Source organism: Schistocerca piceifrons, chromosome 3, assembly GCF_021461385.2.
Source record: "Schistocerca piceifrons isolate TAMUIC-IGC-003096 chromosome 3, iqSchPice1.1, whole genome shotgun sequence".
NCBI lineage: Eukaryota > Metazoa > Arthropoda > Insecta > Orthoptera > Acrididae > Schistocerca > Schistocerca piceifrons.
Genome location: NC_060140.1, coordinates 739,025,459 through 739,169,637, shown reverse-complemented (window position 1 = coordinate 739,169,637; position 144,179 = coordinate 739,025,459).

Here is a 144,179-nt window from a genome sequence, read left to right as displayed (position 1 = left end):
TGTGCATGACTGCACATGTTTAGCAGTCAGCACTGTTAGTTAGGTAAGCCCATATACTACGGCAAAGTAATACCATATCAGATGGGAAAAATCAATTTTTAATTGTACTGGGCCAAAAACCACATAAAAAGCAAAATGACATTGGGTTTTAATTGTTGTAAACTGGTACAAGACATGTTCAGTATGCTGTCCATCATTTTCTGCCACAAGTTGAAATTGAGAAATAGCATGTTGTAAAACATACTGGAGTGTCTCGGGGGTCATGTTTAGTACGTGTTACGCAATGTATGTCTTCAGTTCAGCTGTGTTTTTAATTGGAACACTGAACACAGCATCTTTCAGATAACCCCTCTGCCACAACGCACATGGATTAGGATCAGGGGATCTAGACGGCCAAACTGTAAATAAATGATGGCTGATAATTCTAACATTTCCAAAACACCTCTGCAGCAGCCACTTCACCAGCTGTGCATTGTGTGGAGGAGCACCATCTTACGTAAAATGATCCCACACATCGACGCCAGCGAAAGGTTGGGGCATGTTGGTATGTAAAAGTCTCTCGAAACATTTACCAGTGATGGTACAGGTAACAGATTCCACAGGACTCATCTCCAACAAAAAATATGGCCCTGTGATAAACATGCCATCAACCTGCACCACACAGTCACCTTTGCAAAATGAAGTCGTACCTGTTGATATGCGAGCAGATTTTCTGTTGCTCATATTCTGCAGTTCTGCATATTGACATGTCCTTGCAGACGGAAGTAGACTTTCTCTGTCTATACAGTGTTCCATGGCCATTCATTGTCCACTTCCATGTGAAAAAGAAATTCCAGAGTGAATGTTTGCCTTGCTGGTAAGTCAGCAGGAAGTGACTCCTGAAAATGGGTGATACTGTATGTGTAGCAATGCAGGATGTTTCATAGGATTTTATGTACTTTGCTCGCAGACATACCTAATGTTTGTGCAGTTCTTCGTGCACTGCATGTTTGCGTGTCACCACTTAACCCCTCCTGAGTGCTGTGGCCACATCTTCAATAGATGTTGGATCAACTGGTTTCCTCCACTGTGTTTTCGAGTTTTTTAATCATTTTCTCCATACCTTCAGCAGACATTGGGCCAGTGCCTCTTTTCACACCCTTGAGTGTCCAGAACTTCTGCAGGGCTAGTGGCACACAGTCACCATTCTTATAAAAGAGACCTGCCAGCTGCATGCAATCCTTTATAGAAACAATCATGTTGGGCACCTCGGGTGCAAACTGAGGAACAGCCATGTGCTGTGCATCTGTTGGTGTGCATATTCTGATTCTTACTGCACCATCTATTGATCAAATTTTCATAAAAAATTTTTGTTCCATAATGTTTCCCCCTGTGTCAATAAGACACTGTTCAATTCTTACATCATTCTGAGCAGTGTTTTGAAACTGGAACTTAAATTATGGACACCCTGTATATAGCTGAAAAAACAAAACTTTTTATATGGCTACATGCTGGTTATTTACAAATTTAGCTTTTGTAAAAATGACTAATTAATTCTTGTCAAGAATTCCTGTATGGTATGCAAGGAATTGTTAAGGAGAAACATCTTTTATCTATTTTTGAAAAAACTTCTGCTATCTGTCAGAATTTTATATCCATGGGTAAATTTCAGCCCTTTCTGTGCCAAAGTTAGATTTATTAAAGGTTAATGTAGATAATGTTTCCTTCTATTGTTGTACTTGTCAATTTTTCTGTTACTCTCTAACTCAGATGGATTGTTTTAAAGAGATGCCTGCAAGATTTTGTGTGTGTGTGTGTGTGTGTGTGTGTGTGTGTGTGTGTGTGTGTGTGTGTGTGAACCCCACTCGTTAAGATTTTCTTGTTGCAATGAATACTTTTTGCCAAAGTGAGGGGTTAACCCAGGATATTCTCCCAAAAGGCGTCAGTGAATGATAATATGTAAAGGTCCCAATTGGTGATATTTTATCATTTAAAAATTGTGTAAATAGCTTTCTCAGTAGACTAGCCCTTTATAAATCCAAACTGTATTTGGCTACGTATCCCATTGCTACACAATTGGGTGACAACATCGAGTATGTTACCTTCTCAATGTATTTGGTAAATGATGTAAGAAGCGACCATGTGCAGTAGTTATTGACATCTGTGGAGTCACCATTCTTTTAGAGGCCTAATAATAGGATATTTTAATCTTTCTGGGAAAACATCTGGATTAATCATGCATTGCAGAAGTGACTTTGAACATCGCCTTTTATAGGGCCACAACATGTTAATGTCATGTTGGATATATTATCCACCCTACATGAACTTTTAATTTTTAGATGGGGATGTGAGATTAATTTTATTTCACTAGTTGTCCTGTGTATTTCTTCTTCAGTGTGCTATTGGTTCTCTCTTCTAAACTATTTGCAACAATTTTCTCACCTGTTTTAAAAACCTAATAATTAACCAAATCTGCTACACATAAAACGTCTTCTACAATGCCCCCATTATCTTTAACAGAAAAATAATTTTTGGTTCTTCTATCACCATTTTTCCCTGTATCTCTTTCAACAGTACCATATTGATTTGATGTTGTTTAATCTGTCAATTTCAGATAGGATGTGCATACACCAGGATTTTTTTGTTCTTTATATGTTACAGTAGTGTTTATAATGAAAAGAATTTGGTTAAAAGGACATCCACAACTGATCTTCATGGTAGAAACAAATAATTAATCACTACAGTTGTAAATAGTTTATTCGTTCAAAATCATGATTGGTTTCATTCGAATATAAGCACATCTTCAGGTATACAAGAACCGAATCTGTCAGTCTGTTTACCACAGGATAGGCATGTATGTCTTTAACATCTTCTTGCACAAATTTATTATCTGTAATGGTACTACTATGTTCAGTAACTCGGGTTGTAGGGTAGGGAAATTTATGACTGGAAATAAATTATAAATGACCAACAGCAGCTCTATATCACTTTTCCTGTCAAATTCCTCCAATAAAATTATGGAACAATCACCACATATTAATAAGTCCTTCTTTCTGTATGACAGGCAGTGCAATAAAGCATCAACTTTTTTCATGACAATTTCCCAGTGGATAATCTATACAAAATTCACCTATTTCTGCATTTTTGTATTATATTCTTAACTGTTAACATTAATTTAAACAATTGGTGGTATAAGACAGTTGTAATTGAAATAATACTTGTAGATCCCAGTAACTGAAATGAAGTTACTATTTTTGGAGTAATTTAATTGTTTTTTCCATTTACAGACCTAGTGAATGGCATGAGTTATTTGAACAAATAGCAGAAAATGATGTTTTAAGTGGTACATTTTGGATTCTCACTGACAACAGTTGTTGCAATTTTTCTGCAGGTACACAAGAAAAAATACAAAACACAAAAAAAAAAAAAAACAAAAACTGGAAGAGAATAGTCGTTATATATCTATAGAACGGCTAATTGGAAGCAGAATATTGCCATGCAAATGATCAGGTCACATCAGTTGGAGATGGTGTCATTGAGGATGTACTTTATTAAAATCTTTTATGGGCAAAAAACGTATAGAAAGAATGTGGGAATAGCAAGGATGAAGAACAATCTTAGTTTTCAGTGAAGTTTTGGCACTGCAGCTACTCACATACTATTATGCACAGTCAGGTAATGACTGACTGCAAATAAGAAGCCAAGAATTACATGGGTCAGAGGTCAGAAAGAGGATTGTATTAAGTTATTCACAGACTGCCTTAGAAATACAAACTGAGACTTTATGTATGAATATGATAGAGATATATCAACTGTTGAAAATCTCTTTAATAATTTCTTTAAGACAGACATCAGTTTATGGTACTCTTGCTCGGTACTCTTGCTCACTACTGAAAAGAATCAGTTCTAAACCAAACAAAAAAGGTAAAAAGCTTAAATTGTACACTGATGACCTACTGGTGTCAGGGAAGAGATGCTTTCATTGTACAGGATGTATAAAAATGATTGCAAATATGACATAGAGCAATATAACATTTTTTATGAAGCTTATCTGAAAAAAAAAATTATAAAGCCAAATTTAAAATTGCCAAACAAGTTGCCTGTAAAAATTACATAGAAGGAGCTCCGAACAAATTTAAGGCTGCCTGGGATATTATAACACAAGGCTCCCCCCCTACACATACTAAAGACATTCTGCTTGAGCCAGCTCACTAAATACTTTATTGCTGTAGTAAATGAATGGAAGATTTTAAATCAACCAGTCAAAACCACCAGCAACTAATATACTTGCTGATCATGTTCCTAGATGACATGAATTTTGTTGGGATTTTGTCACACATATAAATATAGTAATTTGTGTTTAAAAATTTTCTAACTCTAAAAGCATGGACTATTTCTGGCTATTTAACTATGCAATAACAACAATGTAGGAAAAGATGATTGCTACTTACTGTAAGGAAGATATGTTAAGTTTCAGACAGGCACAGTTAAAAGACACTTACTTAAAGCTTTCAGCCATAGCCTTCATCAGTAAAGGAGAGACACACACCATTCACACACACAAGCAGGCACACCTCATGCACACATGAGCACCACTCCAGCATCTCGGGCCAGAATGCAATTATAATGTGGTATGCAAGCAGCAATCTGGACGGGGCAGGGAAGGGGAAGGGATAGTGTATGGGTGGGGAGAGAGAAACGAACGTTTTCTGGTGGAGTGTGCAGGGACTAGACTGTCAGCAGGCACAGTATCAGGAGGTTGTGGGGCAGGGAGGTGGGGAAAAAAGGAGCGAAAATGGAGAGGAACAGGGAAAGAGGGTGGGTGTGTTGGCAGAGGGTGGCAAACAAAAGGGTGGGAAATGAGAATGGGGAAGAGATGGAAACTGTTGGGTGGTGGGTGTGGGTACAGTATGTTACCGTAGGTTGAGGCCAGGATAATTATGGGATCAGAGAATGTGTTGTAAGGATAATTCCCATCTGCACAGTTCAAAAAAGCTGGTGGTGGAGGTTCAAGATTCAAGATTCAAGATTCTTTATTAGCCATTGATCATGCAAGATGAAATAGGCTTCGTCAGTACATAAAATAATATTAATATTCCAGACACTATATATAAGGCATAGATATAATTAGCATATGAGTAACTTACAAATAACATAAACCTTAAGCAGGTGACTACAATGCTTAATACATATTCTTGTTTCAGATACATACAAAGGTACCAAAAATGAGTTACATTGTAGTAGCAAACACAGTAGTTACGTAACACATCATAACACTGGCAAATAAAGTAGTTACCTAACACAGTTGAAATACAAAGGTATTAGATATGAAATATTTTGTAACAGTATATATAGTAGTTAATTAAGTTAATTATGCAATTACAGGTTTATCTCTGTGCTACTCAGATCATAATATTCTTGCATAGAATAAAATGGATTGTCAGATAACCAATTGTACAAATTTTGTTTAAGAATTTTTGTGGGCATGTCCCGAGCAGATTGCGGTAGTTTGTTGAATATTTTTAAGGTATTCACTTTGTGTGAGTTACTACTTTTTGTTAGTCTGTGTCTTGGTATATCATAATCTGCCTTCCTTCTAGTGTTGTAGTTATGAATTTCTTCCCTGACAACACCTTCCATACCATTGTTTTTAATGTGTAACACACAGATATAAATATACAAGTTTACAATGGTCAACAGTCTTAGCCTTATAAAGAGAGGACGACAGTGCTCCGTGGGACCGACTTTACACATTATGCGCAGCATTCTTTTCTGCATCAACAAAATTTTGTTACTGTGAGAGCTGTGCCCCCATATGAGAAGGCCATATGTAATATGTGACTGGAAGAGTCCACAGTACATTGTTCTCAGAAAGTTCATGCTAATCATGTCCCTAAGTTTCCAAAGGAGATAGGAGACTCTTGAAAGCTTTTTGCAAACCTGATTTACGTGTTCTTCCCAATTAAGTTTGGAATCAATATGCATTCCTAATAGTTTTACAGTTTTGTTTTCTATGGTTTTGGGTAACCCTAAGAGAAGCTGTTGTGTTTTCTCTGAGTTACACAGTAATTTATTGGATGTGAACCAGTGGATGGCTGATTTGAGTGATTCCTGTGTGTTATTGTCCAAAGCTGAGATGTTCTGATGTGAGGTGAGGAGGGTTGTGTCATCTGCATAGCATATGGTAGTACTATTTATGTGATGAGGTAGGTCATTGATGGCTATGATGAAGAAGAAGGGTCCCAGAACCGAGCCCTGTGGTACACCAGTACTAACTGCTGCTACAGGGGAGTAATTATTTTTAACTGAGACAAACTGTCTTCTATTATGAAGATATGACTCTATTACTGCTAATGCTGGGTTACATACACCATAAAATTCTAGTTTTGCAACCAGGGTGCCAAAGGGAATGCAGTCAAAAGCTTTGCTCAGATCACACAAGACAAGTGACACCATATTCCGGTCTTCAAAGGCTGTTAATGTCTGGTCAACAATTTCCAGGATGGCCGCAGTGGTATTTCTGCCCTGTCGGAATCCGAACTGACTATTGCTCAAAAGGTTGTGTGTCTCAAAATAGCTACTTAATTGAGTTTACATAAGTGACTCAAATACTTTAGAAAATATTGGCACAATTGAGATTGGGCGATAACTTTTAGGAAGATGTTTGTCACCCTTTTTAAACACTGGAATAACTTTGGAAATTTTGAGGGAGTCGGGAAACACTCCTGACTGTAAACATTTATTAAATATGAATGCCAATGGTTTAGCGATCGAGTCTACAGTTTTTTTTTACTATGTAATTGGAGAGCCAGTAGCAGTCCATACTTTTAGAATTTGAAAATTTTGTGACTGTTCTTTTAATCTGAGCAGGTGTGATACTATACCAGTTAAAGACATGATCTACTGGTGGAAGGGCATTAAGTAAATCGCTTGCAGATGTATCTGTTTTTTCTATCTTACTTTCAATTTCTTTAATTGAGCTAATGAAGTAGTCATTTAGTTCCCTTGGAGTGAGCTGAGTTTCATGTGTGTGACGTGTGGGATTTTCTTGTGCTACAATCTGCCATGCTGCCTTGCACTTGTTTGTTGCACCTTCTATGTACCCTTCATAAGCAGCCTTTTTTGTCTGTATCAGCTTAAGTTTGTAGAATTTTTTACATTTTTGGTATGCTGCATAAAAGGTGCCCTCCTGCTCTGATCTTTGTTTACATGCATTTTTATATGCTGTGTATAGTACGAGCATGTTTTTTCTTATCTGGACCAGTTCGTCTGTGTACCATTCCAGCTTTTTATTTTTATATGTTCCAGAAGAGTTGGTTTTAATTAGTGGTGAGCATGAATACCATAATTCTGTATAATTTTTAAGGAAGTTTTCAAAGGTAGTTTCAACATCAGACTTCTCAGATGAACACTTATAGACAAAGTCCCAACTTGCATCCTCTAGTATACGAATAAATGACATAATGTATTCTTCTTTTTGTCTTCTTACCCATGTCATATTGTGCACACTAGTGGAATTTGGTTGCTTACTAAAGAGATTGAGAAGCAATGGGTCGTGGTCTGCAAAGCACCCATTTGCAAGGCTAACAGTGTAGCTGCCACGGGGAAAATTCACAATAATATTGTCTATGCATGAATTTTTACGTGTTGGACACTGGATGGTACAGTACAGATTAAGGGACCTTAATAAATTAAGAAAAGTTCTTGAGGGCTCATTACTTGTGTTTACCATTTCTATATTAAGATCACCACATATGGCAATCTTTGTTTTATGCATTAGTATTTTTCTAACCAGTAGTTCAAATCTTTCAAAAAATGTATCAATGTTGCCATTGGGAGATCTGTATAGGCTTACAATTATTAGATTTTCATCAGTCATTTTTATACAACTAAATTCTGCATCTAACTCTGTACAGTAAGATGATACATCTATTTTTGTAAAGTTGAAATTATCTCTGATAAAGATCCCAGCCCCACCATTTCGCCTCTGCTTTCTGCACATTATGTCTGCAGTGACGTATCCTTGAGGTACAAACATATCTACCTCATTTGCAACTAACCAATGCTCACATACACATATTACATCAACATTCTTAATCTTACAGAAATGTTCCAATTCTAACATCTTATTTCTAATACAACAATTATTAACTTGAAGTAATGTCAGCATATTATCTCCCTTTTTGTTTATCTGGATACAGTTTGACTTTGAATCACAGTTTATATTTTTTACATTACCTACGAGTGGTGTGCTTGTCAGATTGTTGATCCCCATGTCTGTTATGGTGTGCTGTTGCTGATCTGGGGCCAACAAAAATCCTGACTTCTCGCAGGTGGTTGCCTCTTGTGAATTGGTCGGCTGCTGCTGGCTTCATTGTATACAAAATCCTGGTCCTTTAGCTGTTTCTTTCTTCTCTCTCCTCTCCCATATCTTGGCTGCAGGATCTCTGAAGGTGGTGCTTCTTCTTCAGCTGGTGGTGTCACAACTTCTTCTTCTGGAGGTGACAACACTGGTTCTTCTGCTGGTAATAACACTGATTTTTCCTTTATAGGGCAAAGTGGTGACTCTTCCTTTTCTTCCTTCACTGGCAGTGTTATGGGTGGATGTATCTGTTCTTGTGGTTTGTCAATTTTTTCTAATATTTCTTTGCACAGAATTGTTTTACCAAAATTGTTTCTGTGCAACCCATGCTTTGTAAAATGATCTCTCTGAGAGCTTGTTGCATCAATAAATGTTACATTGGCGAAACTGCTACAGATCTTTCTAAATTTTCTATTTGTTCGAATAATTTCTTTATTTACGCATGAAGCTTCCATCAAGTCGTGTCTTTGTGGAATGCTTACAACATATACATCTGAATGTGTAATTTTCCCTAAGGTTTCACGTAGAGCCCTTGTTGCATTGACACTTTCGTTTCTATAAACGTCGTTACCTCCTCCAATAATGACACATTTCGAACCTTTTGTTACTGATGTTTCACAGTTTTTTAGCACTTCTCGTAGAGGAGCCCCAGGCTTGGTGGTTCCACTTACTTTTCGTTTATTTTGCATAGTGGCCATTTTACCTGCTAAGCCTCTTCCGTGGCTAGCTGAAAAAATGTAAACATCGCCCTTACTCTCACTTCGTGAACCATTTTGCGAAAATTTAGTGTTTTCTTCACTCTTCAGAGTATGCCCTAGAGACGTGTATTCATTTCTCTTATGTCCCTGGTTGTTCGTCTCTTCATACGTGTCTAGCAGCTCATATTTATTCCTTGTTTTTAGTTCGAAACGATTTCCACTTTGTTTCACACGCCTGTTTATTTTAGGCCTAAGAAAAGGCTCGTTTTCCACTTTTTGTTTTTGTTTGAGATCACTAATCACTGTTTCCAAATTATGTATATACTCTTTAGCGTACAATAAATCCTGTTCTAATGTGGAAACAACGTTTTCTTCTCGCACAGTATCTTGTTTTGATAAGCACATCGATCGCAAACAACAGCCAATTACACCACAGTCACATTTTGCGCTTACCGCGGCAGAACTCGAGATGCATTTTGAATGAATCCATTTTTGACTCGCTGAACATAGTCTGAAACCATAGGTGAGGATCCAGTGGCTCAGGTAGTGAAGCAGGTATTGAAACCAACCGTGTTATGTGCCAATGCATGTTGTTCTACTTTGCTCTTGACAACAGTGTGGCTGTTTGGCCTGGTGGACAGCTGGGTGGTAGTCATACCAATATAAAAAGCTATGCAATGATTGCAGCAGAGCTTGTAAATGACATTGAGCAATGGAAATCCATTTTAGGAGGAATGGATAGTACCACAGGTAAGATGTCACTCACTTCAGGACGTGATGGTAGGCAATCAAACCCTTGCTGAAGGATGTGGTTCAGTTGTTCCATTCCGGGGTAGTACTGGGTGTTTCTTGGGGGCATTGAGAGGATTTGGGTGTTAGAGGAAATGACACCGTAGATCTGTTTGTTGTGGACTATGTCTGAGGGGGGGGGGGGGGGGGAGGGGTTATGCCTGTCGGTGAAGGCCTTGGTGAGACCCTCGGCATACTGAGTAAGGGAGTTCTTGTCACTGCAGATGCGCCATCCCTGGGTGGCCAGGTTGTGTGGTATGAATGTTTTGGTGGGAAAGGGATGAAAACTGTTGAAATGCAGGCACTGTTGGTGGTTGGTGGGTTTAATGTGGACAGAGGTGTGGATGGAGACATCAGAGAGGAGGTGGTCAACATTTAGGAAGGTGGCACGATGGTGTGGGGAGGACCACGTGAAACGTATGGGAGAGATGGTGTTGAGAATGTGAAGGAATGAAGATAGGGTGTCTTGGGCTGCATTCTAGTCCCTGAGAGAATGTGTTGACGTTGTGGAGGGGTTTCTTGGGGGGTATTTTAGTTCCTGCACACTCTGCCAGACAGCAATAAACGTTATTTCCAAACCATTTACATTTATTATGAACAAATGACTAGAATTCGGAGTTTTCCTGACCAGCTCAGAATGTCAAAAGTTACACCTATGTACAAAAAGGTGGCAAAATCATCTCCCTGAGAACTAAAGGCCAGTGTCTATTGTCACAATCTTTAAAAATACATACAGTTTAGTAACTACTTTGAAAAATATAACCATCTTTGTAGTAGATAGCATGGTTTTACCACTTCTACAGCCCTTGAAATTGTTAATCAGAATTTAACTGCATTTGAAAGTAAGAATACAGTCTCTCCTGAGATATGCAATTTGTGTAAGACTTTTGACTGTAAGCCCTATGACATCTCACTAGGCAAACTATAGTATTATGGAATAAATAACACAGCATTAGAAATAATTAATTCTTATCTAAATAACAGGAGGCTATTTGTGTCAATTCAAAATAGGCTTTCTTCCCTGAAGAAAGTATCATCTGGCACCTCAGGGCTCTATCCTTGGACCGTTCTTCTTCATTGTTGCAGTTAACACTTTGCCACATTATGGTGCTCTTCAGTCAGTTACATGTTGTGTGGACGACACAAATTTAATCACCACAGATCGAGATATGTCAAGGTTATGCCAGAAATCACAGGGCACTCTCACCTTAACAATAAACTTGTTCTCATCTAATAAACTGCTGTGCAGACCAGAGAAAACACCTGCTGCTGGTGCTAGCTAAAGACATAGAAGTAAAATCTGTAACTCTGCTTGGAATACATATTGATTCCAAACTAAACTGGCAGCCCCATATTAATCACATCTGCTGAAAGATATTAATCTCATACGGAAATTATCTGAGCTAGTGAGAAATGAATATCTTAGGATAGCTTACTTTGTACAGTATCAGTCCCACATATCTTGTGGGCTGCTGCCATGGGGTCACTCATGTCATGTCAGTGATGTATTACTGAATCAGAAAAAGGTGCTACAGGTATGTGTAAGGTATGTCCAAGGAAACACTGCTGCCCTTATTTCACTGATACCAAAATAATTGCAGTATCAATATTTATATCTATGCATCGTTGATATATGTGAAAAACATTAGTGCAGAATTTGACACAAGAGAGAACATACACTGTCACCAGAAACAAGAAGAGCATTGACTTTCCTAGGCATAGGGTGACAAAAACAGAAACTTCTCACAAAGTGAACTGTTTGAAATTTTTTGATAAATTGCCACATTCTAAAAGCAATACACACTTCAATAATTTTAAAAGTAAGTTGTACAAATGGTTAATAAACAATCCATTCTACAGTTTAAGAGAATTCTTGGGTACTAGTAGTCTAGAAAATGAGTTTTATGATTATTATTACAATTCTGTACAACAGGTTTATATAGGACCAATTATTTGTATGTTAAATGTGAACAGTAGCTAATATAGTGATTGCTATTGTACATCAATGTAAAGCCCATCTACAGCATGTAGTCGGTGGCTTACAAAGAATCTGAATCGCTCCTCAAATATTGCTCCATTTTTGACATGCAAGCGTATATGTGACGCTGATACTAAATTTGCACATTCTGTTGGAATATGGGCTATGGAATAAAATGCAGATGTCAAATTAATAAAATTAATTGTAAGGAGACATGTCTCTATTCAAAAATGTTTTCTTTCTATAGATATTAAAGAAATCTATTGGTCCCACTCCTTATCCAGTTGAAATCTGTCATCTATATTAATAATATCTTCCACAAAATGTACTTCCACTGATTCCTTAATAAATGAATTCCAGAAATATATCATCAAGTTCAAGATAACTGTGGCATAATGTTCCATACAATGTTCTGAAATACAGTGATAGGCTATGGCTGCCTGACTGGCTGTGAAAGGTGACTGCAGCAGTCACGTTTAACGCACTTTTCACTTACTGTGCATGCTGTCTGACCAATGTAGGCTTTGCTACACTGGCAAGGTATGTTTTCTTAGGATTCTGGCTAATCCTGATGAAATGTTGCCAACATATGTGGGGAACACACTGGACTTGAACCGCTCCTTCTCCTATGCCACTTGGGGGTGGTCACATTTTTTTCTCCTTAATGCAGTGCTTATGTTATGTGGAGAATATTCACAAAAATCTTCCACTACAGCCTATTGTGGGCAATATCTGTACTGCGACATATGACTTAGCTAAATATCTTGCTTCTTTACTGAGACCTTCTATGGGGAAGTGCTCACAGCACAGTCACAACTCTCATGATTCGTTATAGATTGAAGTCACTTCGACTCAATGAATCACACTTATTTGTAAGCTCACTCTTCACTAGGGTTCCTCTCACGGATTCATTCTCACTCAACAGTAGTGAGTTAAAAGCTGATATAACAGTGCTGTTTCATCATGCCCTTTCCTCAGCTTATTTCTTATTCAATGGGGAATATTTTGAGAAAGTTGACAGTGTTGCCATGGGTAGCCCTCTCTCCCCTCTGGTAGCAAACATTTTTATAGAAAACTTTGAGGAGAGGGCACTTGATTCAGCGGAACTTAAATCGAAAGATTTCTTGCAATATGTTGATGATACTTATGTAGTGTGGTCCTACAGTGAACAAGAATTGTCACACTTTTTGTAGCATCTGAAATCAATCCATGAAAACATCCAATTTATGTTGGAAGTGGAGAAAGGTGGCTGTTTTGCCTTTTTTGCATGTATTAGCCATCCAAAAGTGGATCGAACATTGGGGTATTCTGTCTACCACAAAACTACACATACAGACCTGTATTTGCAGGCATCTAGCTGCCACCACCTATCACAAACTATGGTTGTCCTTCAAATGTTGATGCATTGGGCACATGTTGTGTCTGATAGAGACAGTCTTCCAAAGAAGCTGGAACACCTACAATCTGTGTTCAAAGATAATGGATATTGTAATCTTTCAGCCACCTGCAAAGACTTGTGCTCTTCTCAGTTTGGTAGTGGACAATTTGGGATTTGGGAGGGCTGGAATCCACAGAATACTTGGCCAGTGTGGCAAAGCCTACATGGTCAGACAACACACACAGTACATAAAGGGCATATTTAACATGTTTGCCACACTCGCTTTTCGCAGCCCGGTAAGTCAGCCATAGCCAATCTGTGTCTCTTCACAGAACATTCTATGAATTATTCTGCCACAGAAATCGTGAGCTCGATGAGATCCTTCTGGAATTCAATTATTAAGGAATTGATGGAAATACATTTGGAGGAAGTCCTTATTAATCGTGAAGCAGCTTTCAAATGTATAAGGTATGGGATCCAGTGATTTCTTTAATATCTACAAAAAGAAAACAGTTTGTGAGTAGTGACATGTCTAGCGACTATTAATTTTATTAATTTGATATCCGAATTTTAATTCCATAGCTCCCATTCCAACAGAAAGTATGCATGTATTATCAGTATTATGCAATGTGCCTGCAAACTATAGGTGGAGCAGTATTCAGAGAGAGTGCTAAATTCAACGGAGGTTGTTCATGTTAGTGGATGCCTCTGTGCATGCATCTCCATATCAATTTTTTCTATAAAGCTAGTGAACTACAATTTCCAGTGCAAAACACACACCTGAAGATGGCTGAATCCAGTGCAAAACACTCACCAGAAGATGGCTGAATCCAGTGCAAAACACTCACATGAAGATCAGCTAAAATGTCATGGCAATAAGTTGATATCATCCAGCTACAATCCCGAAATTTCATGGACCCCTGAGAAAATTTCAAGAATCAGTCTCAGTTTTATTGAAAAGCCCACAGTCTATCACTGGACAAGGATGACCACTTCTTTTTTTCTAAGGTTAATGTAAAGTACAAGATGTCAATAGAGAACTGCAGTTTTGTTTTAACGAATAAATTTATTGTAAATATCATTACAAACATTTAATATTCTTCATAGCAGTTTTCTTGGGCATCTACACACATTTTCCAGTGGCTCTGCGATGCATCCTGGAAGGCATTGACAGAGACCTCTGGAAGGGCCCTTGTCATGGCACCTTACATGGCTTCAGTCAACCTGAGGGTGCCTTAATCCTTGGGAAGAGAAAGGAGTCGGCCAGAGCCATGTCCAGACGGTGGGGGGGGGGATTGCAGTACCCTTTTCAAGTTGTTTCACCAGATACTCGAGGATATGCAGAGCGGTGTGCCTTGTAGAGTTGTTGTGGTTGAGCTCCCATGTTGTGGTCATCTTCTTTCCCACTCTGATGACTCTTTCTCATAGTTTTTCCGTAAGTGTCATTCACGGTTTGGCCGCAAGGTATGAACTCAGCGGACCACTCCTATGGCATTGAAAAAGACAATCAATATCACAACATTGTTTTCACTTTGATCTTGCTCATGCTTGCTTCTTTCAGTTTTGGGGATTCTGAGGTGTGCCACTTGCAGCTTTGATGTTTTGTTTCTGGGTCATATTCGAAACAACATGTTTCATCCCTAGTAATGATACAGCCCAAAAAAGGATGTTCAATTTCCACATAATTTGAGAAGTTCAGTCGTGACAGTCATCTGGTGATTCTTCTGGTCATCTGTCTAAATCTTGAGAACCAGCTTGGCACACACCTTCCTCACGTGCAATTTATCAGTCACCAGTTGGTGTACAATTGTTTTGGGAAGGCAGAGAGTTTCTGCAGTCATCCAGACACCCAACTGATGGTCAAAATTTAGCAGATTGTTCATACGAACCAAGTGGACGTCGGTTGTGCCGTATATGCTTTCTCTTGCACCCATCAGTTGTAGTTATCATATGCGTATATCAGCAACCATAACAAACCATATTGCGCCAGTTGACCTTTCAGATCACACTGAGGTGCCCATAGTTGCTTCATGCTCCTGCTGTCTCCCTCACTCTAAGGCTTAACCTGTATCTATGTTTACAAGAGCTAAAACAATATATTGTCTTATAGACTCGAGTGAGTTTGAACAGGGCAAGACAGTAGAGGCTCACAGTGTTGGGTATTGCATCACAAAGGTTTGAATTTATTTGCATTTGGTAATAGTGATGCTGTTGGTAGTAAGCATCAGGAAAGCTCTAAATCCAACCTTGGCTGTGTTAGGTCTAAGAAATTAACTTATAAGTGAAGGTCTGTGTGTACACTGATACATCTGAGCATATCTGCAGTAATAGCTACTTTACAGAGAATAACCTGCACCAGTGCAGATATCTGTGTGCAGATCTGCAGATATTGATAATATAACTAGTATGTCATTAAAAGTTAAAGAACAGTGGGGGCATAACAATTTTTGTATATTTGCATGACACAGGATTAATAATAATGATTATTACTCTTGAAACTATCTGGCAGATTAAAACTGTGTGCCGGACTGAGACTCGAACTCGGAACCTTCGCCTTTCGCGGGCAAGTGCTCTACCGACTGAGCTACCCAAGCACGACTCACGCCTTGTCCTCACAGCTTTACTTCTGCCAGTGTCTCGTCTCCTACCTTCCAAACTTTACAGAAGCTCTCCTGCGAACCTTGCAGAACTAGCACTCCTGAAAGAAAGGTTATTACGGAGACGTGGCTTAGCCACAGCCTGGGGAATGTTTCCAGAATGAGATTTTCACTCTGCAGTGGAGTGCAGCGGTCCGGCACACAGTTTTAATCTGCCAGGAAGTTTCATATCAGCGCACACTCCGCTGCAGAGTGAAAATCTCATTCTAGATTATTACTCTTGTAGGTCAGTATTATTTACCATCTGGAATGGGGTGCCACTATATTGGCTTAAATGTGCAGTGTCATAGGGTAGACCTACATCTACATACTGAAGTGGTCTGGGGTCATGAGAGTCCAGGGGGCACTGTGGGGCACCAGACAAACAGCCAGACATTGCCCAAATATCTTTACTACAACTCTCTGATGTGGTTCTTTGCAGGAAGCAGTGGCATTATCTCAGACATCCAGCGACCTCTCGTGTGTTCTCATACAGCAAAGCCAACAGAGTGTAGTGTCAGCCAAGCGATTGTACGTGGCGCAACTTCCTCTGTCACTGATGACTCTGTCGTGACGATCTCCTAGCTACGGCCACAATTGCTGTGGCACAGCTCGCACCCCCAGTGCTATCCAGCAGGTGGCTGGAGGTGATTTTTCAACTGTGACCCACTGCCCTGCATTGATAGCCGCAAACTGCTTCCCGGGGCCAGAGCTGGTCTGATGTGGCAGCGGCTCCAGCTCCTGTGGATTCAGGGCAGACGTCTCTGTCACATAGTCGAACTGCAGTCACGAATGGCATTCCAGATGGTGCCCTTTGTGTCACAGTCCTATGGCAGTAGGGCTACAATACTAACACAAGTAACTTAAGTACAAAATATCTAGGTATTTATAAACTTTGAGACTGTGCTTTCTTGGACTTTGCTGTGCCTTGTAGCACACACATTAAACAGTTACCCAGCTGCTGGTGTGGAAAGGCTTCCACTTTTTTCCACTTTGATGCTGCTGTGTCAACAGCTTCCACACCTCACTAGGCAGGCTTGCCTCGCAGTAACATTCATCCTTGCCTGTGGCTGCCACTGCTGCAATCTACTTCCTGCTCTGCGCGTTTCTGACCAAATATGATCAGTGTGCTACAATACATCTGTATACATATTCTGCAATACACTGTGAAGCCCGTGGCAGAGGGTACTTAGCACTGTATTGTTGCAATCTGTAAGGCTCTTCTTCCTGTTTCCATACAATTACACAAACATCGTAGTTCCATCATATCAACAGCTGTCTCATGTGACTCATTCATGTCCTGTTTACAGTAATAAAGCTACCTGAGAAGTCTTGTAGAATACTCCATCCACTGGAATCTTCACTTTTTGGTCTGACTCATGTTTGTGTATCAAGTAATGTTTGGAATAAAATCAGTATCTGTCAACATTTCTCTTAAATATATTTACAAGTACACATTGCAGTGCTCATGATATGGAGAAGTTAATGTAATTTAACATTATGCTGAAGTAACATAATTTGAAAAAAATTGAGTATATGACTTATCTTAAACAGTGCCAGTATGCAATATGTGGTATCAGCTTGTATCATGAAACTATACTATGTGATCAAAAGCATCTGGGCACACCTATGTTATGCAGAACTGAGCACTAGATGTCGTGAGAGGTGGACCTGCCCATATAAAAGAAAGTGGGGACTATTGTGTTATCTGCAGAGAAGCAATAACAGCAGAGTGAGTCATTCAGGAGAGATCAGTGACTTGGAACATGGACTAGTCATTGGATGTCACCTGTGGAATATTTCAACTCTTTTAAAAAAAGCTGCTCAAGTCACCCATACTGTTGGTGATGTGATTTTGAAGGGGAAACACAGAGAAACAACCACAGCTAAAGCAAAACCAGGTGGATCACATGTACTGCCAAACGGGACATTCGAGCATTACTGGGGGTGGCTGAAAAAAATCACATGAAATCAGCAGAAGGAATCACTTGTTCAGTACTAGAGATGGGCAAACTCGTTCATCCTTGGGAACTAGTTCACTGGTGATCGCTCTTTTTTGGGAACCGTTCTTATTTACTTGTTCACCGTTCATTTGTGCTTGGTAGATGGTTGTTATGAAAAATTGAAAATTGGTAGCATAGATGAATGAAGATGGAAGGCGCCAAGAGAGGGGGCACTTGCCTCCGCCCTGGAGTTTTTATTCATAACAGAATTCTCACAAAGTTGTAATTTTCGTGATTCTGCAAAACCTCTCGTTTAGCCAACTGTAGCGTTATGTAGCTGATCGCAGTGAAGTAATATAAGGTGGCGCACGAAAAACCGGCCCCCGGTACAGACAGCTCGCCAATTAAGCAGAATTTGTTGACCGCTCCAAGCCGAATAGATAAAAATGTAATAATTAGGCAGTGAAGAAATAACAAATAAGCTAATACAAACAATTTCTAAACAATAGGTGACCGATTGGTAGGCGACCATGAGCAGTCTAGTACTCGGGGCCGATTTTTCGTGCGCCACCCTGTAGCACCGAAATAATATTGTAGAAGTTACCATATTCTCTTTACAAAATGTGACACCAGGCACTCGATTATGGAGCGCAGACTTCAGTTGTAAGTCGGTCTGCCTTCCATAACAATGAATGTGCTCTTTTACCTCGGATCAAAAAAGACGGAAAATGGCCTCCAGTGTGTGCCGTGTCGACTTCCTTTGCATGTGTAATAACAAAAAAAATCTTGCCTTTTTACAAATATTTTTTCTGCTGTTTGTCGAAATAGTGAAGTAAGCTGATATGCCGTTTTGTTACCTGAAAAGTTTTATGTATTACATACCACGTAATTTTATTTAATTTACGTAATTATAAAATCTTTTTTAATTACCGGTCGTGGACGCCGAATAGAATACCACGGAAAGAACCAGAAGTTCAGAGTTCAAAAAATGTTTGAAACAGATGTAGAATGGGCGTGCGCAGCGAACGAAAGAAACAACTCGATACTGAACTATGAGCAGTCGGCAGCGAAACTGCGACGAGCGGCCACGTGAAGAAGGACGAGTCCGGCCGAGCGAGACCGAGACCGAGACGGGAACGGGACCGAGGCTGGAACGAGACCGGCAGACGTGCCGTTGCGGGAACGAGACCGACCATTTCCCGTTCCGGGAATTATCAGTAGAAAGCCGCGGCCGAAGTGAACTATGAAAGAGCGTTCCTTAGAATTCGTTCCTCGCTCGTTCCGTTCATCGTGATGAACCGTTCGTTTGGTCCCCTTAGTTCGCCAACGACCCATCTCTATTCAATACCAAAGTCAAACGAGGAGTTCAGCTAGCACATATACTGGTTAGGGAGTTAAAAAGAATGGGTTACAATGGTTAAGCTTCTCCACATAAGTCACACATTTCTGTAGTCAGTATTAAATGACACTTGATGTGCTGTAAAGAGCCAAACAACTGGAGGGTGGATGATTGAAAACGACTGATTTGGAGTGATGAATCATTCTGTATCCTGTATCAGTCCAATGGAAGGGTTTGCCTAGAAAACATTACCTGCCATCATGTGTAGTGTAACAGTGAAGTATGGAGAAGGTGCAATTATGGTACGAAGGTGTTTTTGGCGGTTAGGTTGTGTGCCCCTGTGTCCGCTTAAGAAAACGTTAGATACAGGAGGATGTTAACATATTTTATGTCATTGCTTACTGTGTACAGGAAAGAAACATTTCGAAGACGACGATTGTTTCTCTCAGCATTACAGTGCACCTTCTCATAAAGCAGCATATGCGAGGCAATGGTTTGTGGACAGTAACACTGCTGAAGTGAAATCGTCTTCCCAGGATCCCGACCTGAATCCAATGGACCTCTGTAAGTATGAGTTAAAACTTTGAATTGCTCCAGGCCCCAGTGTCCAACATCACTATCTTTTTTGGTTTCGAATCCTGAGGAAGAATTGCTTGCCATTCCTCCACAGACATTCCATTACAAGTGTCCCCAGCAGAATTCAAGCCATTATACGGGTGAAGGTTGGACACAAACCGTATTAATATCCACTAACAGATGTCTGCATATTTTTGATCAGATAGTGTAGTTGACTTCCGTATATTGCAGAAGTGTTCTGGAGGAGAAAGTGAGAGTTCCATGTTCTTAGACTAATTTCACCTGAGTAGGCTGCAGGAAAAGGTGAATGCCCTCTAAAGATAATACTTTTTTTTGTAAACTGTTAATTACCAAATTGGAATAAATATAAACAGTCCAATTTATATGCATAAAATAAATATATTCAACTTATGGTATTGACAATTACTACCCTTATGAGTCAAAAGATCACAGGTGATGTAAAAAAAAAAAAGAAAAAAAGGCGAGTATTCGAAGAAATTTAGTATGAAAGTATACGAAAAGAGTTGGATCTGCTGATGTGAGGTTCGTAGTGCACTTTTTTGCATTTTATGTTTGTTGTTAGAGAACTGTGATGCGAGGGATGCAGGGGGAGTGAAAGATTTAAGAAATATTTATGCATTAATAAAAAAATAAGGAAACTAACAATACACTTGATAACTGCGTTAGGAAAAGCTAATATTGCAACAATATTAAGTCGCGCCTGTCATAACGATACAGTGAAATACAACCTATTTATTTTTATAATATTGTACTCATCGGCAAAATTTTGCACAAGCCGCCACAGAGTATGATCATGATCCGCTTCATCAGACAGTAATGTCGGCCAGGGGCAATCCCATCGTTTGAGCTCCGGCTTTACCGAATGGATTAACTTCGTTGACAGAATTTTAATATAACTGATGCGATTTAAAGGCTTACGGACGTGAGCGTGGATCTTATTTCTCTTATCCAAGCAAATCTCTACTTGTAAGAATCGCAGAAATCTGGACTGTACCGCACATAATGATTGCAAGGTCAGAAATATGTTTCGAAAACCGATGACGTGGCGCTGTTCGTGATGTCACTCTATGGGACTTAGCACATGTCTTGTGATGCCGGTACGTGTTTATGCAAATGAATATTGCCAAAAATGAAATTCAGCGGTGGATTGATCTGAGACCGTTTTCCCTGGTTGATCCCGAATTGTTAGTTTTAGACAGTTGCGAAAGGAATGCATGTGTGTGTGTGTGTGTGTGTGTGTGTGTGTGTGTGTACAACACGTTGGAATCATAATTATCTGGTATTAGCATGGTGCGTTAATGAACGCAAAATTTAGACCTGCCTGGAGTGGTCAGCTCAAAACGCCATCTTATGCTGCATCTGTGGTTAAACGAGAACCATATTCCTAAAATGTCAGCTGCAGCTGTTTACCAAACTGTGGGAGGATTGTAACTAATTCTACCCTCAGTTAACCAAATTGAATATCTGTGTGTCTTTGACTGAATCATTATTGTGAAACTGAATCAAGGTATCTTCAGCAAGCGACATGAAGTTCGAAATTCGTTATTACGATTGGAGGAATATAGAAGACACATGCGGGTTAATATGTTGATTAACGAAAATACAAGATATTTTGTTGACGACAGCCCTGAAAATACGGAATATCGATATTTAAATTAGTCGAATTTGTATCAGTATATTACGAAGTACCCTAATGTTGATCGTCCACTGTTCTTTGTTGATGATTCAACCCCAGTCACAGGAAACGGGAAGGCGATTTTGTCATGTAACTAGAGCAGCGTAGGAGTTTGAACTGTTGTTATAATATCCTTTTGTATTGTTATGTTCCTGTTGATAATTAAAATTGTGATCTTAACTCAGCAGTGTTGGCATAGCTACTGATTGATGTAACTTTGATTAAAAAAAAAGGACAAGTACGCATTAAGAGTTCACTCCATAGTGCCCATATGATACAGATCTGCTCTATATTAGGGCATGTAAATGTAAACAAAAGTGTGACAGTAAATATTGTTCATATGTTTTATCTGTACTGTACTGAAAGAATAGTAGTTGTTGACTAAGTTAGGTTTAAACTTAATATTATCGAGTAACAGATATTACTTATCATCTAGTTACTCAGTTCTGAACAGGATACCGAACATTTTAATGTTAATCCACCAAATCTAAATCGATACAATATAACGGACCGTTTCATGATGGATACAGCTCCATATGTAGGCCTGCTAAGAACATACATGCGTTAATATAAAAAGAAGATCAAAATTATGGGTATACCCCCCCCCCCCCCCCCCCTGGCTACAACTCATTCTGCGAATATAACAAGATACAGATAAATTAAGCGCAGTCGTGTATTGTGTTATCTGTAGACAGCCACTGAAGCTATCGGCAACTGTTCGGCATAATTTTTCGTGTTTAAGTAACTTGTTTATTTGTACAAAACTGAAAGATTAATAGTAGCTGAGCGATTTGTTTACGTTACCGGTACGATCGATTTATTTCTTTTTTTTGATATTACCAAGTAATAGCTGTTTCTTATTTAAGTAGAAATGGAAGACGAGTGGAAAATTGACGACTTTTTAACGGTGTACAGACATGACTTCACGCCCAAGACGGGGAAAAGGTGAGTTACAATTTTTCAGTCGTAAATGTCTATATAAGTAGCAAATGCCTGGCAAAACAATATGTATGAAGAGTAATGCTGAAAGAGATACAAAAATAAAATGAGTTATAGGAACACAATAGAAATTAGACATACAAATGAACAGCTACACGATGCCAATGTCTTATGAAATGATCGGCAGATGATGTTTTCGCTGAGAACCGGTAATTTCTATTGACAGTCATTTGCAGACTGAGTTATCAGAACTTTTACCAGGGCTGGTTTAAGGCCCAAGCGGCAGAAGCCCCACTTGGGAAGCCAAGCTGACTGGGGCGCTCTGAGACGCCACAACTGTACGATTTCTGTACACGACACATCACAGTCAATAGCATTACTTTAGGGGACAACGCTAAGAGGGGCGTCAAAGTGCAAGATTTGTCCACAGTGCGTATTACAATTAACAGCGAAAACTGGAAAAATGTTCTCTAAAGGGGCACTGTATATTATCAGCATATGCAATGAGGGATCTATGCTGTAGAGACCGAAGAGAATAATGAACTGAGACCTGGGGTAACGCTCATTTAATCTGTAAGATCTATTGATATTTTCATTTAGATGAACTTTAATTGATATGTTGCTTTGCGTGTTGTTAAGCAACGATTATTTTTCATAAGTGTTAGGATCATTCATTTCCATCCAAATGATAAGATTCGCATTATTTTCGGCCCCGTTCGTACTAGTTTAATTGTAGTTACGGAGTAGGCAGTTTTGCGTGGTGTTGTAGATGATAGCGCTATGAGACGGCCAGTCATGAGTCGGAAGCGGATAGTCGGTGAGAATGTCGTTTATCATTTTTTTTGTTTCTTAAATATATTTAGCTGTTTTTTCTTGCCTGATTGGAATTTAGAATCTGTGTTATGTACAATTAGCGATGTGGTATTAGGTTTCATACTAGCGATTTTTTTTAGGTGCATACATATTTGTGGTTTAATCTGATGTAATAATCAACAGGAGGTAATGGTAATCGGTTATCGCCTTTTTGCCGAAGATCTTAGTTTATTAAAGTTTTCATTCGAGATGAAAGATTTGAACATTACGTACGCTCATTTGGTTATTATAGATTTTAAGGTTGTTTAGTTATTTACGTATTTGACCATGTGTTCTTTATTTGTGGGGATATTTTAAGAATTGTCGTGACTGGTGGTACTAATCGATTCAATTTGCCCGCTGAAGCCTACAGGGGCCTTTTAAGGAGGAACTCTTTCGTTTGCTGTGAGTAGATACTCTACAGATGACATTTTGAAGAAGACATTTCTGTGGATCAGCAAATGTTCAAATACTCTTATCTCATCGGAATTATATTTGGTGAGACACTGCCGTCGACTTGGGGCGCTTCTGAAGAGAAGTTTTTGTTTTGGATTGTACTCGCAGTTTATATCTTCACGATAGCATATGAAAAGTAATACACACAGATGAATCGAAAATTGGGGAGTGATAATTTCGTAAGGGCAACGTGCAGATGACAGGTGGGTTTTTGATGGAGCACAAAGAGCTGGTTTTTTAAAGTGTTACCCAGAAGGGCATTGCGTATCCTTCTGACAGTTCTGAAAAGGTACGTACTTCCAGGAAGTACTGTTATTTCAGACTGCTTCTCTTCGTACGTCTACCTCAACGAAGGTTTTGTTCAGATCCCTGTTACTCGTAGTCTACATTTAAAACGCACAGAAACAGGTGCGCCGGCTTGGGTGACCGAGCGGTTCTAGGCGCTACAATCTGGAACCGTGCGACCGCTACGGTCGCAGGTTCGAATCCTGCCTCGGGCATGGATGTGTGTGATGTCCTTAGGTTTGTTAGGTTTAAGTAGTTCTAAGTTCTAGGGGACTGGTGACCTTAGAAATTAAGTCCCATAGTGCTCAGAGCCATTTGAACCATTTAGAAACAGGTGCCCTTACCAACGGCATTGAAGGCACTTGGTCTGCCATAAAACAATCATTTCGGAGGCCTAATAAATGCAAAGACACTTTCGATTCATACTTGTTTGAATATATGTGGAGAAGTCGGTGGAGTTGCGAGAAATATTTGTTTTTGAGTTTCTTCAAAGAGTCAAATGGCTCTGAGCACTATGGGACTTAACTTCTGAGGTCATCAGTCCCCTAGAACTTAGAACTACTTAAACCTAACTAACCTAAGGACATCACACACATCCATGCCCGAGGCAGGATTCGAACCTGCGACCGTAGCGGTCGCTCGGCTCCAGACTGTAGCGCCTAGAACCGCACGGCCACTCCGGCCGGCTTCAAAGAGTCAAACGGATGTATAAACCACTGTGAATTTGTGAATTTATGTGCTTTTTAAATTTTTTTGTGTTAAATATATTTCACTTAGGAGACAGGCACGTTCTTCAGTTTCTTTCAAAGAGTAGCAAAGAATTGCCAATATTAAATAATTTTCTGTTCTTTATTCCATTTCCCTTTTTCCTCATTTTTTTTACTTAATTTAATGAAGTGTTATTGTTTTACATTTTATAGGAAGTTATTAAGCACGAACCTAACAGCACAGCTTTAATTTACACTGTTGCTTGTCAAAAATACTTTGCTGTTTTTTACGAATATGCCACGATTTGCGAGTATGTGGCTAGGAGCCTAACAGCACAGCTTCAATTGCGGCGACTGAATCGAGCAGCAGTTTCTATTTAAGTCAAAGTGCGCTTAATAGTGTCTCATGTTACTATATCGCGGAAAGCGGGTGCACAACGCAGATTTTTTTCAAAGGGAAACAAATGAAGTAGCACAATGACATTGGCTATCTCCATCTGACTGATGATTGGACGCCTCCATTTCCCGTGATAGTTTAAGCAAAAACCGGCGAGACCGTAACTGCACTTTTACAGTTTGTATTTTCCATAAGTGATGCACGTTTTATGTATCACATTCTGATGCCATATCCACAAACGTAGTACACAAACATAGCAAACGCTTTTCTTTATTCTTGAAAGCACTTTTCATATGACGGCTTAGTATCGCTAACTAACCGCAGCATCTTCTACAAGAAGGTGCTCTGGAGATGCGTTTCTCCTCTAGACGTTTACAGCAGATACTCAGCAGGACGACAGATTACTTGTATGCATCATTATAGTCGGCTTTCACAAGCTTTACTATGGCAGCAAATTAAATGCTTCTGAGGAGATGCAGGAGTACACCTTTTCTTAAGAGGTTGCATAAAATTTAACAAAGACTTTCAAGGTTCTAAGACCAAAATGTCTCAGAATTTTAGGGTAAGCACTAATTTCCTTGATTTTGTTTCCTTGAAGGCGATGGTACCAACTACAGGGGTATAAGGGAAATCCATTCTTTTTATTCTTAGTGGACTATAATAGCCAGAAATGACACTGACATAAGAGGTCTAAAACAGGAAAAGTGTGAAACTGAATTACCCTCTGATATTTATTTGGTGTATCTAAGAGGTAATGAGGAAACTAAAGGAATGTTATTGTCATAGTGGTTTGTCACAGACAAAAAATCAGCATGATTCGGTTCACTGACGAAGGGGTAGCATTAATAGCCGACAGTGAACAGGCCTAGGGGTGTGACTCCAGCCAGTGGCACATGATCAGAGGGCACGCGAAAACTGACTGAAAAAAAAAAAAAATCTGTGCGCCCACTTCGGGTCTGCGCCGTAGATTTTTCGTGAAAATATTGGGATTAAATCATAACAAATATTTTATAAACTAATATGTAATTTAACTATCAGTTTCTCTTGGTTCCAGTGTAAATAAATCAACATATAGGGATAAACTCGTAACAGGTGTTCTACACATACATCTGCATTTATACTCCGCAAGCCACCCAACGGTGTGTGGCGGAGGGCACTTTACGTGCCACTGTCATTTCCTCCCTTTCCTGTTCCAGTCGCGTATGGTTCGCAGGAAGAACGACTGCCGGAAAGCCTCCGTGCGCGCTGGAATCTCTCTAATTTTAGATTCGTTATCTCATCGGGAGGTATAAGTAGTGTTTCGTATTGATATGTAATTTAACTATTAATTTCTCTTGGTTGTGGAATAGATAAATCAAGTTTGATTGTTGCTGGCTGTTGTATATCCGATGGACCACCTATGTGATAGCTTTGCGCCATTTTTTCATTCCTTTACGACGCTGCCTTAGCAACTGCATTCGTTCGACACTTGACTTTTTAGACGTTTTTGGTGCCTTCCGACGCGTGCTTTCCTCTTACTTTCGTTTTCTATAATTCCGAGCGTATATATGAGTCATACTGGACGTCTTTCATTATTTTTAATTTTGTGTCCTAACAGTGCTCCGCAAGCTTTTCACAATGACGCTAAAATCAATGTCCTAGTTAATCGCGTTTCCACGCTACACCAGTTCATAACTTAACATCAAAATATGTACAGACGGCGGCCCGCGGGTCGAAAGCGGCCAACCATTGATCGATGGTGGCTCGCCCCTCACGTCTGTTCTTGCAGTTTTTTCGTTTTTTTTTACTCATCTTTCATTTCCTCCCGAAATGGAGAGATCGGACCTTGTAGAACTTACAAGGGGAGGCCACGACGCACGCATCACGGATTTATTTCAAACTTTGTACACTTTTAATAATCCATTATGGATACATAATGAGCAAGTAGTAAGGTGTACTACTTTGGAGATTTCGAGAAAATCGCAAGAGAAGTTTTCCACGTCAGTGATGTACCGGCGCGTTGCGACACTTCAGCACGAGATTGCGGCGATCACGTGGTTAGCATTCAAGCTCCCTAATCGGTGGATCGAGTCCCACTGTTTTTTACATTTTTTCAATTCGACACTAGTTGTATTATTTCGTACATATTACATTTCAAAGGTAATATGATGAAAAGACGCCTTTTTTCATGAACTTTTACAGAGTTTCCAAACTTATTTCGTTGATTACTAATGTTTATTATTACAGCAAATATTATGAGACTTTTATTTCTATAGGCAAGTTAAAAACTTCATCAGGTGCCTACTACCAACTTGTTCATATTTGATTGACAACGAACGAGAATGTTTTCAGTCGTACATCGCCAATTTTCGGCTCCGATTTTTACGAACATGCGTTACGCACGGTTTGCATCCAGATTGTCGGAAGAAGAGAAATTTTTCAAAGTACCGGCGAGTTTTGTTTTTTACTTAGAAACTCTAAAGATACCTTGTACGCGCGGGAAAATTGCGTTTGGTTGATGTAGTAGATGCCGTTTTTATTTATGTTTTTCGCGCCTGTATAAAAAATATGATCCTGCAACTTGTAATTTCGAAAGCACTTTCGACGATTAATCATACGTTACCCTCATATTCTGACATATTGTAACTCATTATTTTATTGAATAAATATATTGAAACCTTTATTTGTAACTCATTGTTTTACTGAATAAAGATATTGAAACCTTTATTTATTTATGTTGGACTTGGACTTTCCAAGACAGTCCCTCGTTCTTGAACGTGTGTCTGCATATCGAAGCGTACAGGGGCAAAGCATTTTTTGCCATCTTATCCGATTGCAAGTATATGCAATTTTGGAAATCATGACAGGTATACATCTTCAGGAAAGTTTTGTGTGTTAGGGCCTTTACTTGTCGATATTTATTAATTTCACAAGCGGCGACATGGTTACGATTTGAACAGCGAGCCGAATATAGAATATACAATAACTTTTTGTTGTGTTTTTGTCATCAGACTGCCGGTTTCGGTCTATAATGACCATCTTCAGATCTTTTTTATAAGAACAAGTTCTAATATACCGGAGACATAGTGGCATCGTTAAACGTTAAACGCAAAATCAGCACCAGCATCGTCAAATATATATAAATAACATCATGTGCAAGTCATCTTGAAACTTCCTGGCATATTAAAACTGTGTGCCGGACCGATACCCGAACTCGGGACTTCTGCCTTTCACGTGCAAGTGCTCTACCAACTGAGCTACCCAAGCACGACTCACGATCCCGTCCTCACAGCTTCAGTTCTGCCAGTACCTCGTCACCTTCTGGAAGATTCATGTTGTCAGCAGCACTGATAAAACAGATCTGAAGATAACCATTATAGATCGAAACCGGTAGTCTGAGGACAAAATAATTGTGACCGTAGACGTGAATTAAAGGAAACTTATGATATTTATCAATGTGATATTTTTGTTGTGATAATAAAAATAAACAGACAACCAAATAACATCGGAAATTCAATAAAAGTTGAACCAAATACACGTGCCTTTCCGTCATGTTCACTTTCACATATAATATGTATGAAATAATATGAGTAGTGTGGGAAATAATAATGAAAAAAAGCATGAGCGGGACCCTAGCGAGCGATCCACCAACTTTCGGAGCTTTAACGAAGACCACGCTACCCCTGTAGTACAAGTTTATATTCCAACTAGCTTCGCAGATGACGAAGAGATTGATGAAATGTATGATGAGACAAAAGAAATTATTCAGATAGTGAAGGGAGACGAAAATTTAATAGTCATGGGTGACTGGAACTCGGCAGTAGGAAAAGGAAGAGAAGGAAACGTAGTAGGTGAATACGGAATGGGAGTAAGGAATGAAAGAGGAAGCCACCTGGTAGAATTTTGCACAGGGCATAACTTAATCATAGCTAACACTTGGTTCAAGAGTCATGAAAGAAGGTTGTATACATGGAAGAAGCCTGGAGATACTGGAAGGTATCAGATAGATTATTTAATGGTAAGACAGAGATTCAGGAACCAGGTTTTAAATTGTAAGACATTTCCAGGGCAGATGTGGACTCTGACCACAATCTATTGGTTATGAACTGTAGATTAAAACTGAAGAAACTGCAAAAAGGTGGTAAATTGAGGAGATGGGACCTGGATAAACTGAAAGAACCAGAGGTTGTAGAGAGCTTCAGGGAGAGCATTAGGGAACGATTGACAAGAATGGGTGAAAGAAATACAGTAGAAAACGAATGGGTAGCATTGAGAGACGAAATAGTGAAGGTAGCAGAGGATCAAGTAGGTAAAAAGACGAGGGATAATAGAAATCCTTGGGTAACAGAAGAGATATTGAATTTAATTGATGAAAGGAGAAAATACAAAAATGCAGTAAATGAAGCAGGCGAAAAAGAATACAAACGTCTCAAAAATGAGATCGACAGGAAGTGCAAAATGGCTATGCACGGATGGCTAGAGGACAAATGTAAGGATGTAGAGGCTTATCTCACTAGGGGTAAGATAGATACTGCCCACAGGAAAATTAAAGAGATCTTTGGAGAGAAGAGAACCACTTGCATGAATATCAAGAGCTCAGATGGAAATCCAGTAATAAGCAAAGAAGGGAAAGCAGAAATATGGAAGGAGTATATAGAGGGTCTATATAAGGGCGATATCCTGGAGGACAATATTATAGAAATGGAAGAGAATGTAGATGAAGATGAAATAGGAGATATGATACGGCGTGAAGAGAGTGACAGAGCACTGAAAGACCTGAGTCGAAACAAGGCCCCAGGAGTAGACAACATCCCATTAGAACTAATGACAGCCTTGGGAGAGCCAGGCCTAACAAAACTCTACCATCTAGTGAGCAAGATGTATGAGACAGGCGCAATACCCTCAGACTTCAAGAAGAATATAATAATTCCAATCCCAAAGGAAGCAGGTGTTGACAGATGTGAGAATTATCGAACTATCAGTTTAATAAGCCACGGCTGCAAAATACTAACGCGAATTCTTTACACACGAATGGAAAAACTGGTAGAAGCCGACCTCGGGGAAGATCAGTTTGGATTCCGTAGAAATGTTAGAACACGTTAGGCAATACTGAACCTATGACTTATCTTAGAAAATAGATTAAGGAAAGGCAAATCTACGTTTCTAGCATTTGTAGACTTAGAGAAAGCTTTTGACAATGTTGACTTGAATACTCTCTTTCAAATTCTGAAGGTGGCAGGGGTAAAATACAGGGCGCGAAAGATTATTTTCAATTTGTACAGAAACCAGATGGCAGTTATAAGAGTCGAGGGGCATGAAAGGGAAGCAGTGGTTGGGAAGGGGGTGAGACAGGGTTGTAGCCTCTCCCTGATGTTATTCAATCTGTATATTGAGCAAGCAGTAAAGGAAACAAAAGAAAAATTCGGAGTAGGAATTAAAATCCATGGAGAACTTTGAGGTTCGCCTTTGACATTGTAATTCTGTCAGACACCGCAAAGGACCTGGAAGAGCAACTGAACGAAATGGACAGTGTCTTGAAAGGAGGCTATAAGATGAACATCAACAAAAGCAAAACGAGGATAATGGAATGTAGTCGATTTAAATCGGGTGATGCTGCGTGAATTAGATTAGAAAATGGGAAGCTTAAAGTAGTAAATGAGTTTTGCTATTTGGGGAGCAAAATAACTGATGATGGTCGAAGTAGACAGGATATAAAATGTAGACTGGCAATGGCAAGGAAAGCGTTTCTGAAGAAGAGAAATTTGTTAACATCGAGTATAGATTTAAGTGTCAGGAAGTCGTTTCTGAAAGTATTTGTATGGAGTGTAGCCATGTATGGAAGTGAAACGTGGACGATAAATAGTTCGGACAAGAAGAGAATAGAAGCTTTCGAAATGTGGTGCTACAGAAGAATGCTGAAGATTAGATGGGTAGATCACACAACTAATGAGGAGGTATTGAATAGAATTGGAGAGAAGAGAAATTTGTGGCACAACTTGACTAGAAGAAGGGATCGGTTGGTAGGGCATATTCTGAAGCATCAAGGGATCACCAATTTAGTACTGGAGGGCAGCGTGGAGGGTAAAAATCGTAGAGGGAGACCAAGAGATGTATACACTAAACAGATTCAGAAGGATGTAGATTGCAGTAGGTATTGGGAGATGAAGAAGATTGCACAGGATAGAGTAGCATGGAGAGCTGCATCAAACCAGTCTCAGGACTGAAGACCACAACAACAACAACGCTAACCACATGAGTGCCGTCATCTAGTGCTCACGCCTGCCAGGCACCGGTACGTCATTGACGCGTAAAATTTCACTTGCGATATTCTCTAAATTGCCTAAGTATTACGCCTTATTAGTTGCTCGTTGCGGTGTTCTAATGGACTTCTAAAGTCTACAAAGTTTGAAGGAAATCAGTGATCCGATCGTCGCGGCCTCCCCTTGTTTTAAGCCTGTCTACTTGGGCATTGGGGTAGGGAGATCCCAGTTCGGAATAGTAACTTGACTTACGGCACGATATTTTTGAACTTGAAGCCGTTACGTAATCACAGTAAGGGATTTGTGGCTCGCGGTACTAGCAAGTCTGTACAAATCCTTGCCTTTAATAAAGCTAAGTCGTAGCGTGTCCCTACACTGGTGCGATAATGTTCCAGGTGAAACAAATATTGCGCGATAAACAAGTGCAATCATGATCTGTCCTATTATGGGCTCAACGCTTGTTTACGTATTATTTATTAGTTCTGTAGTTGTTAGCGGTTCAAATCTGACGGTTTTTTGTCACACAAGAAAGATAATAGTAAGGCTTAGGAATAACCGGGAGAGGTAGGAATGTTCTCATAACTTTCGTGTTCCTATTTTCTGCCTACGAGAAGAAACCCCTCAGCCCAAGACTGTAAACGTACACTGTTGTCACACTCGCACTTCAATAGTGTAATTTCGTCCAAGTAACATCATTAAGAAAGGACAAAGAGTGATCAGAAGTCCATCACTAAAGTGTTTTATGTGGCAACAGCGCGGTTGGTTCAGAAAGCTACTGCCTAGATAGTTGGCTCATTGTCCAACAGTGGAGCTGTTGCTGCTACTTCGTTACAGTACTTTAAGATGCGAAAAATTCAATATAAAATATCAACATAAAAGAAAAATAATAATAACTAAAAAAAAACAAAAACAAAAATGTCTGCATGCTACCATTTGGTCATCTGTTCTCCGCCGGCCGGAGTGGCCATGCGGTTCTAGGCGCTGCAGTCTGGAACCGAGCGACCGCTACGGTCGCAGGTTCGAATCCTGCCTCGTGCATGGATGTGTGTGATGGCCTTAGGTTAGTTAGGTTTAAGTAGTTCTAAGTTCTAGGGGACTGATGACCTCAGAAGTTAAGTGGCATAGTGCTCAGAGCCATTTGAACCATCTGTTCTCCCAGAATCCAGAAGGCACGCGCTACTGGTCTGTTACCAAAAATGGTTCAAATGGCTCTGAGCACTATGGGACTTCACATCTGAGGTCATCAGTCCCCTAGACTTAGAACTACTTAAACCTAACTAACCTAAGGACATCACACACATCCATGCCCGAGGCAGGATTCGAAACTGTGACCGTAGCAGCAGCGGTCTATTACCCTATCCTGGACTACGCTGCCATACAACACTACACTACACAGCACTATACCACAAAAGCTACACTACACTACTGTACTTGGTACCAGAATCATACTGGATTTCTCATTTGTTTGGATGGTTAGCCCCAGCGCACTTAGATGAACTCAGGATTCACAGGCGCTGTGCTGCTGTTCCGCTCTAGGTGCGGGGATTGGGAGATGGCTGTGATGGTCTCAGGAAATCCTTCCTGGTCCTCCCTGGGTCTCGTTATCATGATGTATGGTCTCTCCTTGGTTGTCTCCCGGCCACGTAGGCTCGCAGTTCATTGGCTGATATTGCAACTGTCAGCGAGTTCAGCTTATATTACAGTTCCTCATGTCTTGTTATAACATAGACAGTTGCATTTCCAAATGCGTTCCTGTCCTGGTCTGTAATATCTTGCCTAATGGTACATTCCCAGATGGGGTGCCAATTGCTCCACATTCACAAGTGTCTCTGGTGCACTGTTGTATTTTTACCAAGTAGCTGTGATACGGACCATGTCCCGACAGGTAAGTGTATAGCTCCCTTGGTCCGAAGAAAGTATGTCATTCTTGTTCTTGGCAGGAAGGTTGCCATTATTATTCTTTTTTATGTTTGGGAGGAACTGTTAGGTTCTCCTTCCTGTTTCTGCCAGATCCCAGATATCTTTCCATTGTCTATCAGTGCATGCCTTTATTTCTTTATTCGATATGGCTCTTGTGTCCAGTATCTTTCGTACCTTGTCATATTCGCGCTTTTTGTGTCAGTATTGTGCCACTCTCTTTCTTACTGCTGGGTCTAGAGGTATTAAACCTAATATCACCAGCAGCTCCTCAGTCGGTGTTGTTCTATAAGCACCTGTCTGGTGCAGAAGTGCATTTCTCTATGCTCACTGCAGGCCTGCGCTGACTTTACCTTTCTGACTCTGTGAGCCCAAACTCGCGACCCATAGCCTACAATAAATAGCAAGTAAGATTACGTTGTGGTATGTTCTTATGGCGCTTAGCGGCAGCTGAAACTTCGTTGGCCAATTGTTGCTATTTTATTTAGGATTTTAACGCCTCTCTGAGAGACAGTTTCTAAATGTGCTTGAAAGTTTTGCTTTTCTTCGATATTAATTCCAAGGTATCTATATATTGCTTTTCTTTTATAGGTTGGTCATTTATTCTGATTGTGGAATTTCTCACTCTTGATAATGTTCCTTTTGGTAACTAGTTTGCTTTCTACACGCCACGTACTTAGTTTTTCAAGAACTACCCTACTTTCCTCTAATTTAGTCCTATTCTTACCAGATACTATGATTAGCAGATCGTCTGCATAAGCGATGCAGCCCCTAGTGTTTGCTTTACTCTGCAGATGGTTCAGTAATGACTCTATGCCAATATCCCAGAACTCTGGACCACATACACAACCCTGTGGGTAGCCTTTTGTGATGTCTTTCAACATTTTCTTTCCAGGGCATTCTATCCATGCAATAATTTCGTAGACTGTTATAGAGGCACCTGGGACAGTACATCCGTTTCAGTCTTTTGAACAGGGCAGGCCACCAAAAATTATCAAACGCCCTATCTATATCAATCTTTATGCCTGTAACATACTTGTCATCTGATATGTTCAAAATATTCATTACATGATTTATCGCATCGTCGGTAGATTTGCCTTTCCTGAAACTGTACTGCAGGGGGCTCAAGCCTGCTATCTGTCTGTTGTCCCTCAGGTGGCAGCACAGAAGCTTTTCCTGTGCTCTGGCTAGAATATTTACCAAACAAATTGGTCTGTAAGCTTTCGGTTCTCTTGGGTCTTCGTCTTCCACCTTGTTTAGTATAATCTTATGCACGATTTTCCAAACTCTGGGCTCCTGAATCTGCAAAAGTCATTTTTTTAATAACAATGTCACACAGAGAGATTTTTTCCGCCATGTACAAACTCTAGGGATTGATCGATGAGAGGCTGTGAATCAAAAAAAGGTCTAATGAACTTATGTCCGGAAATGCATGGTTTCCAGGCTAGAGACCATTTATTCAATCACATCTTGTTACAGAGATTGAGGTTTAATATGCGTTGTGCCATGTAGTCACAGTTAACAGTATTCTTGGTTTCCTCCTAGAGGGTGGTGCTGTTCCTTATACGTCATGTCCTAGCACCCTCTCCCGCCATGGTGATTGATAATATTGTGTCCGATTCACTTCTCTTGCTGACTCACCTTGTAGCGGATGTGGTACAGCATTGTACACAATGGTTTCATAGTCGAACAGAGAGCTCGCTGACATGGTGTTTACTTACTGAAAGGCAAATGGCGACGTGCGGCGAGGAGCAACATAATATCAGGAGACCTGTCCCTGCTGACAACAACCACGGCATTCAATGTTTGCAACAGTATATCGCCGTTTGTCTGAGGCAGCGTCGTTTCAGGAAACAGGAAACCATGAAGAACTTAACAGAGAAGTTCCGACTTTGAGGAAAATGTGATTAACGCTATTGGGTACCAGGCAGTTAGCCGGCCAGTGCAGTGTAAGCCAGAAGACCGTGTTGAACTTTCTCCATGACAATTGTTACTACCTGTATCACTAACAGCGTGTGCAGGGCTTACTAGCGACAGACTTTCCACATTGGGAGCATTTTTGCCACAGGTTTATTCACCATTCAACAACGATTCCAGGATTTGTGTCATCCATCCTATTCACAGATGAGGCCACCTTTAAGCAGAGTGGTATCTTCAACTTTCATAACATTCACCTGTGGGAAAATATGCAGAACCCCTGTGGTATGCTGACAGAGAGTCATCAGCATCGGTGCAGCCAGAATGTGTGGCACGGGATAATTGGCGACCGTATTTTGGGATTAGTCTTCCTTCCACATCACCTAACAGGCCGGAACTATCGGCGTTTCTTGCGAGTGGCTATTCCTCCTCCGCTGGAAGAAGTGCTGTTGATGATTCAAAGGAGTATGTGGTTGCTACATGATGGTGCTCCAGCCCAATTCGCTGTTAATGTCCAGACTCATCTCAATTGTGTCTTCCCTGGTCGATAGATCGGACAAGGGTGTCCAGTTGCATGGCCTACTCAATCACCGGATCTCAACCCGTGCGATTTCTGGTTATGGAGCCGTCTCCAAAGTATCATGTATGGAGAGCCCATTCCAGATGTGGAGACACTGGAACAGCGTTTCGTACCGCCTTTGACACTGTTCGGATGCAGCCTCGTCGATGTGAAAGTGTGAGGCAGAACATGCTACGGCGCATACATGAACGCGTTGAGGCACGAAGAAATCATTTGCAACACATACTATGACTGTAGCTTTTTGGTACAGCAAATATTATACAGCACTCTCTGTAACAATGTGTGACTGAATAAATGGTCTCTAGCGTGGAAACCATGCATTTCCGGACATAAGTTCGTTAGACATTTTCTGTTCCGTGTCCTCTCACCGATCAATCCCTAGAGTTTGTACACAGTGGAAAACACTAGCTGATGCAACACACATTTAGTCAGGTCTTGGTGCTTTCTTCTTCTGTAATTTCATTATTGCCAGTCTCACTTCCTCATGAGCAAATTAAAACACAACACTTATTCGCATGCAGCTCTAATAATTCAGAGCGAAAATGCTAATGGTAGTCTGTGTCTTCCATCGTTGTATCGTTTGGAAACGGAGTTCTGAGTATGAAGTGCACTGATGTCTCCCAGTCTGTCGTTGTCGTGCCGTCTGGTTGTTTCAGGGCTGATAATAAAGTGGGTGATCGAACCTTGTTTGTTGCAAGTATGTATGGAAATCGTTAAACATCTGTTACCAATTGTTCCTTGAGGTATGCGTCTCATTTTTCTACTCTAGTTTGCTGTAGTAGTTCACTCTATTGTTGTTTGACTTCGATAGAAAAACAGCCTTCGGCCGATGTGGCCGAGCGGCTCTAGGCGCTTCGGTCCGGAACCGCGCTGCTGCTACGGTCGCAGGTTCGAATCCTGCCTCGGGCATAGATGTGTGTGATGTCCTTAGGTTAGTTAGGTTTAAGTAGTTCTAAGTCTAGGGGACTGACGACCTCAGATGTTAAGTCCCATGGTGCTTAGAGCCATTTGAGCCAAACTCAGCCTTTTTTGTAGTTCTGTGTCTTAGCAGTGTTTCCTCGCATGCCTTTCTCTGCCTCTTAAGGACTGTAGGGCAGGACTCCAGGGAATTTTAAACCATTGTGACTTCCTAACAAACATTGGAATTGCCTTGTCTTGCGCCGTCTACAATTCTCGCACCAATTCGTCTGCTTTGGCGTTAACATCAAATCCGTTCCATTGCAGTGCTTTAACTTCAGTTCCGCCCTTAAAAGTTCCCAATTCGCTTTGCGTAGATTGTATAGTCCTCGGGCTGGATGTTAGTGACTAAGTCATTATATGCGTTTGTATTTGTGAAGTAAATGAGACTGTCACTTGTTGTAAGTCCATCACATACCTTCCAATTAGCAATTTGGTCACTGACTTTCGAGTTTGCTAACGTATTATCTGTTTTTGTTGCCGCATCTGCGCGATTTTGGAAAGAAGGTGGGTTGAGAGGTTTATTCACGACATGAAGGCCAACTTCTTGTATAGCGTCCTGAAGGCAGAGTCTTCTCTCATTCGTTACTGTGCTATGCCATAAGGCTGATTTCGCGTTTGCATCCATTACAAAAATATGACTGTAGTGCTGCTGTTGTTATGTTTTTTATGTAATTGTTTCTCATGACTGTATTGAAAAAATTGATTAGTTATGTAAAATTTTCCTAAGCCATCATTGTTTCAATTATCACCGCGTGTTTGTCACAGAGCTGTTGTCTCTTTGTCACTATTATGTCTTTATGTGGCACCACAATCGCAGCCATTTGATGATGGCCTAATTTTATGATCTGTGGGGTAACTGGCATGTGGGGTAATGCCCCTTTCTGGAATATAACTCCTGTGTGCATAGTGTGTGTAGGTCCAGCCATTCTAACACTTTCACGAATTCTTGCATCACCATGGCCTACGCATTGCCTTTATCTGGCCGATTTCAATAATTTGTTTCTATTTCATAGCCGCTGCTGAACGATTGGACTATAAGTGAATGCTATGGGAACCTAGTGAGTACATAGCTACGGGACCAGTCTAACCTGTAATCATATACAATTCGGCCACATGTCATTACTAATTTCCTGTACAGATGCTCAATATAAATTGTCTTCTATCTCCTCTTAAAGACCACGTCTAGTAGAGTCTACAGTTCCCTTGTATTTTTTGGCAAGTTGTTGACACTGAGCTGAATATGATCAACTTGCAGTATAGGAAACCTCAAAGGTCGGCGAAATAGTCCTGGAAAAACAATGCTATTTGGCTGAAAGCTTCGGTTTTCTACCGACTGGAACGAGGCCGACGGTGGAGGAGGCTGTTGAAGATAGTTGGGTTAGCCCTAACTATTATGGCGAAATTATTGTTGCACTACTGGTATGGTGGCGTCATCACAACCCCAGTTCTTTACTTCAAAATTAGAGGATGAAATTAAAACAAACTCTTTCTCTCAATTTAATGTTAACCGTTTTTAGTATTATAAGGTGAACATACAAGGTGTACATAAAGTCCGGGAACACTTTCAATTATTTATCGCACAACGACTAAACTTCGTACAGATGTCATACATATTGCATTTTGAAGAGAAACCTTGAAAGTTCTTTTTACAGACATTCGATATGCGAATCATGAGTGACCCAGAAGTCGTCAATACGGTAATCGAATTCTTGCCATACCCATCCGAGCATGACATCGTCGACTGTGGCAGTGGCTTTCTGTATTCTCTCCCGGAGCTGTGCTACATCATGTGGCAGAGGCGGTACATACACCAGAGCTTTAATGTGCCCCACAGAAAAAAGTCACAGGGAGTGAGATCTGCTGATCGGGGAGGCCGTTTCATGAAACAGCTGTCCCCTTCTGTAGCGCGGTCGATCCATCGATGCGGCAGCTCCGTGTTCAGGTACCCACAGACTTCAGGATGAAAACTGGGTGGAGTCCCAGCCTGCTGAAAGATGAGTGGAGAGTCCGATTGCATTTGAGGCATTGTTGCAACATGTCCAAGTAGGAACATCCAGTAACAGTGCTCTTGGCGAAGAAGAATGGCCTGTGACAAGGCACAAAAAAAAAAAAAAAAAATTTACCTTCCGGAAATCACGCTCAAATTCAATGCATTCGTGTGGATGCTTTGTACACCAGATTCGACAATTATGCCTGTTCACTTTCCCATTAGTGTTAAAAGAGGTTTCGTCGCTAAAAATTAAGCCACCAACAATGCCATCCCCATCCTCATTCATTTGTTGCAATTGCGAACAAAACTCAAAACGATTGTTTTAGTTATTGTCATTGAGCTTCTGCACTAGCTCCAATTTGAATGATTTCATAGACAGCTTCTGTCACAGGACTTTCCACGCTGTCATTGGAGCCATTTCGAGTTCATGGGATGCATGACGCACCGATTTCTTTGGACTCCTTACGAATGTCTCTCGTACGTGCTCCACATTCACTTCACTCACGCTGGGACGTCCACTTCTCTTTGTCGGGCCCAAGCAACCCATCGTAACGAATTTGTTGTGCCAGTGGTAAATGCCCTTCCTTGTTGGTGGATCCTTACCGTACTTGGTTCTAAACATCTGTTGAACAGCTGTAGCACACTTGTTTTTTGTGGAACTCCAACATACAGAAAGCTCGCTCCGCAACCTGAACTCGGCATGTTTGTGACTAGTGCTGACTATTGGCAAATTACCAAACTACACTGTTGTGGTATACATGGAAAAAAAAACTTTCAGGGTTTCTCTTCAAAATGACATATGTATGATATCTGCACAATGTTTGGTTCTTGCGCAATAAATAATTGAAAGTGTTCCCAGACTTAATGTACACCCTGTAGTTTAAGAATACGAACTACAATGATTTTTGAAGGATTTTCTTGTTAAATAAATATTTTAAAGTGACAAAAGTTCAGTGTACAAAGAATTGGTGTGTTTCACCATTACAGAATTCTTGGCATCTAGAAATTATAAATGAATTATAACAAGAGGAACCGTAGCATTGAAATAATGTAACCGATGAACTACTCGAACCAGGAAGCAAAAAAAGCCACATTTAGTTTTATATGCCTCCTGCAAACACATAATGGCATGCTACAATTAAACCAGCAAACTCTAGTTTTGTAGTCTTTTGATGCAGCTGCTTTTAACACCTCTTCATTTTCCACCTCGTTTACATTTCCCCTTCCTCACCTAACTCTAAATCACTGTCATGTTTGCTACTATAATCTGGATCAAAATCAGAGTAATCGTTGCAGCCGAACTCACTCTCTACTTCATCAAGTATTGACTGTAGTCATTCATCGAGTTTAGTGTCATTTCCTTTCGTTTCATTATGAAGAGGTAACGTCATCCAATCTAGAAAAGCAGGAAATACTTTGTTAGAAAAACCTCTTACTCGTGAAGTCGACCCGGCGTGTAGGGCCACTTCTGCCCAGAGTTGGGTAGCAACATTGAATCGTGTAAGGGATGCTGGCCTGCGGCAGCTCAGAGAAACATCAGAGGTCAAATATTTTACTAGAACTTGTGCTACTACACTTGTAGCAGTTCCGCGAGGTAGTGACGCCCACTCTACGCACGTGCCAAAGATGGTGCATGATACGTCAAGGCAGTTGGTTGGTGGCTCACTGACGTCGACCTCAGAAATGCCTATGCACGGAAATCCCTCGGCAATGTGTGCACCTGTTAGCACAGCGTCACTGTTCTCAGTAGGTGCTAGCAGCAAGCAAGACTGGCAGACATTTGTAAGGTACAACAGTCTCCAGTAGTGGACCTTGCCCTGCAAGTGTTGGTGGATGGCGCCAGAGTGCCTGATGTACATCTACAGGTTCTCAGCTAACGCTATGGATCACTTTATTAATAATTATAGTACAGAGTCATATCACCAACTACAGATACATTTTCAGCAAGTACACCAATACCTTTCATCCGTGCATGAATTTTTTAATCATTACTAACTTTTCTACAGGAGCAGGTATACAATGTAAAAGGCATATTACTATAAACATAACTAGATATACTAGAATTCTTCGGATCAATTCCACAATGCCAGGTCTTGTAGGCGATGACGTCTCGGTCGGCGAACGATTCCACTCCAGAGAGAGAGGCGTTTTCGCAGCGGACAATTGCAAGTGTAAACCACCCACTGCCTGCTGCTCCGGTAGCGACATCAAGAGTGAAATTAATTTGACAGCCATGAAAGAATAAATGTCTGTTTGGGAACAGAACCAGCATATGTAGTCATGCTCGGTTTGTCCTGTCCAATACTGTTACTACATGACAGTACAGCAGTAGTTTCTGCCTGCTCAGCTCTGTGATGAGTGCCGACTCCGTTGGTATCTCCTCTTGCATCTTTCACAAACCAGTCAGATACTGTTCGGGCACTAGCAGCGCTGGACTTAGCTATTCTTGTACTGCATGGCGAATGGCTTCCCACAAACTTGTCGTTATCAGTCTTCCATCCTAAATGCTGTTAGCTAATGATTGCTATAGCCTTATCATGTCCAACACATCCACTTGAATCTGTATAATTCCTTGATCTCATTTCATGGTATCAGTCAATGACATTCCTCTTTCCATAATCTCAGTCATCAACTTTGATAATATGCACATATTATTCCACACCTCCTGTTCCAAATAGGTCAACTGCATGGGCTGGCACTCAGCAACTGCCTGGCTACCTTTTGCCACCTCTCTCGCTCTTCCCAATTTGGCTCCACAATGTTCAAGTTTTTTTTTCAAGCCCTAAATGTAGCCTGCCATTCATTTGCCAACTCTAACCTCAGGTCTTTTTCAGTAGTTGTGTGAATAGCTATGCAATATCTATGAATTCCTTTATAAATTTCCTGTGATAATTTGCCAACCCTGAAACGATTGTAGATCTTTACTAGTGGTAGGAACTGTAAAATCTTGTACTAGTTGCAAAACCTCAGAACTGTCTTCACCCCGTCTTGCTAATTATGTACCCCAAATATCCCAGAAAAAATAACACTTCCTCATTTTCAAGGTAAGGTGTGCCGCATGTATTTGCTTTTTCATATTCCTCAAGAAGACAGTTATATCATAGGGGTATGACAAAGTTTCCAAGGTTTTGACCCTCTCAGTACCGCACCGAGCAAACACTGAAATATTTTGTGGTGTGTTCTTCAATACAATAAGCGTCGTCCAGTATTGAAAATGACACCAGGTGAAACTTCCCCTTAGAACAATTATACACGACTGTCCTTCAACTGACACACAATATTTTGTTAGCGCAACGCAATCTGACTTTCAAAATTCCCTACAAAAGAATGGCCCTGACTAACATTAAACTATACCTTTCACAAATCACTTACCTCACAAAAATCTTCACTGCTCAAGCTACTGCAATACAGCGAGCGCCACTACTGCTAGCTAAATAAAAGATTCAAACTATGGAAGGCACTAACTACTGATAGGGATAGTTAGCAAATGAAAGATATTAATAGAGAACAAACAATGTATTTACCTTGATATCATCATGTATAAATATACCAGTTCATGACAAATTAGAAACCTCCGCCATCTCTCTCCCCACATCCACCACTGCTGGCGGCTCACCTCCAACTGCGCAACGCTACGCGCTGTTCACAGCCAGCTGCCTAACACTACAATGGCGAGTATTACAACAATGCAAAGCAGCCACAGACTGCACACAGCACAGCCAGTGATTTTCATATTGAGCGCTATGTAACGTTGCCAATAAGAAAACATAAACAGCCTACTTACATAGAGAAAACATAAACAGCCTACTTACATAGAGAAAACATAAACAGCCTACTTACATAGCCCCCATGCTCCCCACAAAAATTTTTACAAATGGTGTTGGGCACTGGCCAATACAGATTTGACAAAAAATTTTTCTTTTCATAATTACAATAACAAAGAAATCAAATGCACACACTTATTGATACAATCTTGGTCAAAAGCTAAAATTGTCTCACAGTCCATAAAGACAGTCCTAATCGTACATAACAGGAGAATAGCAGTGTTTTTCTCAAAGTCTGAGCAGTAAAAGAAAATGCACACAGAAGTAGTGGATTTCCATGCAGTCTTGAAGAAGTAGTGTTGTCCTTCCAACGGAAAGACAGTGCTGACTCTTGACATGCTGACAGATAATGGGCCACAACAGAGCAAACCCACAGCAGAGTCAGTCATAGTTTGGAAGAATATTGGTAGGTAGGTCATCACAGAGCAGACCCACTGGAGTCCTGGTAGAGATTACGGTATTGGTGCAGACCCACTGCAGTCCTTGTAGAAATAATGGTATTGATGGATCATCAAAGATGTAGACCCACTGTAGTCCTTGTAGAGATGACCAGCAGCCATCTGTTGCGATTGTGCAGGTGCACATTCACCATCGAAGAGTCTTGCGGAGAATATAGCAAGTCCATAAACCACCACTTGTGCACTCACAAAGTTTTTGGAATTGTCCTTAGAACCAGCAATGCTATTATCCAGTCCCTTGCTGAATTATTAACACACGTGCAAACACTAACAGTCCCTACTTCTCACATATTGTCCATGTACTATGACCAACAGAAACGTGTGCAGTGAAATGTTACTTAATTTGAAGAACTGGTAACAATTACAATTTTATAACATGAGAATACAATAACAAAGGTACAAAACACATCATTAAAAACATAACAATACAGAGAACATTTGTAGTACAAGCTTTACAAAAGAATAGAAATAGACATATATGTCAGTGTTACAGGAATTATGACATGAGTACATACATAAAAGATCACAATAACTTTTGAAACATCAACTTCACACATAAGCATTTAAACAGAACAGAATTAATAATATCTAACATCTTTACAAAGTAAATAACATATTATTAATGCCAATTATATTCGAGGATAACAGTATTCCTCATCATAGTGAATGTAGCTTAATATTAAAAGAAGAAAAAAATTCTATGAAACTACACAGAGACAGGAAGAAAACAAATACACAAGGGTACACAAACACGTACTGGGATAACACAAAAGGAAAGGACAGGGTTCGTTTTCAGTGTAACATTTGGTACTGCAGTCCATCCCAAAACTTCATTCTATAGATCTTTCGTCTTATTTCAATCTTTGCTTCCACCAAAGAAATCTTATCCAAGCATGCTTTCTGTATTCTGTTCATATTTCTTTCAAAATAATTATTTCTGATTGTACAATACTCATTTGGGCCCAAATCCTTTTTATATAACTTCGCAATGCATTCTTTACCTATTCTCCATAGTCAGTTTCTCATATAGTCTACCCCCTCTTAAGCTAACTTAAATCTACTGAGCTCAGATGCTAAACTAAGGGACGAGGCAATGCAGCAGCACGTAAAACAATTATTATAAACAGCAATGCAAAAAATGCAAATTGGCAAAGCTAGCAGCATAAATGAGCAAAAGTCAAATTCAATAACACTATGCCTGGCAAACAGCAGCAACTTATACCTAAACATGACATAGCGCAAGCAGAAAAAATATTACACTAAAATGGCCATGTCTAATACCTATGTCACATCTTAACATTAGAGTGATGCATCACAATTTATTCTACAAAAGAAATTACCAAGTACTTGAAAAGAAAATTATGTGTTACTGTTATTAGTTCCTTCTTATTGTTCTTTCCTTTCCAAGTGCTCCTTTTTTTTTAAAGAATGTGGATCATAAAATAATTATTTAATAGATCTGTTGATAGAAAGTGTTCACATTAGCAAATGCATTTAATTTTATTTTATGAAACCAATGCTGCAACACAGCTGGAAAACAGATGTCAAATGAAATAAGCAATTACGCAAACCAAAGCATAAAAACATCATTCAATAGCTATGTGGCATTTCGTAAGTCAGTAGCTCTCAATTCTCGTAGAAAGACACTTGTCATTATCAGGTTTGCAGATGTAAGAATATTTCCAAGGATAATGGCCTCCCCTTTTTTTTTGTGCTACCGGTGCCGCTGAAAAGGGCTCGCAATAATGGCTTTTTCTCCAGGCGTCTGACACAGCTGGGTGCCCGCGACGCATTACGTGCAGGTGGTCACTTAACTTTCGTACGGAAATATTTACGACAGGAGATTCTGCTACCGTGGTAGTCTCATATAAAAATATTTCACAGGTCAAGAATTAGCGTTGCAAATCTGTAGAAACAAAATCCTATAAATATAACAGTGTCCAAAAAAATTTTCAGTGGCATTGTGATACATTCATGCATATACACACACATTTCATAACTCTTAAAGTACGATTCTTGGTTTCCAACAACCTTTTCATAAATCAGAGTCCCTAACCCCTACTCCTTATTCCTTACCTTATTACACATATACGTATCCATCGACACTCGTCAATATTTCGTCATTATAATCAAATAACTCATATAGCCTCAGCCTATTAATCATAAACATACCTCAGCAGCATAATACACATCGTCGTCGTAAAAATAACATCATAACACCTCAGTCAAATCTCAAATCGTCGTAGCTTCCTCCAAGAATTAAAAAATTCTCTGCTCATGTCAAAAGTGTCATCTGCCTCAAACGTACTTTAAAAATCATGAATCCATATCAAATACATCATTCAAAGCTCTCATAGTATCACAATGATTCCGAAAAATATGAACAGTTTACAAAGTACAGACAAAATACAGTTTCATAAGTGTGAAGTTACCCAACTGTGTATTGCGTAAACATGTGTCACTGATGTAGTGTAAAAAAATGTTTATCTCTCAGTTAAATGATCAGATAGCTGTGTAATTTGTGTGTTAGAGAAATATGGTACCGATGTGTAAAGTTGTATAAGCAAATACCATATTAGCTAGGGTTCCTTGTGGTTGCCACACACATGGTACACAAAGTAAGCGTGTACCCCCCTGAGGATTAATGTAATTATACCCTCAGGTGTTACAGATTACAGCAATGGAATGAAATGTATCACGGAAAACTTTCTTTGTAATTCAAAAATCTTTAAAAATAAATGTTTTAAGTACACAATTAATCACTCAAATACGTGTACTGTAGCGCTAAATGTGCGTCTTGTTGCAACATAATCTGTGTGGGAGTGTCGTAGTTATCGTCCTCCGAAAGCTAAGTTCTGCAGAAGTCAATGTACTTACCTCATGATAAACGAAAGTGAAATGCTTTGCGTATAGATATCGTAGTTATTACGCTTATTGTTGTGTTGAAGAACGTACTGTGCTGTAACGTATTGTTGTGCTATGGAAAACCCTGTCTCATTGTAGCTATACTACAAAAGTTACTACTAAAACATGTTTTACTTTCCAGAATAAAACAGAAAAACTGTGCAGATATAAAACAGAAACACCGCACAAGCAACATTGTAAATTGTCACTCATTAGTAGCGTCATGATAAAATCGTGTAGCTGTCACATAAACTAACCACTGTGCCGTCTGGTATCTCACAGAAAGTACTTTAAATCCGGAATGTATTCTCAAGTAAACCAAAATGTTGCATTAAAATCTCATTAGCAGTACTGGTAAATGTTCTAATCGTGCAACTAACAAGCAAGAATGTACACACACAATTACACTGTGTCGTCTGTTCGCAATAACAATGCATTCGTAATTTCTGTTTAAATAATTTCTCTTGGTTCTTGGCTGGATATTTAACTTCAAACATTGTTGCATGGTAACAGTTTCTAAAGCATACTAGTAACGTGAAGTGAAACGTTTTATGGCAAAGACAAAGTTAAAAAGCAGATTATCTTTCAATAAACGGTTTTACATGTGAAATGTGGTGTAAACCTTTACTCTTTCTAGTGCGCAGCGTTTCAACTTCAACGCAATTATCATGCGGTATACGTCGTTAAAGAATACTGGAATTTTTCTTAATGTTAGCGTCTATGTTATTTTCTCCTGAGCCAGCCGGCGCAGGTGGCTGCCTGCGGCGCGAGTCATTGTCTGCCTCTTTGTTGGCGCGCGTCGTTATTGGGATTAGGAGACCTAACTTCTACAAATTCACCTTGCCGAGAGGGCCCAGCTCTGTTAGAGTCCCGCCAGTTCTGATGAAATTCACGTCTATCGTTATTATTATATCGTCTGTCGTCATGTCGGTAGTTCCTGTAGTTTCTTTCTTGTCGGTCATGTGGTGGAGAATTTCTCCCTGAATCGTAACTGCGCGCTGGACCGTTGCGTCTGAAATTATTCTGTCTCCCTTGATAATAACAGTTCTGGTTACCATATTGTCTGTTTCTATGATTGTCTCTGTCATATTCATTACTACGGAAATGTGATCTTTCTTTGTAACTATTATTACTCTGCCAGTGGTTGTCATATGGGTGGTGTCTGTTTTGGTCACGATTTGCATTGTAAGAATAGCCTTGTCGTGTCCAGTTATTGTTTCTGTCATCGCGGAATTGTGACGTATGTGACCTGTAGTGATTGTTTTCCTGTTTTCGCATCCCGCGACGGTCTGTGTCAATTTCCAATTCTTGTAAAAGTCCCTGAAATGCTTCAATGTCGTCTTTGCAACGTCCTGCCAAAATAATATGTCGTAAATGTTCAGGCAGTTTGATTAAGCAAATGCGGATGAGTTCTGAGGGGCTGTATGGGTTTGAAAGATACTGATTCTTATGCAACATGTCTTCAAAATATTTCATAAGACTGGAAAATTCAGATTGTTCGAAATGTTTCATCATTATGATGCCATGTTTTACGCGGTCTTGTGTGGCTTGAGACCAATATGCTGAGAGGAAGGCATGGTAAAATTCTCCTTCACTGTGGCAATCGTGAATGACCGATCGCATTCTTACAGCTGGTTCATTCTCTAAATAGCCACACATGAATTCTAATCTGTGTTCTAACGACCAGTTGGGAGGAAAACAATGAGAGAATTGATGGAGCCATGCTTGTGGATGAATGTCGTTGCCAGAATTCTTAAACGTTTTGAATTTACGTGTAGTAATGAACAGCTTATAGTCAAAATCATCGTGTCGGCGAGTAGCATCTCGGTCATAGTTACGTCGTGTCGGCGGTTCCATCTCAAAATTCGGTGTACCTTGCCAATTTCTTTCATAATTACCGAAATGCCCTGTATTATTATTTTGTGGCTTTTGCGTATTTCTAAGTTCCTCTTCCCGTGTTGGAGCGCGAGTGTCTTCTGAAATACGTAATTCTTGTATTACCTGTGTCAGCTGATCTTGTACTTCCCGGATTTCTCTTTGGTGTTGCGTATCAATTTGATTCAGATTTTGTTTCAGTTTCCTAATTTGTTCGCTCTGTTCTGTGTCATTAAAGACTACCGGTTTTGCGTCATTCAGATTATCATCTACCTTCGTAGATAAATTATTTAGCTGATCCGAAAGTTCAACTACTTTCTCTGATAATGGACACATTTCCTCAGTGTGTTTTTCTGAACCAAGTTTCAGAGTGTCCATTTGTGTTGAAATCGAATCTACTGTGTCCTTTAAGTTATCCTGAGTTTTTGCAAGTTGCGTAACCGAGTCGGTAGATGCAACTGAGTCAAATTTAGCTTGCAAGGTGTCGTGATTTTCATGAACAATGGTTTGCAGTTCTTTTATGGCTGCTTCGTGATTCTGTAATACATTTTCATGCCGCGAAAAAATAGGTTGAAAATGCTCACAAATTTGTGTTTTTACGTCATTACAGACTTTTTGACATTTCGATTCAATGTTATGTAACTCAGTAGTTAAATCTTCACGTGTTTGTTCAAGCGTGGTGTGAAGATTTTGTTCCATTGCGTCTAACTGTTGCTGTGTTTGTCTCTGATGTTGTTCCATTGTGTCTAACTTTTTAAGATTTTGTTCCACTGTGTCTAACTTTTTAAGATTTTGTTCCACTGTGTCTAACTTTCGAAGATTTTGTTCCATTGTGTCTAACTTTTGAAGCTTTTGCTGTGTTTGTCCCATTTGCTGTATTAATTGTAATAACAATGCACTGGTGTCTGGAACATGTTCCTCAGTGCTTTTCGGCAGTGAATTTGCACCGGCAACATTCACATTTTGACAAGCAGAAAATGTGTCTTGACTTATTTGAGAAAACGGTGAGGAACCAAAACCTGAATCTACAGTATTTGCGAGATTGTTTCCTGTCATTTCGGATTCCTGAGGCGAGCTGTTGCCGACCGATCGTTCGATAATGCGTCCCTCTTCACTAATTGTTTCACTGTCCACGCCATTGTTTGCCGCCTGCTCCATTTCCCTATGAACAGTTACCAAATTACTACTTTGAACATCAGCTAATTCATTACTCGGTGGCGCTAACACACTGCTTTCATTTTCACTGTCATTTCTCAGTTTACTTTGGAGCCTAGTATTACGTTTTTCACACGCCATTATTGTCACAATATTTCACACGACAACACAGAAAAGCACAATTTGAAGAGCAAAAATAAGAGAACACATTAACATAACACAGAAAAAATATCTAGTTAATTGCAGCTGCGAAATACTTGGTGCAAATCTACATGCATGCCACAACTGTTTTACTGTACAACAATGAAAGGCTACAACTACAAAGGAAATTCTCTCTACAATTACGCGCTAGCAATAAACAAAAGCTACACTAATTACACAAACTACAAGAAAAAAATCAGAAGATTCCAGTGAGGTATCCTTGGCTAAGGGTCGACATATGAAACTTCCCCTTAGAACAATTATACACGACTGTCCTTCAACTGACACACAATATTTTGTTAGCGCAACGCAATCTGACTTTCAAAATTCCCTACAAAAGAATGGCCCTGACTAACATTAAACTATACCTTTCACAAATCACTTACCTCACAAAAATCTTCGCTGCTCAAGCTACTGCAATACAGCGAGCGCCACTACTGCTAGCTAAATAAAAGATTCAAACTATGGAAGGCACTAACTACTGATAGGGATAGTTAGCAAATGAAAGATATTAATAGAGAACAAACAATGTATTTACCTTGATATCATCATGTATAAATATACCAGTTCATGACAAATTAGAAACCTCCGCCATCTCTCTCCCCACATCCACCACTGCTGGCGGCTCACCTCCAACTGCGCAACGCTACGCGCTGTTCACAGCCAGCTGCCTAACACTACAATGGCGAGTATTACAACAATGCAAAGCAGCCACAGACTGCACACAGCACAGCCAGTGATTTTCATATTGAGCGCTACGTAACGTTGCCAATAAGAAAACATAAACAGCCTACTTACATAGAGAAAACATAAACAGCCTACTTACATAGAGAAAACATAAACAGCCTACTTACACAGGTAACCGAAAATGCTGTCTTCGACCAGTCCTAAGAAACCATTTCTCCCTGATGGTACCCTCTCCTTAGATCCATGGTAGAAAAGTACTTGCACTGCCCCAAGTTATCAGTTGCCTTCATGACCTGGGTTATTGTGTGTGTATCTGTTACCGTTTTACACTACTGGCCATTAAAATTGCTTCACCACAAAGATAACGTGCTACAGACGCGAAATTTAACCGTAAGGAAGAAGATGCTGTGATATGAAAATGATTAGCTTTTCAGAGCATTCACACAGGTTGGCGCCGGTTGCGAAGCCTACTACGTGCTGACATGAGGAAAGTTTCCAACCGATTTCTCATACACAAACAGCAGTTGATCGGCGTTGCCTGGTGAAACGTTGTTGTGATGCCTCTTGTAAGGAGGAGAAATGCGTACCATCACGTTTCCGATTTTGATAAAGGTCGGATTGTAGCCTATCGCGATTGCGATTTATCGTATCGCGACATTGTTGCTCGGGTTGGTCGAGATCCAATGACAGTTAGCAGAATATGGAATCGGTGGCTTCTGGAGAGTAATACGGAACGCCGTGCTGGATCCCAATGGCCTCGTATCACTAGCAGTCGAGATGACAGGCATCTTATCCGCATGGTTATAATGGATCGTGCAGCCACGTCTCGACCCCTGAGTCAACAGATGGGGATGTTTGCAAGACAACAACCATCTGCACGATCAGTTCGATGACATTTGCAGCAACATGGATCATCAGCTTGGAGACCATGACTGCGGTTACCCTTGACGCTGCATCACAAACAGGAGCACCTGCGATGGTGTACTCAACGACGAACCTGGGTGCACGAATGGCAAAACGTCATTTTTTCGGATGAATCCAGGTTCTATTTATAGCATCATGATGGTCGCATCAGTATTTGGCGACATTGCAGTGAACACATATTGGAAAAGAAAAATGGAAATGAAGTCCCATGCTTCTTTACAGAGCGCAGGGGATCGAAGCGGGCGACCCGCACCGCCTTACTAGGCAAGGTCCTAACGGAGGTGGTTTGCCGTTGCCTTCCTCTGACCGTAATGGGGATGAATGATGATGATGAAGACGACACAACAACACCCAGTCATCTCGAGGCAGGAAAAATCCCTGACCCCGCCGGGAATCGAACCCGGGACCCCGTGCTCGGGAAGTGAGAACGCTACCGCGAGACCACGAGGGGCGGATGATCACACATTGGAAATGTGTATTTGTCATCACCATACTGGCGTATCACCCAGCGTGATGGTATGGAGTACCATTGGTTGCATGTTTCGGTCACCTCTTGTTTGCATTGACAGCACTGTGAACAATGGACGTTACATTTCAGATGTGTTACGACCCATGGCTCTACCCTTCATTCGATCCCTGCAAAACCCTACATTTCAGCAGGATAATGCACGACTGCATGTTGCAGGTCCTGTACGGGACTTTCTGGATACAGAGAATGTTCGACTGCTGCCCTGGCCAGCACATTCTCCAGGTCTCTCAAGTAGATTATTTTTGTAGGTTCTGGGACACTAGGACAATTTTATAAAAAATAAAAAATCTCTCTTGACTGCATCACACACGATTTTCTTATTTTTCACTAAATTGTCCTAATCTCCCAGAACCTACAAAAACAATCTACTATCCCTTTTACCTAATAATAATATAATATAATAAAATAATATAATAATAGCTATAATAAAAATCATTTATTTAACATACATTTCCCACAGGTAAATGAAATGTAATTAAATAAATTAGAGAATTAACTATTTTTTTAAAAAACGATATTTAAAAAAGAAATTTTATACATCATTTTCTTAGCCAAAAATTGTCCTATTTTCGGCTTTTGTGAAATTATTTTTAAAACAAATTTTTAAAAAAGCATTTTTTATAACTTTTTCTTAGCCCAAAAAATTGTCCTATTTCTGACTTCTGTGAAAAATGTGTTTTTTAAAATTATATTAAAAAATTAATATATAAAATAATTTTACATTGTGAACATAAGTAAATAATCTAAATATATTATTTTACAAAAGGAAATTATATAAAATTTTAATTTTTTATTTTTTCTAGCCTTCTTAAAATGTTTAAGAAATGTATAAAATATGAAGTTAACACTTCTATAAATATTTTAAGTTTTTCATTCATTTATATAGAAGCAAATGTTAATAATTAAAAATTTTCAGTAAGTATTCTATGTTGTGCATCATATGTAAGATTCTTTTTACTATACATAATTGCATAAGCAAGTGTATCATTTGGAATTTTATCATTAAAAGTTGCACAAATGTTCATAGATGTTTTCTGTGTAGTTACAACATTCTTTCTACGTGTCATTTTAATTACATAAATTGGATAATTATTTAGAAAACTAAATGGATTCATATCAATATCTCATTTTAGTAAAGTAATTTTTTTTTAAATCTAATAATTCATCATATGCTTTTACAAAATTATTTGGTGCATTAATATTCCACATTTCTTGAGGAGAAACATCATTTCTGACACTTTTTAATATATATTCTGTAGTTTAACATGATCAAATAATGATGAATCAACTAATTGATTATTTTTACCATTTGTCTGAAGTACAACAAATACAAAATATGACATATAGTATTTTGTAATGTCTAGTTCAAAATTATTTTTACCAAATAATCCAGCATTTTCTTCTGTTTGGTCATAAAATGAAATAGGAATTTTAGGATTTTTCATAATATTTTCATGTTGTTCATGTTCGTAATTTGGTTCATATTTAACAACAGGTACACGAATTTCTATAGATTCTATAATAATTTTACCTTCTTTAGGAAGTGGATCTTTTATTTCAATTCCAGCATCATTTTTATCAGACAAATGTAGAATTGCATCACCAGAAGATGAACTACATGTAAAAATTACAGTTAAATCTCCTTCCCACATAATTTCTTTATATTCTTTAAAAACTCCTCCAAGTAATGATAATGGATATAGAACTTCATTTCTTTGCTATTTATTTTTCCTGTATTAATCATATGTCCTTCTAAACTTATTTTGTCAGTAACAGATGAAGTTAGATGAGGTAAGAGAGAAGAAGAAGTAAAAGGGCGCTCAATTCTATATAAAATATTATTTCCTTTCATTATCGTTATAAAATCAAATAGTTTTGCTACATAATTGTTAATTAATTTTTTGTTTGATTTCCATCATAAGTTGGATAATCTATACCAACATTTCCAATAATACTAAAATTCATGTACAATTGTACATGATTTGGATGAAGCCAACCATCATCAACATTTATTTCAATTTCTGTATCTTTGTTAGGAACATTTAAATTATTGTTAGTTTTCTCATTTACAGGGAATGAGTAAAACTGATAACTTTCAATTGTATTCATGACATAGTCTAAAATTGCTTTGCCTATTGCTGATTTATTAAGGGAAAAACTTATTAAGATATTAAGATATTTCTAAAACAACTGCTACAGTAGCACTATTAAAGTCGATTAAATTACCATTTTCATCAGTTATAGCAATTTCTAAATTCTTAATTGTATCAAAAATAGGAACATTTATAGGATATTTTGGCTCATAAATTATTGGTTCACCAAATTCTGCATTATGTTTAAGAGAACAATAATATTAGATTCTTTATGAAAATGGTCATTATGTTTTACCTACATTCCATCAGCAAGATAAAAATTTATATTTATTAATTCAAAAGGAATTATTTTAGGAACATCTGGAGCTACAGCTTTTCCCTGAGGTAAAATAATTTGATTATTAAAACCAAATAATCTTCCAATACTATCTTCTACATCCATATAGAAAGTTACATAAATTTCAATAACAATTCTATTTAAAATTTCATCTTCTTTAATAAGTATATTAGGTTTTTTAGAATGAATAAATTTTTTAAAAATTTTTAAAACTATATGGACCTACAGGAATTTCTATTGTTTCACCATTACAATAAAGTTTATTATTTTTTGTTGAAACATTTTGCATTAAGAAAGCAGAATAAAAACCAACTAGTGAACATTACTATAACTATCACATATTGGAACAGTTAATCTTGAAGATTTATCACTAAGTTGAAAAAGGTGCCTCATTTATTACTAAAAAAAATTATTAAATAAAAGAATAAAACAGATTGGGAACCTAAAGTAAGAATTCCAGAAAATTAGTTAAAAAACAAACATGGTAATCTGTTACCAAATTCTATAAAATGTGCAATAATTGGACTAAGTGGTTGTGAAAAACAACATTAATGACTGATAATTATATTTAAGCTCCAGGTTGGTTAAATTGGAATAATATCATTGGAATAATATCATATATATTTATATATTCAAAAAGTTTATATCAGCCAAAATATCAAGAATTTATAAAACAATGTAAAAAAATTGAAGATAAAATTATTAAACAAATTGTTAGTTTTATTGAAAATAATGAGGAAATTATTCAATTAGATGAATGCAAAAATAGTTCAGTTGTGGTATTCGATGAATTCATTTTAGAAAATCAAGATATTGTAAGAGAATTTTTTACTAGAGGAAGACACAAAGGTATAGATTGTTTTTATTTAGCTCAAACTTATTCAAAAATACCTAAACAGGTAGTTAGAGACAATTTAAATTTTTTAAACATCTTTTGACAAGATGATACAAATATAAATGATATTTACCATGAGTTTGTTGGTGGAGATTTAAAGTTTCATAATTTTAAAGAAATGTGTAGTAAATGTTGGAATGATGAATTTGGATCTTTCACAATAGATAAGTCTAGAAAACCAAATGAAGATAAGTTTAGAAATAAAATACAACACTTCTTAACAATGTAAACATTAAATAAAAACATTAATTTTAATTTTAACTTTGACATTAAGTTTAACATTAAATGAAAAACATAAACATAAACGTTAAACATAAATGTTAAACATAATTAATGTTTTTTCTTCCTTTAGAAATGTTTGCAAAGTATGATGAAGAAGTTTTTATACAAGCTAAACAAAATAGAAAGATAGCTGAAGAATTAAAAGAACAAATTAAACTTTGGAAAAACCAACCAAGAACAGAATATGAAAAATATATAAAGGAAGATCAACCTGTTATTGACGCTATTGAAAAAGTAAAACAAGGTATTGAAGGATTGGGTGACAATGTTTTAAAAGCAATTGAAGGAAACAGAGAAGTTGAAAGACAAATGGTTCCATATCATCGTCATATAGAAGAGTTTTAGACTTATCATCAATTAAACCGTTATGTGTTTGGTCTGATGATGTTCCTGGAAAATATGATTATACATTAAGTGAATCAGAAGTTAAAACTATATTTATTAAATACCAGGAAGAAGAAAAAGAACCAAGTAGTTGCCAAAATGAAACTAAAAAGATAAATGTTAGTGAAAGACTGTTGAAGTATATTAATCATAGTGAAGATACAAGATTTTGGTTTAAAACCTGTTGGTATGTTTAAATATGTCGGTAATTTACCTGTTGAATTCAGTGGAGATAAATTAAAAATTGGTGAAAAAACATATGAAGGTACAGATGGACTAATGAGACTTTTAACTGAAAAACAAATTACCATTTTGGAGTATTTTAGTCTGATAATAATCCAAATAAAATAAGATCATGTAAAGGTAACAAATACAAAGATTTGATGAAACCACTTGTTGATGTTTAGTTTCCAAACCTAAGAAGACTAATTGTAGATGATTCTGAACCAAGTTCTCCTGAAAAAAATAGGTGAAGGTTTAATTTAAAAATGTACAGAAAAACCAATTGACTATGTTTGGTTAAATGATTTTATGCAATTAATTGAGAGATTAGCAGTTATTCATGCTGAAGAATTAGCTGGAAATAAGAATTATCATAATGAGAAAATAGTATTGCACAAATGTTAACAAATGAATTTAGTGATTTCGTAATTGATAGTCCAAAAGGAATTTCATATTTAATTAGATTTTTGAATAATCTTCCACATACATTTTAGAAAAGTCATAAATATGGAAAAGGATTAGTAAATACTTTAATTAACAAATTACCATTTGAAATGCATCTTCCAGGTTATAATTATTGTGTTCCAGTAACGAAATTAGAAGAAAGATTAGCTAAAGGTGATAAAGGTGTAAATCCATTAGATGAAGCTTGTAAAAAACATGATATTGCTTATAGAGATAATAAAGATTTAGAAAAAAGACATATAGCTGATAAAGAAAATCAGTTAGTTGCAAAAGAAAGAATGTTTGCTGATGATGCTTCATTTGGTGAAAAAGTTGCAGCAACAGCAGTTAGAGCAATAATGTATGGAAAACGAAAATTAGGTATGGGAATTAATGATGATGAAAATGGTTGGAGTTTATAAATTTAAGAAATCTTTATTAAGTTTTTAACAATATAAATGTATAACTATACAATTGATTATACTTTGTTGCCTAGTGCCAAAACGAAACCAAAATCAATGAAATTGAAATTAAATAATGAACAATTAAAAGCAATTGAACCATTTTTAAGAGATATTCAAAAAAGGAAAAAATAAAAGAAAGTTGGTGGAAAATTACTTATTACAATAGGTATTCCTGTTGTTAAAAAAGTTATTGAATAATTAACAAAAAAGAAAGATGATAAAGAATTAACCCAACATGAAGGCGCATTTTTACCATTATTATTAGCTGCATTACGTTATTTAGCAACAATTGGTTCTTTAGCTGGTGTATCTGCAACAATTGCAAATGCAGTTATGAACTAAAAGAAAGCTGATAAAGGATTCGGAAGGACGACAGTTCAATCCCATGTCCGGCCATCCTGATTTAGGTTTTCCGTGATTTCCCTGGGTCATTTCAGGCAAATGCCAGGATGGTTCCTTTGAAAGGGCATGGCCGACTTCCTTCCCCATCCTTCCCTAATCCGAGCTTGTCCTCCATCTCTAATGACCTCGTTGTCGACGGGACGTTAAACACTAAGGTCCTCCTCCCTCCTCCTCTGATAAAGGATTGGAAGAACAAAAAAGACATAATTTGGAAATGGAGAAGAAGACTGGTAATGGAATAAGAAAACAAAAAAATCAGAAGATTAATTGATAAATATCCCAATGCATTAAGTAATTTAGAAATAGAAGAACTTACTAAACAAATAAAAATTAAACACTTTTTTGGCATATACGTGATTGATGAGTTACGAAATAAGCCATTAAAATTGAATGTGGTATAGGAGATTTAGATACTTCTGACAATCCTGGTACATACTGGATTTGTTATTATCAAAACAAAAACAAGAAAGTTGTTTTTGATTCGTTTGGTGATAATATACCAAAACAATTAGTTAATTATTTAGGAAAAGATGAATTAAATACAATACAGAAAGAATACAAAATTTTGATGAAGTAATATGTGGTCATTTGTGTTTATTTGTTTTAAAATTATGTGAGAATTATAATTTTAATGATATTTTAGGTCTAATAAATGGACATGTTTGGAAATAAGATACATGAACATGTAGTTAATACATTTACATTAATTTTAGAAAATATTGAAAATAGTATTAAACAACTTTAATCATCGATAGATCCAAAGATAACTAATGCAATTAAAATATTTGAAAGTAATTTAATGCTATTTTAAAATAACTATAGGATATATTTGTTTTAAAACTAGAAGACTTGCTAATGTAAATGATCCAACTGATGCAAAAGATGTAGTTAACAAACAATACTTCGAAAAAGATTCTGTTGCAAAACCTGAATACACAAGCATTCTATCACAATTTAATAACTTGTTAGTAAAGAAGATTATAAGAAGATTCGAACAGATTTAAAGCAAAGAAATGGTAATATCCATGGTATTATGCATATAATAACAAAGAAATAAACGATATGAAAAGAAATCTTATTATTGCATTAAATAAAATTGATTCAGTAGAAAGTTATGTTAAATCTATAGAATCAGAAATTAAAACATTAGAATCGAAAATTAATAAAGGCTTACAAATGTAAGAAGGTGAAGATTTAGAACAATAGAAGATATAACATTGTTAGAAAAACATGATTTTAACTTTAATAAATTTTTAAAATTTAATACATTTTTGTATCCATATAAATGATAAGTCATAGTTCACATGATTATCATATTTATTGTTTAAAGTGTAAAAAGTTTACTGATACACATAATCCACAGAGGAACAACTAAAAATGATAGACAAAGAACTGAAGGTCTTTGTACAATATGTAAAAGTAAAAAAGAGTAAATTTGTTAAAAAAATTGTAAGTGCTGGTGAAGGTTTAAATAATAATAATGTTTGCGAAAATTTAATTAATGAATTATGTAAACCAATGAGAAAGAAATTTAAAAGAACAAATGTTGTTTCTTTTATAATAGATGTTTTATGGCAAGCTGATTTAGTAGAAATGGATTTGGTAATTTAAAAGGAATTTATGAATTAAACAAAGGATATAAATATTTATTGACTGTTTTTATTGACTGTCTTCTCAAAATTTGCGTTTGCTGTTCCTATTAAAGATAAAACTGCAAAAAATATAATTGATGCATTCGATAAAATATTTATAGAGAGAAACTCGCATAATTTTCAAACAGATATTGGTAAAGAATTTCCTTGCCATTAAAAATTAGATATTTTTTCTAAAATATGTCTTTTACCATATTTGAATTTTTTCTGGTAAAATAGTATAGTTTGGTGTTTGTTGTCCGAATTCTTGAACTTTTTCATTTGTTTCATCTGTTTGTAGTTTATATTCACAATATAAATTAAAATTTATCTTCACACCATGATGATCTTTCAAACAGTCATTTAAGAAAATCGTTTGTGAAGAAGAGAAATTTGTTAACATCAGGTATAGATTTAAGTGTCAGGAAGTCGTTTCTGAAAGTGTTTGTATGGAGTGTAGCCATGTATGGAAGTGAAACATGGATGATAACTAGTATGGACAAAAAGAGAATAGAAGCTTTCGAAATGTGGTGCTACAGAAGAATGGTGAAGATAAGGTGGGTAGATCATGTATCTAACGAAGAGGTATTAAATAGGATTGGGGAGAAGAGAAGTTTGTGGTCCAACTTGACTAGAGGAAGGGATCGGTTGGTAGGACAAGTTTTGAGGCATCATGGGATCACAAATTTAGCATTGGAGGGCAGCGTGGAGGGTAAAAATCGTAGAGGGAGACCAAGAGATGAATACACTAAGCAGATTCAGAAGGATGTAGGTTGCAGTAGGTACTGGGAGATGAAGAAGCTTGCACAGGATATAGTAGCATGGAGAGCTGCATCAAACCAATCTCAGGACTGAAGACCACAACAACAACAACATCTAATTTTCAAGCACAGGATCAGGATGGTCATTAAATAGAATAATTGGATTACAAGTAGCACTTAACAAATATGTTCCACTAAGAGGATCATCTTATATTGATTTACCAGATAACATTAAAAATAGAAAAGCATGTGTTAATGTGAAAAATAATGATCAAAAGTGTTTCTTATTGTTTATAAAAGCAGCATTGTTTCCTGTAGATGAACATCCATAAAGAATAACAAAATATAAAAATGTTGGTCTTGATCTTGATAAAAACTTGAAAAAATTGAATTTCCTGTACTAGTAGATCATATTCCAAAAATAGAAAAAATAATTAACACATCTGAAACTTCCTGGCAGATTAAAACTGTGTGCCCGACCGAGACTCGAACTCGGGACCTTTGCCCCTCGCGGGCAAGTGCTCCACCAACTGAGCCACCGAAGCATGACTCATGCCCGGCACTCACAGATTTACCTCTGCCAGTATCTCGTCTCCTACCTTCCAAACTTTACAGAAGCTCTCCTGCGAAACTTGCAGAACTAGCACTCCTGAAAGAACGGATATAGCGGAGACATGGCTTAGCCACAGCCTGGGGGATGTTTCCAGAATGAGATTTTCACTCTGCAGCGGAGTGTGCGCTGATATGAAACTTCCTGGCAGATTAAAACTGTGTGCCCGACCGAGACTCGAACTCGGCACCTTTGCCCCTCGCGGGCAAGTGCTCCACCAACTGAGCCACCGAAGCACGACTCACGCCCGGCACTCACAGCTTGACCTCTGCCACACAGTTTTAATCTGCCAGGAAGTTTCATATCAGCGCACACTCCGCTGCAGAGTGAAAATCTCATTCTGGAAACATCCCCCAGGCTGTGGCTAAGCCATGTCTCCGCTATATCCTTTCTTTCAGGGGTGCTAGTTCTGCAAGTTTCGCAGGAGAGCTTCTGTAAAGTTTGGAAGGTAGGAGACGAGATACTGGCAGAGGTAAAGCTGTGAGTGCCGGGCGTGAGTCGTGCTTCGGTGGCTCAGTTGGTGGAGCAGTTGCCCGCGAGGGGCAAAGGTCCCGAGTTCGAGTCTCGGTCGGGCACACAGTTTTAATCTGCCAGGAAGTTTCATATCAGCGCACACTCCGCTGCAGAGTGAAAATCTCATTCTGGAAACATCCCCCAGGCTGTGGCTAAGCCATGTCTCCGCTATATCCTTTCTTTCAGGAGTGCTAGTTCTGCAAGTTTCGCAGGAGAGCTTCTGTAAAGTTTGGAAGGTAGGAGACGAGATACTGGCAGAGGTAAAGCTGTGAGTGCCGGGCGTGAGTCGTGCTTCGGTGGCTCATTTGGTGGAGCACTTGCCCGTGAGGGGCAAAGGTCCCGAGTTCGAGTCTCGGTTGGGCACCCAATTAACACATCTATTAATGTTTATTCTCTTCATAATGAAGATGAAAGTTATCAAGTGTATCCATTAAAAATAACAAAATCTAAAAAGGTAAAACATATAAATCTACTTTAGTTCAAGAAAGATAATAATTCACATTGTTGTTATATAAAAAAATTATCTAGACTTGTATCAAGTCAACCTACTAACATGAAATGGTAAAATTTGCTTGCGACTTACGTGTACTACATTTTAATAGTAATGAAAAATTAGATATGCACACAAAAAATTGTTTAACTAATAAACCATGTAAAGTTGAAATGCCAGGTGAAGGAGAATTTATATATTTTCATATTTATCGATTTACACAAAAATTTCCATTTTGTTATTTATGCTCATTTTGAAAGTTTACTTTTAAAAATGGACAATTGTGAACCAAATCCTGAGACACCATATACAATAAAATATCCAAAGCATGAACCAAGTGGATTTTGTTATTATATATGTATGTATGGAAATTATAAAGATCCTGCTGTTTATAGAGGTTTAAATTGCCATAAAAAATTTATATAATGTATAAAACAATAAGTTGAAGAAATTGGAAGAAAATATTCTGTAATTGAAGACATGGAACCGCTTGATCTTGATGAATACAAAATATATCTTAAATCTACAGTTTGTACACTATTTAAATGTCTGTATACAAAAAAGAAAATGAAGTATGTCATGATGATCATTTAACTGGAAAATATATTGCTCAGTTATGTAATATGTGTAATTTTAAAACTGCAACAAACTGATTTTGTATCTATTTATTTACATAACTTATATGATCCACATCTTTTGTTAAAGCACTTGATTCTGATAATAAAGGAATAGAATTAACACCAAACAATTAAAATAAATATATTACTTTTATTAAACATACAAAAAATTTTAACATGAGATTTGTTGATACATTTAGATTTATGGCTTCTTCACTTGATAAACTGTCATCAATATTTATAGAAAAAACAATTAAAAAATATTAAAAAGTATGTTTTTCCAGAATTATTTACCTTAGTAATTAGAAAAGTTGTTTATCCATATGATTACATGGATTCTTGGAAAAAATTTGAAGAAACACAATTACCAACACAAGATAAATTTTATAGTGAATTAAATGAATGTGACATAAGTGATGAAGATTATGAACTTGCAAAATTAGTTTGGGATAAGTTCAATATAAAAAATCTTGGTGAATATCGTGCTTTACATCTTAAAACTGATGTAATATTGTTAAGTGATGTATTTGAAAATTTTACAAAACATGTATAAATACATATAATTTTGATCCTTCTTGGTATTTTACAGCACCAGATATATCTTGTGATGCAATGTTAAAAATTACTAATCAAAAAGTTGAATTATTATATGATTACGATATGCTTATAATGGTTGAAATAGGAATAAGAGGTGGAATTTCACAACGTTGTGAAAGATAAGTAAAAGCAAATAATAAATATTTAAAAGATTATAATAATAAAGAAATATCGAATGATATAATGTATCTAGATGCAAATAATTTATATGGTTATGCTATGAAACTATAATTTTAATTGTCCAACAAAATGTCAAACAGTAGTCAAGATGGATATATATTTGAAGTAGATCTAGAATTTCCGAAAGAATTACATGATTTACATAAAGATTTACCGCTAGCTCCTGAATCAAAACTTGTTCCAGGTACAAATGAAAGTAAATTAATAACTACTTTAGATAAAAAGTGTAATTATGTCGTACATTATAGAAATCTTAAAGAATATTTATCTTTAGGAATAAAACTTACAAATATACAGAAAGTTTTAAAATTTAAACAATCTAATTGGTTAAATAAATATATGGATCTAAACACACAGTTAAGAATTAAAGCTGCAAATGATTTTGAAAAAGATTTCTATAAATTAATGAATAATTCTGTATTTGGTAAAACAATGGAGAATATAAGAAACAGACAAGATATAAAATTATTTTCAGATAGTCAGATATGTAATAAACTTGTAACTAAACCAAACTTTAAACATAGAGCTATTTTTAATGAAATTCTAGCTGCTATTCATATGAATAAAACTAAAATAATATTTAATAAACCTATTTATGTTTGATTTATTATACTTGATTTTTCTAAGGAATGGATGTATGATTTTCACTACAGAGTTATTAAATCAAAATATGGAGAAAAAATTGAATTATGTTGTCAAGATACAGATAGTTATATTTATAATATTAAAACTGAAATTTATATGAAGATATGAAATCAATGATTAATTACTTTGATACAAGTGATTATCCAGCAGATAATATATATGGTATTCCACAAGTAAACAAGAAAGTTGTTGGTAAAATGAAAGATGAATGTAATGGAAAAATAATGGAAGAATTTTGTGGTTTAAGAGTAAAGATGTATGCTTATAAAGTTGGTGACAAAATAGAAAAGAAATCTAAAGGAATTAAAAAATGTGTTGTTAAAAACAAAATAAGTTTAGGAGATTATAGAGATTCTCTGTTTAACAATATAGAACAATTTAGAAAATTTAATTTAATTAAAAGTGAAAAACGTGAAATATATACAGTTCAAGTAAACAAAAAACACCAAGTCTCTATGGTAATAAAAGATATGTTTTAGAAAACAGAATAGATGCATTACCATATGGTCATTACTCGTTATTGAAAACCTAATAAAAATTATTATGTATAAATCTAATAAAATTTTTTCTATGTAAATGGAGACTATAAACAATAATCTCAATGGTGTTAGTGTCTCGAAAGAGATTACTGAACTACAGTTTAATGTTTTATATAATGTTACTGACTGTGCAAAATTAAACACTAGATATCAAGAAAAAATTGTATGGAACTTAATGATTTTAAAGTTATTTTACCGAATAGGTATTACAAATTATTTGATCCTTGGGAACTTCAAGCAATTAAAAAAGGACAAATGAAGCTGAAATATAAAGGAATGAAGAAACTTAAAAATAGAAATAAAGAAATTTCATGATATAGAGTTCACAATGTGAAATTTTTTATAAAATTATTTTTCTAATTAATTTACTTACATTCAAAAAGTAGCTAAAAGTAAAGTAATTTTCTTGCATATCTGATTTAGATTTTTTTAAAAACTAGAGACTAAAAATTTAGGTTCTGAAATGATATTTACTTCGTCTATATAATCTTATTGCTGCTAAAGCAGAAAGTAAATAATTTTATATACTTATTCCTCAATATTTTTAAAAGACACGTTTTTCACAGACGTCAAAAATAGGACATTTTTGGGCCAACAAAAAGTTATAAAAATCCTTTTTTAAAATCGTTTTGTAAAATAATAGTTAATTCTCTAATTTATTTAATTACATTACATTCACCTATGGGAAATGTATGTTAGATAAATGATTTTTATTATAGCTATTGTTATATTATTTTATCATATTTTATTATTATTGGGTAAAAGGGATAGTAGATTGTTTTTGTAGGTTCTGGGATATTAGGACAATTTTGTGAAAAATGAGGAAATCGTGAGTGATGCAGTCATAAGAGATTATTTTATTTTTATAAAATTGTGTTAGTGTCCCAGAGCCTACAAAAGCAATATACTCTCTCACCAATTGAAAACGTCTGCTCAATGGTGGCCAAGCAACTGGCTCGTCACAATACGCCAGTCACTACTCTTGATGAACTGTGGTATCGTGTCGAAGCTGCATGGGCAGCTGTACCTGTACACGCCATCCAAGCTCTGTTTGACTCAATGCTCAGGCCTATCAAGGCAGTTATTACGGCTAGGGGTGGTTGTTCTGGGTACTGATTTGTCAGGATCTATGCCCCCAAATTGCGTGAAAATATAATCACATGTCAGTTCTAGTATAATATATTTTTGTCCAATGAATACCTGTTTATTAAGTTGTTGGTAAGCATAGCAGAATCTATATTCCGTGGGAACCATCTGCTGATTTTTTGGACACGATTACAATGGCAGTGCCCCTTGTGCTACTGCTTTTCTCTGATACTGTGTTGGCTAGCTCTTGGTCAATGAGATATTCTGTAACAGGCTGTAAATACTGGGATATATGATATGGTATCTGATATATCGGTGCTTCATTCCCTGTTGGGATTTGATGATGCATTACCGGCGTCGTTGGCAATAGACCCTGAGGGCAAAACACATTCTCAAATTCTAACAGCAATTTTTCCACCTCCACTCTCTCTGTTCCTTCAAATGCTCTACATTATGTAGTGAAGTCTTAGTAATGGCCTGTGTCTCACCATGTTTCACACTTAATTTGTCTCCGTCTTCTTCCTTCGTGGTGCCGAAATCCGCTACTAACAGAACCTTTGTTAGCTTTACTTCATTGGTGCCAAACTTATCCAAATTCATGGGTACCACTCTCCCGAGCGAGGTGGCGCAGTGGTTAAACACTGGACTCGCATTCGGGAGGACGACGGTTCAATCCCGCGTCCAGCCATCCTGATTTAGGTTTTCTGTGATTTCCCTAAATCGCTCCAGGCAAATGCCGGGATGGTTCCTTTCAAAGGGCACGGCCGACTTCCTTCCCCGTCCTTCCCTAATCCGATGAGACCGATGACCTAGCTGTCTGGTCTCCTTCCCCAAAACAACCACAACCACTCTCCCAATATGTCATTCTTCTCTAACGGCTCTATTACATACAACATATCAACAGGTAACTCCGGTTCTACAGTCATCCAAGGCAACTGCCTGGTGCCCTCTTGCCAATACCTTGTGAATCAAGCATTAGCGCTTTTGTATGCAGTTTAATTGATTTGTCCCTTAAGATAGACGAACCTTTCAACAATTTCCGCTAGCTGGACTGTCTCCCCTCTAGGTTCCACCATACATCACCAGAGGTCAGTTTTGACATGATGTTCTGTCATAAAGTCCAACTCCAGTGCTGTTCATAGCCTTTGCTGACATGAGGCACTACCTCCACACGTTGTTCAGACTGAATAGCCCCAACCTGAAAATTTAATAATGCTGAACCTAATGACTTCACACAGCCTATAGAAAAGCAGGTGTAATCATTTGTGACCTAAGAGGTCCCGAGTTGCCACTGACACATGTACCCAAGCCCATCAAAAACTCACATTTCCTCCCTTTCACAACTGCTGCTGTACCATGTTCCTCTTTTGCATGTGTATCTGTAGCATCTTAACAGGAACGCCACTCGGCATACTTGAGGTTCTCTTTTGCATTTAACCTGTGTCTGCTGGCCCCTTGCCTAACCCCTCCTATAATCCTCCAATCCACTCCATTCTTATCCCTTTGGGGCTGCCTACACTGGCTCTGGATATGCCCCAATCGTCTACACCTATAACATTTCACATTAATGGAGAACACTTACCATGTCCCACACCCTGTTACTATATCAATTTCTTCACACCCTGTTACTATATCAATTTCTTCAAAGTCTATGTAGCCAACCTGACAGTGGTGTATGGGTCTTTTGGGGAATCTGTCCATAGCCATATTGACGTATTGGTAACAAGCCACGGTACCTGGCTTTCTGGCATATAATCTTACTTGCCTCATCATTTGCCTTCAATTAGCGCATTTGCACATTAATCTTGCGTATTCTGTTTGTGTTTCATTATGCCTATTCGTCACACAACTTAAATGTTTGCGGAAAAATCTTGCACTATTTTGCTTTTTATACTGCTGTAGGAGGCATCCCATCAACTGCTAAATTGTCCATGCAATTCTCAACCCTCTTTATACCTGACAAATGTTTTTGCCTCCCCAACCAACTGTAATTTCGTTATTTGCAACAACTGATCATCTGGCCAACCTCTCATCTTTGCCATTGATGCCAGGCCATCCAAGAAAGACAATTACGTCCTCAGCTGATTGACCAGAAAAGAGAATAATTAAGGTGGAAGCAATTGGACCTATATGAGTATCAGCCAGTCCGATTAACACTAACTGCTCATCTTTAACCACAAGTCACCCCAACAACTCTGTCTTGTCTGCTCAACTGAGCTATCTCTTTAAGTAAATACTGCATCACATCCTGCTGGACGTAACCCTGCATCTTGGACTCTGTCACTGTACAGCCTTTATCCCTGATACACAAGTAAGTACAACACAATGCTAATCAACAACAGTTCGAAAAATTTATCGTTATAATACAACAATTTAAACTCTACATCTCCTTATGAGCTATCTTGATCCTAAACATTGTCTAGCCATACAAGTAAAACACACTACTGCCATTGACTCGGCACACAGTGCTGTGTGCCCAAGCAAATTAAACTGAGAGCATCTTATTGATTGCAAATACTGTACTCTCGCATTACCCCTAAACAGAGACATGTCAGCCAGTTCTAAAGGCTTTATTAATGTGATACCATCTCCTCTGTACATGTAAATAGAAACAATTGGTTTAGACACTCACCCCACTGTGATGAAACTTCGAGCTGTGGTTGTGACCTGCGGCATGAAGGTCGACTTTTCAGACACTAATTGAAATATCCAAAGACTTATGACATCAATTGAAGTGAACCTGGGGAAAGGGCCACTTCTGTGCAGGGTTGGATGTCAGTGGTGGGTCATGTCAGGGATGCAGGCCGATGGCAGCTTAGAGAAACAACATCAACAGTCAAGTGTTTTACTAGAACTTTAGCTCGCTACTACACTCATTGTAGTTCTGCGAGTCAGCCAGCCACCAACCCAGCACATGATGAGATCAGTGCATGATATGCTGAGCTGGCAGCCAATAGGCCGGCCGTGACATTGGCACCTAGGAGTGCTGACACACAAAAGCCCACTCAGCAATGTGGGGCCCTAATTAATGCGGCGTCGCTATTCACAGTGTTGGAAGGCAAGATGCTGTACAATTTGGATCTTGATCTGCTGCCCCACAAAGCAGGAGACAGGCTGCTGCTGGAGCGCGTCAGAGCAGCCTACTAGTGGAGAGGCACCGAGTTCAGAGAGGCGGACTTGGTGCTAGAGGATTGTGTGGTGAAGGTGGATGCCAACCCTCACGGTGGCTACTTGCTGCCCAATATTGCCTGGTATAGCAGTCTTGTCGTGGTATCTCTGCAAAAATACTGATACTCTGCTAAAATTGGCAGTTGTCTTTACAGGTTTGCAGCTTGTTTGTTGTGGCAGTTCACGGTTTCCAGTCATGTTCAGAATAACAAATCCGTGGCCTAGTGGTGTAGTAACAGCCTAGCCCACTTTTCAAGAGCCCCTTCTTTCTGCTGTATCATCCGACTTGCAATTATCAGTGTGGCCCTCGTCAGTGTGAAAGAGTTCCTAATTAAGAACATAATGAAACGGAGATAGAATGACAGCTATAGTTGATGGTATGGTGAAGGACAGAATTGAATGGCAGGCCTAGATATGACTTTATAAACCAGATTGTTGGCCATGTGGGGTATTATGCTAAAATTCTAAGCCGGCATACGAAAGGAACTGAGAACTGCGTCAAATCAACATTATGTTCGATGAACTTGAGTGAGTAACAACCAAGCCTGTTTAAAGCGAGCTCACAGTGTCCGAATCTGTTGGAATACATACGCAGTGACACTACAGCGATGATCACGCAGCAGTAGGAGATTGGAATGCAACCAGTATGGACGAAGGCAGAAGGAAGCAGACAGTACAGCTGCTATGTATTGAAGCTGTGATTACACTGAACTGGCTGAGATAACAGAATGTTTTAAACTGTTATTCTTGACTGAAATTTGTGCGTTCTATTGAAAGGGCAAAGATATTACTGGTTAGAGATATTTCAAGGTTCGAATAGCCACATTCAATGAAAAACGCCACTTCTGGGACACAAACAATAAATAGTTTAACAATGATTCTTGCCTCTATAATTTCTCTGCTGATCCGGTTTCGCAGCACAAACCTCATGATACTTTCCACACATTTGAAACCATGCAGCTCTCTTCTTAATCTTTTCATGATACTTCTTGTGAGACGCATCTCATATTTCAGGGTATTTTTTCACCTCTTCGACAAATAATTCCACATCCAGACTGGCTACATCCATGGCAAGCTTGACAGCAACTGTTGCTAAGGCTATGAACACGTGTACACTGCCCAGTTCTCCTACAACTGCTGCTTCACAGGAATTGGTGACACAACTGACAGGTACAACTCTCCAGCTTCATTGGCGAAGTGTGCCTGCTAAATCTAGCAAGGAAATGACTCTGTGAAATCGCGACAATAAATTGCTCATGTACATCGTGCTTTAGCATTGGTGACGGTAAAATAACAAAAGTGACTGTGATCTCTGTGACAGAACAGCACTCTGTGATCCGAAACTATGCAGCTATTACGTTACTGTGGAATTTCAGTCCCAAGTATATGAATGGTGACCCACTGTACAAGGGATGCAAATTTATAAACGTTCTAAATTCCTAGGCCAAGCTGACATTAACAGAAGATATGACTGGGTATTCTAACAGTTTCCTCCTGATCAGGTTGTCATTGATAACTACAGGAGACTGTAAAAATTCTGAATTTACTGTTAGCAGTACACCAATTCGTCAGTACTGTGACTGGTAGAGACATTTTTCGCAAAGCCATACCTAATATTACTTCTGAATCTGTTACTCACTACATGTCTGGGCTCAAGTTTGTCATTCCGCCCATTTAGTTATCGTCAGCCCAGTCACAGTCCACATAAGTATTCCTTCCATATGAACCTGACGTTATTAGTTGTTGTCGGTTTTGTGTGTAATGTCATACCGCTCCTGACAGGACAGAACATTTTTTAAATCACATATTTCAGCTGCAGGTCACAGACGTTTAATCATTACCGGTTCTGAGTTATTACACTGTCATCATCAGGTAATCTGAAGACGCTACACAGAAAACCACTAACTGAATATTTCCGAAGATTCACAGGATACTTGTCATGGTAATGTACAAGAAAGAGCAACATTTGGTCATTGAGTACGTTGCAATCAAGATTCAGGTTAATGCTCACGGTAACTGGTGTCATGTCATAGTATAAAAACACTCGTGGAACATCAGAGATACACTACATGATCAAAAGTATCCGAACACCTGGCTGAAAATGAACAAGTTCGTGTCGCCATTTGTCGGTAATGCTTTAATTCAGTATGGTGTTGGCCCGTACTTAGCCTTGATGACAGCTTCCACTCTCGCAGGCATACGTTCAATCAGGTGCTGAAGGTTTCTTGGGGAACGGCAGCCCATTCTTCACGAAGTGCTGCACTGAGGAGAGGTATCGATGTTGGTCGGAGAGGCCTGGCACGAAGTCGGCGTTCCAAAACATCCCAAAGGTGTTCTGTTGACGGTCTCTGTCGGTCAACCGACGAGGTCGACCTGTACGCTTTTGTGCTGTTGTGTCCCTTCACGTTTCCACTTCAATATCACATCGGAAACAGTGGACCTAGGGATGTGTAGGAGTGTGGAAATGTTGCTTACAGACGTATGACACAAGTGACACCCAATCACCTGACCATGTTCGAAGTTCGTGAGATCCGCCGAGTTCACCATTCTGGTGTCTCACAATGTCTGATAACTACTGAAGTCGCTTATATGGAGTACCTGGCAGCAGGTGGCAGCAGAATGCGTCTAATATGAAAAACGTATGTTTTTGGGGGAGTCCGTACACTTTTGATCACATAGTACCCCCCACAAACACACAAATGTGTGCACAGTGGATTAAACGCCTCGGTGGGCCCTTGGTTAACACGACGCCTTCCATTACTTGAAAAGAGGCAAGATCGGGCCTTGTCGGGACACAGTACATGTCTCCAGTCAGTTACTGTCATACTTCTGTGTTATTTGTATAAAACATTGTCTTCGTTAGTTGCTTCTGCCAAAGAGTTTAGTTTCAGACAAGGCACAATTTAAACATAATTTAAAGGAATTTTGTTGGCCAACTCCTTCTATTCCGTCCATGAGTTTCTCAACAAGTGCGGTAGACCATTTTAATGAAAATTTATTATACTTTAATTTTTGACAATACTTGGTTGTAACAGCCAAGTTACTACCTACTGTGTGAATTATGGATGTATGGAAAGCAGATGTACGTCTGAAGTCTGTAAATAGTGGAAGTTTAATTTGAAATCTTGTACATAATCTGACTGTTCTTAACTGAGGATCACTGAAATGAATAATTTACTTTAATTTTTGACAATACTTGGTTGTAATAGCCAAGAAACTAGCAAATGTCTGAATGATGATTTTAATGAAATCAGATGTATGTATTAAACCTGTAAATATTATAAGTTTAAATTTAATTCATGTGCATAATTTTACTGTTTATTGACTGAGGATCATTAAAATTAATGAAACTCAAGTTTTTCTAATTTCATTTTTTTAATGTGTTTATCTGACATGTTTCACACCCAGGAGGCTTCCCTCTTTTATGGATCTATGGAATGAATAATTAATCTAATCTAATCTAATCTAATCTTTCTATGACCACTGTTCTTAAACTGTGTTACGTGATTGCGAGCAACATCGTAACCTGTAGACAAACTGGACGGCTTGTAGTGATAGGTCAATGAATCGGGCATCTAAATTCACTGTGTAGCCATAAACAGGGCTAAAGGCGAGACAGCTCCTCTCTGACATTCTGACGTGTCTGTAGGTCAACGCATCGTAAGGAGTTGATTTCATACAACGTACTGGCGCATAAACACGATATAACGCATCTTTTATAAAAAATTCTCGCCGTCCCTCCTCCTCCCACTCCCACAAGACGTTGTTCCCTTACGAAACAATACTTCCTGGAGGCTCAATGTTATGGATGTAAATTCATTGCGGTGTACGATTTGTATGAATAGTGATGTCATGTTTAGTTCAAAGCTGTCTTATTTCAACAAACCAATTAATCTATTATTCCCTTTGTTTCAACTGAGCCATCAGCGCTCTATAATTACTATTTTATTTCTGAAAGTCGAGCCTGCAATTTTAATATGAAGTCCAATAATCTTCTTACAAAACATTTTCCTTTGAGAGCATATTAATTTATCAACGTGGTCATACGACACAAAACATGCCAACAACCACCATTCACTTATGGCCTGTAATTTCAGTCTTTTAAACGAAAGGAAATTTACAGTTAATTTACGAGAAACTTAGATTCTAGTTACTATTCAGATGTAGAAAGTAAAGAATTTTTGTTCCACCGCTGTTGGAATGGATCCTTTCAATGTATACTTTTAAAAATACGATTTCTTGGAAGTTAAATGAGTGGCACAAAAGAAACCTCTTCAAGTGGCGACACTGACAGGACCTTTTTGTAACATTATTGAATTTCATGTATGTATACATTTTCGTATTGCATGACTAAAAATTGTGTTTTCTCTTTTTCAAGTTCTTCGATCAACCACTGAGACATACTGCATTGGAAAGATGAGAATCACCAAATAAAACAATGACTACAAAAATTCAGGAGAGAATTCAGCAATACAGAAGATAAGAATATCATTGTCTGAATCTCTGTCTTTACGTGCTGCAGTTTTATGTCAGTTGGGTCGATGGTTCATGGATCCATAACATATTTCAAATTTAGTGTTCAAATTATGTTAAATAATTGCATTGTACATGAGGTCACTGATGGTAGGATGGCTGTCTTTGTGTGTCATGCGAGCAATGTGAAATAGTGCTGCTAGTTTGTGATAAATTCACTCCTTAAGTTGATGCCACTTACATATTGTCGTGTTAGTGCAAAATTAGTAAGAATATTAAAAGAATCTTAAACATCTGTGGTATGGTAAAGATAGGCAAAACCAGAAATATGGAATCGACAGAAGACAGCAACATAGTATCTCATGCCAATGGCACCAACACGACTGATCCAGCAGTTGAGAATGCAGAACCTTTTATGACTGAAGTGAAATCGCAAGGGAAAGTTAAAGAGATTGTTCCACAAACTAGTCAAATATCAGATCCATTTGTGGAATGTATAAAAAAAATTAGTGACCACAATGAGCGTGAATTTTAATCACATAGCAAAGGAACAAGCCATACAGGGAATACTAATTTTATTCACATAGCACAAGAATAGGCTATACAAATTAATGTTTTGAAAATATAAAAACCGAAATTTCCGAACTGAAGAATGCCTGCAAAGGCATACCAGCAGCGATCACTAAATTATCGAATGATGTTGGCTCTATTCAGTCAGCAGAGTCCAAACTAGAAACAAATGTTTAGAAACTAATAGAGAAAGTAGAAAACTTGTTGAAGAAGATACAAAAACTAAGATATTAATTTGACATCCAAGGACAGAAATTTTCAAATGATTTTGCGATGTGGATAAATGAAAAGGAGACACAGATCCATGAAATTAAGAGTTGTAGTCCAACAAACAAGTACTGGAATATCACAAGAAAGCAGGGCTTCAGGTGTGTTTGTCAAAGCTGAACCACACTGAGCAAGGACCTCTCTCAGAGGCGAGAAAATGTTACCATGCAGATGAATGACATAATAAGGAGTCTGTTTGCTATGAAAGAAATTGTACAAGGCACACGGCCACTTGGTGCTAGGGAAGGTGAAACATGTCATGTACTAGATCAATTTGTAGGGATACAGAGAGACAATGTACGTCATAACAGTGCATCACAAAACAACTCGTTTTGTAGAGTGAGGGCAGTGCTCATTCTGTTGTGAATACTTTTAGAAGAGAGTTTAGTAAAACATATGTAATTCCCTGTGTACAGGAGAGTTCACAAAAGAAAAGTTTAATACCAAGCCAGACAGTTCTACAAAATGCAATCTAAATAAATATTTTTAATGGTATACAAGCGAAACCCATACTGGGATTAACCAGTCTCATACCACCATGTATTAAGAATTCTTAGCCTAGTTACCTCTCGCCATTAGGGAAAATCTAGTGCCTCTCCCATAAACTAATTTGGAACACTTTATGCACATTTTAGATTTTATTTACTTAATTCATGAAGGCTTGAAGGTGAGAAATTGCAATAGTGTCAGCCAGTAACTCTATGTAGCAAACATTACAATACTCAGAATAGGAAAAATGACTGTTATGTGAACTGCATGCCGCCACTGGTAGTACCTTTGATAACTATGGGCAAGACAGCCACAGTTGATAACACTTTGATAAAAGAAGACGAAATGCTAACCAATACAATCCTGGGTACCTCGTGAATAATACAAATCCATGGGACAGTAGCCACCGAAACTAATGGAGCCCTAATATAGAAAATTTCGCACAAGAGTATGTGAATGTTTATTAACCAGGATAATGAACAAACGAAACTCAGTACGGCCGAATCGAACTGGTATATGCAAAACGCAACACTTAGTGTAATTGAGGTAGCAGAGGAGTGCAGCCTGGTCGTATCAAATCCGAGAAACAAGAAGCGACCTCGTGTAAAATGCTGGTTGTAGGATGGAGAGAGAGTGCAACGAAAACTATCTAATCAACCTGATGCCATATAATGATGGTGTGGACATCATAGATGAATTATGTACTAATCCTACTGTGTATGAGGAACAGTGTGGAAACTTAGTTCAAGCTACAATTAACACTGTGGTACGAAACATTCCAACTATCAATGTATTAGACACAGGATCTACTGTAAATATTACATCCATTGATTTCTAAAATGTAAACCTTGCCAGTTCAACTATAGAATTTAAGGCGCTATTGATACCAAGTGTCAGGATAGAAGCACAAGTTAAAAGTAAATCTGGGAAATGGGGCTTTTTGATGCAGGTTCCTAATAGTAGAAGGTTTAACACTGAATTGCATCCTGACCATAAAATTTTTATGGGGGAAGGCTAAAATCTCAGGTAACTCTTGTGTTCATATAATAGGGTTTGCTAGTTGCATTCTATCATAAGGTGAAAGAACATATTCTACCACTGAGCTGGAGGCTTTGAGAGCAGTATCAGCCTTTAAGGAACTGCATTACCATCTACAGTAATCATTTTAAAGTCTTTTATGACCACCAAAATTGACATTTCTCTTAAGTTGTAAATTATTGCATTTCTGCCTTCCATGTTGGTCTCTCTCATTACAAGAATATGACTTTGAAATAGGGCACATTAATAGAAAGGATAACATAGTTACAGCTGCCTTTTCTTGGCTTCCTCAGTGGCTGCCACAATTTACAGAATTAGTCAAGCAAACATCAAATTTCAAAGTTCTGCTTATAAAGGACTCCACCTATAGACAATATTAACTGAACATGGGCAGAAATATGGGAACTCTACAGCATACTGACTGCAAGAGGCACAAAATTAAATAACTCTTGTTACTGAACCCGTCTGATAAACTATCACAACATTATGGAGTACATAATAATGTCTTGTTTCATAAGCATAACATGCAGTATGATTCCTATTGTGTATTTATTCTTGCCACTTGTCAACCTTGTTTTATTTGGTACACTATTTTTTAAATAATCTTCCACGTGCATCTACATTACACACACTGAAATAATGTTTAGGGAAAAGGAAACGAACTAATAGATAGATACATGTCCCTGGAACATTCTAACTATCTTGAATGAACCAAGATATAGTATCTGTCACTCTCGGGAGATGAAGGCTCCTTGGAGGAGAAGATTCGACAACCAATGTTTTCACTAACAGAAAATGCTCATCTAAGAAATAGATAGAAAGTTAACCAAACTGCAAGAGTTGCAGGTAGGTGACATAATATGATTAAAAAAGCATCTGCCCCTGTTAAAAAGCAAGAATCGGAAGTGGAAGATCCTGTATTCAGTCCATTTAAGGTAGAATACCACATGAAGGAAGTTACTTATTGACCAGCTCAGAATCAAATAAGATTAAAGTATTGTATACTCATCAAGATTTAAAGAAGTACTTACAATGATGAAAAGCTTTGTCTCTATATTTTTCATTTATTACTCCGATTTGTAAGTTTTATGTTATACTTCAGTTAGTCATTTAGAACACATGGATAAAAACTAACCACATAATTTCTGAGATCTTGATTTATTTCGTTTATGTACATTGTACAGAATGCCATCTATGCAATAATAGTTTGCAGACCAAATTATGTAATCACACAACAAGTGTCTTCTGCCATTCAGAAGATTTTTACCTGTAATTTAAGATAAAGAAAAGTGGACACAGAAATGACTAATCGATTTCCTACTTGACATACTTATGTATGTGCACACAATGGTAAATAATTGCAAGAAACAAATGGTACTTTAAACCTTTAATGTATATCATGTATACATGAATCATCCTATGAAGGACTACCTACACTATTATTTATTATTACATGTGTATATTTGTCACTAACTCAATGAGCTATAGATGCTAACAATACTACATTATGTGATGTGAACTAGAATCACTGTGTATGCAAAACATGATATGCTGCATTTCTTGATTAACAGTCAGAATATTAAGGACATATTTCAGTCATAAAATGAAAGTAGTAGATGCTCAGAATAAAGTGTACAAAAAGTAGTGTCAAGATAGTACACACTCAATGTTGTCTGCAGTTGTATGTGTGTGTATATATCTATAAAATTATTTCTGAATTATAGTAGTGAAGTAGTATCTGTGGTAATAATACTAAACTCATAAGGGCCATGATCCGACTACTGCATAACTGATGTTAGTAGGTAATGAAGTTAGATCTAGTCCAGGTATGTCTTATGCCTATGACAATTTCTTCTGTGGATGATGTGTGTTTTCCTTAGCATTATGATACATATAGAACACAAAAGGATTAATATTTGTGAAGCTAAACCAATAATATCCTAAACTTTCGACAAATATGAATAGTGTTCACTATTTTGTATGTGTCTGTAAAGTTCAAGCTAATAAGTCACACACATACCATCAGACAGATCATTATGAACGATGCAAATAGTGTAAATATTCTAGAGGTACTTCATGTCATGTATTTAAGATCTGTGGTGGCAGGGTAAGACAGTGTCTGTTTCTATATGAAAGCGATATTCTAAGTAAGTGTTATCATGTACCTTGTGTACAGGTGATAGTGCTTGAGTTCAGTAAAGTGAATGATAAAGACACTCCTTTGAGTGGTACTAATAAATTAACAAGGATGGGAAGTTTAGTGGATAAGTAAGTGAACTGTTCTACTTATCTTACTCAGGGTTATAGTAACATGTATTTGCATAAATGCTCCAGTGAAAGATTCAAAGTCTAGATGATTTTGATGAACTGCTCAACACAAATATTTGTGTGAAAGGTCACTGTGGATGCACAGTAAACAGCCACTGCGACTGCACTGTAGGTACATAAAAATACTGACTGCACCAAGTCTGATTATCGTCGTAGAATGCTGTGGCCATGTACATTAATGATATAAAATGTGTGCTGTCACAGTTAAAAATTGTCCTGCAAAGACACTCATTCAGTGTGTGTGGTGGACATTAAAATGAATTATACTTGTCTGTGGGCCATGCTACGGGTAGTGAACTATGAAAGTAGTTTAAATTGATAAATCAAATGTGGAAGACACTGCACAATAAGAAAGCCTACCAAACATGAAAGGAAGAAAACTATGGCTCCACTAAGACCATGGATCTATTTAATACGAATAATTAGTGAATTATTTTCTAATGTACATTATGAACTTATGTATGTGCTGACAATATTTTATTTCAGAGCGACATACTGTAAGTTTTATGTTATGTATTACTGATGTAATTGTACAACTGCTCCTTGTACCCCCTAGCTGATGACCTGTCTTATGTCTCTGTGAAAAGCAGCCAACTCGTCCTGAGGTCTGAAACCACCTTGTAATGCACTAACTTACTCATCCACGTCTCTACCTGTCTACCTAGCGTACTGGCATCGATTACTGATGCCACATTCCTCTCATGAGTCCAGCTGACCTCACCACAGCCGAAAAATCGAATATTGGCAGCTGCAACCGACACTTCCACATTGTCGAAACCACTTATGCTAACTTCAGAACTAAGAAAGTTTTTCGTTCTATTCACATGTTAATGATTATCGTAAAAATGTAACAAAGTAACTGTTGACTCTTGAAATGTTAAACTATGTCGTCCTAAAAACAAACAGAAACCCAAATATTTTAAATGTATGTACTCTATTTACAAGGATAATTATTATTGAATGAAACTGAGGAAATCCAGTTAAATATGAAGCGGTGATTTACTGCTGCTGGATAATATTCACAATTTATTAGATTCCACATTTGAGCGAATCTCTGTACTTTTGTCATCTGATTAAAAGTCACAAACTGTATCGAACTATACGATCACAGTTGCTTTTGGAGAACTTAAATATCAATTTATGCATTAAAATTCTTAACTAGACGTGTTGTGCATTTACTGTACAATATGATGTACGAGGTGTGTTTTTTAAGTAAGTATCGTTTTGAAATTAAAAAAAGACATGCTAAGATTCTCAATAATTTTATTTTTACATGAAAGCCTGTACCTTAATCTACTTTTCTACATAATTTCCGTCAATATTGAGGCATTTGTCATAACATTGTACCAATTTTTGAATACCCTCCTCATAGAAGTCTTCCTCCTGACTTGTTCACAACTGCACCACCACTGTTTTGATTTCGTCATCGTCTTGAAGATGCTGACCGCCCAGGTGTTTCTTCAAGCGCAGGAACAGGTGGTAGTCACTAGGAGCAAGATCAGGGCTGTGCGGAGGATGATCTAGAGTTTCCCATCGAAAAGATGTGATGAGATCTTTGGTCTGATTCGCCACATACGGAGGGGCATTGTCTTGCAGCAAAACGATGCCCTTGCTCAACTTCCACGGGCTGTTGCTTTGATTATGGCGTGACGTAGGCCACCCATGTTTCATCACCCGCAACAATTTGGCTCAAGAAATCATCACCGTTGTTGTGGTACCGTTCAAGGAAAGTCACTGCACTGTCTAAACATTTGGTTTTGTGCATATCCGTCAAAATTTTCGGTGCCCAACGTGCGCACAATTTTCGGTAATTCAAGTGCTCGGTCACAGTGCCATACAAATCACTACGAGAAACATTAGGAAAGTCATTCCGCGAGGAGGAAATCGTGAAGCGTCTGTTTTCCCTCACCTTATTGTCCACTTCCTGTACCAAACTTTCATTAACGACCGAAGGACGCCCACTCCGTTGTTCATCATGCACATTTGTGCGGCCATCTTTAAATGCTCTCACCCACTTTCTTACCATTCCATCACTCATAATGTTTTCTACGTAAACTGCAAAGATCTCACGATATCGACCGCTTTTAGGTCTTTAACACTAAGAAATCTTATAACAGCCCGTACTTCACAGCCGGCGGGATTCACGATTATCGGAGGCACCTTAAACACTCAATACGCAACGTAAACAAGGAAGAATCAAACTGTAATGGCGTCAGTGCGTAGATTAAGGTACAGGCTTTCATGAAAAAATAAAATTATTGAGGTATCTTAGCACGTCTTTTCTTAAATTTCAAAACGGTACTTACTTGAAAAACACGCCTTGTATAAAGCTTACTCTCATGAATAATGTTAAAGTCTGAAAGCCCTGTCCTGGCCTTAACTCAGATTTCCATAGGCTTCACCTAGTAGGAGGGCAGTATGTCAGTTATGATTCTGAGCATAAAGTAATAATACATACTTTAACAATGCAGTATAGCCCTTAATTATATAATGTAAACCCGATCATGTCTGTCAGAAACTTATAAAGTAAGTAACGTACAGCTGAAAATATCTGATGACGATACCTTTTAAATAAAACTGCATTTGAATAACGTTGGGTAAAATACGACGATATGGTTAAGTTATCAAGAATGTTATGTAACAAACCGCAATAACTGAATGATTGTTATTTGCTACACACTTTGAAAAAGTTGTTGGCAATAAGTAAAGTTAAGAATATGGGTAGCTGAATGTTGGAAGTGAGGTACCGTAATGCACGCTACTTCAACCATATTTTTCATCAAAATCTCCGCTCCTTTCCCCTGCTAGAAGCTCACACCCTACGAAACACTACTATTAAACAAAATCCCCTTTGTGAGCTACTTTGTAGCGATTATTATTGAAAGTGTTCGTAATGTGATGTCAGTTTATTGAATATATTGTATAGCTATTTCTTTCAATCAGCAGTAAGAAAGCCTAGTACGCAAAATACAGCGATGTTATCTCAACCTTCCTTCCAAGCTTAATAATAAATGTTGTTAGATTGTTTTTAATCGTACCTTCTTCACCTCCTGGACGTTGCACGTTGCTGATGTAAGTTCACTGCACTGTACGATTTTTATGAATAATAATGTCGCATGAGAACGAAGTCTTTCGCGACGGCAATGATATGTAAAACATTCTCGGTTTTCTTGCCGCGTCGATTCGGGATAAAATCTCGAACTTTCGACGATAGCCTCCATCGTCATCGTCAGGAGCAACTGCCTGTCTTTGTACACCGGTACTCGGCCAGTGTGAACATCACATCAAGAATTCCCAGATGTTTATTGAGAAAATCAAACAGATTAGAGTTGGTCCAAACGATATTTTAGTCAGCCTGCATGTGGTATCGCTGTTCACAAAAGTTCCTGTAGAGGACACTTTGCAAATGCTGGCGGATCGTTTGCCTGCTGAAACTACAAAGTTGTTCCGGCTTGTGATGATGACCACTTATTTCTTGTATAGTAATAAATTTTATGAAATGACGGACGGTATCGCGATGGGATCGCCATTGTCTCCATCATTGGCTAACTCTTTTATGGAGAATTTTGAGAAACATTCATTAAATTCGGCTCCCATCCGTTCATCCTTATTTTATTGTTATTTTGACGATACATTTAAACTCTAGAACAATTCATAGAACACATGAACAGCATACATTCGAACATCCGGTTCACTGTCGAGATGGAGAAGGAAAGAAGGTTGCCATTCTTAGACGTTTTAGTACAACAGGCGGATGGGCATCTTGGCCACTCTGTGTACCGCAAGCCGACACATATCGATTTATATCTTAATGCACGGAGTTTACATCATTCTGTTCTGAAGAGAGTCGTTTTGAACACGTTGGTATATAGAGCAAAGACTGTTTCTTACGAGGACCACTTGAAGTCCGAAATTAATCGTCTGAAATACGTGTTCCGAAAGAAGACTATAGTGCACGAGATATAAAGGCAGCGTTCTCCAGGAAAAGGAAACCTGAAAATGCTGCACACTCACAGGATGAAACACAGATTGCGGTTCTTCCTTTAGTGGCGCTATATCCAGTAAAATAGGAAGAGTTCTCGGTAGACGGGGTATAAGACCGATTTTTCATCCTCCTAAGAAAATTAAGATGATGCGCCCTGTTAAGTCTCGGCCTCAGGGTCCCTGGAATTTATAATATCTCCTGTGACTGTGGAAGCAATTAGGTAAGTAAGACCATTCGTATCGTTTCCGACTGCTGTGCAGAACACCAAAGGCATATTAAAAATAGAGAACTGGAGAAATCGGTAATTGCGGAGCGCAGCCTCACTAAGAAACATAAAATACGTTTGATGACACAAAAGTTTTGTCCCATGCCTCCACATACTGGGATTCTGTTATGAAGGAGGCTGTTGAAACCAGAATGAGCGAGAAGACCTTTAATCGTGATAGTGGATATTATCTGAGTGGTGCATGGAAACGAGCGCTCGATGCAGAGAAGCAGCGGAATCATTCCTTGCAGAGTTTACATTCTCACAGAAGCGGTGGTTCCACGAGCGCATACATTGAACTGTCTGCGACAGCACTACGTAATCGCCGACCAATCACAAGCCCACCAATCAGAAGCCATCCAAGGGCTATATAAGTCCACCACAGCAACAGTGAAGACAGTCAGTTGCTCCTGACGATGGCGTTGGAGGCTATCGACGAAAGCTCGAGATTTTATCCCGAATTGACGCGGGAAGAAAACCGAGTATGTTTTACAAATTATGTCACGTTTAATTGAAAATTCTCTTATTTCAACAAACTAGTTAATCTATTATTCTCTTTGTTTTAATTCAGTCATGAAAACAATTTTTGGCCGTTTTAACGTAGTCAGAGATTTTTCATACCCTGATGCAATGAAGCGCCATCAGCATTCTATCGCTAGCTATCTCACTACTGAAAGTCAGAGTCTTTAATTTTACTATGAAGTCCAATAATCTTTTTTCAAAACATTTTCCTGTGTAAGAATATTAATTTACTTACACTGTGATAGATTACCAAACATAATAACAACCAGCATTGACTATTGGCCTGTAATTTCAATCTTTTAAATGAATCGAAGTATATAAACGATTTACGAGTTGGTGGTAAGCTCCTATGGGACCAAACTGCTGAGGTCATCAGTCCATAGGCTTACACACTACTTAATCTAACTTAAACTAACTTACGCTAAGGACAACACACACATCTATGCCCGAGGGAGGACTCGAATCTCCAATGGGAGGAGCTATGTGAACTGTGACAAGGCACCTGTGACCGCGCAGCTACCCAGCGTGGCTAATGTACAAGGGAATTTTAAAAGAAAATAAGAATTCTAATTAGTATTCGGATATGGAAAGTAAAGAATTTTTGTTCCACTGCTGCTGGAGAGGATCCTTTCCATGTACGTGCTCAAAAATACGATTGTCTTGGAAATTAAACAAATGAATGTCCTCCTCGCCATTAGAAAACTACAGTATTTGGAAAGTGAAGAAAAAACAGGAAAGAGAAAGAAGAAATGAAAAGCTCAAGACTAAAGCTTTTTATGTGGAGAAATCAAAAGGACCAAGTTGTAAAGAAAGTAAAGAAACAGGAAACGACATTTGGAAAGACCATACGGGCTAAAAAAATTTAAGTAACAAAATTCGCTGAGTTCAACACTGAAGGAGACCGAGACAAAGCATACATATTTTATAATAACCGATACTCAGACTCATTGTCAAAAGAGGTATGGATCTGATGTCTGTCTTGTGGCAGGGCTCATGACTAATGTTCTAGTGCTGAGGAAGAAGACAACTACTTCACCAGTGATTTCTTTTCTTGAAAACTTGTGTTTTCGTTTTTTATTGGTGCCAAGTACTTAGCACTATGCTTATATTGGTGTGATTTTTTGAAAATTCGAAGTTCTTTCTCAAAAACGTTTTCATATATTTTACACAGTAAAATATAACTTTTTCCTAGTTTTTGGCATTCATTTAAATGGGAACCCCACTTTACACCATGTCTGAGATAAATTTAAGTATTTTGCACTTAATGAGATTATTTTTTATGCTGAGATAGCTCATTTTAAATTGAAACCAACCTAGAATCATGTTGTTGATATAAGATCTGAATAGCCTTAATTTTCAAAGTTATTGATCACTGAAAATAATTTACATGAATTAAATGTTAAGATACCTAAACAGCTAAAAAACTGATTAGAATGTGTGACAGACAGCTGAAGTGTTTTCAAATGTAGATTAAAGCTATTCCTTCTTAACTATTCCTTTTGTATGATAGAGGATTCTATAAAAGAAATACATAAAATTGTCACTTAAAGACCCATATATATCTAGCATGTATCCATAAATATGCTTTTAATTGTGTGCAATCAAATTTTCAATAGAAAAATTCCAAACCATAACGTTTATTGTGAATATGAGCTACGGAACATTGAGCTAAATGATTAACTAACTGATGATGTGGTAGATAATATCACAAATGCACCGTTAAGCAGTGCACACTATATTCCTGTTAACATATGAGCCTTTATTGCTGACAACAACCTGATTTGACCATGTTCTGTGCCACACCATTTGACTTGCTGACTCTGTTGGCAAATGGTTAGCACATTGGACACTCATTTGGTAGGGCGACAGTTCAGATACACATCTGGGCATCCAAATTTAGGTTTTCTTGCGATTTCCCTATCCCACTTAAGGTAAATACTGCGATGGTTCCTTGGGAAAACATGGCCAGTTTCCTTCCCCATTCTTTTCTATCTGAACTTGTGCTCCGGACCTCATTGTCGACAGGGTGTTAAATACTGATCTTTCTTCTTTCTAATAGCAGTTTCTAGACGACCTGCTGCCCTTTTTCTGGAAGACATGGATTTAGAAAAGCCACTGTATTTGATAGCAGCATGACAGAGCACCTACACACTTCAGTTTGACTGCTACTAGCACTTTACAGACATATTTTATGAGCTTTTGTTAGGCAGGAGTCAACCAATGGGCTGGCCCCAGGCTCGATAACACCGAGAACTGCGTTTAACTCTTTTGTGACATCATTTCTAGGTATCGGCATACAAGACCCCAACTGACACTGACGCTGTACTACGTTCACCAAATGGTTTACTGATACCTGTTAATATCATTTGCAGCATTCCATACTCCTCTCACTGTGTCAGACATTCGATGATGCACCGCTCTAATTCGTGTATCGAATCTTGTGGTCACCATGATGCCCATTTAATGAAAACTGCAAACATGGATGCATTCCTGATAATCAGCACCATGAAACCTATTTGATAGAGCCTAATGATAATGAGTGGGAGAAACATTATTCTGAGTGTTGTTTTTTGAACTCAAGCAAACTGTAAAGTTCAACCATTTGAGGTGTTGAACGTCAAGGACAGCAACTACATTGATTATTTACTGTACGACATAGTATTTTCTGTAGCATTTTGCACACGGCGTCTCCTTGCAGCGTTTGTAGTGTTTGTTACCGCAATTGAGGACTGTTCTGTACTCGACAGGGTGAGATACTTTTATAGCAATAACGCAAATACAGGAGCTCGCAGACACTCAGGGGATAGAAAGGAAACATTCTCACCGAGTAATGGCTTTTAAACTAAAATTTTTGCAGAACCTATTTTTAACTGATGATGAAAAGTAACAAGAGGTCTTATTTTTTGTAATTCTAATAGAGCATCAGTCCAGTTTTGAAAACAAAAAGCGAAATGTTTATAACGTAAATGTACGTCAAGATTTAAGTTGCACAACAAGTGGTGGTGACATAAACCTATCACACAGTTATACTGAGAACCATACAGGTCATAAACCAATGTCATTTGTATCTTTACTTGCGAATGAAGTTCTTAGGTTCTTTCACACTGATATACACTGAATGGCCAAAAGTCGCTGGCACACATGTGTGTTATCTGTTGCTGAAACATAGGAGTTAGGGGACCTATAAACAACAGCAATTAGAAGTTTAGTTTCACTAAATCCAACTAATGCTGCACAACTTTCAAATATCTGTTCAGTGCAGTGTCGTGATACGTCTATGTACTCAAACGAAATACTGTTTTTTACGTACAGAGCCACTCACCCACCCCGCAAGGAACTCCTTGAGAAACAGCCAGCTAATCCGTAGCCTGGTAAAGGAAGCCTCTGAATTATCAAATTATTTAAGTGGTGTTCCGATATGCCAATAATTTCAGAGTTAACATCTATTAGCAGTTCACTAACTTTATCTCTAATACCTCTTATATTTTGATGAAATATACTAATTCCTTCTCTACTTGGAAACATTACATCCTCTGGAGGTGAGCCCTTAGTTAGAGGCACTTCCTTTAAGCAGGTATACCTATCAGCTGACTTCAGTCTAAAAAAGGAGCAGCTCTAACACCAATTACTACAGGAATTTTTCCATGAGTGATACCACTACCACCACCACCACCCACTACACCGTCACCTATAAGCTTAGCCAGCCTCCCCTTCCCATACCTATGATGTGATTTCCGTTCATCAAACGCTCATTGTTGTCCTTTGCGGTGGTTTGTGTGAGTTAAAATACTGACTTTGCGATAGTGGAGATCCACCCTAGACAGTCAATTGACTTTTCAGCGTTGGATTCGTCACGTGTGCTTGAACCAGGGTGAAGATGGTTTGGAAGATGTCGGCCAGGGTCTCCATCAGAGGTCTGCAAGCAACATATCAACCAAATCAGCATCGTCTTCCTCTGAATCCGATACACTGCTTAACGAGCCACCACAACGTACACTTCTGAACAATGCACTATTTGCACAAAACATGCACCAATGACTATATTGTTTAATATGTGGCGGACAAGTTACACCATATGAAAATGATGGTATCTTGGTTACCATATTAATTTTCATTCCAATAAGAAGTGGTTGCAGTAGTGCGTTTTGCCATGAATCGGATAATTTGTATAAACTGTTCTCACAAATAGTATATACGAAATGCTTGTAAGTAACTTCGTAAAAAAATACTTTAATTTTGAATCTGCTTTGCCAGAATGTACTAATGTCAAAAGAAGACATTGTAATCAAACCAAGTGTTTCCCATGGAACTGGAATTCCCGCTCTTATTTTTGCACAAGATTCTTCTGCATCATTTACGATTTCACAAATCATGGGAACATTCTCACTTTTATTAAATATATAACATTCTGGCAACCTATACGAATTTAACATGAAATTAAATTTTGAAACACGAAATTCCAATAGAATATCTTCTCATATAGTTTGTGGTAACTCCAATTGACAAACGTCTAAGGCATTTTGGAGTCTTCCACAAACAGCAATTCGTGCAAGTTTGTACAAAGTTTCCATTGTAATAGAAGTGTACTTACTATTTCTGGCAGCTCGTTAGCGACAATAGAAGTTCTCGGAGTCAGTTCAGAGGACATGATGTGCTGTGCTCCAAATCATCCTCCTTATATACTAAAATTCGGGTACAGCCAGTTAAAACAAATCCTGTTATCAACACGTGTCGGGCAACCTTTTGCTGGCATGGGTGCCTGCTCAGATAATTGTCCTAAAAGGACAAATTATCTCGTCGGGACAATGACGCCGCCATCGCGACCTTGGGACCTCGGGGGCCCTATTTTTTATCAATTGCTGACCCTTATGAATCGAAACATGACTGCGTCGCGTCGTTTCATGATTCGAGGGTCAGTGGGAAAAAGCAAATTCTTGTGTAATCTGTTATACACTATGACCACGCAACTTCACTGTCAAGCTAAGTTTAAATTCATTTTTTTCGCGACGAGCAGCCATGTTCACCAAACACTACTTGATAGAACGATGTTTCCCTTCCCTTAATTAGTCCATTAACACTAGTTACAAGTTCTGTACAGGCTAAGAGTTCGGCACACAGAAGAAGCTTCTGGTTGGCTACTGTGAAATGTGACAAGCCCTTGCATAACACCCAAGCCTGCTGTAATGCTGTAAGAAATACAGCCAGAGACGAACATCAAACATCGTCTGTGCTTGCAGTGTAGACCATCAAGAGAATGGAAGCTGGCCAAAACATGCAAGAATGAATAGTAGACTGAGCTGCAGTCGATCTGGATGCAACTTTATGCCTCTCTCGAGACCACAGTGACATGATGAAAAAGAAGGGCGTGTCTGAGATCAGAGGCTGTGTATTTGCTGCTTGCTACGAGTATGTTAACGCCACCAGCTGTGGGAGCGAGAAAATAGTCTAGCTCTCTGAGTCGCTGGCTATAGCACTTCTCTGTAACAGACTTCAGCTACCACGTCTACGCGTGCGGCATCGCCGCCTCTACCTTCTATCCGCAACATTCAGGCGCCATATGGAGTATATCTTCAAATGGGACAACCTGACCCATGACATTCGGCCACTCAGTTCAGTAATCTGTGGAGTGAAAAATTTGTTCAGTTGTCTCTGAAACAGGTAGTAATTTGAGAAGCTGAAATTTGGAAATAGATGTAAACCGCAATAAGTATAATACTTCTTGCTGTGTAGGGGGCCAGCGGCAGTGATTCCTGACTCAGACGTTACAGCGGGGCCGTTCAAGAGATACCTGCTGCCTCCTTCTCGAATATCTTCGAATGTGGAGCACCCAGACATCTTCTTAGAAAAGGTTAGTACATCCTTGAGCATTCAAAAGAATCAGTGTTAATCACTGACCACTATCTTTATTTCTTCCGTTTTGATCAAAAAGTAAACAGGAATAAGTCCATAAAGTACAGAGTAATTAACAAATTTTCGTCAAATATCTCAAGAATATATGTGAATGAATGAATATAGTAACTTCGGGTTTTAACTTAGGTGTAGAAACTAAAAGTCTAATTTGACACCATTTGTAATTTTCTGGTAGCCATCCCTGGGGGGGGGGGCAGGGGGGGCAGCTAGCTTGCTGGTTGGCTCATTAATTCCACAATGAGCGCACAGTTGAAACACCTACAACAGAACAGACATTTTGCGTTCTCCATCTCTACATGTGCAATTCAGTCACAAACGTGCAACACGATTTTCGTGGAGAGTATAACACTACATCTCTTACACTGAAAGAGCCGTATGTGGGTCTCTTATTGCGCCATCGGTCCCTGAACCAGTAGTGAATACAGTAACTCCACATGTCATAACAGAAGTGTGGGACAATATGACTAACATCTGAATGTTTTTCATTACATCTGATGAATGGCATGTTAAACATTGGTGAAAAGTAAATGAAAACTTTGATTGCAAATTCAGTTGTGAAAGATGCTCCAAGATTGTATGTACATGTATGTGAAAGATATGCCCTTATAAAATTCTTCCTGGTGTGGATCCCAAACACTTGAGCAATACTCAAGAATAACATCCTGTATGAGGTCTCTTTTGCAGATCAGTAGGATGTTTTGGTATGTTCTCGCTCAGTTAAGATAATTAGCTCACTAGAACCTACCTAGAAACTACCAAAACTTCCTACTATAATCCATTTTCAGTTCTAACTCACTTAATTTCATTTAAATTAATTAGAAAAATTAATAAAAATGGAATATTTTTATATCACTTTCACCAGTTTTCAGGATAATTATTTTTTCATACAAAAGGTGAATGCAGGAAAATAAAATTTAATATTCTTGTATAAAATGTGGATGTAAGAAAACAAAATTTAATATTTCTTTATAAGTGGAGAATGTAAGAAAATAAATGAAATCAATTATGGTGAGTATAAGAAATCAATTCCTTGCCCAAAATTTTCCCAATTCTTTCTACTTGAGTAGCTATAAGATTTTTATGAACTGTCGATTGTACATGATTTTAGTGCTTTTTTACCAACAGTTCTAGCATATTGAAATGTAACTTTAAATTTCTGGTGTCTCGATACACATTCTTTACAAAACCAACAAAATCCATCTTTCCAATACTTACCTTTACGAAATTCATTAATATTCTTTTTCTCTAGACAGACACCACAATGCATTAGCTGTTTGGTATTGTCCACTTAAAGATTATAAAATTTAATAGGGAAAAATTAAATTCATTTTCAAAAAGTGCAAAACATTTGCTACCAAACACCTTCCACTCAGTCAATCCTATACACCGAACTTCCAGCTTCTGACCTTCTGTATGTCACCACATCATGGATACTTGCCTCTGAATTAACTGAATGCTTCATTATTTCGGGCTGAAACACACCACCCACTCTATAGCTCAGGTCTTAAACCTGCCCATGGGATAGTAATAAATCGTACAGAAGCGAGGATGGAAAACGTTTTGTCAAATGTTTAGCTCTTCTTCAACTACTGACGCTTTTTTTTAACTTTGTGAGATAAAGGCCAAAATCCTTCAGTCTATGTGATTGGTTTAGAAGTTTCACAGAGTACAGAAGCTCTAAGATTGTATATAGGGTGTATCACAATTAATGGCGTAAATGCATACAGCTGAAAGGACATGATACTAGAAGCAAGAAAGTCTCAGTAAACATAGCGTCGAAAACACATACCATAAGAGCTACGAGCAATTTTTCATCTTTGATACTGTGAAGCAATTCTCTTCTACTGCAAACTCTTTGCTTTCCACATTTTGCGAAGTAGTAGTATGGATGAAAACAAGAAAAACTGTCCAGTAAACATTTGCTGTAAAATAATTTGTCCAGTTTACATTTGCTCTAAATTACATACCTTAAAGGTTAAGAGAAATTGTTCATTAGAAGAGTTTCGACCCTATGCTTACTGAGACATTTTTGCTCCTAGTATTGTGTACTTTCAACTGAATCCATTACACCATTAATTATGATAACCCTGTATAAAGTTTGTATTTGAGTGACAAAGTACATTCTAAAACCACTACTTTCATCAATTTATGTCAGATGTAAATAAAATATTTTCTTCAGATTTTCCTATTTTATTTGAAATGATGAAATGTAAATGACAGTGTGAATAGTGAAATCAACTTTAAAAATTTCTATTTAAAGTGAAACATGTTTGCCTATTATTTTCAATAGATCATACATCAGCAACACTTCTGAATGAAGTTATAAACTGCTTCGTTTGGCACCAGAGAATGTTTTACATAAGTCATGCTGCGAACAGCGTGATAGAATGTTTATGTAAGTGCACTCAGTGCGACCTTGCACCCACCAGAAAGTATTGCGCTAGATCAGTATTATCTTTATCTAGAGGTCGCACACTGTGAGATAAATAAGATTAGTAAATTCTCAGCACTGTCCATCAATCTCACGCAAATATTAACCAACTTTGAAAATTCAAAATGCTAATATAATCTACATAAAAAGAGTTTTTGAGAAAAATCAGAATTGGATATCAATTTCTAATTGACATACTTTATTTTTCAGTTTTTATTTTCTTTATATTTCTGAAAATACTTAAAAATGAAATACAAATGTGCTGTTAAGATTTCTTTAACTTTTTAAATTTTGTATTTATTTATACAGCTAAAATTTTTCAGTGCATATTCTGTGCTATGCACTGTGAGTTAAATTTTTCTTACCAAATATTGTTAAATACACTAACATATATATAGGAATATTATCATTAAAAGTTGTACAAAGTTTCAAAGTTTTTTCTGCGAACTTACAATATTTTTTCTATGAGTCACGTTAATCACATAGGTAGCATGGTTCGTTATGAATTTATATGGAGTTGTGACAGTGTCTGATTTGAGTAGTGTATCTTATTTAAAATCTGGAAATTCATTGTTGCTTTGAGAAACCTATTTTTTGGATTAATATTCCACATTTTCTACAGGAAAATTTCGTTTCTGCCATTTTTCAAGTATATATTCCGTAGATTAATGTGAGCGAATAATGAAGATTCAAGTAACTGATTATTTTTACGATTGTGTGCAATGTAACAAATGCGACATATGGCATACCAAATTCTGCAGATCCAGACCTTGAAGACCTAGTAAAAATTTCTGTTAAATCTTCTTCCCCCCTAATTTCTTTATAATATTTAAAAATCCACCAAGTGTTGATAATGAATAAAGTACCTCGTTTTTGTTACTTTTTACTTTTCTGTTATTAAGATTATTTCCTTCCAAGCTTATTTAATGAGTAACAGATGAAGTTAAATATAACATAGCTGTCGATGAAATAAAAGGATGTTCGATTCTAAATAAAAAGTTATTTCCTTTCTTTATGGTGACAAAATTAAAGTTTTACCACATAATAATCGATTAATTTTCTGTGGGATTTTCCATCATATGTTGGATAATCTGATTATGATCCATCTGGATTACCTCTAACAGTTCTAAACTTCATGTATAAATGTACATGATTTGGATGAACCAACCATCACCAACATTTGTTTCAGTCTCTGTGTCCTTGTTGGATGCATTTAGATTATTTTTTGTTTTCTCATTCACAGGGAATGATGACTCTCAATTTTGTTCATGATTTATTAATGATTTAATTTATTTAGACATTTTTAAAACAACTGTTACATAAGCACATTAAAGTCAATCAGATTGTCGTTTTCATTGGTCATAGTAATTTTTAAATCTTGAATAGGTCCAAAAATAGGAATATCTGCAGGATAATGAGGTTCATAAATTATTGGTCTTCCAAATTCAGCATTTGGTTTAAATGAAGCAATAATGATAGTTTCTCTATGAAAATGATGAGCATGTTTAACAAAACATTCCGTCAGCCAAATTAAAATTTATATTAATTAATTCAAATGAAATAATTATAGAAAATCTTAACAAGTCTTCTTACTATTCTATTACAAATTTAATCTGCTTTAATATGAATTCTTACCTTTTTTGAATGAAAATATTTTTCAAAAGTTTTGAACTATAATGGCCTACAAGAATTTCTATTGTATCTCCATCACAATATAATTTATTATTTTTGATGTAAAATTTGGAGTTGAAAAAGTTGTACAAAGCCAATTAAGGAGACCTTAGTATGACTGTCTAGTGTAGGTACAGTCAACCTTTTTTTGAGAACACATGACTTATCACTCAGTTGAAACAGGAATTCCATTTATCCTAATAAAAATTTGTGTAAATAACTGAGATGCAGAGGCCACTGGAAGAAAATCGCCAGGCAAGTCTTAGGTTAGCACAGATTGGGAATCAAATATAAGAATCCCAGAAAAGAAAATAAAAACCAAATGTGATAAACTTTTACAAAATACTGTATTATGTACAATTACAGGACCAAGTGATTGTGGAAAAACTGCATTATTAATAGATAATTATATTGTAGCTCCAGGATGTTTGAACTGGAATACAATTAATCATTTGTATGTTTATTCAAAAAGTTTTCGATTAACCAAAATATCAAGAATATAAAAAAAATGTGAAAGAAATTGAAGATAAACAAAATGAAAAATTACTACTTTTATTGAAAATAATGAAGAAATTATTTCAGTAGCTCAATGTCCAGATAATTTAGTAGTAGTATTTGATGACTCCATTCTTGAAAATTTGGATATAGTTAAAAAAGAGTTTACTAGAGGAAGTTATAAAGAAATATATTGCTTTATTTAGCCCCAAACTATTCAAAAATACCAAAACATTTAGTCAGAGATAATATTAATTCTTTAAATATTCTCAAGTATGCTGACACATATTTAAATCATATTTATCATTTGGTGGTGATTTAAAGTTTGATGATTTTAATGAACTGTTGGAATGATCAACGTGGATTTCTTAGAATATACATGACTAGAAAACCGAATGAAGGTCAGGTCAAAAATAAAATACAGAATTTCATTATGTATTAAAGTTTTCATTCTTTATTAAATGAGTACATAAATAGATGATGTTGCATATTTATTAGACAACAGTGATAGCATTTTACCAGAACATTTAAATAAATTTAAAGAAGCTCTTTGTAATTTAATACAGTCTGAAAAATTAGAAAAAAATTAATCAAGGTTTGGCATACATTACAGTAATTTTCATGGTCTTTTAATGAACTTAATTCTAGACCAGATTGATGTGGTTGTGATTTTTTTTGAAAGATTTATATTTAAAATAGATCATCTAATTAAATTTTATAAATGTAATCATTAAACAAGAACTTTGATAAACATTAGACATTAAAGGTGTTTAATTAATGTTTTCTCGCCTCTAATAAATGTTTGGAAAATACGACCTAGAAGTTGTTAAAATGGAAAACAAAATAGAAAGAAAGCTGAGTAACTGAGAGAGCAATTCAGGCTTTAAAAAAAAACAACCATGAACAGAAAATAAAAAATATAGAAAAAGAAGCTCAACCAGTTATTGATGCTATTGGACAAGTAAAACAAGGAATTGTGGGATTAGGTGATAATATTTGAAAGGTACTGAAGAAAATAGTGAAAGCTGAAAAACAGATGATTCCATATTGTTGTCTAAAAGAAGATTTAGGAGATATATCAGAAATTACATCCTATGAAAGTAGTCCATAACATGATTCTACATTAAGTGAATCATAATGAAGGGACCAAAAGTAAAAATAAGACAGCTACTGTTAAAAAAATAATTTATAGTGATGCTAAAAAATAAATGTTAGTGAATGACTATTAAAAAGTATATTGATCGTAGTGAAGATGAATTTTTGGATTGAGAGCCATTGGGATATTGAAATATGTTGGTAAATTACTGGTTGAATTCAATAGTGATAAATTAGTTATTTGTGAAAAGATATATGAAGGAACAAATGGATTAATTAATCTTTTAACTGAAAAGCAGATTACTATAGATGATATGGGTGAAAAATTTGATGGTGTTAATTTATTTCATTATGCTGATATATTATATCAATTAAGAGCATTCTATACTGAGAAAGAACTGTTTATGACTATTTCCTAAACTTAATAAAATCAACTATTGATTCTTCAGATAATTCAGAAATAAGTTCACCATAGAAAATGGGTAAAGGTTTGAGAAAAACCCATTGAATATGTTTGGATGGATGATGTTAGAGATTTGAGCAATAGATAAACCATAAGTCAGGGCAAAGAATTAGGTGGAAATGAAAATTAACATAATGAAAAAGTATGTATAGTACAGATTTTAACAAATAAAGTTAGTGATTTCGATAGTCCAAAAGGAACTCCATATCTGATTAGATTTTTGAATGATTTACCACTCATATTTCGGAAAAGTGAAAAACATAGTAAAGGATTAGTAAACATTTTGATTAATAAATTATCATTTGAAATGCATCTTCCAGTCTATCGATTTTGTGACCTGGGACTCAAATTAGAAGAAAGATTAGCTAGAGGAGATCAAGAAGTTAATCCATTACATGACGCATAATATAATATTTCTGATAGAGGTAATAAAGAATTAGAAAAAAGATATGAAGCTGATAAAAAATTTCAGTTAGCTGCAAAAGAAGGAATGCATGCACGTGATGCCTAAATGGAAGGAAAAATAGCTGCAACTGCAGTTAGAGGATTAATTTATGGAAAACGAAAATCTGGTATGGGCACTGATGTTGATGTTGCGCCAGATGAAGCTGGCTTAAGCCTGCAACTTAATGAAAATAGTCAGCAATTGTAAAATTTTTAATCCTTATGTATTTTTTATATGAGGGTTGGAACTTAAATAGTCTCAACTATTTATTCACAACCGATACAAAGGCATTACATGTTTGCACCCATTACTGTCCTTCAAAGTAGTCACCAGTGTTGTGCAGAGCCCATTGCCAGCGATGTGGAAGGTGTAGTATATCGTTAGCAGAGTATATTCTGTTGAAACAAGGAGTAATTATATTTTTCGTAAAGAGTGTATTGATGAAAGGTTAAAAGAACAAATTAAATATCCTATGTGTGGACCTGATATTAAAAGATATAATGTAAAGTTTATTATAAATCGAAATGATGATGATTTATTAAGTCCTGAAAATGATGATTAGATTGGTCTTATAATATTTTACTATTTCACAAGTCTCAGTTGCAGGTTCAACAACAAACAATAAAATCCAAACTTTGTAAATATTGTGATACTGAGAAGTCAGTTGATAATTTTACTTCACAGAAATGTACAAAAGATGGATGTAGAACGATATGTAGACAATATGTAAATGCATGTCATGTAATATATTACAACATTAATCTACTTCCTTGTGTATGTGGAAAAATATGTTATAAAAGTTATTTACAACGAATTCCAAGTGAAGAACATTCGAAAATATTACTGTCAATGGAAAATGGAGAAAAACAAGACACCAATGCAACCACTAAGAAATGTAAAGCTTGTCAAGAGATGAAAAATTTAGATTGTTTCTTTGTTAATTTATCATATAAATATAAACATAATAATGAATATAAAGTGTACTCTAGAATATATGAAATATAAGAAAGTAAAATGACCTTGTGCTTAGTACTTTAATACTATTAAATAAAGAATCTCATTAGTCTTAAAAATTTGAAATAATATTTTTTGCAAATCTAATTAATTCTCTTCTGTATAAATAAGCCAAATGGAGTGACTTGCAGTTGTGAAAATTAGTGATTATTGTAAAAGAAATATTTTAAAAGGATATGAGAAATTAAAAAAGTGAGTCTAATTAGATTTATTAACACATCTAGTCGCAGATTTTAATCTGCAAAGAGAAAGTCTTTACCATGAAATTATAAATGATAGTGATGTTTTCGCAGGAAAGAAGATAAAGCGTTAAAAACAATATTTTTGAGAAACAAAACTAGAGCAAATAAAGATAATCCATTGGAAAAAAATTTCCTTTTCCTACTGATGTGTTTATGAAGTAAAATACTAGAACCAATAAAGAAATATTATTTCCTTTTTATACTAATTTATTTGAGAAATTAAGAGACAGAAGAACAGTTAGATCTTATGTAGTTGATATTGCATTTGAAAATAGATGACAAACTGTAAATTTTGAAAATAATGTAAACTCAATAGAACCTAACTATTTCTTAACTGTGTTAAAACTGCAAATTATGAAAATTGTAAAAGATAATCTATGAATATGTCATGGACTGAAAATAGCTTTAAGGCTTTTATGTGTGTACCAAATCGAGAGAAGCAGAAATATTATGGATTTCTATTCCACACATAAAACTATGGGATCACAAATGAAAGTGTGATAATTAAAAATTTAAGATTGATAGCCTAAGCCAAGTTTTTATCAAGAATGGATGATTTTCAAGCACACAGTTCGGATTGGATATTAAATAGAATCATTGGTTTACACCTAGGAGTTAAAAGTGATGTTCCACTGAGAGGATCATCTTACATCGAATTATTAAATAAAATAAAAAATAAAAAAGCATGAATTAATGTGATAGCTGAAGACCTAAAATGTTTTCTGTGGGCTATGAAATCTGCATTATATCCTGTAAATAAAAATTTAAAAAAGTTGGTCTTGTTCTTGATCAGAAATTCGAAAATTTTGAGTTTCTTGTAGTGGTTGATCACATTCCAACAATGGAAAATAAAATTGATGCATCTATCAATGTTTATTTGCCTGATGAAAAATATCAAGTGTATCCATTAAAAATTATGAAAAGTAAGAAAGAGAAACATGTAAATCTCGTTTATTTCAAGGAAGAAAGTAATTAACACTATTTTTGTATAAAAATTTATCTACACTTGTTTGGAGTCAGATTAATAAACATGAAGAAGTATAATTTATTTGTGATATGTGTTTACTCACTTTCAATAATAAAGAAAAATTAGATAATCACACATCAAGCTGTTTAGTTAATAAACCATTAAAAGTAGAAATGCAAGTGAAAGGTTCCTGTGTGAGTTTTAAAAGTTATCAACATATACAGGAAGCTCCATTCGTTATTTATGCTGATTTTGAAAGTTTACTATTGAAGATGGACAACTGTCAACCAAACCCAGAAAATTCATATACAATGAAATACCAGAAACATGAACCAAGTGGATTCTGTTTTATATTAAATATGTAAATGGACACTAGAAAGGTCCTGTTGTTTATGGAGGATCAAATTGTAATTAAATATTTATTGAATGAATAAAAAAAGATTTTGAAGAAATTACAAGAATCTATTCTGTAATAATGAAAGCTTTAACTCCTGAAGAACAATCAAGATATATAAGATCGAAAAAATGTGCATTGTGTAACTGTCATTATTCACCAAAAGATAATACGATTTGTCATCATTTGACTGGAAAATATATAAATCCATCCTGTAACAAATGTAATTTACACTTAAAACGTCAAAGTTTTGTGCAAGTTTATTTACATAATTTATTAGGACATGATTCACAAATGTTTGTGAAAGTACTCAGTTATGATAGAAAAGAAATATATTAAATACCAAACAATGAAGACAGATACATTAGTTTTGGTAGTAAGACAGGCAATTTGATAATGAGATTTACTGACTCATTTAAATTGATGGCCCTCTTCACTTGATGAACTTTCATCAAATTTGAAGACTGATCAAATGAAAAACGTTAGAAAATTTTTTCCAGAGGAATTTATTTGATGTAGTTATTGGAAGTGGTGTATATTCATACGACTACATGGATTCTTGGAAAACAATTGAAGAGAAATTGAAAAATTATCACCAAAGGAAGAATTTTACAGAACACTAGATGACTGTGAAATAATTGATCAAGATTAAAAACATACAAAAATAGTTTGGAAAAAATGTAATATTAAAAATCTAGAAGATATCATGATCTGTATCTTATAACTGATGTAGAGTTATTAGCTGATGTATTTGAAAATTTTAGACAAACGTGTATAAAAACATATGATTTAGATTCATCTTGGTATTTTGCTGCACCAGGATTATCTTGGGATGCAATGTTGAAAATGACTAAGCAACCACTTGATTTATTACATGATTATGATGTGATTTTAGTGGTTGAAAAGTGTAGTAAAAGGCATGTTGAAGCAAACTATAAAATATATGATTTTGATAGTGAAAAGATATCAGATTATCTACCATATTTAGATATGAATAATTTATGTGGTTATTCTTTATGCTATGAGTCAATATTTACCTTATGGAGAATTTGAATGGGATAATTCAGACTGTTTTGATAGTACAAAAATAAGAAAAATTTCAGATATGTATAAAATTAGATATATTTTCTAAGTAGATTTAGAATATCCAGAAGAATTACATGAGTTACATAAAAATTTACCTGTCACATCTGAAAATAAAATTGTGCCTGGAACTAAAGAAACCAAGTTGTTGACTACTCTGAATAATAAAAAAATATGTAGTTCATTTTAGGAATCTTAAGCAGTATTTATCATTAGGAATGAAATTAAAATTTTATCAGTCTGATAGGTTGAGGAAATATATAGATTTATATACAGAAATGAGAACTAAATTGAAAATGATTTTGACAAAGATTTCTATAAACTGATGAATAATTCGGTCCTTGGCAAGACAATGGAAAATATTAGAAATACACTTGATATAAAATTAGTGTCAGAGGGAGAAAAATGTAATAAATTAATAGCAAAGTCAAACTTTAAAGAAAGATCTATACTTAATGAAAATCCTGCTGCTATTCATATGAACAAGACAAAAATTACGTTTAATAAACCGAGCTATGTTGATATGGGCATAAATGATTTATTTAAAGAACTGATATACGATTTTCACTATAGAATAACGAAACTGAAATATGGAGAAAATATTTAGTTGTGTTATCAAGATATGGACAGTTATATCTATAATGCAGAAACTGAAGAGTTTTATGAAAATATGAAAATGATGATCGATAAATTTGATACTAGTGATTATCTTGAAAATAATATTTATTGTATTCCATGAGTTAACAAGAAATTGTAGGAAAAATAAAAGATAAATGTATTGGGAAAATAATAGAGGAATTTTGTGTTTCACAGCAAAAATGCATGTTTAGAAAATTGGTGCTAAAATAGAAAAAATCTGAAGGAGTCAAGAAATGTATGGTCAGAAATAGAATAAGCTTAGAAAATAATAAACATTGTTTGTTTAACAATAGAGACCAGTACAGAAGGATTAATATGAATCGAAGTGAAAACCACCAAATATGCACTGTTGAAATAAAGAAGAAAGTGTTGAGCCCTCATGATGGCAAAAGATATGTTTTGGAAAAGAAAATCCATCCTTTACCATACAGACATTACACAGTTGAGACTTAAGTCACTTAACAAATTATAAAAAATCTAAATAAAAAAATTTCTATATAAAAAGAGATTCTAATGAAGAAGCTCAGCAGCATAAGTGTCTCGAAAGAGATTAAAAAACTAAGTGTGTTAGAGATTTATGTTTTATATAATGTTACTGGATATGAATATTTATCTACTAGATATGGAGATAGATATTCTAAATTAATTACTGATTGGAATTTTCAATTAATTGAAAATGAAAAGATGAACATGAAATTAAAGGAATGAAGAAACTTAAAAATAGAAATAATGAATTTCACGATATGAAATTTGATTGCAAGTACAAATTTTAACATAGTTTTTTTTATCCATTTAGATCCATTGGGGATGTAAGTAGGCTGTTTAGGTTTTTATATTGGTAACGCCATGTAGCGCTCTGTATGAAAATCACTGGCTGTGCTGTGTGGAGTCTGTGGCTGGGTGGCATTGTTGTAATATTCGCTATTGTAGTGTTGGGCTGTTGGCTGTTAACAGTGTGTAGCGTTGGGCAGTTGGAAGTGAGCTGCCAGCAGTGGTGAATGTGGGTATGAGAGATGCGGAGTTTTGAGGGCGGATGATCTGGATGTGTGTCCATCAAAGAGAGTAAATTTGTGAGACTGGATATCATGAACTGATACATATATTATGACTTTTGAACACTATTAAGGTAAATATATTATTTGTTCTCTATCAAAATCTTTCATTTGCTAACTATGCCTGTCAGTAGTTAGTGCCTCCTGTAGTCTGAATCTTTTATTTAGCTGGCAGTAGTGGTGCTCACTGTATTGCAGTAGTTCGAGTAATGAAGATTTTTGTGAGGTAAGTGATTTGTGAAACTTACAGGTTAATTTAGTCAGGGCCATTCTTTTGTAGGGATTATTGAAAGTTAGATTGCGTTGCACTAAAAATATTGGCTATCAGTTTAGTGTTGATCAGAACAGGTAAAGAGCTAAATGTCTGAGTACGTTCACTTCTGCTAAGCTGTTTGAAAATCAAATAATGTAAGGGTTAATCAGCAAAGTAATTCAGTAATTTTTCTAAGGTGACGTTTCATATGTCGACCCTTAGCCGAGGATACCTCACTGGAATCTTCTGATTTTTTCTTGTAGTTTGTGTAATTAGTGCAGCTTTTGTTTATTGCTAGGGCGTAATTGTAGAGAGAATTTCCTTTGTAGTTGTAGTTTTTCATTCTTGTACAGTAAAACAGTTGTGGCATGCATCTAGATTTGCACCAAGTATTTCGCAGCTGCGCTTGCAATTAACGAGATATTATTTTCAATGCTATGTTAATGTGTTTTTTTATTTTGCTTTTCAAATTGTGCTTCTCTGTGTTGTCGTGTGAAATATTGTGACAATAATGGCGTGTGAAAAACGTAATACTAGGCTCCAAAGTAAACTGAGAAATGACAGTGTAGACGAAAGCAGTGTGTTAGCGCCGCCGAGTAATGAATTAACTAATGTTCAATGTAGTAATTTGGTAATTGCACATAGGGAAATGGAGCAGGCTGCAAATAATGGTGTAGGCAGTGAAACAATTAGTGAACAGGGAAGCATTATCGATCGATCGGTCAACAACAGCTCGCCTCAGGAATCCGAAATGACAGGACACAATCTTGCAAATACTGTAAATTCAGGTTTTACATCCTCACCGTTTTCTCAAATAAGTCAAGACACATTTTCTGCTTGTGAAAATGTGAATGTTGCCGGTGCAAATGCACTACCGAAAAGCATAGAGGAACAGATTCCAGACACTAATACATTATTATTGCAATTAATGCAACAAATGAAAGAAAATCAGAGACAAAAACAGCAACAGTTAGACACAATGGAACAAAATCAGAGACAAACACGGCAAAAGCTTCAAAAGTTAGACACAATGGAACAAAATCTTCGGAAGTTAGACATAATGGAACAAAATCTTCAAAAGTTAGACACCACACTTGAACAAACACGTGAAGATTTAACTACTGAGTTACATAACATTGAATCGAAATGTCAAAAAGTCTGTAATGACATAAAAACACAAATTTGTGAGCATTTTCAACATATCTACCAATTCGGTTACGCTACTTGCAAAAACTCAGGAAAACTTAAAGGACACAGTAGATACTCCGAAAATTGGTTCAGAAAGACACATGGAGGAAATTAGTTCATTATCAGATAAAGTAATTGAACTTTCGGATCAGCTAAATAATTGATCTGTGAAGGTAGATGATAATCTGAATGACGCAAGACCAGTAGCCTTTAATGGCACAGAAGAGTACGAACAAATTAGGAAAATCAAACAAAATCAGAATCAAATTAATACCCAACACCAAAGAGAAATCCGGGCAGCACAAGATCATTTGGCACAAGTAATACACGAATTACATATTTCAGAGGACCCTCGCGCTCCAACACGGGAAGAGAGACTTAGAAATACGGAAAAGCCACAAAATAATAACACAGGGCATTTCCGAAATTATGAAAGAAATTGGCAAGGTGCACCGAATTTTGAGATGGAACCGCCGACACGACGTAACAATGACCGATATGCGATTCGCCGACACAATGATTTTGACTATAAGCTGTTCATTACTACACGTAAATTCAAAACATTTAAGAATTCTGGCAACGACATTCATCCACAAGTGTGGCTTCATCAATTCTCCCATTGTTTTCCTCCCAACTGCTCATTAGAGCATAGATTAGAATTTATGTGTGGCTACTTAGAGAATGAACCAGCTGTGAGAATGCGATCGGTCATTCACGATTGCCACAGTGAAGGAGAATTTTATCATGCCTTCCTCTCAACATATTGGTCTCAAGCCACACAAGACCGAGTAAAACATAACATCATAATGATGAAACATTTCGAACAATCTGAATTTTCCAGTCTTGTGAAATATTTTGAAGACATGTTGCACAAGAATCAGTACCTGCCAATCCCTTACAGCCCCTCAGAACTCATCCGCATTTGCTTAATCAAATTGCCTGAACATTTACGACATACTATTTTGGCAGAACGTTGCAAAGACGACATGGAAGCTTTTCAGGGACTGTTACAAGAATTGGAAATTGACACTGACAATCGCGGAACGCGAAAACAGGAGCATAACAATTACAGGTCACATCCGTCACAATTTCGCGATGACAGAAATAATAAATGGACACAACAAGGCTATTCTTACAACGTAAATCGTGACCAAAACAGACACCACCTGTATGACAACCGTTGGCAGAGTAGTAATAATTACAGGTAAAGATCACCTCTCCGCAGTAATGACTATCACAGAGACAATCAGAGAAACAGACAATATGGGAACCAAAATAATTATTATCAAGGGAGACAGAATAACTTCAGACGCAACGGTCCAGCGCGCAGTTACGATTCAGGGAGAAATTCTCCACCACGTGACTGACAAGAAAGAAACTATGGAATCTACCGACATGACGACAGACGATATGATCGTAACGACAGACCTGAGTTGCATCAGAACTGGCGGGATTCAAACAGGACAGGGCCCTCTCGACAAGGTGAATTTACAGAAGTTAGGTCTCCAAATCCGAATGACGACGCACGCCTATAAAGAGACAATAGGCAATGACTCATACCGCTGGTAGCCACAAAACGTACTTATGAAACTGATGACACAGCTGCCGTAGCTAGTAATTACGTAAAAATGGAAGACATTAGGGGCATCTTACTCCAGGAACACGATGTAAAACATAACAACATTGCATATCCTGTGATTCACATTACAGTAAATGACGTAAAATTTACGGCAGTACTTGACTCTGGCAGTCCCATTTCAGTAATTAATGAAACAGCTTTTAGCAAATGCAACAAATCGAACGATTGCCCCACACTTCCTTTACATAAGATTAAATTTCAAGGTGCAATTTTTGGAAAAAGTATAGATGTACGCGAACAAACCAACTTAGAATTCTTTTGTCAAAGCCACAGCTTCTCTATGAACTTTCTTATTGTTCCATTAATGTCGACGGAAATTATATTGGGAGTAGACTTTTTGAATGAATACAAAGCAATCTTAAACTTTATAGATGCTGAAATAAGTTTAGAGAAAGAAGGTAAGTCAATAGCTTTGAAATTTGAAGATTGGTTCTCAAACCATGACGAGGAAATTAATCGGTTTTACCTTCTGTTAGACAACAGTTCGGAATTTTCTACGGAACTTGACACTAGCAATCTAGCAAGTACTGACAGGGATGATATTGACGGCATATTTAATACTAATGAGTTAATTCAGAATAAAATTCATTCAAACAATTGAGAATTGTAATGACACTGATAGGCAAGACCTTTTTGAGATTTTACAAGCACATTCTACAGTTTTTACTCACAAAACAGGAACAATCAAGGGATTTCAGTACCAATTTCGAGTTCGTGAGCATACTAAATTTTGTGTTAGACCATACGTAATTCCAGCACATTATAGGGACCGTGTTAGAACAGAAATACAATCTATACTTAACGAGGGCATTATTGAGCCTGCAGTAAGCTCATACAACAATCCATTACATGTTGTTGAGAAGACAAATGGATCGATCAGGATTGTCTCAGATTTGAGACAAATCAATACTATCATCATTCCTGAAACAGACAGGCCGCAAACGTTGGAAGAACTTCTTCAAAATTTTAGTGGTGTAAAAGTGTTGTCTTCTATTGATCTCACGTCCAGCTTTTATCAGATCGAACTTCATCCAGAATGTAGAAAATACACAGCTTTTCTTTGTTTCGGCGTTTGTTATCAATTTTGGAAACTTTCATTTTGGTTTGAACATTTCTTTGGAAACGATCATTCGCGGGCTAGACTCCATATTACCTGATTTCTTAAAACGTAACATCACCTTATATGTGGATGATATTCTAATAGCAGTAGCCTCATGGGAACAACATAATCGCATCCTCAACAGTTTGTTATGTATCTTTGCAGAATCTGGAATTACAGTTAACTTGGAAAAGTCTGAATTCGGTAGGTCAAGGGTGAGGTTTTTGGGACATATTATTTCTTCTGAAGGCATTCAGCCGGATCCTGAAAAGTTAGAAGCAATGAGAGCCATTCCAGTTCCATCCACAAAAAGACAAGTCCACAGTTTTCTAGGTCTCGTAAATTTTTACCGTCGTTTTCTGAATATGTAAATTCTAGTTACACCAAAACTTTGTTCTCTCACTGGAAGAACTACTATTTGGAACTGGGACGAACAAGCACAGTTGGAATTCAATTCTTTGAAAGAATCACTACTTAATGCGCCAATACTAGCTCATCCAGATTTCTCACAAGATTTTTGCCTTAGCACGGATTCTTCTAAAGTCGGTCTTGGTGCCCATTTATTTCAAGAAGCCATAGAAAATGACACTACTGTTCAGAAAACCATTGCTTTTGCTAGCCGAGTGCTAACAAAATCTGAAAAAAATTATTCCGTTACTGGAGTAGAAGCTTTAGCTATCGTTTGGGCATTTAAGAAATTCCGTTTCTTTCTTTCTGGTAAGCACGTAAAAGTATACAGTGATCATCGTGCATTACAATTTCTTATGTCTTCAAAATTAAATCATGACAGGTTAAAACGTTGGGCATTGTTTCTGCAAGAATTCCACCTCACAATAGTCTACATTCCCGGCAAGGAGAACATTGCGGCGGACGCACTGTCACACGCACCGGCTGGGCTTGAGAAAAGTAACACAGAAGGCAACCTCGAGAAAAACTTCAGTATTCTTTACATTCAGAGAGTCGCCTTTGAAAACTTCATCACCACATCTTTAAAGTACATTGCTCATGAACAAGATAACGATCCGATTTGGAAAGACATCAAAAGTAAATGGCATGAAAAGACACACACTCAGATTCGGCATTATTATCTAGTTAGAAACAACATACTCTTCAAACGCTGCACTGTTGATGACAAGCTATGGGTACTTTGCATTCCTGACGATTTTGTTAATAAGCTCATTTGGTACATTCATTTCAGCTAAGCACATTTTGGTCCACGAAAATGTTATGATATTCTTCGAATGACTTGTTATTTTAACAATATGGAAAAGAGAATTCGAAGAGTCTTGTCTATTTGTAAACTTTGTCAAAAGGCGAAACCATCTACTATCTCACATCGTGCTCCGTTGTTTCCTATCATTCCTTGTAAATTAAAAGAATTTGCTGCTGTTGATCTCTTGGGACCCCTTGTCAGAACATCGAATGGATTTTCGTACGTTCTAGTCGCTGTTGAACTTACTTCAAAATTTGTTTCTTTCACTCCGTTACGTAAAGCCACTGGACGGTCTGTATCCAACGCCTTTGCTAAAAATTTCTTACGTGAAGTTGGACACGTTAGTAAGGTCATTTCAGATAATGGACCGCAATTCAGATCTGGTGTTTGGTCACGCATGCTTTGGAACCATAAAATCAAACCTGTTTTTATTTCATTGTACTCACCACACTGTAACCCTTCTGAACGGATTATGAAAGAAATCAATAAGCTTTGCAGACTTTATTGTCACAGAAAGCATCAGCATTGGGACAGATATTTACACTTATTTCAAAACGTGCTGAATGACATGCCTCATGACTCCACTGCTTTACCACCTGTTCTTGTACTGAAGAATGAAGAACCACCGAACAGAATCAGAGAGCTTGTACCTTTCCCGAATACACGTAAACTTCGACACAAAAACATAATTGATTTGGCTATTAAAAATATAAATTCTGCAGCAGACAAAAGGAGAAAACTACACGGTAAAGCAAATGAAAAGAAATTATATATTGGTCAGAAAGTTCTCATTAAAGCTCATTCATTGTCATATAAGAAGAAACACTTGAGTCACAAATTCTTTCTGATTTACAATGGACCTTACAGAATCCAATGTATACCACATGATAATTGCGTTGAAGTTGAAACTCTGCGTGCTAGGAAGAGTAAAGGATTGCACCACATTTCACATGTAAAACCGTTTATTGAAAGATAATCTGCTTTTTAACTTTGTCTTTGATATAAAACTTTTCACTTCACGTTTCTAGTACTCTTTGTCACACTTAGAAACTGTTAACATGCAACTATGCTTTAAAGTTAACTATCCAGTCAAGAACCTAGGGAACTTATTTAGACAAGTAATTACGAATGTATTGTTATAGTGAACAGAGGACATGGTGTTATTGTGTGTGTATATTCTTGCTTGTTAATTGCATGATTACGTAACGACTATAAGGCTTACATACTTAGAACATATACTGCTAATGAGATTTTAATGCAACATTTTGGTTTACTTGAAAAGGCATTCCTTATTTGAAGTAGTTTTTGTGAGATTAAAGATGACTTAGTATTTGGTTTCTTTGACAGCTACACGATTATATCACGATGCTACTAATGTGTGACACAATTTACACTGTTGCTTTTGTGCTGTATCTGCTTTATATCTGCTCGGTTTTTCTGAATTCTTCTGGAAAGTAAAACATGTTTTAGTACGATATCTATAGGCAAAACATTTCACTTTTGTTTATGATTAAGTGAGTACATTGACTTCTGCAGAACTTAGATTTCGGAGGACGATAACTACGACACTTCCACAGAATTATCTTACAGCAAGACGCACATTTAGCGCTAAAGGACACGTATTTGAGTGATTAATTTTGTACTTAAAACATTTATTTTTAAAGATTTTTGAATTACAATGATACAAAGGTTTTCCCTGATACATTTCATTCCATTGCTGTAATCTGTAACACCTGAGGGTATAATTACATTAATCCTCAGGGGGGTTCACGCTTACTTTGTGTACCATGTGTTTGGCAAGCACAAGGAACCCTAGCTGATATGGTATTTGCTTATACAACTTTACACATCGGTACAATATTTCTCTAACACACAAATTACACAGCTACCTGATTATTTAACAGAGAAAGAAACACTTTTTTAGTACGTCAGTGACAGATGTTTACGCAATTACACAGTTGGATAACTTCGCACTTATGAAACTGTATTTTGTATGTACTTTGTGAACTCTTCATATTTTTTCAGAACCATTGTGATACTATGAGAGCTTTGAATGATGTATCTGGTATGAGATCATGATTTTTAAAGTACGATTGAGGTAGATGACACTATTGAAATGAGCAGAGAATTTTTTTAGGTTTTGAAATTATTGCAGAAAGCTACGACGTTTTTGAGATTGGGCTGAGTTTTTATGATGTTATTATTATGATGACAATGCGTATTATGCTGTTGAGGTATGTTTATGATCAATAAGCTGATGCTATATGAGGAATTTGATTATGCTACGTATTTATTATGATGAAATATTGAAGTGTCGACGAATATGTATATGCGTAATACGGTAAGGAATAATGAGTAGTGGTTAGGGATTCTGACTTGTGAAAAAGGATGTTAGAAACCAAGAATCGTACTTTAAGAGTTATGAAATGTGTGTAAATGCGTGAATGTATCACAATGCTGACGAATATATTTTGGACACTGTTATATTTATAGGATTTTGTTTCTACAGATTTGCAACACAAATTCTCGACCTGTGAAATTTTTAAATGACACTGTCACTGTAGTGCAAACTGGTGTCATAAATATTTTGGTAAGAAAGTTAAGTGACCATCTTCACGTAATGTGTCTCATGGGTACCCAGCTGCGCGACAGTCGCCTGGCAAAAAGCCATTAGTGTGTGCCAATCAGAGGAACAGGTGGAGAAAAAAGGAGGCCATTATCCTCGCTATTGACATTTCTTTGTAGAAAGCATCGCAAATATGACACGCTCAAACTTGAAAACGTATGATTACACTGTGGAGCTCGTAATTTATGATATTTACTAAAATGCCTAATGAAATGATGAGAAACATTTTACATCTATTGTGTTTGTAGTTGAGAGATTGCTCATTTTGTTTAATACCTAGCTTCTAGCTGCACTGCAGCATTGGTTAAAATAAAATGTCACAGATGTACTAATATAAATATTTTCTGTCTACAGATCCAGTAAATAATAATTTTATGATATACTTCCAAATAAATAAGGGAGCACAAAAAGACATTTCCCTTCACAGGAACTGCATAACTAAATTTTCTTTTCAAGTACTTGGTAATTTTTTGTAGAATAAGTTTTATGGTGCACCACTTTAATTACATAGACATCAAGATGTGAATATTCATTTCCCTTATCTGCATTGTTGTCTTTAGTGTACTATTTTTTCTGCTTGTGGGTTTGTCATGTTTAGATATAAGTTATTACATTTACTGCTGCTTGCTTTGCCAATTTCCATTTTTTTGTCATTGCTGTTTGTGTTAATTGTTTTGTGCTGCTGCATTGCCTTGTCCCTTAGTTTATCATCTGAACTCAGTAGGCTTAAGTTAGCTTAAGACGGGGTAGGCTATATAAGAGAAGGAGTTGTGATGAAATGGAAGAAATGCATTGAGAAGCTATAAGAAAATGGTTTGGCCAAAAAAGTATTTTGAAAGAGGATATGAACAAAAAAGTAGGGTTTAGGGACAACAGGTTTAGGTAGATTTTTCTTGGCAATAAATGATGAGGTAAGATAATGGAAAATAAATAATGAGGTAAGAAATATGTGAACATATAAATACAGAAAACATGCTTGGATAGGATTTTTTTGGTGGAAACAAATGTTCAAATAAGGCGAAAGATCTATGGAATGAAGTTTTGGGTTGGACTGCAGTACCAAATGTTACACTGAAAACTAACCCTGTCCTTTCCTCTTGTGTTATTCTTCTATGTGTTTGTGTACTCTTGTGTATTTGTCTTTTTCCTGTCTTTGTGTGTTTAGCTAATAAGATTTATGTTGTAGAATTTTTCAAATACTATGTTACTTTCTTTGTAAAGATGTTTAGACATTATTTATTCTGTTTTGTTTCAATGCTCATGTGTGAGATTAATGTTTCGAAAACTATTCTCATTATTTTATATATTTGCTTATGTCATAATTCCTGTAACACTGATGTATATGTTTATTTCTATTCTTTTGTAAAGCCTGTGTTACTACAAATGTTATCTGTATTGTTATGTTCTTTAATGATGTATTTTGCACCTTTATTATTGTATTCCTATGTTATAAAATTGTAATTGACACCAGTTCAAATTGAGTAACTTTTAAGCTACATTTCACTGCACACGTTTCTGTTGGTCATAGTATATGGACAATATGTGGGAAGTAGGGACTGATAGTGTTTGCACGTGTGTTAATAATTCAGCAAGGGACTGGTTAACAGCATTGCTGGTTCTAAGGACAATTAGAAAAAAACTTTGTGAGTGCACAAGTGGTGGTTTATGGACTTGCTATATTCTCCGCAAGACTCTTCGATGGTGATTGTGCACCTGCACAGTCACAAAGGATGGCTGCTAGCCATCTCTACAAGGACTACAGTGGGGCTGCATCTTTGATGGCCCACCAATACCATTATTTCTACAAGGACTACAGTAGGTCTGCATCTTTGATGGCCCACCAATACCATTATTTCTACAAGGACTGCAGTGGGTCTGCACCTCTGGTGGCCCACCAATACCGTAATCTCTACCAGGACTACAGTGGGTCTGCTCTGTGACAACCTACCTACCAATATTTCTTCAAAACTTCCACTGACTCTGCGGTGGGTTTGCTCTGTTGTGGACCATTACCTGTTTGCATGTCAAGAGTCAGCATTTTATCTTTCTGTTGGAAGGACAACACTACTTCTTCAAGACTGCATGGAAATCCACTACCTCCGAGTGCATTTTCTTTTACTGCTCAGACTTTGAGAAAAACACTGCAATTTTACTGTGATGAACGATTAGGACTGTCTTTATGGACTGTGAGAAAATTTTAGCTTTTGACAAACATTGTATCGATAAGTGTGTGCATTTGATTTCTTTGTTATTGTAATTATGAAAATTTTTTTCAAATCTGTATTGGCCACTGCCCAAAACAGTTTGTAAAATTTTTTGTGGGGAGCATGGGGGCTATGTAAGTAGGCTGTTTAGGTTTTTATATTGGTAACGCCACGTAGCGCTCTGTATGAAAATCACTGTCTGTGCTGTGTGGAGTCTGTGGCTGGGTGGCATTGTTGTAATATTCGCTGTTGTAGTGTTGGGCTGTTGGCTGTTAACAGCACGTAGCGTTGCGCAGTTGGAGGTGAGCTGTCAGCAGTGGTGAATGTGGGGAGAGAGATGGCGGAGTTTTGAGGGCGGATGATCTGGACGTGTGTCCATCAAAGAGAGTAAATTTGTGAGACTGGATATCATGAACTGATACATATATTATGACTTTTGAACACTATTAAGGTAAATATATTATTTGTTCTCTATCAAAATCTTTCATTTGCTAACTATGCCAATCAGTAGTTAGTGCCTTCAGTAGTTTAAATGTTTCATTTAGCTGGCAGTAGTGGCGCTCGCTGCATTGCAGTAGTTCGAGTAACGAAGATTTTTGTGAGGTAAGTGATTTGTGAAACGTATAGGTTAATGTTAGTCAGGGCCATTCGTTTGTAGGGATTATTGAAAGACAGATTACGTTGCGCTAAAAATATTGGCTGTCAGTTTAGTGTTGATCAGAACAGGTAAAGAGCGAAATGTCTGAGTATGTTCACTTCCGCTCAGCTGTTTGAAAATCAAATAATGTAAGGGTTAATCAGCACAGTAATTCAGTAATTTTTTTTAAGGGGACGTTTCAGGGAGTCATCCACAAAATCTAAATTAATGATAGATACTGTATCTGATTGCATCTTCAAAATTTCTTATTTTCACTACAATTAATTTTATTTATTTTCTTACATTCATATTTTATTAATAAAAATATTAAATTTTGTTTATTTACATTCACCTTTCATAAAAAAATATTAAATTTTATTTTCTTACATTCACCCTTTGTATGAAAAAAATAATTATTTTGATAATTGGTTAAAGTGATACAAATAATATCCATTTTTACTGATTTTTCTAAGTAATGTAAATGAAATTAAATGAGCTAGACCAGAAAAGTGGATTATAGTAGGAAGTTTTGGTAGGTTCTAGGTAAGTTCTAGTGAGCTAGTGAGCTAGAACTGAGCTACAACCTACCAAAACATCCTACCCAGATGAATCACACATTCCGAAAATTGTCCCAATAAACTGAAGTCGACCATTCACATTCACCTCTAGAATCCTCACATGATCATTCCATTGTGTGATATTTCTTGTAATCAACTCTAGAATGAAATGCTGGCAATATATACCTATAATATTTATGGCTAATTTGAAGTTGCAGAAAATGTAATATTGTGCACTATGACTCGAAGTGAATGGGAGACAGATTTTGTGTCGGAATGTATCGTGATCGCGTGCTAGATCGTAGCTGGTGCATAAAAGGACAGAGAAAGTGTGCGTGTCCTAATCGGTGTCCAAATCACCCCATTAAAAGGAAGCGTTGCGTTTCCTGGCCTCTAGTTAGCTGGAAGTAGAAAACAGATTCCAGAATATCGTGACATCAAGTTTGTGGCGTTAGCTCAGTCTTGGATGTTCAGTATGGAAGTTCTAGCTAGGAAGGGAAGTTAGAATGATGAAGTATGTAGTACTATGGTGCGCTTTTAATTCACATGTAATATTCGTGCTGTGACTGTGGCGAAATGTAGTGGCTCGCAATGTTCCATGGAAATTAAACTTTTGTGACATCCCTGAAAAACACGAGATCATTAAGTAGAATCATCTATCATCATTACAGTCACGATGGGTGTAATCAATCTATGGCCATACGAGATGTTGCATGACAGGGACACACTCACTACAAGATGCAAGGTGAGTGGGCAGAACTGTTGTGACATGTACTTGATGTATACATGTCCAAGTGCAGTTCCCATATGAACTCTTAGGCTCTAACACTCAGTCCACATTATAACCTTTGGAATGAAATGTCGGATGGAGATATTGCCCATGGCACCTCTTGAAGGGAAGGCTTCAAGTGTGACTATTAAGGGGGTTGTGTCTAGAACAGAAGACAGTGATTAAATGAAAAGTGACTTTAGGAAGAACACAGTACTGATTTCCAGAACAGTGACTCTGCTGATATGTTTATCTGAAGAAGTGAAAATGATAGTGATGATTTGCACGGGACAGATTATATGTAGACTAATGAGCAGTGATACAGTGCATGTTTTGACACTGAACGCCATGCACGTTGACTTTGTGAGATATTACACAGAGGTCAGACACCAAGAGAGAAGATATCACCACTTCAGCAGTTTTTGTGTGTGGCCAGCCATCCGCGATGCAACTTTCGAGAGAGTGGAACGCAGGAACGAAGTGGAGAAGGCAATAACGTGGCAGCTTTTTGTGCAGCACACATCCACATGGAAGCCAAAGCATCACCTGCGGATGGACACCTTCGCTGCTCAGCTGGGATCTCCCATGACACTTCAGCAGAATGCTACCTAAGCTCACCATAAATTTTCTGGTAAGCAGATTGTTACTTCTGTTGCAGCAGAGCAGAAGGCACCATATTGGTGCAGAGCAATTGTTAATGTACTCCGTCTTCAGGCCACGAGAGGCCTACCGGGACCATCCGACCGCCGTGTCATCTTCAGTGGAGGATGCGGATAGGAGGGGCGTGGGGTCAGCACACTGCTCTCCCAGTCGTTATGATAGTATTCTTGAACGAAGCCACTACTATTCGGTCGAGTAGCTCCTCAATTGGCATCACGAGGCTGAGTGCACCCCGAAAAATGGCAACAGCACATGGCGGCCTGGATGGTTACCCATCCAAGTGCCGACCACGCCCGACAGCGCTTAACTTCTCACGGGAACAGGTGTATCCACTGCGACAAGGCCGTTGCCGAATTGTTAATGTAGCATAGGAAATAGTGTGTAGTATACAGTGGCTCATTTAATTATTCAGGCAAACATGATGTGTTATATTCCCCTTTGCATTAGTGATTTCAGTAATAATAAAGCACTGGTATAAAGTAAATACAAATTCCTGTAAGGAATGTAAAAAGTAAATGTTTATTGTACTTCTAAAGAACACTGCAAATACAAACATAAGAATTAACAAACACAATCAGAAAAGAAAACAATAATGCACAGAATTATTTGGACACCTTTCTTACTACTTATGTTCCAAAAGTTCAATATTTGGTAGGCATTCCTTTCAACTTAATTACTTCTCTGAGACTTGGAATGCTCTCCACTAATTTCTTGGGTGTACTTGAGAGATATTTTTTGCCACTCTTCTTGCAGTCTGTTTTCAACTGTCCTCTAGATGTGATTGGTGGTTTCCTTATTTCGTTATCAAGTTCGTCCCAAAAATTCTCAGTCACATTCAAGTCTGGTGATCAAAGGGGCGGATGAAGCACCAGAACCAATAGTCACATCCGTGCATTCCAAGCTCGATGTTTCAGGTCTTTATCGTCATAAAACTTCTAATGTTCCCCAATCCCCATGTTTTCGGCGTTCTTTTGCAAACTGTCCCACAATATTCTGAACTACTGAAAGTGGTCCATTTTACCCTCAATAAAAACAAGTTCACCATCTCCATTCGCCACGTGCACTCCACGTCATTACATGCCTACCGCCATACTTCACAGTCGCTTTGAGATATTTCTCTTGATCAGTATTAGATCGCCACCAAACCGTTATCCTCTCATCAGATAGAAATATGTTAAATTTACTCTCACCAGCACATACAACGTCATTCCATCACATATTATCGTCTCTAACACGCTCCTTGGCAAACAGCATTCTCTTTCTTTGATTTAATTTACTTATGGAGGGCATCCATCTTGCAATACGGCAGTGTAGTTTCGCGTTGCACTGCCTTTCCAATGGCTCTGACAATCTCAGTAGTGAGTTTTGGAGCACTTCACTTGGAGTCACTTTTCGTTTTACTGATGATGTAACACTCCTCGCTGAACGTTTACGCTCACTTTTTCCATGGCTCCTCTATACATAACTGTGTGTGTCCGAATAACGTTAACGGCGTTCGGAGTATTCAGGGTCACTGGTCCTCCCCTGTTTCCTAAATCTAAACATTTTACCGGTCGATCAGGGATATTAACAACAAATTTTTGTGTACACTATTTTCTTTGAACCAGAGGGCCAGTGTGTCACAAAGGTCAGTTATTAACGAGCGTCCGAATAATTATGTAAGTCACTGCATACTATTATTTGCTGTCAGTAACGTTTGCCAAGACGAATGACGACTAAGAAAAGATGTTGTTCTTAGAAATACAGCGGTGCAGTACTCTTACGGCTAGAGATGATAATAATTAGTCATCAGAAATACTTGATGAAAGATCAACATCTGTGCCAAATGCTTCCGCTATTACGGAAGTCACAGCAGATGTATAATCACCTGGTAATGGTGGCTCAGGTGAAACTGCATCAAAAGTAAGTGGTAGAATTGAATACGCTGTAGCTGTTGACAGAGAAAGTGAATGTTCAAGCCAAAGCACTGTGGTAAACGTTACTGATCATGAAGACATGTTGATGAGGTTTCTCATGGAATTTCGTGCAGAATTACAGAATTTTCGTGCAGAGTCTCAAAAAAAAGCGGAAGGTCTTGAAAAATCGATTGGATACACCAAAAACTCCATTTGTAAACAAAACGAAAATATTGATAATCTGAAAAAAGACATTCACTTAGGAATCTCAAATTTTCTTAAGGAGTAGGAGGAAAGGCAGAAATTACTTACTGATGCTTTGTCAAACAAATTATTTAGTAACAAGGATACAATAAAAGCACATGAGCTTAAAATTACTTGCTTGGAACCTGGCGTCGTTCAGTTACTTAAACATTAAAAGCAAGCTAGTGAAAATTGTATATTAAATCACATGGAGCATAAATCAAAACTAAACCAGGTTTCCGAAGCTCAGATTGTCTTAAATAATACTGTAGAGATGGTAAAAAGTACAACTACTCAGAATGCAGACGGATTGCATCTAGGACTGAAGAAGATTCATGATAAAATTGAAAAAATGTCAGATGGAGAACTGGAATCAATGGCTAATTATTGCCAATCAAGTTGACGCAGAAATAAAGCAACGACTTGAAGCATGGTGCGAGTAGGAAAAGCAGGCAAAACGATGCTAAAAGATATGTGATCTCTGATGATAACTACTTAGAAGTATGTAAAGTTCACATTTTCTCTTCCAGGGCAAGTACACTGCCTGTCTTGTTTATAAAACGATTTGAGGGAATGTTACCTATCCAGCTGAAAAAAAAAACTGAATTCAGTGTGTGACTAGTAGACTACAAAGGCGCAGCGACTAAAAGTTTTTATTACCTGGTCATAAGGTAGTGAATAAAAGGTGCAACGTGACGTATCTTGTATCATCGCAAAAGATACCTGCTTGCAAAAGCAAATAAAAACCAAACTAAACTTTCACTTTGCCGAAGGTATTTGTACTGAAGGTTGTTTGATGAGCAGTGTATAGAGATGCATGTTGGAAATTACTGAGACACGAAATGAACAAATGGCTCGAGGGACAAGCAGGAGTGAAGCTGTACTTTTGACTGTAACGAAAAAGAAATCTAGGTGGGCAGATTTGATACATAGGTAGATTTGATTTGATTTGATTTATTTCGTGTTCCATAGGTCAACTGTGTTGAATACACAAGGACGTGGAACGAGTCAGTTTTTTACAAATACAGTCTGATAATCTTATAGCATATACAGAAATTTGAGTACATAATTATATAAAAACTTATACAGTAAATTCTTTGGGCAGCAATATAGAAAAAGAAAATACATATTTTCTTAGAATTATTAAAACACTACAGAAAACAGATACGGAGCACACACAGATACAGATCTCAGGTTAAATAAAATTCGTAGTGGCATTATGTCAACTTGTATTATATAATATTAAAATATTACAATTTATTTAGTTAAAAATTCATCTAGACTGTAAAAAGCTTTTTCTAGCAGAAATATTTTTAGTGCTTTCTTAAACTCGCTATTGTTATGAATCTTTGTCTTTATTTCGGGAGGAAGAGCATTGAAGAGTTTTGCTCCAGTGTAATGGACACCCTTTTGTGCCAAGCTCAAATTTCTGAGTTCACTGTGTATGTCATTCTTCCTCCGTGTGTTATGCTCATGATAATTACTATTTGGTTGAAATATATCTATATTTTTACAAACAAAACACATGAGAGAAAAAATATATTGGCATGTAGTCTCTTGGGCGCAATCTACATATAATTCTTAAAGCTCGCTTCTGTGCAATGAACACTTTCCTTGCTAATGGCTGGTTGCCCCAAAAAATAATTCCGTACTCAATGAGACAATGAAAATAGCCATAATAGGCCACTTTTGCAGTGTTAGGTTCAACACATGTAGTGACAACCCGTAAAGCATAGGTAGCAGAGCTAAGCCTCTTACAGAGATCAATAATATGTGAAGACCAGTTCATTTTCTTGTCAATGTGCACTCCAAGAAATTTTGTTGTTTCCATTCTGACTATTGGTTGATTACCACATGTCACACTTATCTCTCTCTCTTTTTCTGTTTTTGTACAGAATTGAATAAAGCTGGTCTTACTGGAATTTAATGAGAGACCATTCACCTTGAACCAATTAACCATATCTGAGAGTATGTGATTACTGAGTTCCTCAAGATTGTTGACTGTTCTACTGCTCATAAAAATTGTGGTATCATCAGCAAATAATGTAAATTTACACGGCAGGCTTGTACATGATGGTAGATCATTTATAAAAATCAGGAATAATAGTGGCCCAAGAATTGAGCCCTGGGGCACTCCACATGTAATGGAACTCCATTCAGAATCTGAGGAAGTGTCACATACTCCACCCGAGCTATTCAACACAACTTTTTGTTTTCTGTCTTGGAGGTACGACTGTAGCCAATTGCCTGCAACACCACTTATTCCTACTAATTTTGCTTTTTGCAAGAGAATCTGGTGATCAACACAGTCAAACGCTTTGGATAAATCGCAGAAGACACCAAGTGCTAGCATTTTTTCATTAAGGGTTTCTAGAACTTCATTTGCAAGTGCGTAGACTGCGTCTTCTGTTGAACGGCCCTTTTGAAAGCCAAACTGGCTTTTGCTGAGAACTCCATTCTTCATGAGATGATCAGTAATTCTTACATGTATTAGCTTTTCTAGAATTTTGGAGAAAGCTGTCAGCAAAGAGATAGGTCGATAGTTAGTTAGTTCAGCTTTATCCTCCTTTTTGTACAGGGGCTTCACAATGGCATACTTAAGTCTACTGGGAACAACACCTTTCTGAAGGGAAGCATTGAAAATATGACAGAGAATGTCCCTTATCCACACACAAGAATATTTCAATAAGTTACTAGATATATTATCAACCCCTGCAGAATTCGTACTTTTTAGAGACATGATGATTTTTTGAATTTCTTCTACAGTGACAGGATTAAGGTGCATTTCTGAAATTGTGTTAGAATATACAGCTTGACAAAGAGTTACAGCTTCATCAACATCGGGCTTGCAACCAATCTGTTGAGATACTGATAGGAAGTGTTTATTAAAAATCTCAGCCACCCTTTTGGGGTTATCTATTAGGATACCTTCATATCTGATATTATTTATATCTTCTTTACTTGTTGCATCTCTTCCAGTTTCTTTTTTTACAATGCTCCAAATTGCTTTTATTTTATTATTAGAATTATCTATTTTCTTCTCATAATAAAGGGCTTTTGATTTCTGTATTAGTTTCTTCAAAATTTTACAGTATATTCTATAGTGTTCCCATTTTTCTACATCTTTACAGAATCTTATTGCAGCATAAGTTTCCCTTTTGGTTTTACATGACTGTTTTATACCTTTTGTAATCCAAGGCTTGCTTACAGAATTGGAAGCACTGTTTCTGACCCATTTCTTGGGAAATATTTCTTCAAAAAGAGCACAGAATTCATTTATAAAACAGTTAAATTTAGTATCAACATCATCATGGCTATATACTAAAGACCAATCCATTTGCTGCAACCTGTGGTTGAAAGTTCCTTTCGCCTTTTCATTAATTACTCTTATGACTTTCCATCGAGGAAATTCTTTTTTGAACAGATTAACGTCATAAATAGTGAGAATTTGTCCATCATGATCTGAAAGCCCACTTATAACCTGCCTGACAATATAGTTCTGATGTCTATTTACATCTAAAAAAAACGTTATCTATCATAGTTTGGCACTCGGATGTAATTCTTGTTGGGAAATTTATTACTGAAGTCAGATTGAGTAAGTTCATCACAATCTCAAAGTCTATTTTATTCTTATTTTCTGTCAAAAAGTTTATATTAAAATCACCTAATACTACAATATCCTTCGCTTTTGAAAGTAACCATGACAGAAGGAGTTCCATTGAATGCAGAAAAGTTTTTATGTCACCTGAAGGAGCCCTGTAGACAGCCAACACTATTATTGGATAGAATTTAGTTGTTATTTCTGTGGCACATGCCTCAAATTGTTGTTCCACACAATATTTCTTAATATCTATAGCTCTGTATGCTACACTATCCTTAACATAAATTGCTACTCCACCTTTATCTTTACTTTCCCTACAGTAGTATGTTACTAAAGTATAACTTGCTATAGATGGCAAGGGACCAACGATGTTCTCTGCTGGATTCCGGGCTATAGAAAAAGAGCTAGACGATTATGTAGTGGTGGGTGGTGGGCGGATGATATTAGACAACATGCAGGAGTAGCATGGATGCGATTAGCCGAAGACCGTAATGTATGGGGATATCTGGAAGTGGTAACCGATGTCAAATGGCTGAATATCTGATAATACAGGCTACAAAAATAGTTTCTAACGGACCTTCTCTCTGTTGTACACTGACATATTCTACATCTTTGAAAATTATTCTTTCTGATAGGCCGTACAGAATAAAGATGTAATTTTGACTGAATGAAAGGACTTCTACGATTACGATTTCTTCTCTCTCTGGAACTTGAGCTGACTACTTCTAACGGTTATGTAATCGCTTTATTAAAGTTTAACCACAGAGGCTTTCCTTTTCATAGTTAAAAACTGATTGTAGGTTAGAAGTTAATTTTGATCTTCTGGAAGAGTTCACATATTCAAATGTCTTTGTTACAGTGCAGAAATGAACGGCCCGATCTGGAGATTCTGAAGTCTGATATCGACTACACTGTCGTAGAAAATGATTATGAAGATATAATGCGTACGATGTACATGCACTTCTTCTGTGATCGTGGTAAGAATGTAGATTAAATAATATCCAAAATTAATAATTAAAGTAGCACATCTGTTTGGAGACTGAAATTTTTATCAGGTCACAGTTTATTCTTTCGTGACACACAATTTCCTCTGGTAGATATGATCAGATCAGATGGGTTATGTGTGTAGCTGTGTCGATTGACATATCCATGTCAGATGGCCGCGCCATCCGACCGCATGACTGCGTCAAACCATTTCTAAGACGAGTGATAATGCTGGGCAGTTGTGTTTTGAACTCCACCGCGAGGTCATGCGTACTTGCATCACAATAGTCCCTGTTGGTATTAAGCTACGAGTCACTATGGAAGTCTTAGAACTCTATAAGGACTGCAGATGTTTGTAGAATACTTCTGACAAGCAGTACTGCGGCAGTGATGCCAGAAATCAGGTACTACAAATACCTGCAGTGAAATTATAAACAGTTACAGATATCTGAGATTCAGATGGAGGAAGCACGCGGCGTTATATGCAGGAGAAGACATGCTACAGATATCATAAGAAAGTAGGAAGGTTTAATCGAGACGGCACAGTCATTACGTTCTGCTGGAAACAAAAGAACTGAGATGTATGGAAGGGCTATTGGTCTACAGGTACGAGAATTAAATGATGCTCATTGATACAATGCAGAAGACGTTAACATATGATGTTACTTTTTTATGGAAAATTAGAAAACGTCAGCGCACAATAATCGATAACGAATTCAAGTGATCCACCCCGTGCCCTCACCGTCACCTTCATCGTCATCATCAAGCAATTACAGATTTACTTGTGTTCCAAGCGTACAGTCCAACACTACTCTCAAATATTTCAAACATACGCAGTTCTGCTACACATAAGAACAAGAATACGAAAACAGTGCTTATGCTGTGAATGAGCTCCTTGTATTTAAACATACAGGTACGAAATAAAATGTCTTTTCACGTATATTAATTATAAATAAGTGATTTCCATTCCCAGAAAGAGTTTTCTTTGCATGTATGTAGTTCCACAGAATTTCGCATATTGATTGCACGTTTCAGGGATTGTTTCTGGACGTAACTGTTAAGAGATTGTAATACTGTATTTAACATCTGCGTAGTGTCTTCCAGTAGCCACATATGTTAAAGAGGCAACCATCTTTCTTCTACCTGACAGTCTTGTACTTCCAAACCAATAGAGTCACCAAGCGTAGCAGTGTAATGAAACTGTCGTACTCCATTCTCAGATAACTGCGGAACTACATACTACCCTGTTCTCTCAATATTTCATACGATGTTTCAGTAACCGTTTTTTGGCCCACGTCGTTCTATCTGTTGTGCGAGGAGTTTCTCGGAATGCTACCAAAGCAATGCTTTTGTTTCGATATACACTACTGGCCATTAAAATTGCTACACCACGAAGATGACGTGCTACAGACGCGAAATTTAACCGACAAGAAGAAGATAAGCAAATGATTAGCTTTTCAGAGCATTCGCACAAGGTTGGCGCCGATGGCGACACCTACAACGTGCTGACATGAGGAAAGTTTCCAAACGATTTCTCATAGACAAACAGCAGTTGACCGGCGTTACCTGGAGAAACATTGTTGTGATGCCTTGTGTAAGGGGGAGAAATGCTTACCATCACGTTTCCGACTTTGATAAAGGTCGGATTGTAGCCTGTCGCGATTGCGGTTTATCGTATCGCGGCATTGCTGCTCGCGTTGGTCGAGATCCAACGACTGTTAGAAGAATATGGAATCGGTGGGTTCAGGAGGGTAATGCGAAATGCCGTGCTGGATCCCAATGGCCTCTTATCACTAGCAGTCGAGATGACAGGCATCTTATCCGCATGGCTGTAACGGATCGTGCAGTCACGTCTCGACCCCTGAGTCAACAGATGGGGAGGTTTGCAAGACAACAACCATCTGCACGAACAGTTCGACGACGTTTGCAGCAGCATGGATTATCAGCTCGGAGACCATGGCTGCGGTTACCCTTGACGCTGCATCACAGACAGGAGCACCTGCGATGGTGTACTCAACGACGAACCTGGTTGCACGAATGGCAAAACGTAATTTTTTCGGATGAATCCAGGTTCTGTTTACAGCATCATGATGGTCGCATCTGTGTTTGGCGACATCGCGGTGAACGCACATTAGAAGCGTGTATTCGTCATCGCCATACTGGCGTATCACCCGGCGTGATGGTATGGGTTGCCATTGGTTACGTCTCGGTCACCTCTTGTTCTCATTGAAGGCACTTTGAACAGTGGACATTACATTTCAGATGTGTTATGACCCGTGGCTTTACCCATCATTCAATCCCTGCGAAACCCTACATTTCAGAAGGATAATGCCCGACCGCATGTTGCAGGTCTCGTACGGGCGTTTTTGGATGCAGAAAATGTTCGACTGCTGCCCTGGCCAGCACTTTCTCCAGATCTCTCACTAATTGTAAACGTCTGGTCAGTGGTGGCCGAGCAACTGGCTCGACACAATACGCCAGTCACTACTCTTGATGAACTGTGGTATCGTGTTTAAAGCTGCATGGGCAGCTGTACCTGTACACGCCATTCAAGCTCTGTTTGACTTAATGCCCAGGCGTATTAAGGCCGTTATTACGGCCAGAGGTAGTTGTTCTAGGTACTGATTTCTCAGGATCTATGCATCCAAATTGCGTGAAAATGTAATCACATGTCAGTTCTAGTATAATATATTTGTCCAATGAATACCCGTTTATCACTGCATTTCTTCTTGGTGTAGCAATTTTAATGGCCAGTAGCGTAGATATTTTTACTAGATGATCACTGTGTTCCCCAAGACAGTGTATCTTGTACGTGTAAGAAGAAAAAGACTTTCCGTATGTGTAAGACAACGCCCTTCCAGTGGCTGCTGTTTTCGACGTCGCCGTCGCCGTTGTTATTGTTGTTGTGGCGATTGTGTCTTCAGTCCGAAGACTGTTTTGAGGCTGTTCTGCAAGCTGGTACATCCTGTGGAAGTCTCTTAGTCTCTGCGGGACTAAGGAAGAGTACATCCATTCCACTTTCTCCCAAGGATTCTCACGTCGTATTGTGCTTTACCGGACACTTACGTTTGCAGTAACGTGTAACCACATCGGCGTCTTTCTTCAGACCGACTTGATGAAGTCCCTCGAACAGTACTCAATAATAGGTCTTGTATGCAGACCCTTTTGCAAATGCGCTGCAGAAAACTACCAACGACTCGAGATCTTTAAGATGTGTACCCTACAACGGATGACGAGCGTCCGTTCCAGTACGTAACGCTCCATAGCCATACATTTTACTATTTAACCGATTTGACATAGATCGTAGATTCATCGAGGTGGTGTAGTTGTTGAGTCACTGTTCTAGGTCTTCAGGAGAAGCAACGTTCAAAGCCCCGTCCTTTCTGCCAGATTAAAATTTTCGTTGGTTCCCCAAATCACTTAAGACGAATGCTTTGTTAATTGCTCCGCAAAGGCCAAGGCCAAATTCTGAGCTCTTCTTGTCCTATCCGAGTTTGTGCTCTGTCTCTACAATCTCGTTGTCGGCGGGACGTTAAACCCTAAGAGTATGGAGATTCTGTACGATAGACTAGGTTTAGTACAACCAGATGCCATTGGGATTGCTTTTTAGTGTTCATAAATATTATTTGGTGTTTACCCACATTTATAGCGAGCTGATGATCGCTACCCGAATCTAAGAAATAGATCACTTATTTTTATTTAATAGTAATTATCGCTTTTGGCCGATTAAGGCTATCTTTAGATCAAAAACTAAATAAAGTTGTAATGACGCGCACCAGCTGGCGCTGGCTGCGACACCCATACTCCTGTATTTAGTTTTACATCTAAAGGTGATATAATTCGGCACAAACTAATCATTACGTAGTCTTTTTGTTCCTAAGATTATAAAACAAGGTAACTATTATTTCAAACGACACAATGAATCGTTCTAGATTTTAGTGTGATTATTTTGTATGAATACTTCTCTTGTAGACAATATATTCAGTGTCAAATTAGGATTTCTGGCGCCCAGATTGGCCTAAGCGCCAATTTCGCGACCATCTGAAAGCAATAACGATCCTAATTTTTAACTAGGAAACTGTCCGCCCCCGGTAGCTGGGTAGTCCGGCTTTCGCCGCCGTGCAGTGCGGACGTGTTGTTGTTTCCGCCTGCGGAGCGCGCGCGCTCGCTGTTGTTTACATTTCAGCGGCCGTCACTTACGTGTCGCTTACGTGCACTAGAACCATGGCCAACCGTTTTAGAAAATCAACATTACGATTCAACTTCTGCAACGAATACGCACGACCAAAGGCCTTGGAAGTGGAACGCTTCCTATGCGACGTTGCTAAGATCCCAGCTTCCGACATCTTGGGCATCCATTGGTCCATATTAAGCAGTACTGTGTACGTCGAAGTCGTGACACCAACCATGTAGTTGTTGTGGTCTTCAGTCCTGAGACTGGTTTGATGCAGCTCTCCATGCTACTCTATCATGTGCAAGCTTCTTCATCTCCCAGTACCTACTGCAACCTACATCCTTCTGAATCTGTTTAGTGTATTCATCTCTTGGTCTCCCTCTATGATTTTTACCCTCCACGCTGCCCTCCAATACTAAATTGGTGATCCCTTGATGCCTCAGAACATGTCCTACCAACCGATCCCTTCTTCTGGTCAAGTTGTGCCACAAACTTCTCTTCTCCCCAATCCTATTCAATACTTCCTCATTAGTTATGTGATCTACCCATCTAATCTTCAGCATTCTTCTGTAGCACCACATTTCGAAAGCTTCTATTCTCTTCTTGTCCAAACTATTTATCGTCCATGTTTCACTTCCATACATGGTTACACTCCATACAAATATTTTCAGAAATGACTTCCTGACACTTAAATCTATACTCGATGTTAACAAATTTCTCTTCTTCAGAAACGCTTTCCTTGCCATTGCCAGTCTACATTTTATATCCTCTCTACTTCGATCATCATCAGTTATTTTGCTCCCCAAATAGCAAAACTCCTTTACTACTTTAAGTGTCTCATTTCCTAATCTAATTCCCTTAGCATCACCCGACTTAATTAGACTACATTCCATTATCCTTGTTTTGCTTTTGTTGATGTTCATCTTATATCCTCCTTTCAAGACACTGTCCATTCCATTCAACTGCTCTTCCAAGTCCTTTGCTGTCTCTGACAGAATTACAATGTCATCGGCGAACCTCAAAGTTTTTATTTCTTCTCCATGAATTTTAATACCTACTCCGAATTTTTCTTTTGTTTCCTTTACTGCTTGCTCAATATACAGATTGAACAACATCGGGGAGAGGCTACAACCCTGTCTTACTCCCTTCCCAACCACTGCTTCCCTTTCATGTCCCTCGACTCTTATAACTGCCATCTGGTTTCTGTACAAATTGTAAATAGCCTTTCGCTCCCTGTATTTTACCCCTGCCACCTTTAGAATTTGAAAGAGAGTATTCCAGTCAACATTGTCAAAAGCTTTCTCGAAGTCTACAAATGCTAGAAACGTAGGTGCCTTTCCTTAATCTTTCTTCTAAGATAAGTCGTAAGGTCAGTATTGCCTCACGTGTTCCAGTGTTTCTACGGAATCCAAACTGATCTTCCCCGAGGTTGGCTTCTACTAGTTTTTCCATTCGTCTGTAAAGAATTCGTGTTAGTATTTTGCAGCTGTGACTTATTAAACTGATAGTTCGGTAATTTTCACATCTGTCAACACCTGCTTTCCTTGGGATTGGAATTATTATATTCTTCTTGAAGTCTGAGGGTATTTCGCCTGTTTCATACATCTTGCTCACCAGATGGTAGAGTTTTGTCAGGACTGGCTCTCCCAAGGCCGTCAGTAGTTCCAATGGAATGTTGTCTGGTCCGGGGACACCAACCATGGATTACGCTTTTGCCACGCCGACGGTCACTGTCGACCATGCCGGCTTAGGAATGCGCACCATACGAGTTTTCGAACTTCCGTTCTAGCTTCCGGCGGAAGACGTTATCGCGGCTTTCCGCCCCTATGGCACTGTACATGGCCACACTGCCGAACGTTGGGCGCAATTCCAGACGTACCCCGTTCTTAACGGTGTACGGCAGATCACCATCGACCTCCATCGCCACGTGCCATCTTACCTGCAAATTAGAGGGTGCCGCGCGGTTGTCATATACGACGGCCAACCCAAGACCTGTTCTGGGTGCGGCAAAGAAGGCCACCTCAGATCTGAGTGTCTTCAGCGACGAATCACCCAATTGCCAGCCGCTACCGTGACACCTCCGGCTCCGACGACGATTTTACCGATCACCTACGCATCGGCGCTCTCTTCTCCTCCCACCGGCCGCCGCCCATCGGATCACGTACCGGTGACCCTTCCAGCTGCTACGGATACTGCCGGAGCCGACACGTCGCGCTCAAAGCCTGACGCTGCTTCGGCGCCACTACCAACAGCGACGACTTCCGACCCCCACCCGCCTGAACATATGGACGCCCCTTCATCTGACGTTCCCTCGACGGCCTTCCTCTCAGAGCGACGCGACTCCCTTCCGTCTTCCGACACGGAGGGACGAACCCGCAAACAACGTTCACCTAAGAGGCGCAAGAGGAGGCGCCGTACGGTCTCGGTACGAGACGGATCACCTCCCCCTGATGCTCCAGAGGCCGTACGACCCGACGAGGCCTCGGAGAACCTAAACGACGAGACGAAAGACGACAACATGACACCGACTGTGGCTATGTCGATGCCTACTCTACTGGCTCGCTCAGGTGCTCCTAAACCAATGGACTCCACCGTTGCGACTGCCGCCGAGACGTCCTCCGCCCCTACGACCGAAGTGGAACGTACGACCATCACAACGACAGCGCCTTCAATGGTGTGGAGTGAGGACGTCGATGAGGACCCGGACCACACGCTGGGGACGGAGTTACCCCAGCCGGAAGCATCGTTACGCCGCTGATAACGCCGTCAGGTGGCGTACGGCACGACTCGCCGTTGCCTCGCCCCTCTTCATCCTCCGCCGGTGGAGTTCCCCTCAACGGCGGGGTACGGCTCCGAACCTACCGAATAGCGACGATCAACACTAACACCATTAGCTCACCAGTGAAACTTCAACTGCTGCGAGAGATGATATGGGCGTCGGACGTCGATATCACACTACTACAGGAAGTACACTTGGCCACACTTCCAGACGTCGCGGGATATAACACTTATCCTTCTCCTGGTGACTACCTGGGACGCGGCGTAGCCATCTACGCCAGGGAAGGCATTCCAGTGGCCGATATCACATACCTTCCATCTGCCAGAGGCATGGCCGTCACCGTCATGGGGACGCGTATCGTCAACATTTACGCTCCGTCAGGCTCCACCCGCAGACGCGACAGGGCACTCTTCTATTCAGAAGAAATCGCCCCTTTGTTTCTTGGACGCTGCGACCATTACTTGCTTGGGGGTGATTTTAATTGTGTCTTGCACCCTAAAGATCAAATGCCCCACTACAACACCTATCAAGAACTGCGTCTTGTCGTCCGAGATCTGTTGCTCCGCGACACTTGGGAAGTTCAGCACGGCGACGCGCCCGGACATACTTACCAGACGAGTCACTCCGCGAGCCGCCTTGTTAGAATTTACGTCTCTCAGGAACTCACACCTGCAGTCTAATGTGCAGAACGTTGGCCCCTGGCCTTTTCGGACCACTGTGCCTACATCTGCAACATTCTCTTCCCCAAGCAAGTGGTCTGGCGCAGTCGTGCACCGTGGAAGCTAAACACCTCCCATCTTCATGATCCCGAATGTCTTCAACGTGTTACCGAGACATGGGCCACCGGTGAACGTCGCTTACCTAAATACTGCACGACCTTGACCTGGTGGCTGGAATGTGCCAAACCTGCCATTCGACGTACTTTGATTCAGTATAGAAAGGAAGTTGCTATGTGGCGCCGGCACACTACCGACTATTTCTACGCCGTTCTCCGCGACCTAGACGTCCAACCGCCCAACCCCGACACCCAGAGGGAACGCAGCAGGATTAAGGCGCAAATTGTAACTTTGACACGCCGTAGACTGCGGGGGGCTATGGTGCGAACCCGATGTCAAGATTCGGCGGAACAAGAACATCCGACCATGCATCATATCGCCTCCGATAGGAAACATCGACGACAACAACTCATCACCGAGATCACCACCTGTCGCGGCCAGTACGTCACTTGCCAGGCCGAAATCGTCAGTGCCTTTGTCGACCACTACCGCACAATGTACTAGGAGGAGACTAGCAACAACCACGCTGAGGAGTCTGTGTTACCACACGTAACTCGCACCCTCACTTGCGACGAAGCGGACGAGCTGATGGAGCCCATTACGCGTGACGAAATCCACGATGCAATCAAAAAAGGTGCTCTGAATAAGTCACCTGGTGTCGACGGATTGCCGATAGAATTTTATCGCGCTTTCTTCACACTAATGGCGTCACGGTGGACAACGATGTTTCATGAACTGCTGACGATGGGGAACGCCGTACCACCGTCCTTCGTCACTGGAATTATTATACCCATCCACAAACCGACACCAGGTGTGACGACAGCACATTACCGTCCCCTGACTCTGCTTAACGCAGACTGTAAAATTTTTACACGCCTACTGGCAACGCGATGCCGCAAGGTCCTGCCCAGCATTCTATCCCCGGAACAGACAACTCCGGGCGGCTCAGTTAATATACAAACGGCCACAGGAGAATGTCGCGATTTAATCGCACTGGCAGCGGCGTGCAGACTCCGCGCCGCAGTGGTTGCCATTGATTTTGACAGCGTGATGGTATGGGGTGCCATTGGTTACACGTCTCGGTCACTTCTTGTTCGCACTGACGGCACTTTGAACAGTGGACGTTACATTTCACATGTGTTATGTCCCGTGGCTCTACCCTTCATTCGACCCCTGCAAAACCCTACATTTCAGCAGGATAATGCCCGACCGCACGTTGCAGGTCCTGTACGGGCCTTTCTGAATACAGAAAATGTTCGACTGCTGCCCTGGTCAGCACATTCTCCAGATCTCTCACCAATTGAAAACGTGTGGTCAATGGTGGCCGAGCAACTGGCTCGTCACAATACGCCAGTCACTACTGTTGATGAACTGTGGTATCGTGTTGAAGCTGCACGGGCAGCTGTACCTGTACACGGCATCCAAACTCTGTTTGACTCAATGCCCAGGCATATCAAGGCCGTTATTACGCCCAGAGGTGGTTGGTCTGGGTACTGATTTCTCAGGATCTATGCACCCAAATTGCGTGAAAATGTAGTCACATGTCAGTTATAGTATAATATATTTGTCCAATGAATACCCGTTTATCAGGTGCATTTCTTCTTGGTGTAGCAATTTTAATGGCCAGTAGTGTAGTTACATGTCACTATAATCGATCGCAGCACTCTCCAATGTAGATAACGTACAATCTCGTTGTGCCCCGAGTTGAAGCAGGCAGCACGAGGCTGAAGGCGTGACTGGGTTGTCGGTGCAGAGGAGGAGAAGGCGTACCGCGCCAAGGACCGGGAGGAGTCTGAGGCGATGCGGCGGCGCGTCGCCAGCTCGCCGGCGCTGCCGCTGACCACGCAGCGCGCCTCCTACCGCAAGCCCACCGCCTTCTTCTCCGAGCGCGTCCTCCGGCCCACCACCTGCAGCTTCACGCCCAACTGTACGCATTCTCTCTCTCTTACTTTGTCTCAGACACAAACTTTTTTTCATTCATTGCTTCGGTCTGCAAATATACAGCACAGATGTTTGAGACTTGAAAACGTCTCTGGAACCAGATACCTTCATTTGATTAAATATATCGCCTTCTAAATTCGCAGGGAACAAAATAATACTACTAATTTTTTTTAAAATTATTAGTATCTAACACTCGAGCATGTCGTCTTCGTATCAGGGTTGAATGGGCACACACGAAAGGCATACATGGCCAGCTGGCAAAACACTTTAAAAACGAAGAGGAAATCGTATGAAAAAGGTGTCCAATAATCTTAACATGTTTTTAGTGAACTAACTGCTACAGGTAAGTTTTATAGAGAAAATTGTAGAAAATCAAAAAAGTCGTTCCTCATTGCCTAAACCCAAACAGGAACTTGAACCCATTGCAGTTTTTGAATCACAAACGGTTTCTGTTTTTCGCTCTAGGATTTTAATCGGAATCCATAGAATCACTTGATTTTCAAAAGGCCTTCGATTCCGTGAAACATAACGTGCTCTGGCAGGTGTTGCGGAAGTATGGCATACCACAGAAGATCTTAAACATCATAAAAGATCTATATGATGGCTACAAATGTTGCGTACTCCACAAGGGAAATATGACAGAGCCCATAAAAGTAACAACTGGAGTCCGGCAGGGTTGCATTTTATCACCAACACTTTTTCTACTTGTTCTAGACTCTGTTATGAGAAGAGTCACAGCAGGCAGGAGACGAGGAATCCAGTGGGGGATCCATGAACGTCTGGAGGATTTGGATTTTGCAGACGACATTGTTTTATTAGCTCAAAGACTGACTGATATGCAAGCTAAATTAAACTTACTGAAAGAAGAAGCAAAGACTGCTGGCCTCAAGATAAATACAGGCAAAACAAAGGAAATGAGAGTAAATTCAGGTGCCATTGTTAATAGGTGAGCAGCGGGTGGAGACTGTCAACTCATTCCTGTATCTGGGTAGTATAGTGACGGAAGACGGTGGAGCTGGAGATGACGTGAAAAACCGCATTAAAAAGGCAAATGCTGCCTTCATACAATTGTATCTAATATGGAAAAATAGAAATATAACGTACAAAATAAAAATCCGTATTTTTAATACAAATGTGAAGGCTGTCCTTCTGTACGCCAGTGAAAGCTGGAAAATGGATAAAAAGATAACATCCCAGTTACAAAGCTTCATAAATAGATGTCTTCGACGCATCATGAATATCTGGTGACCAGAAAAAATATGTAATGACGAGCTCTGGAGAATAACAAACCAGATACCTATAGAAGACCAGATACGAGAGAGAAAGTGGGGTCGGTTGGGGCACACCTTGAGAAAACCAGATGGAGCCATCGAGAAAAAATCATTGGAATGGAACCCCCAGGGAACAAGGAAGAGAGGTAGACCAAGGGGCACATGGAAGAGAACAGTGGAAGGGGAATCAAAAATAGTTGGCAAGACCTGGGCAGAATTGAGGCAAATGGCCAAAGACAGAGACGGATGGTGAGTTCTTCCGGATGCCCTATGCCTCCATAGGGGCCAAAGGAATTAAGTCAAGTAAGTAAGTCACAGATCCACTTCTAACGGAATAACTATTATTTTTTACTTTATTAATAGCAATTTGAAGTCTTCTCCTCACCTTCCTTTAGTAAAACCGATCTTAGGAACGTTAAACAGCCAAAACTGGTACATAAACAAAGTTTTGCAGGTTGGCGAACTATCCTGAAGATGGTACACTATGTGATCAAAAGTATCCGGATACTCCAAAAAACATACGTTTTTCATATTAGGTGCATTGTGCTGCCACATACTGCCAGGTACTCCATATCAGCAACCACATTAGTCATTAGACGTCGTGAGACAGCTGAATGAGGCGCTTCGTGGAACTCACGGACTTCGAACGTGATCAGGTGATTGGGTGCCACTTGTGTCATACATCTGTACGCGAGATTTCCACACTCCTAAACATCCCTAGGTCCACTGTTTCCGACGTGATAGTGAAGCGGAAACGTGAAGGGACACGTACAGCACAAAAGCGAACAGGCCGACCTCGTCAGTTAACTGACAGAGACCGCTGACAGTTGAAGAGGGTGTAATGTGTAATAGACACGCATCTATCCACACCATCACACAGGAATTCCAAACTGCATCAGCATACACTGCAAGTACTATGACACTTATGCGGGAGATGAGAAAACGTGGATATCTTGGTCGAGCGGCTGCTCATAAGCCACATATCAAGCCGGTAAATGCCAAATGACGCTTCACTTGGTGTAAGGAGCTTAAACATTGGTCGATTGAACAATGGAAAAACGTTGTGTGGAGTGGCGAATCACGGTAGACAATGTGGCGATCCGATGGTAGGGTGTGGGTATGGCGAATGTCCAGTGACCGTCACCTGCCAGCGTGTGTAGTGCCAACAGTAAAATTCGGAGGCGGTATGGTGTGGTCGTGTTTTTCGTGGAGGGGGCTTGCACCCCTTGTTGTTTTGCATGGCACTATCACAGCACAGGTCTACATTGATGTTTTAAACACTTTCTTGCTTCCCACTGTTGAAGAGCAATTCGGGGATGGTGATAGCATCTTTCCACACGATCGAGCACTTCTTCATAATGCACGGCCTGTGGCTGAGTGGTTCACGTCAATTACATCCCTTTAATGGACTGTCCTGGACAGAGTCCCGACCTGGATCCTATAGAATTCCTTTGGGATGTTTTGGAACGCCGACTTCGTGCCAGGCTTCACCGACTGACATCGATACCTCTCCTCAGTGCAGCAATCCGTGAAGAATGTGCTACAATTCCTCAAGAAATCTTCCAGCACCTGACTGAACGTATGCCTGCGAGAATGGAAGCTGTCATCAAGGCTAAGGATGGGCCAACACCATATTGAATTCCAGCATTACCGATGGAGTGTGCTCGAATTTGTAAGTCATTTTCCGCCAGGTGTCTGCATGCTTTTGATCACATGGTGTATATGGCCACCTCTGCCAGTTGGCAGATAGAGATGACCATAACTCGTCATCAGACATGGCGGACGAGAACGCATGTTGTTACATGCCGGTATGAAACACTGAAATGTAAGATTTCGCAACTTCTCATAATGCAACTTCCGGAAAAAATGAAGAAATATTGAAACGCTATGTAATATTAAGGTGCATAAAAAACTAAAATCATAAAAAATACTTTTCGTTGAAATAAAGAGTCAAGGAAGCATAAACGTATCACTCGTGACAAAGACTTATTATCAGGTGACCGGCAGCGCTGTTAAGCGGGTGATTCGAGAACCGCAGTCATTAGCCATCTCCCCTGTACGGCTATCCATTCCTGTTTCGGTGGTGGTAAGTTCCTATGGGACTAAACTGCTGAGGTCATCGGTCCCTAGGCTTATGCACTACTTAATCTAACTTTAACTAACTTACGCTAAGGACAGCACACACTCACGCCCGAGGGAGGACTCGAACCTCCGACAGGGGGAGCCGCGCGAACCGTGGCACCGTGGCGAAGCTCCCCCAGACAGCGCGTCTACCCCACGCGGCTTTCTCTGTCTTACCCTGCGTCATATTCAGCCGAAGCTATTCACTGATGATCAAATCTCGTAGAACTCCCAGACTTTGAGAATGATAATTACTGCGTTTCACTACCAATTCCAAATAATCCCAGACATTTTTTGTGCAATGAAGCCTGGGTGAGTTAGCAGGGCATTTGACGTTCAATAAGGCGCCAGAGTCTTCATCAAACCAGGAACGTATGTGTGCAGACTTGTGAATATGGCTCTCATCATTTTCGAAGGTAGCCGTGTTCACAATATATTTATCATGAGGATGTAGAAGAGTGGGCAACAGCTGGTCACTGATAATATCGAAATAAAAATCCTCGTTCATATTCACAATGACCTGAATGAATGGGCCCGAACTGTGCAACGAAAACTACCCCAAAACATCACGGACAGACACTCAGCCTGATATACACTTAAGTGACAAAATTCATAGTATATCTCCCAATTTCGTGTTGGACCTCATTTTGCCCAGAGTACTGCAGCATCTGGACGTGGAATGGACTCAAAAAGTCGTTGGAAGTCCATTGCAGAATATTCAGTCTTGCTGTCTCTATAGCCGTCCATAATTACGAAACTGTTGACGGCGCAGGATTTTGTTCACGATCTGACCTCTCGATTATGTCCCACAAATGTTCGATGGGATTCATGTCAGACGATTTGGATGGCCAAGTCATTCGCTCGAACTGTCCAGAATGTTCTTCAGACCAATCGCGAAGAATTGTCGCCCACTGACATGGCGCATAGTCATCCCTAAAAATTCCTACGTTGTTTGTCTGCAAATAGTCTCCAAGAAGCCGAACATAACCATTTCCAGTCAGTGATATGTTCAGTTGGACGAAAGGGTCCAGTCCATTCCACGTAAACACAACCCACATCATTGTGGAGGCACCATCAGCTTGCACAGTGCTTAGTGACAACTTGGATCCACTTCTTCCTGGGTCCTGCGCCATGCTGGAACCCTACCATCAGCTCTTACTAATATAGATCGAGACTCATCTCATGAGGTCACGATTTTCCAGTCGTCTAGGGCCCAACCGACTTGGTCATGAGTAAAGGAGAAGCGCTGCTGCAATATCGTGTTGTTAGGAAAGGCACCCACGTCGGTTGTCTGCTGCCACAGCCCAATAGCGCCAAATTTAGCCGCATTGTCTTAACGAATACGTTCGTTGTACGTCCCACATCGGTTTCTGCAGTTATTTCGAGCAAAGGTGCTTGTCTGTTAGCACTAACAACTGTATGCAATGATAGCGGTCGTTAAGTGAAGTCCGTCGGCCACTACGTTGTCCGTGGTGAGAGATAATGCCTGAAATTGGGTATTCTCGGCACATTCTTGACAATGTGGATCTCAGAATACTGAATTACTTAACGATTCCCGAAATTGAATATCACATGTGTGTAGCTCCAAGTACCATTCCGAATTCAGTGTCTAATTGCCGTCGTGAGGACATAACCATGTCGGAAAACTTTTCACATGAATCACCCGAGTCCAAACGTCAGTTTTGCCAAAGCACTGCCCTTTTATATCTTGTATATGTGGTACTAACGTCATATGTATTTGGGCATATCGCTATCACATGACTTTATCACATCAGTGTTCACCCTCTACACTACGCGTCTCCAGGCAGCTGCAGTCCAGTTTCTTTGTTGTTTAGCACACTGTTGACGTGGAACTGTAGTGCTGCTGTGAGCAATGACGTTTTGCGATAGACCCATCTTCAGATGTCGATTGCATGCCGTTTACTTCTCAATGTTCGCTCGAAAACCGGTCCAGATGGACCTACATTCCCTAACACCAGCAATTGCTACCGGGTTGGAACCGACTGTCATTTACAATGCGTGACTCTCGTCTCTGGGGAATGTGGGATAGGAGTAGGATCTTTTTACGACCACTGTTCTAATCTCGATTTACATTGGTGCGAGTGGTACAGCATTCCTTGTAGGAATTTAAAACTGTCTATGTTGATCCGGCAACAAATCGGGCAGCCTAATTCTCAGTTTGTTTCACGGGCACGTCGAAATACGATAGCTTCTTTCTACCGTTCTGTCACATCACGTCTGGCACTTTGGCATCACTTCACTGTCAAGACAAATGTCAGCTGACGTGGCAGTGACCTGGTGTCGTTCAAACAAGATTGCCCTCAATGCTGCCAAAACTACGGCAGTCTACTTCACCAAACAGCACCCAATCCTCCACCACAACATCACTATTGCAGACATCTGGGTCCCATGGTCCCCTGATACCAAATATTTAGGTGTACAGATGAATAAAAAAACTACTCTTCCATTGACATGCAGAATACATCACCCAAAAAGGGCAGAAGCTGATAAAAGCGATGTACCCAATGTTCAACAGCAGGGAACTGAACCTAAAAACCAAGCTCTGACTGTGTCATGCAGGTACTTGGCATGGTCTTTCTGGTAAACTGCCAGCAGTCGATCTGCAATAAGGCATTGCAGTTCATTGTTCATTTTAATGTAGTTCGTGGGATTGTAAACATGGCAGGAAGGGTGAAACTAAATAATTCGCCCCTGATTGGGAACTTGTAATATGTCATAAAATCGGTTTACTTTCCGACGCAAAGGAAAACGCGAGAACTGTGTTTATTAGATACTAAATTAACACGCAAGAACTCAAGAAACTAAACTATCAAAGCACACAGATGAAATTATACAATTCGTTCCTGGTTAGGAACTCGTAAAAGTCAGAAAATCGCTTACTTCCCTGCTGATGCGTCTGTCTCGCCGGCTGCTGCTGCCTCATCTGTGTGCTTTGATAGTTTAGTTTCTTGAGTTTCTGCATGTTAATTTAATATCTAACAGCCACAGTTCTCGCGCTTTCCTTTGCGTCGGAAAGTAAGCCGTTTTTGTGACATATTACAAGTTCCTAATCAGGGGCGAATTATTTAGTTTCACCTGAGTGCTTCGGTAGTTAGGTTTTTGAATCTCTGCGTATTAATCTAATTTATTAGACACAGTTCCTGCGTTTTTATCATGATCTACAGTAGAGTTTCTCAGCACGTGCCGATGGTCCGTTACTTGGGTAGTTAAATTGCCCACGGATTTTAGTATGGATAGAGACTGTCATTGTTGTGTGCGAATCCGAGCCGTGTTGGTGACACTTCACTTTCAGCTCCAGTCTGTGATGGCTTCGGTTACACAGCTTGAAGCTGCAGTGGATGGACACCACTGTTGTGGGCCGACCATGGGGATCCAACGGACGTCGAGCACGTCCGAGTCCTCTGATCAGTCCTCACCGGTGGCCAGCCCAGTTACTGCTCGCATTGAAGTTGACCCCTCACCTGTGGTCGAGTGAGAGGTCGTCCCAGGGCGTAGCAGGCGACGAAAGACTTCCCGGGAGCCGCACGTAAGGCCTCCCCAGTTTGTCTAACAAACAGGTTCCAGGTGCTGTCTGTGGCTGACACTGTCGCTCAGTCAGACGCTGTCACCTGTCCTGTTTCAGAGGAAACCTCTCAGCCTCCAAGATCTGGGCAATCGCAGGAGAGGGTGGGATTACTGATAGTTGGGAGCCCAAACATCAGGCTCGTTATTGAGCTCCTTAGAGACATGGCTGCCAAGAAGGGAAAGAAAGCCAATGTGCACTCCCTGTGCATACCGGGTGGAGTTATTCCAGATGTGGAACGGGTCCTTCCGGATGCCATGAAGAGCACAGGGTGCAGCCACCTGCAGGTTGTGGCTCACGTCGGTACCAATGATGTGTGTCACTTTGGATTGGAAGAGATTCTATCTGGTTTCGAGTGGCTAATAGAAGTGGTAAAAGCTGCCATTCTTGCTTGCAAGATGAAAGCAGAGCTGACCATTTGCAGATTAGTCGACAGGACCGATTGCGGTCCTCTGGTACGCAGCCGAGTGGAGGGTATGAATCAGAGGCTCAGACGGTTCTGCGACCGTGTAGGCTGCGGATTCCTCGACTTTCGCCATAGGGGGGGGAGGGGGGGGGGGTTCGGGTTCCGCTGAATTGGTCAGGAGTCCACTACTCGCAGGAGGCGGCTACACGGGTAGTAGGGGCTGGTGGAGTGGACTGGGTAGTTTTTTAGGTTAGAGGGTCTCGGGAAAATACAATAAGAGCTTCATTCACGAAGGGTGCAGGCCGAACACAGGAAGAATGTAGATACAGGAGCCATCGGCATAACAGTTGTAAACTGTCGTAGCTGTGTTGGGAAAGTACCAGAGCTCCAAGCGCTAATAGAAAGCACTGATGGTCAAATCGTTATAGTCACTGAAAGCTGGCTAAAGCCGGATATAAGTTCAGCCGAAAATTTTGCGAAGAACCTAACGGTGTTCCGAAAGGAGAGGCTTAACACGGTTGACGGTGGCGCGTTTGTCGCTGTGAGAAGTAGTTTATCTCGTCGCGAAATTGAAGTAGATAGTTCCTGTGAGTCAGTATGTGCAGAGATCATTGTTGGAAACCGGGATAAAATAATAATTGGATCCTTTCACTGACTTTCCAATTCAGATGATACAATTGCTGAGAGGTTCAAAGAAAACTTCAGTTTAATGTCCAACACGTACCCGACTCAGACAATTATAGTTGGTGGTGACTTTAATTTACCCTCGATATGTTAGCGAAAACACGTTTAATTCCGGAGGTACCCATAAAACATCATCCGAAATTGTGCTTAACGCATTCTCTGAAAATTATTTCGAGTAGTTAGGCCATGAGCCCACAAGAATAATAAACGGTTGTGAAAACGCACTTGAACTCTTAGCAACAAATAATCCTGAGTTAATAACGAACTTCAAAATGGGTACAGGGATTAGTGAAGACAGGGTTGTCATAGCGAAATTGGATATTGTAACTCCCAAATCCCCCAAAAATAAATGAAAAATATAACTATTCAAAAAACAGATAAAAATTCACTTGACGCCTTCCTGAGAGACAATCTCCACTCCTTCCAAATTAACAATGTAGGCGCAGAGCAGATGTGGCTTGAATTCAAAGAAATAGTATCGGCAGCAATTGAGAAATTTATACCAAATAAATCAACAAACGACGGGGCTAATCCTCCTTGGTACACAAAACGGTCACAACAGTGTTGCAGAAACAACAACAACAAAAAAAGACCATTCCAAATTTAAAGAGACGCAAAATCTCCAAGATTGGAGATCTTTTACAGGAGCTCGAAATTTAGTGCGAACTTCAATGCGAGATGCTTCTAATAGTTTCCACAATGAAACTTCGTCTCAAAACCTGTCACAAAATCCAACGAGATTCTGGTCGTATGTGAAGTATGCTAGTGACAAGACACAATCAATGCTTTCTCTGCGCGTTAGCAATGGAGATACTATCGGAGACAGTGCTGCCAAAACAGCGTTACTAAACACAGCCTTCCGAAATGCCTTCACAAAAGAAGACGAAGTAAATATTCCAGAATTCGAATCAAGAACAGTTGGCAATATGACTAACGTAGAAGTAAATATCGTCGGAGTAGTGAAGCTACTTAAATCACTTAATAAAAGCAAGTCTTCTGGTCCAGACTGTATACCAATTAGGTTCCTTTCAGATTATACTGATGCAATAGCTCCACCTTAACAATCATATACAACCGTTCGCTCGACGATAGATCCGTTCCCAAAGATTGGAAAGTTGCACAGGTCACGCCAATATTCAGAAAAGGTAGTAGGAGTAATCCACTAAATTACAGGCCCATATCATTAACGTCGATATGCAGCAGCATTTTGGAAAATATATATTGTGTTCGAACATTATGAATTACCTCGAGGAAAACGGTTTATAGACACACAGTCGACACGGATTTAGAATTATCGTTCTTGTGAAACAGAACTAGCTCTTCACTCTCTTGAAGTTTGAGTGCTATCGACAAAGGATTTCAAATTGATTCCGTATTTCTGGATTTCCGGAAGGCTTTTGACTCTGTACCACACAAGTGGCTTGTAGTGAAATTGCATGCCTATGGAGTATCGTCTCATTTATGTGGCTGGATTCGTGATTCCCTGTCAGAGAGGTCACAGCTCGTAGTAATTGACGGAAAGTCATCGAGTAAAACAGAAGGTAGTGTTATAGGCCCTTTGCTGTTCCATATCTACGTTGGAAGACAATCTGAGCAGCCGTCTTAGGTTGTTTGCCGATGACGCTGTCGTTAATCGACTAATAAAGTCATCAGAAGATCAAAACAAATTGCAAAACGATCTAGAAAAAATATCTGTATGGCGCGAAATTTGGCAATTGACCCTAAATAACGAAAAGTGTGAGTTCATCCACATGAGAGCTAAAAGGAATCCGCTAAACTTCGGTTACACAATAAATCAGTCAAATCTAAAGGCCGTAAATTTAACTAAATACCTAGGAATTACAAGTAAGAACAACTTAAATTGCAAGGAACACATAGAAAATGTTGTGAGAAAGGCTAACCAAAGACTGCATTTTATTGGCAAGACACTTCGGAAATGTAACAGATCTAGTAAGGAGACCGCCTACACTACGCTTGTCCGTCCTCTTTTAGAATACTTCTGCGCGGTGTGAGAACCGTACTAGATAGGATTGACGGAATACATCGAAAAAGTTCAAAGAAGGGTAGTACGTTTTGTATTATCGCGAAATAGGGGAGAGAGTGTCACTGAAACGTTACAGGATTTGGGACGGACATAATTAAAACAAAGACGTTTTTCGTTGCGAAGGAATCTTCTCTTTGGAAATATTTTGTTGACGCCGGCCTACATAGGGAGAAACGATCACCATGATAAAATAAGGGAAATCAGAGCTCGCATGGAAAGATATAGGTGTTCGTTCTTTCCGCGCGCTATACGATATTGCAATAATAAAGAATTGTAAAGGTTGTTTGATGAACCCTCTGTCAGGTACTTCAATGTGATTTGCAGAGTATTCATGTAGATGTAGATGCAGATGCAGATGTAGATGCTGCACGGTCTCCTCAATGGCGCCATCTCGATAAGAATGTTTTTCGTCGTTTGGAGCAATGTCTTCCGGAAACTGGCAATCTTAGTCTGCAAGTAATGGACAGAGGTCGTCCAAGGAATAAATGTATCCCACAAACAGAGGACGGGACTTTTGAAAACATTGATCAGTCACCTTGGCGAAGTACACGTGATATTGCAAGGCAGTTCAAGATATCTCAAAAGCTGGTTTTTGAAGCGTTGCACGTTGATGAACTGCATCCATGTCATTACATGTTAACTCAAAACCAACGACCAGAAGACCACATTCGACGGGTAAATTTTGTGAATGGCTTTTGCACCAAGTTGAAGATAATGAACATTTTATAAAAAACGTGATACGGACTGACGGCTCTAGCTCCACTCGTGAGCGTATTTTCAACCTCCACAACAGCCATTATTAGTCGGAACAGAACCCACAACCCACCTGTGAACGTGGCTTTCAGGCACGCTTTGGGATAAATTTGTGGGCTGGAATCGTGGGAGGAGCGCTTTTGGGCCCTTACCTATTGCCGAGCAAGTTGCATGCGACCCTGTATCGTTCGTATCTTTGCAACAGTTTTTTCTAACACATCAAGAAACGTTCTACTTGGCGTTCGGCGACAGCTATGGTTTCAGCCTGATGGTGCACCGCCACGCTTTGGAATGAATGTGCGTAATTACTTAGATGAAACCTTTCCAGGGAAATGGACTGGTCGTGGACGTCCAAGGTTCTGGCCTCCACGTTCCCCGGACCTTAATCCACTAGATCTTTATGTGTAGGGACAATTAAAGGAACAAGTTTATAGTAGCCCATCCATGAATGTACACGACATAATAGCTCGCGTAAATACCACTTCGGCAACGGTAAATGCAGATGTGTTGCGTAGGTTGTAGCAAAGTATGATCCAGCGAGTGGCGAAGTGTTTGCAAATGCAAGGTGGTTGCTTTGAACATCTTCTCTAAAGCGAACGTTGCTTGTACGTGTACGTACCGGACTGTGAAGATAAGACTGGACTTCAAACGTACAGAATGGAATTGGTATGCTTGGCATAATACGAATCTAGTGTAGATGGCCTATTGTATTTTTTGTACTTGATACAGACGATATTGCTGTATCCAATATTACATACTATTGACTTCGTTTGTGTCATGGACGAAACAAAGTGGTCGTTTACATCTGTAACAAGTTCATGTTATGTCTTAATGTTAAAATAAAGGAAACAAAAACAGAAAGAAATACACAAGATACCGCAATGCAGAGAGGTAAATTGGATAGTTTGACGCTTTACTGAAAAACAAAATGTTTAGCACGAACGCGACTCGAAAATCGGCGAGTTCCCGTGTTCCCCGCGCCATAGCGTCGTCTCACTGAGCTAATGGGACAGCTCCGTCACAGCGCCTTTGCGTTTTTGCCAGAGCGTCGTTTTTTAAATGGCATTTCTATTGAACGTATTGGCGGGACTATATTTTGTTAGATACCATTTTGTCTTGAACTGAGTTGAGGTATCGCATGCCGACCGCCAATTGCGGCGTTTCTTCTTCACCCTATATACACTCCTGGAAATGGAAAAAAGAACACATTGACACCGGTGTGTCAGACCCACCATACTTGCTCCGGACACTGCGACAGGGCTGTACAAGCAATGATCACACGCACGGCACAGCGGACACACCAGGAACCGCGGTGTTGGCCGTCGAATGGCGCTAGCTGCGCAGCATTTGTGCACCGCCGCCGTCAGTGTCAGCCAGTTTGCCGTGGCATACGGAGCTCCATCGCAGTCTTTAACACTGGTAACATGCCGCGACAGCGTGGACGTGAACCGTATGTGCAGTTGACGGACTTTGAGCGAGGGCGTATAGTGGGCATGCGGGAGGCCGGGTGGACGTACCGCCGAATTGCTCAACACGTGGGGCGTGAGGTCTCCACAGTACATCGATGTTGTCGCCAGTGGTCGGCGGAAGGTGCACGTGCCCGTCGACCTGGGACCGGACCGCAGCGACGCACGGATGCACGCCAAGACCGTAGGATCCTACGCAGTGCCGTAGGGGACCGCACCGCCACTTCCCAGCAAATTAGGGACACTGTTGCTCCTGGGGTATCGGCGAGGACCATTCGCAACCGTCTCCATGAAGCTGGACTACGGTCCCGCACACCGTTAGGCCGTCTTCCGCTCACGCCCCAACATCGTGCAGCCCGCCTCCAGTGGTGTCGCGACAGGCGTGAATGGAGGGACGAATGGAGACGTGTCGTCTTCAGCGATGAGAGTCGCTCCTGCCTTGGTGCCAATGATGGTCGTATGCGTGTTTGGCGCCGTGCAGGTGAGCGCCACAATCAGGACTGCATACGACCGAGGCACACAGGGCCAACACCCGGCATCATGGTGTGGGGAGCGATCTCCTACACTGGCCGTACTCCACTGGTGATCGTCGAGGGGACACTGAATAGTGCACGGTACATCCAAACCGTCATCGAACCCATCGTTCTACCATTCCTAGACCGGCAAGGGAACTTGCTGTTCCAACAGGACAATGCACGTCCGCATGTATCCCGTGCCACCCAACGTGCTCTGGAAGGTGTAAGTCAACTACCCTGGCCAGCAAGATCTCCGGATCTGTCCCCCATTGAGCATGTTTGGGACTGGATGAAGCGTCGTCTCACGCGGTCTGCACGTCCAGCACGAACGCTGGTCCAACTGAGGCGCCAGGTGGAAATGGCATGGCAAGCCGTTCCACAGGACTACATCCAGCATCTCTACGATCGTCTCCATGGGAGAATAGCAGCCTGCATTGCTGCGAAAGGTGGATATACACTGTACTAGTGCCGACATTGTGCATGCTCTGTTGCCTGTGTCTATGTGCCTGTGGTTCTGTCAGTGTGATCATGTGATGTATCTGACCCCAGGAATGTGTCAATAAAGTTTCCCCTTCCTGGGACAATGAATTCACGGTGTTCTTATTTCAATTTCCAGGAGTGTATTTTAAACAGAAGCAGCTTCAAAATCACAGTCCAACATGGAAGATCGTGAAAAAGAAAAGGCAAGGGCAATTGCCCGCGAAAATAAGGAAGTGTCTATTCAGATTCCAATCTGGCACACTTTTTAACTGCCACGACATGTTCATAGTCTTCTTATTCTTGTCACATGTTATTCAGAATGTTTGACGCTACACTGAATATGAGATGAGCAGATGTTAAGCATACTTGGACGATACTTGCTGCAGAGCTGATGATTGCCCTCCGGTGTGTTGCAGATGCGGTACGGCGTATCATGGGCGTGCGCACGGGAGACTCCGAGTACCAGGGGAACATCGGTCTGCTGGCCGCCGCCGCGCTCTCGCTGCCCAAAGACCAGCCGGCATCCAGCTAAACTACACCTTCCTACCTTTCAATATCTCATCAAATTAAACAGAGCAACGCCTCTCATTTCCACCTGCAGTGTGTTTTCTATCACGTCAATCTGTGCATTTTTGGAACATAGAGTACAGCCTAAAAATGAAAAAGTGGTTTGAGGTGCACTTCTGTATGATTACTATAGCCAAGATATTCTCGAACCTGCTTACTGTAGCCATGGTTTGGTCTCCCTCAACTATTTTTACTCCCCCTACTTCCCGCCAAAATGACTATTCCTTGATGCCTGAGTGTATGGTCTATCAATTAATTATTTTAGTCAAATAGTGCCATAAGTTCTTTTCTCCCCAACTCGATTTAGTAGTTCTTCATTAGGTATCGCATCTGAAATTCGATATACTTCTGCAGTACCATATTTCAAAAGCTTCTATTCTTGTCAAAACGTTTCGCTTCGTCACACTCCATTTAGATATTGTTAAAAAAGAATTTCTATCTCTTAAGTTTGTATTTAGTGTTCACAAAAATTTCCCGTTTTGTTTTTTATTATTCGTCTGCATTTTATATCTTTTCCAATTCGGCCATAATCAGTTTGGCCAACAGCAAACTTCATTCACTGCTTTTAATGTCTCATTTCCAAATCTACGTAGTTCCCTCAGCATCGCCTATTTTGATTCACTACACTCCATTACTCTCATTTTCTTCCAAGTCATTTGCTGTTTATTAGAATTGTATTGTCATCAGAAATCCTGAGAGTTTTTAATTTTTATCTCTGATACTTAATTCTCTTTCCGAATTTCTCTTTTATTCCCTTTACTACCTGTTCATTGTGCAGACTGATTAGGATGGGGGACAGGCCATAAACCTTCCTAACTTCCTTCTTAAATACTGATTTTCTTTCAAGTCTTTCTGCTCTTCTAAATGCATGTTTATATCTATACAAGTTCTCGTTAACCTTCTGCTCCCTGCATTTTACTCGTACTACCTCCAGGATATTAAATAGTGTTTTCCAGTTAATGCTGTCAAAATCTTGTCCTAAATCTACAAATGCTGTAAATGCAGGTATGTCTATCTTCAGTCTGTCTTCTAAGAGCCAGTACTGGCTCTCATATGCCTTCATTTCTTTAGTACCCGAACTGCTATTCTCCGAGTTTGGCTTCTAACATGCTTTCCATTCTTCTGTAAATGTTAGTATTAGTATTTTGCAACCATGACTTAATGAAACGATGATTCGGTAATATTCACACATGTTAGTACCTGTCTTCTTTGTAGCTAATGTTGTACATATGAGAAATACCATCCGCTTGACTTACGTCAAATAGAGATGGCAATTTATGTATAGGAGACAAGTATTGTAATTAATCATGTTAGAGAAGAAGTAGCAGAAGAATTGTTAACTACGTTTTTTTTTGTTATTAAGTAATTTCCTGAAAACTGATTCTTCCTTAATTCTGGAAAAAGTCAGTATGTTCAGATCAAACCAACGAATGGACTAACGCCAACAATCAAAGCAGCACATGAATAGGAATCTGTATACAATGTAGGATGTTCCAGATTTTTCGATTGTACTTATTGACTAAAACTTCAGCAACGTACATATTACTCAAACAACTGTTTCTCGTTGTATAATTCCTAGTTTCGGAAACAAATAACTTTTTAGCATTTTTGCATTATTTCACTCATTAATGTGATATGATGAAATTTTCTGAGACAACTTATCACTTAGAAAGAGAAATATTG